This window comes from Oryzias latipes, chromosome 12 (genome assembly GCF_053564925.1).
Source record: "Oryzias latipes strain Hd-rR chromosome 12, Olatipes_Hd-rR_3.1".
In the NCBI taxonomy this organism is placed as follows: domain Eukaryota; kingdom Metazoa; phylum Chordata; class Actinopteri; order Beloniformes; family Adrianichthyidae; genus Oryzias; species Oryzias latipes.
Window position 1 is genome coordinate 23905439 of NC_136248.1, and position 121896 is coordinate 24027334.

Sequence of the window (121896 nt, forward strand, 5' to 3'; positions counted from 1 at the left end):
CCCTTAATATATTTTGAGAAAATGGGGTTGCTGGAGCCTAGTCCGGCTGCTGTTGGGTAAAGACGGGGTACACCCTGGACAGGTCGCCAGTCTGTTGCAGAGCCTGTAACTACGATTTAAATGTCTTTTTTTTTCTCACGTTCCAACAAATTACAAACTGGTGTCATTATTCAAATGGTAGACCCTAACCTTTAACCTATAGGGCAGCCAGAGGGAGCAGTCGACCTCTGATCGGAAGATCACAGGTTTGGTTCCCGCCCTGCCCGCATGTGCATCAAAGTGTCCTTGGGCAAGACGCAGAACCCTTCATTGTGGTGGTTATAGGTTGGAGATAGTGTTTGACAGTGGAGCCGCCATCAGGGTGTGAATGTATGTGTGCACAGGCGAATAGGAGTCTGCCTGTAAAGCAAAGTGCTTTGGGCCTTCTAAGAAGTGTTAAATAAGTATACGCCATTTACCATTTTGTCAGTTATTTTAGTTCTTTACACTGTTTTATTTAAGTTTTTAATTTTAAACAAAATTTCAAAATGAAACCACCAGCTTCAGGTGAAAAAAAATATTCCAAATCAATAATCTGCCAACTCCATTCTTCAACATTAGTCAGGTGACTGAAGCTTGCAGGTCCACTTATTTATCATAATAACAAAACAATGATTTTATCAACTAAAAGTTTTGTTTTGGTTTCATCAGACCTCAGGATGTGCTCATTCTCATTAAAACACAAGTATGTTTGGGACCTAGATGCAAGAATCAAAAGAACTCTGTCTTCTCAAAAGAAGACACTTCAAACTAAGATTCAGAGATGACAAATTAAACTAAACATTTTCTTTAACAGTCATAAAGTCATCAGGCTTTCTTGAGATCATTAAAGACTCTAATATCTGTGTGTTTCCTAGTACCATTACAGTAGGCCCATTTTTGGAGATCTTGCAGCTGTTCTTGATGTGTGGCTGGCCTTGAATTGTGGTAGGCTGTTTCATTTGCAGAATCAGTACCACATGAAGAGGCTCCTCTGTTTTCATGTCTAGATCTGTGTGAGTGGGGAAAACAGAAAAAAAAAGAAATCATGGTTGAAGAATTTACAAGGGACTCCCTTACCGCCTTTAGCTTTCCTTCTCCCAAACTTCCCTTGGTCTTTTCCTGTGTGGCTCCAGTCATGTCCCTCCTTGCTTTCATCTTATTAGAAAAGAATAAATGCTTATTTAATTGCTTAAAGTTATTGCAAGAAAGGGTTTATCTTCAATAAGACAGTAAATTATGATTCAATTACTTTTGCTAAATTAAAAAAGGGGAAAAAAAGGAAACTCAGGTGGAATTAGATTGTCTACTACTTGGTCACATCAAACCTTTCTTTTTGAACAAAAATGTATTAAATGAAATAAATTCTACCAACTATTGTCAATTAGTTAGATCAAAAGAAGAGAAAATGAATAGACTAATCTGTCTTTATGGAATCAAGATATGAAAAAAAACAGCAAAATCATTTGTTGTTAATATTCAAATATTTGTTTGTTTGTTGTACGTACAATATAGGAACATATTTAGTTTTAGTTATATAATTTGTCAGAAAGTTTATTTTGTGTTTTATATGGTGGCCTAGAAGTGCAAATCACACCAACAAGTCTCTTATCGAAAAAACGTGTTAAAGTTTTATTTTTCTTTGAGGATGACAGAAATAGAAATGTATTTGGTCTCACTGCTGGCTTGAATGGTTATTACAGTGTGTGTTTTTTGAATGTGTGGTTGTGTGTAAGTTTGTCCCCTAAAGCTTTCTGTTGCTTTTCTGATGGACTTATCCTTTGTTGCCATTTTACAAGTCACAAGTACAGAGAGATACACACGCCCACATAAACACACACACAGAAATGAGATGGTTGACCTTGTTAATGTGTGAAAATCAAACTATTCTTTTAGAAAAAAAATCCCAAAATTACAATTTGAGTTGCTGAAGTTGCTTTTAAAATCACAGGTGAGTTTTTTCAAGATAAAGGAAATTAACAGAAACATCTATAAAACACTTAAGCAGAAAGTGTTTGTGTATTTTTTGTTTATTTTTAACAGAATGTCCCCACACCACAACGTGTCCTTGTAAGAGTAGTAAGAGCTTCTAAGTGGGTACCCACAAGTATAGCCAAAGTAGACACTTTCTCTCTCACACACACACACACACACACACACACAAACAGCCTCACCATTGGCTCTGCAGAGAGAGTCCCTTGTGTCTCCATCTTTTTTTTGCCTGCAGCTGCTGGCCAGCCTGTCAGTTCCCAGGCATCAAACCTTCAGTGATGACGCCTCGTCACGCCACCAAGTGGTAACCATTTGTCTAGCAGGGTTGAGGCACAGCATGGTGTTAGAAAAGCTGTTTCAGCAACAAATTTTAACATTTATGAACAAATAAAAACATAGAGCAGTATAAACTACATATATCCCTTTTTTCAAGCCTACTAGTATACCATATATAACTTTTTTTCATTTAATCTTATGTGTCAACTTCTGCATACTTATTTTATGTCAGCAAAACATCAATTTCCTTTACAGCTCATTAGGTTTTCGACTGCTTATCTAGTTTATATTTATATTTTTCCATCTATTTAAGAGAATTAGTCCTTTCACATTTCCTGTCTTCATACTGCTTTGGCCTGCCCTCATGTCTCGACACCCTCCCCCCATCTTGGCCTTTAATCTCCCTGCTGACCTGTTCTTTTGTCTTCCTAAGAGTAAAAAAAAAAACCTTACAATCATATATAAACAAAGATAGAACAGACCTGAAGCTTTGACCATTTTGGTTACAGATGAGCTATATTTGTGGTCAGCCCTTGCTGGAAAACAATAGAATGTTTTTCTGAAACATTCAAAAAGTGCAGTCTTTTTTTTTGTTACCTGATCTGTTGAAACACTTACAGAATTTTAAGTTTTATTTTGTTATTTTAGCTAAAAAAAAGTCTCTTTGTCTTTGTTGTGTTGTTTGACTTTTTTTAAACCAGGACTTCTCCTTAAAGCAATTTTAAATATTATAAAAATAAAATAAAAAATAAAAACAAATTTGAATTTAATTGTAAGTTACTAGTAGAAAACATTTTCTCCCAACAGTATAACTTTATAATAAATGCTCTTTATAATTTTGGTTTTTATTCAAGGATTGACTGAACAACTAGACGAGAGTTTCTATTTGGCATCTAAGAAGTTGCCACAAAGAAGCCGACAAACAAAATTGCTGGAATGATGTTTAAAATCCAAAGATCTAGCAAGAAGGTGATCTTTAAAAATCTCCCAGAAATGTTCCAGTTTTTAAAAAATGCCTCAAAACAGAAATGACAGCAATGTGAAAAGCAGACTGTTTTTTGTTGCCCTCGTGTTTGTAGCTTTAATGTTATTGAGGAAAAGTATTTATTTATTCAAATTAGTGTTTAGAAATGAACACAAACTACGCTCTGATTGTCTAATGGTCAGACAAGAAGCACTCAGTGGGCACAAAGGGATGTGCCCTTATCACTTGAACAGTCTTAACAGGTCCCCTGCGTAGTGTGCAGAGATTCAGGGGATTTGAAAAGTGAAATATCTGTATGACATGCCTGCATCTCACCTACTTCCCCCTTACTTGGTGTATAAGTGTTCCCTACAACCTGTTAGCCATAGAATGCCTGTAGAAAAAAATGTACATCAGCATTTTCAGTCTATAGTAGGAATGGGCAACTGCAGGCCTTGATGGCCACATTCCTGCATGTTTTCTAACATACCCTGCTCTGCCATGTTCTTATTGGATGGACACACCTGAACCGGGTAATCAGTCATGAGTAGGGCTTGGATATCTAGAAATTATGCAGACACACATGCCCTCAAGGCCTGAAATGTCCCATTCCTGGTCTACGGGGTCACCAAGTGGTCTTTGACCTTGATGTTTTGTGAGGGCCACCTGCTTGCCCCGAACAGGTTTGCCCATTTTTTGCCCCCAGACAGCCTGTATCCACCCGTAGGGCCAGATGTGACTAAGGCATAAGATGTGATGCATGTGAATGGACAAATAAAGCAGACAAGATAAAATGTGAAGCACAGTTGTGGGTCTCATTAAAAAGACAGAAAACTTTTAACTTCCATTTTGAGTTACAGGGTTGATGGTTTAGCAATGATTGTTACGTTTTGAGAATGACCTGCCACAGCTTGAACCAGCCTTGATGCAAACACGAACACTCGGTCGTCTGTGGAGTTCAAACACTTCAACAGCCGCTTCTTCATCTGCAGAAAGCATCACTTTGAATCGTCTTTGAACATCTCTCTTCTACTCCACACCAAACGCCTGCTTTAAAATTCATCCCACCAGGGAGGGACTTCACTGTCTACAGCTACATAGACACGATTTTTAAGGGGGAATTTGGGGGATTTCTCTCCTGCAGCTTTTCAGAAAGGCTGAGGTATCAGTCAGGTGCTGATGTTACACTGATGCAACCTCTCAGCCCGCAGAGGACGTTTTCCTTGTGGACGTCAGGCTAATCAGATGTATCTGCAGCTTCAGGATCCTAAAGTGATAAGAGGGAGAAGAGGGTTTTCTGTTGGTAAATAAAAAATACAAGCTATTTACATTTATTTTAGATATTATTTTTTAATATGAATAGGTAAAGAAGACCTTAAAGTCTCACTCCAATCATCTATTGATGTATTTTAAAAGCATTCTCAGTGGTCTTTAAATTCTGTTTTTTTAGGCAAAATTAAAAAACTGTGTCCTTTTAAATGACAATTTCTGCAAAGCAGGGGGGGCGGGACTGTTGGCGAAGAGTGGGTCTGACCTCATTTCCCATCATCTCTTTGTTGACACTCTCTCCTGCTAGCTTACAGATCCTCCTCCACACATATTTCGTTTTTCTTATTCTTATATCTTAAGTTTTAATCAATAACTTCCTGGATCTAATATTTGTCACCTGTGGAGTTCTTCTTGGTTCAAAGAACTGTCTCCTTTTTTTCTTTTCGTTTCTTCTTCTTCCTGATGGCTGGCATACAATTTTTAAGTGCATGGCTGGCACGCACTGGTATAGAGTGTCTACTTTAATTCCAATGTATTTATTTGTAGTCATTCCAAAGAAATGGTTGAGGGTGAAGCTGCTTTTTATTGGAAGGACCTTACCACCCACAGCAGAGGAGGAGGGGGGAACTGGGATTGTTCATTTGAACTTTTAGTTTATAAATATTAGTTAATTTTTTGAGTTAACTAAATCCTTGTTAAAATAATGACTTAAGTTCATGTTCATGTAAAACTTCCAAAAAGTTATTTTGCGTTGTATTAGCTCCGTGCTGTTGGTGTCAATGGTCTGGCTGGCCAATATAAAACCTCCTGATGTGTCTTGTTATGCTCAGTTTGTTTTTTTTTTTTTTTTAGGCCGCTTTGGCCTGGGTTTACTGTTAAGTACCTTCATTTAATTTATTTTCAGGAAGGGTCGGCATTTCAATCTGAGTATCGATACCAAGGTAAAGTATCGACACTAGCATAATGAGATCGATACTTTCATCACAGTTTTTCTTTAATGCAAACAATAAAGTGCTTGAATTTACTTATGGAGTTCATGCGAGCGTGGTGTCTGTCTGCAGTGTTGTCAGATTGGGCAAAAAACAGCCCAATTTTAGCAAAAACTTCCCCGATTTGAGTGGAATACTGCACACTCTAGCAACTCTGTCTGCGTAAACAGCGAACGGCCACCTGTCTTGCTTCAGCTCATGTCGTGCTCTCCCCTCTCTGCTTCATCAGAGTGGGGAGAGTTATTAGAGAGCTGCATATTTGCAGCAATGGCAGGATTTTATTTTTATATATATTTTTATATTTATTTAAACCACCAAATGGATCCTGAGTGGCTGTGTCTGCAGCTCACGGCTCCACCAGGGGAGGGTGAACTGTCCAGAAGAACCTCACTTCTGTCTTGTCTCCGGTCCTGCTCCAACACTTGGACCTCTTCTCGCGCCCCCATCTGTCCCCCAACTCCATCTAAATATTGCTAATTTAGGTAAATAAAAAACTAGTTTATAATTTTTAACCTTTCCCAACCTCCCAGTCCAGGCATATTTTCACAACAGATCTATAAACCAACAAAAAACAAAATTTGCACTTTCAATTAAAAAATTGTTTGAAATTGGATGCTGATTTAATTTGTGCCAGAGGCAAAAAAATGTTTTTTTTTTAAGATTAAGCAGAAATAGAAAAGCCCTGGAGTGAAAGATCTTCACCTATAGAGAAAATTCAGTGCATAAATAGACAAAAAAACAAACGTAAAGACGACCATAAAAATGTCTGGTAACCAAAATGTAGCTGTTCGTCCATCTTTAAACTGGGACAAAAAACGCTACACAGCACTAAACACAGGCCTGGTTCAGCAACTGTGAAACCTGAGGTAGACTTCTAATCCTACATGACATCATATCATAAATAAAAGTCTCAACTTTTCCAGAACTGAGTTGTAACCATTAAATCATAAAGAAAGGCGACATCTCACTGAAACCTGTTTATTGTCAGTTTTCATTTAAGGCATTCAATCCAACAAAATATAGTTGCATTCCATTTCTATAAATTTGACATTCAAGAGTGCATTTATTCTGCAAAAATATAATAAAACATCTGAATATCTTTTTAAAAAGAAGCGTTAGAATAAGAAATTTTAAACTTTTTTAGACTTTAAACAAAAGCGCGAATACATTCTTAATCCAGCAGGTAAACAGCATTGGTCCCCAAAACCTTGAAATATGAATATAAATTTTTTTGCTCTAAAAATAAATATATATTTGAAGGTGTATTTGGTCAAAGCGTCCTGTGAAGTCCCCCCCCCCTGAACAGGAAGTCCTTCACAGCTCCCAGAGAAAGGTGCAGAGTTTGCAGAAGTCCAGCACATTCAAAAGCTTTTGTCAAAGAAAATGCTTTCATCCACTTCAACAAAAAACAAAACAAACATACAAACACAGCAAATCAGACAAATATGACTCCATAACCCTGCTGCTGAAAAACTGCTACATGCTAAAGGCGAGCTAGTTGATCTTCTTGGAGTCTTTTGTGTCTGAGCTCGTAGACTCCTCTTTGGCTCTCAAGGAGCTGCTTCGTCCTTCCACGGCAGCACTGGGAGATCTGGAGGATCCATTCTCCTTAGCTTCCCTTTTTGCGTTGTCGTTATTGATGCACGCTTCCTTTGCCTCACCCGTGAGGGCGGAGTAAGGGGAGTGGCCTGCAAAAAGGGTCTTGTAAAGAACCGACTCGATAGTGGCGAAAGGTGAGGAAGAGGAGCCAGTCAGCATGATCCGAGACTAAAAAAGAAGGGAAGAAACTAAAAGTTAAAGATGACAAAAGCTTGTCTTTTGCAATACTACTGTGGGACAGTGCTGAAGATGATCAAAGAAATCAAACCCAACAGAAAACTCAACCTAAAATAATAAAAAACAACAAAAACAGGAACTTCATCGGTACGGAGATAACACCTAAATCCCTAAATGCAATCTGTTGGTCACCTGAGCTAAAAGAAAGGACTAGTTGCCCTTATTGGAATATTCAGGAGATTATAAAGCTCCAACATGTTTGCAATAAATTGCAACAGCAGGAAGTAGCCAGAAAGATCAGTGAGGAGAAGTGAGATGAATGTTGAGAGGATGAAGAGTGAAGTGGCAGTTGATGCTGACAACATACTTGAATGGGAGAGATGACAGGACTGTTTCTGGCTGAGCTGTTTAACAGGATCTTGGAGGACAAATGTCCTGGTGTCCATTTTGAAGAACAAAGGAAATGTGCAGAGAAAAAAGGATGAATAGAATCACCAATGAAACCATCTGAGTAAAAGCTCCTGGTAGATAATGAAGGGAAGCAGACTGAGATGGTTTGGACATGTTGAGAGGAAGAACAGAGATGCTGAGGTTGGAGCTACCAGGAATGACGAGACCAAAGAGGAGGTTCAGGGATGTAATGGAGGAGGACATGAAGGTGGTGTGAGAGAGGAGGATGCAGAAGATAAGATGGAGGGAGATGATTTTCCGTATGCAACCTCCAAATAGAACAGCCCAAAAATAAAGAAGAACTGAATTTATACTCAAAATTGAATATTGATTTAGTTGTTTTTCAGGATATTGTGCGTCTGTGCACTACAGATGTACAAATATTCAGTCTGTAACTGATAAGTTATTATTTCTAGGCATATTTTTGAAGCTTCTAATTCCACAATGAGATATAACTTTTAATAAAATAATGTATTATGTCCCGTTCTCCAAAACTATTAATTTTTCAAGTTACAAATGAATTCTGTGTTTCAGTAAAAAAAAGTCTTGGTTGTTATAATGCTGTGATCTTCCAGCGTAAAACTTCTTAACTTTTATCTGAAAAACTACCAACATCTACTAAGAGACAAACGCTTTTATTGTTAAAAACTGAAAAATAGCAGACATTGAGCTCAAATTCATAACTGGAATCGAGTCTTACTAAATAAAAAGGAAAACCATTTTAAATGATAACATGCACACATTAAATTACAGGATTTGTATTTACTTTAAATTAGTGAATGACTGAGAATAATCGGAATTAGCCTGAGCGCACAATTATAAATAGCAGGCTTGGACACAGCTCATAAATCTGATGAAAGCGTTTGCTGTTAATTTGACAGATCAGTCAGAGAGAGCGATCTGAAGAACAATCAGTTGAAAGCAGACGCAGTAGATTTATCTGTGTCTCAGTCAAGAGAGCGCGTTTCCCTGAGAAAAGGGGGGATGATGATGTAAGCTGGAGAACATGATGCAAAAACTCCAGCTCTGCGGGTAATACAGACTAATGTGAGTCACTGAAGCAAGAGCTTCAAAAAGCCAAAGAAGGAAGGTCATTTAAAAGACGAGATCTAGCAGGAAAAAAGAAAAAAAACATATGCACCCAATGTCTTCAAAATATCCAGCATCTCAACTGTTATTTTTTTTTTTTATTATTGATAAAATCTACCAAAACGAGCTCACCACCTCAGCTTCATCCATATAAACCCCTAGACTGACCTTATTGACAACAATGAAGATGGTGTAGACGAGCATCAGGTGGTGCTTCTGCACTGGAAGGTAGTGGGTCTGCTGGAGAGTGAACAGCACCGCCCCGATCAGGGTGATCTTTGTGGGGCTAAAAAAGCCGTGCGGAAAAAAATACAGATGAAACAAATGGGAAACCATGTATATTCATAAAATCTTATAGACCAGTAGTGCCCCAACGCGTGGGTCACTTGATACCCGGCCACAGAGGAAAAGAAACTTACACCACTTCTGTTTTATTTATTAAATAATTCTAAAGGAAGTTTTATTTTATAAAACAGACGGTTTCTCTTTTTCACATCCGGCTATGATTTTCCTCTTCACACATGTCAAGATGTTGTCCTAGTTCACATGTTTATCATACTTGCAAAATTTGTTCCAACCGCTAAAAGAAAGTTTAAAAAAAATAATAATGATTTAAGTTTCCTTCCACAGCAAAGATCCAGTAAGGAAGCTGAAGAAAAGACGTTTGACTTGAAAGAAAATTCAAAATCTAATTTAAAAAAGAAAAAAGTGTTTTGGGGTGTTTTTTTCCAAGTTCTTATTGCATTTTTATGATGATGGATATAAAGAAAAATGAGCTCAAAGTTGCATCTCTGAGTATTTCTTTATTCTTTTCTTTTCTGATTATAAAGTTGCCAGCACTGTGGATTCACATTTATAATTCTATTTATTGAAAAAAAGACAGCTATATCATTTTATTTTGGTGCACCTTAATAGTCAGACGAGGCTGAAGATGGCGTCTGCCTTAGAAATTTAGATTCTTCCTTCCTTTCCTCTCAAAAGGTCTTGCGACAGTTGTTAATAAGAATGTTGTTCTTGATCTGTCCTGCCTGCCTGGATACATAAAGGCTAAATAAAAATAACTAAAGTAAAAACCAGCCTCTTTGTTTCAGTTCAACTTCATCTTCTGTCAAATATCTACAGGTGTTTTGAAACTGACCTCTCACACTAGATTTCATGATGGACCATTTTTGTTTCAAAAAATTTGATTTTATAATTTTGTATTTTAATAATAACAGACCAAATGCTAGAAAAAAAACTGGACTTCAGCCTTGTACAGGCTGGTGTGTGACAATATTGTCAGACTTAAAATGGATCCGTGGCTTAAAAAGTGTTGGAGATCACCTATCTGAGGGAGTCTGCCCTCCCCAGTGTTTGTCTCTACAGGACAAGAACTACATTTTAGCCTCATGGGTTATGGTGCACAGATTGTAAGCAAACCAGCTAATACCAACTACTGATGTTGTGATTAAATGTTGTAATGTTGTATTTAGTTTTAATTGTATAGTAAACGGCTACGTGTTCTGTATTTTATTTTATTGTATATGCATGAGTGCTTTTTTGCCTTTTTACATCATGGCCCATGGAGCTGCAGATGAAAACCAGCCTTTGGCTAATTCTGACTTTTTGCACCATGTGTGATTCTGCTTTTTGTGTTTATTTTTATTACACTGTTCCCTTTTAAACCCTCCACACCTGAGCTTTAGCTCCAGATTTGACATTTTTTGCACTGTTATGAAAATCCGCTTTTCTTTGCAGCTGACTCACGTTGATCGGGCAAAACGCTTGAAGAGTTACGGTAGGTCAAAGATTGTGTGTTATTTAGGTGTTGCCGGCATCATCTCAGATGTTAAAGGTTTTTATAAACGATACAGTTAGGAGTGAGACTTCATTTATCTTGTGAAGACAAACACCAAACCCTGTTTCCTCAGGTCAAACATGCACATAGGTGTACTTTAGGGCTGGTAAAGACTCACTAAGACATCTTGAGGAGCTCGTTGGTCTCTGGCTTCCAAACGCCTCGAACGAGCTGCTCAAAGTTGCTGATGAGACCTCCTCCAGCACCTGGAGAGACGACAAGAGGCAGCTGCTTGAGACACTTATTTTCAAGAAAACCCCCAAATGAAATTAAACTAAGTCAACAGACTCACTCACTGACCTCTGGCCCAGCCAATGGCTATCATAACCAGCAGACTGTCCTTGTACTTTTGGCGTGCCTGAGTGACTCCTCCAAGGACCTTCCATGTCCTCGTCACCTCCTTCATTCCTGACAGCACCAGCCTGAGGGGCAGCAAGGCTGCACTGCTGTAAACCACGTCCTTGGGGCAGTAAAAGATCAGGTACCTGTGAAGACACGGATCACATGTTAGAAAAATTCTCTTTTCGCCACTAGAGGGCACCGTAAACTTTTAATTTTAAAGAGGTGTCATTTAATCTGCCACCTGAAGGGGGCACCAAAGACCATGAATGGAAAAAAAAAGAAGAGAGAGAAGCTGCAATAGATACAGGAAGTACTTTGTACATCAAAACTCTCCAAAATAGGAGAAGATTGTGGATCTTTTCTTATTCTTTATTGTTCTGTTTTTCAGCTTTTTACCAGACGATCGAGGCAAGGAGAACCCCAGTGCCGTTGGACAGAGGCGCCACAGGGGGTTCGGCCAGCATGATCCCCGACAGCACTGCCCCCCCAAAGCAGTAGAGCATAGAGCTGAACCAGCAGGCCAAGGGGCTGGCTCTGGAAACCTCCAGAGCTCCTGCACAACAACACAAACGTTTCCTGTAAACAAGTATTTCCCTGTGCAGAATTCTTTTAAAAAATCCTGTAAAACTCGGCAGGAAATTCTTGAATAATTTTTGATGTATACACTTTGCACTCATCTGACCGATGATGTGGGCCTTCAGGTCTCTAAACATTAACTTGTGCACAGCTCAGTGTCATAAAGGTGAGTTTATCATGTTTACTCTGAAGATAAAAGATCAAAGTACAGAAAAATGACTTTTATACATCGTGGAATTCATCAGCAACTCTGTTTTCTCTCTGGAGAAAACTCCATTCTTTTTTTCTTTCATTTACCTCAAATAAAATAAAAAGACACCCAACGTCAGAAAGACAGCTCTCGGTTAATCCAGCCTCACCTGCCTTGAGTTGCTGCCACCACCTTCAGGATCAAAAGAGTAATCTGAGGATTACCGATAGATTAGAGACTCCTAAAGAGGAACTGGTTAAATTTAAAGCCCTCAATCTAAGAACTCTTTTAGCATTTCTTAGGAAAACAGTTTTTTTTAAAGTTTCCTCTAACAGTCTGTTTAGTAAGTGTAAACATCTTAGTAGCAAATGTGCAGAAATCGTGGACGGTTGTGCAAAAACAGGTTTTAAACAAGTTTAAAACTGTTCAGGTTTGGTAACTCCTGTCCTACAGCAGCAAAGACCAGGAGGAGCACTTCAGAAAATAGTCATAAAATGCAATTTTAGACATTTTAATCTCAAAAATAACCAACAAGCAGAGTCCGAGGAACCACATGGGTGGGTCAACAAGCCGCATTTTAAAAAACATTTCTGCTTTTTCATACAGAGATTTGGAAAACGCGTTGGGTTCAAGGCGGCACCCACTCTACCACAGCTCGAAGAGGGGGCCATATCACTGCAAAGTCAGAGCTGATCCTGAAGAAGGTTTTGAAGGAACGTGTGGTGAATTTCACGTTTCAAGCCCGTCTCCCTCAGGCAGAAAGATGTAAGGCGGCGGCTTGCGCATTCTAACGCCTCCTTCTCAAACAAACAAGCACGAGCGGCTGAAGCTGTCTGCTTTTCACGTGTGTGACCTTCTACAACTACAGTCAGGACCCTTACAGCCAACAGTCCAAACTCCCTCTTACTTCCGTTCATGTTGTTCTATCAAAAATAGCCAAGTTATTATTCCAGAACTCCTGTCATGGATCAGCACAGCTTCTGGCAGGATGAAAGCAAACACTGTCCTTCCTTTTTTGGGAATTTTTAGAGCCAGTTTCCATTGGATTTGTCCACAAAAAGAGAGCACTGATCGCCGTATAAAGAAGTTGCTCAAGTCTTTTAGGCACAAAGAAGCCAGTGTAGAATTTCTGCTTTCATCCTAAAAGGGCAGCCGCGTCTTTACTCTTCCTCTGCTAAAAAACTAATTTGGACTTCACTTTTAAAGAGATTCAACTACTGCATAAAGAAATAACAACACCGCTTCAGTTTCTCTCTTATGGCAGAAAGGACTTTTTCTGTCTCCATTTTTGCTAGATTTGTTGGAGGAGGTTTCAGAGGATTTACCGCCGGAAAGAGAAGAAAAGGAGGGCTGGACCATCTCTGCGATTCCTTTCCTTTTTGGGAAGAAGTAAAGCGTTAACTTTTAATGGCCAAACCTTTTGTCTCCAGTTCTAGGACATTCCTCCCTAATCTTCAAAAAGTTCAGCCACTTTTTAAAAAAAAAAAAAATTTAGAACCCAGAAGACTACGGACAAGAGGGCCGTTGCATGGCGTATTGTTTGTGCATACTTCTACCCACAGCAGTGAGGGACAATTAGTGAAAAGGTCAAGAGCGTGGATGCTTGGCGAGGCATGATCCAAAATAGGTTTGAACTACAATGGGGCTGCATGCACGTGGAAAGATGATGTTAAAAGTCCACCCGACTCCACAGAGCCAGTGACATAACACCTACTCTGACTCAATTACTTTATAAAGTTAAAGTTGTTTTTTTTTCATTAAAAGAAGCTGCATGGTTTTGCTATTTCCCTCCGTTATTCAAATTATGATAACTTTGTTCTACAGTTTAGAAAGATGCACCTTTCCATTAGCTGAATTAACTTTTTGACTTCGGAATGCACCATCTTATTATTTTACAAACAAGTTCCTTCAATGATATAATCATGTTTTCCTAAATAAGTTAATTTACACGACTTTTTAGGACATGGAGAGGTTTCTTTGAGGCCTTAAAGCTGCACACTGAACCATTTCAGATGCATTTCTCAAAGAACCAGGAAGATTCAATGTTTTTCACTGGAATTTTAGCTTAGCCTGGAATGCTGTAGGTTTTTTTTTTGTTTGTTTGTTTTTTTTTTGTTTTTTTTTTTGGGGGGGGGCATCCTGTCTGCACCATGGGGCAGAGGTGACCCCTCATTTATTTGACTACATCTGAACTCTGCATTTGAATGCAGCATTGAACTGTTACAGCAGTTTGGAGGATCTTATCTGAGGAGTAACAACAGCAAACTGCAGAGCGTTTTTAGTGCCCCACACCCTAAAACCCTCCGAATTTCAGCTGATAAACAGCCACAGCCTTGAATTTGAGCAAATAAGAATAATTTTTAATAGGTGTGCCGTAACATTTTGCCTTTTCAAATTCTAAACAAAAAAGTTCATTACTTTTCTTTACAAAGAGTCTGTCAACAAACCTTTTTTTTAACATACAAGTACTCTATTAACCTTTAAGTCAGGAAGCACAAGTTTAAAAGTCATCTTTGAGTTTCCTTTTATACTGTAACATGTATGGAGCCCTAGACAGGACGTTAACATAAAACAAATTGTTCCCTCAAATTAATAACATGTGGCCACAATTTGGTATTTTGTGTGCCGAAGTAAGTATTTCCTGTCAAAAATTTAAACATTGGCATTATATGCAAAAAAATTTGCCTATTGTGCACACAAATTAGCATTTAGCTGACACAATTTAGCGTTTAGTGCGCACAAGTTAGCATTTAGCACGCACAAAGTATCATTTTGCGCGCACAAATTAGCATTTTGCATGCCCAAAATAGCATTTTGCAGGCTCAAAATAGCATTTTGCAGGCCCAATATAGCATTTTCCAGGCCCAAAATAGCATTTTGAAGGCCCAAGATAGCATTTTGTGCCCACAAGTTAGCATTTTGAGCCCACAAGTTAGCATTTTGAGCCCACAAGTTAGCATTTTGAGCCCACAAGTTAGCATTTTGAGCCCACAAGTTAGCATTTTGAGCCCACAAGTTAGCATTTTGAGCCCACAAGTTAGCATTTTGAGCCCACAAGTTAGCATTTTGAACCCACAAGTTAGCATTTTGAGCCCACAAGTTCGCATTTTGAGCCCACAAGTTTGCATTTTGTGCCCACAAGTTCGCATTTTGAGCCCACAAGTTCGCATTTTGAGCCCACAAGTTCGCATTTTTCATGCATGCGCGCAAAAGTTAGCATTTTGTGTGAACAAAATATTAGTAGGAACTTAACATATTAAAATGCCTATTTGTGCCACGAAAAGGCTAATAAATGCTCATTCTTAGGAACAATTAATTTGAGAAAACTATTTATCTAAAATGTCATGTTTAGGGCTCCATATAAATTAGCCTACTTATGATTAGAATTAAAAGATCTGCAGTTTACATCAAAACTAATTACAAATTTGTTAATCTCATTACTTTCAGCAGCAAAGCCCTGAAGGTGAATTTTATGGTTTAAAAAATTGCATATTAACTTTACAGATGATGTTTTTTAATGGCGCGTGCTCGTGTTTGTCTCTGTGGTTGCGTGGCAGTGGGGTGACTTTCCTTAAGCGAAGCTTCGTGTTTCAACGCATCACTAATTAAAAACATACCTGGCTGCTCCCGCAGCGCCATAACGGACACGATGTAGTGCGCCATGTCAAAGTACGGAAACATGGACAAGTTTGCCAGTCCGTGAGACAGTTCGTCCAGGTACAGGAGCTCCATGCTGTCACTTCTGCACAAAAAAAGAATTCGTCTTTAGTTCATTCGAGGACTTCCTGTGGAAACAAAGCTCCCAGCGGTCCAACTCTGAGCATCAGGGTGAAGCACTTGTCTTCATCCCCGGAAGAGTCTGCCCTGTTCTCGAGCTGCCCTGGCAGCTGTGTCCAAGCAGAAGCTGCTAACAGCTGGTTAGCTGCGACGGGTCGCTGGTCGCCGGGCAACCGAGAGTTGCTCTACCCGGAATTCCTGCTCGTCTCTCCGCCATGCTGGTGATGTAACGAACGGAGCCAGAACGGCTGTGTGATTGGAGGAAGACGAGCGGCGGGAGCCAATCAGGTGTCAGAAGGTGGCTCCTTTGAGAGGATGGGACCGTTTGAGATGCATGACTGCTACATTTGATCAGTTTTGTCCTCTTTCTACATTTATGTCTTGTCATAATAAAGTCATTCATTTGTGGTTAGTGTGTGTGCGTGCGTGTGTGTGCATGCGTGTGTATATATATAAAAATTTCAACTTTTATTTTCCAAAGAATCCAATAGAAACTCTACATACGTTAATATTTTATGAAGTTTAAAAAATAGTTTTTGTTTTATGTTTTTTTTAATTATTGAAAAAATATATTTACATTATATTTTACCTTTTATTGCTGTGATAATCCTTAAACATTACAAAATATTCAACTCCTTCATGTGATTGCATTATATAGGCCTACTTTTGGTTTTGGTCTCATTGAACACAAACAGGAAAGCTTCATATCCTCCACAGACTTTGTGAAATGAGAAACAATGGGGGAAAAAAACATACTTTCATCCTTAAAGGTGTTTTAAACTTTTACCAAATTCAGATCTGTTGCTGCATTCCCTCACATGCACCCAGGTTGTGGTCATGTAAAAAATCTATACTTTAGTTAAGACGATGATTGCAGCTAATTCTGCAAATTATATACATTGCTTTTCATTAAATTCAACCATATGGTGTTTGTATTTTTAAATGTTTTATTTATTAATTAATTTTTTTTGTTTACAAATCTGAACTTTTCAAAGTGAATTTAGCATCTACTACTCCAACTTGCAGATTATACTTTCATTTCTAATGTGTTTTGCAAAACAGAAAAATGCAGCCAATATATTTTAAATGTTTATTTTACTTTCTGAAAAATAATTGTTTTAATAGTGCAAAGGTTTTTGTTTCTTTATAAAACACAATTTTTTTTGTAAGTAGGATGCTGAAGAGAATGGAGAGAGTTGTTCGGACAGCAGGAAAAAAATCATTGGCCGCTCTCTGCCAGATATTACCACTCTCACTGCCTAAATAAAGCCCATAGGATCGCCAATGACAGATTCCACCCTGGACACCACCTCTTGGACCTGTTGCCCTCTGGCAGGTGATGCATCAGGTCAATACGAACAAAAACAAAGAGACTAAGAGGCAGCTTGTATCCAAAAGCAGTCTCAGCCGTGAATCCGGACAGAAAACAGCACCGTATTTCTAACAGTTTTACATATTCGTTGTTTGCTACCTCTTACATATGTTGTTTTCTTGCTCAAGGGAGCTGCTGCTAAATTTTCTATTCGCTATTCTATTTGCTATTCTATTCTTAAAAGTTAAAGCTGTCATGAACTGGTTAGTGGACTCTACCCGGGAAGAATATATTTTACAGGTGATTACAGTTTAAAAATGAAACACTACCGGACACTGCTAGAAAGCCTGAGGCAGATTTTGTGGAGCTTCTGTTTTACAATTTGGGTTATTACAATACTTGTTGCTTATTTTGATCAAGTATAACAAATTCGCCGTTTTCTAAAGAGACAACTTTGTTTTGTTGATTTTAAGAATAAATAAGGATGTATCAGACTGCCTGTGTGTGTGAGTGTCATGGTTGAAAGCCTTCTGGTGAAGAGAAATCTGTGTAGTAATTTCTGAAGGAAGGTGGTGAAATACAGAAACTGGTGTGGTTTGGGGTCAGAGCTGTCCAAAAGGTAAAGATAATCCAAGAAGTAAGTCAGGCTGGAAGATGAAAAAGACAACTGGAATCAAAAAACAGTCAGGAGTGGGCTCAATAACTCCAGAGGACTGCACTACCAAAAATGACCAGAAGATGGAGACATAGGAAGGGAGCGTTGCCTAACAAGGCTGGTTGGACCCATATACTGTTGTTTTTACATGGTTGGACCAAGCCACTGAGATCATAACACCTCCAGGCTTGTCTGAATTTCTGTTTTTCTCAGTTGCAGTTAGTCTTCTTAAAAACACAATGTTATCATCTGTGTGTATCTGTGTTTTATGATAAACTATACATTTTTTTAAATAAAAAAAAATGCTCCCCACTTTGCAGCCAACACAGTTTTTCAGCTTTTATTTTTTTAAATATTCTATTTAACCCTTGTGCTATCTTAGATGACCCCACCCTTACTTTGACGTGTTCTCCCTACCATGACAAAGGTGGATAAAGGTGGAAAGATTTCATGTAATCCATGGACACCAGTGAAGATCACAAATCATTGAAGAAAAAAGGTTCAGAGCACTGTCTACTGGGTCTAGATGACCCAACTCCCAATGTTAAAATGCCTAGGATAGCACAAGGGTTAAACCCACACATCAACTGCTAAACAAAAATACTGATGATCATTTTTTACATTGTTGTGGATTTGCCAGATTCCGACGTCACCGTGACTTTATAACCAGTAGATGGCAATGTTTGACAATGTTAGCATAGCATACCACACTGATGTTTGGCCAGAAATCCTTACACAGACATACTTGCATCTTCAGCAACTGCATTCAAGAGAAAAATGTACATATTTCGTTTTCTTTTAAATAAATTACATTAAATGGAGTGACTGTATGATGGAATTGTTTTAAGAAATTCCGTTTGAAATAAAATCTGAAAATGACCAAACTTCAGATTAATCTGAGCGGAGAGTACAAAATCTAGATTATTTTACTTTGCAAAAACAAGAAAACAAGGAAGTGAAGTGATGACTATCTGACGGAAACCAGGTTTAAAAAGGTGGAACCAGCATAGTCAGGAGATGATGTAATCACACAAGGTGTATGCACTGTGAAACTCCACCCGAGACCACTCCTGTGTCTGTTTGCAGCCTGCACGGCTCTCAGATGTGTATCATCTTGTTGAAACCTTGCGGTGTGACGTCACTGGCAGAAGATTGCCAGGAAAATTTCAGATCCAGCCCTGCAATGCTGAATGACACTTCCAATAAATCTGCCACAGGGAGGTGGGTCTGTCAGGTTCAAGGCTCAGTGCTTGTCAGGGCTCTCCGCACACACAGGCACACAGGCAGCGCCGTGGCAGACGTCTGAGCAATTCTAATCAGTATTCTCCCAGCGGTGCAGGATTAAACTGTCTCCTCAGCTCCTGCAGCTCAAGGTCCACCTCCCGTTCCTTGGATTTCTGGGCTCACCTCAAAGACCCTGGGGCTAAATTTGGGTTTTCAAAGTAACGAAACTCTTTATTTAGTTTTGTCTACCAAGTCTGTCACTCTTGGGTTACACCATTGAAGCCGAAATGCTGCCATTCCTCAAGCAAGTCAAGCAGGGGTGAGGTCAAATGATGCAACAGATCAGTACTGAAGGTCCAGGCCCTGATTTTAATCTGACGCTGGTGGAACAAGTGAAGGTCAAGTTAAAGTTTTCTCTGAGAGCAAAATCAAGACATTTGCTTATCTGTTCAGCCAGTGTTTTGGTTTGTGTCTTTGACTTTAGGCTAACATTGCTTCACGCAGCAATCAGTTGTGCTTGAAAGTGTCAAACTGCAACTAAAGTCATAAGTCTGACTGTGTGTTTTTATGTGGTAATACAGCAACAACTGAAAAAAGTATTTTTATAAAGAATTTTTATTTTATTAAGATTCAGGAGACAGAAAATAATTATTGTATTCTTTGATGGAAGACAAAAACGTATTCTTTGATGGAAGACAAGAACTTATAGAGGCCCCTCAGGCTCCAACATAGAGCTCTGTGAGCTCCTTTACTGACCCCATAGATGAGTCATCTATGAGTCTTTTTGTGCAGTTATTGATTCAGCTTCTGTCTTTAATAATGAATTCACCCTCTGCATTACAGTGAAATTGTAGATCCTTATTCAGCTTAAAAATGGGGGGGGGGGGGGGGGAATGAATCCTTAAGCACCTAAATCAATTTTCTTTCATTTTTATACCACTGTTTTGACAGACACAATTAGACATACATACACACACGTGTATATATTTTGAAAACAGCACCACTCCATTACCAATTTTTTGGGGGGAAAATACTTTACATGCATCAACATTTTCTCTATGGTCATCCAAAATGTCCTACCAACTATAAAATAAATAACAAATATATATATATTTTGTTTTAGGACCAAAAAGGACAATGTATGAAAATATGTGTGTGACGTTTAAAAGTTCGGCAAAAAAAAGGTTAAATATTTAATTAAGTTTTGGCAATTGTATCTACAGAATAAACTATTTCCAGGTACAAAAGCAACAGTTTTTGTATGCATAAAGCCTTCAGCTGTAGATGGCTTCTTATCAGAAAACGTTTTGGACTAAGACTCTCGTGAGGGAACATCTGGACCACCTTAAGGCCTCAAACGACCTCCTCAACACCAACTGTTAGGCCCACTTGTCCTCTGCCAGGCGGGGGGAGGAGCCCTCCACCAGGAGTTTATGGTAGAAAGATCTGCTTACTCACAGAAAGTCTTATACAACCAGAGGATAAGGAACAACCTCAGAGCTAAAGCTGAATGTTGCTCTTTAAACCAAATCAAAAGGGATAGCTTCCCTGTAAATAAAATCCTCAGAGAGGGAGGCGGGTTTCCAGGTAGAAAAATATTTTGAAAATTGACGTTGAAATAAAGAATCGTTGTATCGATGAGCTGCTGAAGGAGTCTCTTAATGATTCCTCTTTGCTTATCTTGTTTTACTCATTTTTCAACAATGTTTCTATAGACCTAATAGTGGTAAAGATACCCTCCATATAATCATTTCAGTATTTTCAAACAAGTAATTGAAAGCTCCACAGCAACACAACTTTAAAGTCCCACTCCAACCATCTTTAGATCTATTGTAAAAGTGTACCCAGTGGTCTTTTAATCATAATTATGCAGTTTGTAGCCAAAATATAAAAACCTGTCATTTTCTAGGACACAGTTTCTGCAGAACTGAAGTGGTTCATTGAAATTTCCCCTTCAAGTTTTGGCCAGGACTGTTGGTGAGTGGGTCTGACCTGACTTCCTGACTTCCTGACTTCCCATCAACCCTTTGTGTACACTTTCTCCTGCTAGCTCACAGCGCCCCCCCCCCCCCCAAACACACCTAATGTAACAAAACTGGCGAGCAATATTGGAGCTATCCAGCCGTACAATAGGATGTCAGCTCAGACGAGGAAAACCAATACTTTAATGGATCTCTCAAAACATTGGTGTTCTCCAATATTTCATTGGAGTTGATCTTTAACCCTTGTGCTATCTTAGATGACCCCACCCTTACATTGACGTGTTCTCCCTACCATGACAAAGGTGGATAAAGGTGGAAAGATTTTATTTAATCCATGGACACCAGTGAAGATCACAAATCATTGAAGAATAAAGTTCAGCGCACTGTCTAGTGGGTCTAGATGACCCAATTCCCAATGTTAAAGTGCCTAGGATAGCACAAGGGTTACAAAGTGAAATCCCTTCCTGTAACCTGTGGTTTGTTGTGTTTGAGTGAAGTGACAGCAACACACCGGTCACATGAAGGTGACCGGCACGGCCAGCTTACATTCACCTGGTCAAAGCGGTTGCAGTCAGTTATAAATGTGTGTGCAAACACAGCTTCAACAGTGTGTCTCTTCTTCGTCTCCTCCTCGGTTGCAGACTGCATTCACACCCCTGAGTCTTGTGAACCGAGCTTCCTGCTCAGACACAAAGAGGCCACACAAAGGCGGACTTGTCTTCATCTTTTGAAAACAGTGTTTGTATGAAAACATGAGTTCAGGATCAGCTCCTTTGAGTTATTCACTAACAGCTACACCCACCAACACAAATGTCTGCCATTAGCTTTGACACAACAGATAGGAGAACGTTGATCAAAGCAAAACTGAATATGATGTAATGGTGCATCAATGGTGGATCACAGGACAGAACCCTTTTGGATTAATAACATTAATTATGCTAGTTTTAGCTTTCAGAATATGTTGTGGATTATTATCTAACATTAAGATATAGTTTGTGACAATAACAGTAAAGGGACAATTTAAAACAAAACTAAAATATCTTTATTAATGATGAGTTGATGGACCTTGTTAGGTTTTTTCCTACAAAATAAGAACAAAAAAAAGACGTGTTCAGTGATGAACTGTAATACCGCTGCTCCTGAAAAGACAATACAGCCTTTTTTCTTCTGTCTTAATACTGTTTTTTGAGGGAAATCTAAAAATTTTATAGACCATCTAAATAACTTATAAGATGTGCATATCCTTAATATAAATGTAGAATTTAGATATTTTATTTTATTTTGAAAGGAAATACATTTACCGGTAATGTGTTTCTGTACACAGTTGGCATAAACACGATAAAGGAAGACCAAAGCAATAGTTCAACGTGTGTGACTTTTCTGAAGTCTCCAAAACAGATAAAAGTGATCTGGGCAGAAAAAAGTAATTCAGGAAAAAATGGAATAAAACAGAAACAAGTATCTTTCTTTTCTGTCACTTTTTTCTCAACTTTTCACCCTGTTTCATCTCTCTTTCAAACCTTTCTTATTTTTCTTTTGGTGGATCCCCCCCGCATTTACCTTCCTACCATCTCCAATATTAAGGTTCAAATATTCATTTTGCTTCAGGACCTTCATCACTGAAGCCACTTCATCTTTTATCTTGGAAATAGACTATATTTGGTCTTTTTCCAGTGAGAGTGAAAGGTTTTGTTCAGTTGTCTCTTACTCTTTGAGATATTGTTGAGCTACAACATTGTTTTAATCTCCTTTTTTCAACTCCACCTTTTTTGTATGTACATTTTGTCATCTGGGCCTGAAGTACAAATGACATCGAAACAAACCAAAAACATATTAAAGATCACAACCAAAATTAAAAAATGCAAAACAAATAATGAAAAAATATTACATTTTAGAAATCCAGAAAAAAGAAACTTTCAGAAAACAAAAATAATTTCCAGAAATGAAATGATAAAAAAATATAAAAAAAGAAACATAAAAACACAAATAATTATCAATATGATTTTTTTCAATCACAGACTTAAATAAATGACACCAAAAGGGAATCAGTCTCGAAAGTGTCTGAACTTAACTGTGAACTAAAAGTGCTTCCAATCAATCATCTAAAAGTGTGACCAGTGGGACCACATGGCTGGCAGCGTTTTAAATGCACACACAAGGTCAGTCAGTGAGTCAGCTTGTTGTTTTCTGCCTCAGGAACCCGTCAAAGTGGGGCACAGGCTGCCTCTGGGTCTGGCTGGAAAAACCTCCAACCCCGGAGTCTCATCCACAGAGCTTTTTCCTGCCTACTACACGACACACACATAAACTGAACTCTATCTGTGGCGTCCCCCCAACTGCAGTGCTCGAGCGTGCCAGGGTGGGTGCATCCGTGTCAACCTGACCACACAGCTATGCAGGGAGGCCTGTGGCTTGCGTCACTCTGCGGTAAATTAGAAGTCATGTTGGAAGAGATCATTTCAGCCTCTGATTACGTGTGGCACCAAATGACGGCTTAGCCGGGACAAAAGTAACTCTGCCCAGACCCTCCCTCCTTGATTACACACAGAAGCTCCCGACAATAATTATCACACTAAAGACAGTCTGACAGAGGGATGTGAGCGACACAAAGATGTTCCTCAGTGTGGACTTTGTGCATTTTAGGCAGAATTGTCACATTTCTCCATGGCTTAAAGCATCACAATGAGCATTCTTACTGAAAGAAACGCTAGAATTACTTCTTTTTCTCCCAAAAAACTCATACAGGTTTGCTTTCCTGTGCCAGAATCTACCATATAATTTAAAGACAACCAAAAAATGGGTGTTGGTTTTTTTCTGGTAAAACCCTGCCACGTCTCTTGAGGCCTCTAATGGAACATTTTAAAAGGAACATTGACTGTTTTAGTCAAAGACGGACTGTTTCAATTCAAGCTGGAATCGCCGTTTCTTTAGTTGATTCGTTCCCTCCAGTGTGGGATAATCCACGTCTGTCGGCACCTTCCCACACGAGAAAATGGGAAACCTGTGGAGACTCGAAGACACGTGGAGGTGAGAGTAAAAGTGGGCAGCAAACTTACTCGGACATGAGAGCCGTCAGACCTCTGTCATTGACCTTTGAACTGTTCAGCGAGAGAACCCGATCCACAAAGCTGCACCAGGGGAATGTAGGCCACGATGTCCACGTGACTGATCCTTTTCCTGAATGATCCTGACACACACTCACTTTCAACCAGGTTTAAGGAAAATGTCCACAGATAAGTTCCTCTGAAAAAATTCTTAGCAAAAGTCCCGTTTGTCTGTGTTGTAGGTTTTTTTTTAATTCTCAACAAAGTTTTGGGAGCTAAACATGGATTTAAATCAAACATATGAATCAAAACTCAAACGCAAAGCAGCAGAACAATGACTCAGCATAAGGACGGCTACTCTCAGGGTCTTATGATTGGTGTAGTTTGTGAGCTTTTGTGGATGTTTATGCCGCATCGGTCTGTGTGTCTATCAGAAACCAAAAACAGAGTGATAAAGCCTCAAACTCTAAGTCTCATGGGAAACGACTGAAATTCAATAAAGAATGTATTCTTGCAGTGTTTTAGATGAATCCCTGAATACAAACTTGAATTAGTTTGAAAGTAAATATACATAAATTCTCATCAACCCTTCTGCCCAATGGCCTGTCTCTTGAACCCTTAGGTATTTGTCCTATAATCTGGTGCGCATCCTCTATTCAGTATTGCACCTTATGGTAAAAAAAAATTATTACACCAAAACAATACAAAAACCCTATTAAACAAACTGTTTGTAATTCTGACCATGCACATTTTCCTGTGAGTTTAGCGAATGAAATTATAGGACTAGGCAAGTGTGGGAGGTCAACATGTTTTCCCATTAAACGCCTTTTGCTTCTATTTTGGTTTCTTCTAAGCCTAAAACTTAGGCTTAAACTTAGGCTATGTCCGAATTCCCACCCTTACCCCTAACTACTAAAAAACTATCTAGTGCGAGACTATCTAGTGCCCTGGATTTTAAAAGCAATTCACACACCGTGCTCACTACTTTTTATTTTATTTTAAAGTGGGATATGACGTCTTCGATTTCGCGAAGTGAAAATCTAATTGATGTGAGCATTTTGCTACGATCATTTATTAATCCACTGTCTTCTGAATATAAAAACGTTGATGGTTCTATAAAAAGATATATTTAAATACATTTTTTGGCAAAAATTGTTCAGACGCAATGCATTGTGGTCTATATTTGCTGATCTAGTGAGCATCGATGTACACTGGTTTTTCGCAGAGACTTCTAATATCTTATTAATATCTAACTAATATCTTTATTTTTCTCGTCTGAGCTGACATCTGGTAAAAATGGCTTAATAGCTCCAATATTGCTCGCCGTTTCGTTGCATAGCTGATGTCAGGTTGGGGTTGTGAGCGGCTGTAAGCTAGCCGGAGAGAGTATAAACAAAGAGATGATGGGATATCAGTGGAGGCTTACTTCTACGGCAACAGTCACAATTCAGAAGCGGATTCCTGATGAACTACTGCTCTGAATAAACTTTGTCCTAGAAAAGGATACAGGTTTTTTGATTTTGGCTAAGAACAGCATAATTATAACTAAAAGACCAGCGGGAATGCTTTTATAATAGGTCAGAAGAGGATTGGAGCGGAACTTAAACATTTGAGGTGAAACAAATTATGTAATGACTTGTTTCACAAATATTCACATCCTCTCTATTTCCATGCTGTTTTGCCTGCTTTCTCAATATTTTCCTCAAAAGGGTTTCAGCTCAAAAATACACTAACAGCTAACCCCCTCAGACTGCCAGAGTCTCCAGATTTTGGGTTTGCTTTGAAGTGGTAAGTTAGGACAAGTGCAGTGTTTGTGTGTGGAGCTGTGGGAAAAAAACTTCCAGTGTTTTCTGTAAGCGAAAAGTGAGAAGTGTTCAAACCGAAGCAGGGGAATTCACTGGGAAGTCGCTGTGAGGAATGCCTTTTGACTGACACAAACAGTGTTAATGACTTTATGATTACTACCCAAAAAAAAATGTTACAAGTTAAACAAAACATCGCCGTGGTGTAATCTGCATATTTTAAAGTCAAGGACTTTCCTTCTTTTTTGTTTTTTTGCATACCCGCTAATTCCACATCCTCCCTCAGTCATTGAGATTAATCAAGCTTGACTTGAGTGGTTGTAGTGCCGAGAAGGAATGCTCCTTTTCAGATAATTGGTTCTGATTACAGCGTGTGTTTCTTGCAGCGTGTTCTCGTTTGCTCATTGATGAATGCCTTAAACACCATAATGCTCCCAAAAATACCTAATTTCCCAGAAATCCAGTGGACAGACGAAAGCTCATGACAGCAGAAACACACCGTTCCCTGTGTTATCTGCTTTACCTGCAGAGGAGGAAACTTGTTTGTGTGAGCTTGCCATGTGTCTTTTTTAAAGGCATTCCAGAGAGGCTTTCCCACGCTGAGGCCAGTGCTGCTCGTTGGTGAGGGTGGATGGGCTTGAGGCTGTAAACCCTTTGGACTTTGTGTTGATAGTCCATGAACTGCAGAAAAAAAGCTCTGTCAACCACAAGACACAACTGACTTCTCTGAGAACCGTCCAGACATGTTTGGAGATACCGAGCGGGGCCACACATGCTTTTCCATGCATGATTTTGAAGGGCAAATGCGGGCTGATTGTTCACAAATGGTAAACAATTAATGTTGGGGTTGTTTTCCCCCTTTTGACTATTGAGCAAACTCACTGAGGCCAAATAGAAACGATAAAATGGGATTGTCTGGTGTACAAAGAAGGCTGCAACAGCCCTGGTGTTTAAAAACATTTGAAAAAGGGGTTGAATGATCTGCTTCTCATTGGACACAGTATTAAAACATAAGAAGAAAAGCGTGGCATGGCCCTGAACTATGCGGCTCCAACGTAGATGTTATCAGAGGAGCGGCTCCTTCTTCCAGACGAGGATGACAGCAGTTAGCTCCGTCTGTTTCAGTGAAAACACACACTTGTGTAATTCAAACAGCAGCATCGCCAACGCTCCCTCTGTGATCGTGTGTCTGTAGGGTTTTTGGTGAAACCAGACTCCTCGGACATCAGAAAAGCTGCAAACCCCTCTCCTCATTTTCCTTTTCTCCACCCCCAGCTGCCAAAGAGGGGCAAAACTGTGCCCCCAAGTAACTGATTTACACCCTGCAGGTGTCCGGCGTGTTCGTGTGTGCATGCATCAGTCCCTCTGCATGCAATCTCAGAATAAATCGGTACTTTTCCATTCAGTTGGGGTTGTAAAGTGAAACTGTGAGATGAGTGCTTCACACTTTAAGCCCACTCCATTAATTCTGCACCGTAAAACACTTCCTCAAAGAGCCCCCGTGATCCGCCGCACGGAACAAGAAGGGAAATGATGAATTTCCTCTAAAAGCCACACTGCAGTGGAGCTGTGGGACAGGCTTCGTGCTCTATTGGTTTGTCAAAAGGAGATATGAAGACACAGTCTCAAGATTCAGAGCAGAAGTCTGGGAAAAACGAGTAAAAGACTCTTGTTTAAAGAAAGAATTTCAGTCGTGCAAGAAAATTAATCCCATCAAAAAAGTTTTTTAATAGCAAAACAAACTCAGCTAAAGAAAACATATCTTAGTGGTAAAAAAATCTTTTAAAAAAGAATTCTTATTTTAGGAATCTTTTGGTAGAATTGGTAGATTTTTTTGTTTATTTAAAGACCCACTACTACAAAAATCCTGTTTTTAATGTTTTTAACATGTTCATTTTTCCCATGCTGAAGGATATATATTAAGAAAATTAATATTAAAATGGTATTTCCAAGTATTTCTTTAATCAAATTGCGGTGATTCAGGAGCAGCCTAAAAAAACTTCTTGCTCCGCTCCATTCTGATGCATCCACTTGCAGAAAAATAAAAGCATGTAAGTGTTTGTTTTCCTCGTCTGAGCTGATCTCTGGCTCAAAACCGTACGGCTGGACAGTCACAATATTGTTCACCATCTTTCCTGCAAAGCTAATGTTAATTTGGGATTGTGAGGGCTGTAAGCTAGAGGGAGAGAGTGTAAAAAAAGGATCTTGGGAAATCGAACGAAAAATGACTATTACTGCTCTGCAGAAACTATGTCCTAGAAAAAGATGCAGGTTATTTGATTGGTTATTTGGTTGCCAAAAACTGCACATTTAGAATTAAAAGACCACTGAAAATGCCTTTACAATTGAGTAAAAGATGACCAGATGTAAATTAGTTTAACAATAGGATGACTTTGGAGGAATTTCCTGCCCAGTTTGGTTTGAGGTTAAAATAAAACAAAAAGCAAGGATGCTTTTATTTTCATTTTCAATTGACGCTAATAGCACATCCTTCAGTGCTGGCGTTTCCATTGTCACTCACATGGTCCCCTCCCTCTCTACAAGACTGTTACAGTCCCTTTTTTTTATCTGCCCAGACTGATAGCCTGGAAAAGGGGTTTTGGGGAAAACAGGAAGAGATGATAAGAAAAAACGTTGGAAAAGGGGGTTGCAGTGTGGTGCAGAGGGGGACAAGCTAGTCTAGAAAGCTGAATCAGCTCTTCCCCACACTCATGACACAATCTATTCCAGAGTTTCCCCTGGGGGGGGGTGAGGGCAGCTTCGTTCTCAAGGCTGCTCTCTATAGAACGGCTGCATTCACAGCATAGATGAGAATCAGATTGCAAAAGTAAAAGCCTTCACAGAGAGGCAGGTCAAAGCACGAAAAAACTCAAAGACTAAGTGGTTCTAAATATGATGGAGGGGTAAATAGAGTGTTGATTTTAGTGGCATCACCTTGCATCTATTTTTCTTCCGTCAGTCCCAGGGAAGACGCTAATGTGTAACCCGGTGTCTTTGCACATCTGTCAAAACAACTCTGCACTTCCTCGACCCTTGTGCTGCCCCCCCACACTCGATTTAGAGCATGAAACATCCGCTTAAAGGAGAAAAACATGGAGTAGGTCAAGGCTGTCATGCAGATCACATAAAAGCTGAACATACCAAGAGGCTCTGAAACTGAGATCCATGGCTCTATTTGGTTGACAGGAAGTGGATAAAAATGTTAGGAAGTGAGGTTGACTGAAAGAAAAATAAAACAGCCTTTGCAGTGGCCTTGCTTGCCACTGGATAAAGAAAAATACAGAAATATCCTGAGTGTGTTCGAGTCAGTAGGCTGCTGTTCCTTAGCAACACTGTTTAATTTTAATCACTGGGAGACCGTTATCTCCTCATGACAGGGAAAGTGCGCCCCCCTCGTCCTCTACAGAGGTCATTTCAGATCTGTGAGAAGCCGAGCTGTGATGATCTGAACACCTAATCCTTCTACTTTTATCTGTAAATGGTGATATGGAGTCTTCTGACATTTTTCAACTATCCAAGGTGTTAATAATTCAAGACAAAGTGAGTCTAGCCTGGAAAAAAGCTGTCAAATACTGGAATATAGTGTGAGGGATATCCTGCATGTTTTTTTCACCGTCTTGATGAGCTAACCTACTGAAATGTGCCGTCACCAGCAGCTGATCTCACCTGATAATGAACCTGGATGCTCTCAAATTCAAAAATACTTCCATAAAATGTACCTTAAAACAAAACAAAACCAAAAAAAAGATAGTTTCCACACTTTTTCAGAAACAAATTATTTTTTGCACTAATTGACTAACTCAACTAATTAACAGAGTTTAAGAAACAACCGTAAAAGCATGAACTTCAATCAAAGAAATTAAAAATATTTATCCATCAAATATAATGCTGCTGATTTAAAAAAAAGTTTTAAAGACTAACACCAATGAAAATGGTGTTTTTGGTGTTTTTAACATCTTCTTCTCGCATCTTTCTGTTGATGAAGGACATATAGAAAGAAAATTAAGCTCAAAATTGCACTTCTGAGTATTTTGTCATTCAAATTGATGTAAATCAGGAGCAGACGAAAAAATGCAGTTGGAAAAAGCTTGTAAGTGTGACGCAGAAGCTTCAAGTGATACAGGCTGCCAACAAGCTCCTTTTAAAATGCATCCACTTGCAGACAAATAGATCCATGTACTTTAAGACAACTATACATGTTTGTCTTTGTAGTCCTCGTCTGAGCTGGCATCCGGCTCCAATTTTGCTTGTCATATTTGTTGGACCGGTAATGTTAAGTTGTGGTTGTAGGCGGCTGTAAGCTAGCAGGAGCAGGTGTACACAAATGGATGATGGGAAATGGGGGTGGGTTTACTCTGCAACAGTTAATGGAGAAAGAAATGTGGATAAAATTTCTCACTATGGGATCACTGAGTGGTCTTTGCACTTGATATTTCATTTATTCTCTGTGAAGTCCTGTGATGGACTGGAAACCATCCACCCACTGTTGCCCATTAGTAGCTGGGTAGGGTGCAGCATCTCTGAGACTCTGAACAGGAATAATAGAAGATGAATGGATGGATGGTTGCTCATGCTCCCTGAAAGTTATTCATGTCTTAGCTTTGTCACATTTGAGATAACTTTCCTTTTTCTGTTGGAGCTGAAGTTCATCAAGAGCTGTACATTTCTGGTAAAAAATCTGTCTCAAGCATTGGTCCTCCAGGACCACCTTCCAGAAGGTTTTTTAATTCTCGTTTTGAAAATGAGCTTCTGTTTTTCCTGCATTTGGGTCCTCATAACCAGTGTGGTGATACTGCTGAATCATTACACCATTGTAGACAGAATTCTAGCCAGAGAGAAAGGATGGTTTGAGCGAGGAGTGAAAAAAGCCATCTTTGTGAAGAAGGATAAACCTTAATAATAATAAAATAAGAATGGTGGTCTCAGGTTTATTCTTCCGTCCATCTACAGCAGTGTTCGGAAACCCAAACAGACCAAACCAGTTCCACCTGTGTCGTTAACAGCTGAAAGAGGTGACCAGTTTGGGGAGGGAGTCACTGGCTCCCCAAGCCTCAGCTGAGGACAAAGGACTCTTAACGACCCGAAACCATGTAGGTTAAGTTGACAACACCATCCAAATTCAGGTCTGACTCCTCCCCCATGAGAGCATATATACCAGTTCTTTTACCAGCTACTTCCGAATTGACAAAGCCTTTTGGATAAGAGGTGAAACGTCTTCTAAGTGCAGATGACAGCCCCTAAACCTACTACTATGATGGAATCAACCTGGATGAATGAGAGTCTTCATCGACATTACACCTTTGTATTCAGCCTCTGTGATTTACCCTCACCTTAAACCTCAGGCTCTATGAAAGCACTCTTATCTCCACCACCTTCTCCTTTAACCTTAAGATCAGGAGTGCTGTGTCATGAAAAGCATTGTTACACATTGATGATTCAGCTACATGTTAGAGTTTCATCTTGGATTTGTTGTTCTTTTGTCCTGACAGTAAAATAAAAGAATGTGGTCATTGTGAAACAGCTGTTACGCTGAAACTGCAGGACGTGTTTCTAAGACAGCTGCGGCTGTCAAACGCGCCTGACGCATCTCTTCCCAGGTGTTGCCTTCAGGGCCTGACTGACGGACGTGCAGCACAGCTATGCGCAAACCCATGAGTTCATGATCACACGTGGTTCCCCCGCTTTGGTTTCAGGGCTGTCGGAGTGCACATGTCACATCATGCCTCCTTTAAACAGAGTGTTAGTTTATTCTGGGCTTCAAAGCTGTTGCCATGGCAAACTTTATAGCCTTCATGTGTGCATTCTCTTCATTCCAACTCACAGTCAACACCGAGATCAAATTAAATAAATGTGTCCTCAACAGTATGTTTTGTCAGGAATAAAAAAAAAAAGGTAAAGGCTGGGCAAAAATATTAAATATTTTGTGCTTTAAAATAATTCAGCACTTGGATGCTTTTTAAAAGAGTATCAAAGGAAGCCACACGATTTCCAGAGGGATTATCTTGGCAGAGACCTGGATGAAGAAAGCTGCCACAATGGACACTGCTACATTTGACAGAAAAGCTAAACAGGAGATGAGCTTGATGACCTTAACGTAGCCACATCGTTCTGCTTTAAGGTCTAAAAAACAGCCAATTTAGTTTCAGACGTAGCTGTCACCTGTACATGCATCACTCAGACAGGAAACTGCTCACTCACTGATCTCATTTCATTTCCCCCTGCCAGTCTGAAAGCAGGAAGTCAAGCTGGTTAGCATGACTGACCATAAAAGGGGAGAGTGAGAGTAAATAAAACTGCAGACGGCCAAAAACTGTTTCATGACTCCTGAAGGACTCGTGATTTTTAGTTTGTATTGTTTTCTTTATAGGCCAAACCCAAATCAGCTTTTGTCGTTGCAGAACATCATCTGTTGAACAAACACCATGTCAGCAGAATCTTTACGAGAGAAGTTACTGACATTTTCAAACAAAAAAAAAAAGAAGAAACAAATCATTTGGGCATAGTAAAGTCATAATTTACCTATATACTACAATTCTTTGGAGAACCTAGGGGCGGAGCAGCAGGGAAGCAAAGGGGCAAAATTTGAGTCAGTATTGTTCTTATTATCTGTACAAGTGTCTTTAAGCATTGCAAAAATAAAAGAAATACTTTCAAAGAAAATCTCAACCCTCTCAAATAGCATATTTTACTTACCGGTATTTTTCTTTTTAATCCTGTCATTTGTAATGGCCTTCCACTCTACTGTTCTCATTTGCCACCCTTCCAAAGTCTTCTGCCAATCTCCCATTTAAAATGTTGTAGCTCTGCCACTGGGAGAACTTGAGAAATACAAACAGAAGAAACCGTTGTGAGTGGGAATCAGAAGGATCAGAGTTTTTACCAACCACTTGTCTCAGCTTGGATCTTGCGATTGATCCATCTTCTTTTTGGTGTTGATCCGGGTTTTTTTTTTACTCGCTTTGCTAGTCGTGTAAATCTAACAACATTTTCCAACTTTGCAGTAAATTGTTGTTCTTTCCACAGACTTTAAACTCCATCTACAGATTCTTTGTTGAGATCCTGTCTCCTTTACAGAAAAGGAGAGTCAAAGCATGATGTTTCCACCCCCCTGGTTCACAGTGGAGATGGTGTTTGAGGGTTGCAACTCAGCATTTTTCCTCCTCCAAACAGGGCAGGTGGTGTTTATGTCAAAGAGTTCTCATCTTTCTCCCAATCCTCCTCTGGATCATCCACATCGTCTCTGAAGAACTTCAGACAGACCTGGACATGTTCTGGCTTAACCAAGGGAACCTTTGATTTGCTGACCTGAAGATTTGCTCATTTCAATTGCTTTAATATAGGCTCCAGCAGCACTATGACTTTGTGTAATATAAGCGGGTATAAAAAATGGATGAAAAGGATGAATTTAATATAAATACTTAGCATTATGCATTTTTCTATCTTTTTTTCTCATCTGGATTCCATGCCTTTCCCACAACTCGCCCCTCATTTTTTTAACGCACGCTTTTCTCTCAGGACCACAAACAGTCCCACATTTCCAATTAAGTGAGATGACCACCAAAGCTTGGATTACTGAAAACTCACAAAGACCTTTTGTCTGACTGCCACAAACTGGACGAGCTGAATTTATATGAGGTAAAAAAAAAAAATTCCCTGCATACATCTTTGTGTGTGTGTGGCTGAAAACCCTCACGAAGAGCTGTTTGATTCACACGCTTTCTCCATTTTCACACCATATTTCAGTTGAGTCCTACACCAATTACTTTGAAGGCAGAAGCCTGTGAAAGGACTTGCCTCAAACCCTCCGGAGGACGCAGGCCTGCGTGCACATTTTTGCAGACTTGTGAGGTTTTTTGTCCTTCCACTAAAGGACAGTAAAAAGAGACACACCGATGCAGAACATACATGGCTGTGTGCAGCGCGGAAATTGTGAGTGAAAAGAAAAGAGATTAATTGGGGGGGGGGGGGGGGCGCGCTTCAGGGACAATGACTGACCCCTCACATCCCAAAAGAAGAGGAGAAAAAAAATCATTGTCATGGTAGAAAAGAATCACTATGAGGTGAGACAAAGAGGAGGAAAAGAATAGGAAAACAGTACAGGGGAGGCAGGACAGAGGAGTGAGCCTGTCATCCACTCAGACAAAAGCTGAATGATGGAGGAGCCTGATAATAATTCACCACATTGTGTGTTGTTGAGACACAGAAACGGGAGGCTGTGTAAAAGATGATTTGGTGATTCTATTATTCTCTTTACATTACATCCTCAAAGAAGTTTCTGCAAATAAAAAAATTGTTAATTAAAAACTTGTTTCCTATCGCCATGGAATACGAAGCGTTTTTTAAAAACAGTTTTATTCAGGCATTAATGAAATTCTAAGCACACTCTCTAAATCCTCTACTGCTTACATTGCCTCAAGGCAACAAACCAGATTTTCATGTTTCTACATTGGCCATTTAAATGAAAATAACTTTTTTCCCCCCCAAAAAAGTCATATTACTTTCCAATAGAATGATGTGTGACTTTAACTATGGTTGGAAGGGGTCCTTTTCTGTAAGCTGTGCCAGAAGAGAGACTTCATCATAATAAGCAAAGAAAAAAACAGCTTTTTTACATGTTTATATTGATGTACATGTAATTTTAAAAATATGTGAATGTGTATTAGGATGTGAAGAAGTATTGTTGATAGTTTTTCTACTTAAAAAAAAACATTTATACAGTAAAACACTCCGTTCAATGCAACACTGTGCAGTTACACAATGTGTTTTAGGTAACATAATGCATTAGCATGTGTATGTGAAGATATGCATTTGGAAGCATGTATATGATCACAATCATTGTTTTAATAAACAATCTATTCACCATCATAAGAAATGGACATGAAAACCCTTTTATGGAAGGAGACTTGGGGAACTTTCATTTAGGGAGATTCCCTCAGAAAGTGAGGACTGCAAAGTTTCAGAAAATGACAATGAGGAGGTGGAGAAATGGATTCACGAATCAGGTTTGAGGGAAACTTGTGAGCTCAGGGTTCAATGAGGGATCAGTTGGAACAGTAATTGTGTGTGTGTGAATGCATACTGGTCCTATAGCAATCATTTCTATTATACTTTTCTTTTTTATGAGGAGAAAATACAATTTGCTCATTTGTTTTTAAGCTCTGATCACATCTGCTTATTGAAATTCCACACCATTGAAGAAGATGAATCCTTAAGAAATTAAGAAATACATGTTTTTGGAAATATTTTGTTGTTTTCATGTGTCCTGAACAGTTTATTTGCAGTTTCTTTGTTTCTTGTATTGTAAAATTCAAATATAATACAATTGATGATTATTTGGTCTTTTTACTACCCTCGTCTCACAGTGTTGCCTTGAAGCAACAAACGAATTTCTGGTTGGGGGTGTGAGGGGTGATCAAGTTTACAATTGATATTATATTAGGGACCCCAAAGCAACCCAAAAATTGGGTGAAATATTTTTCTCCACAAATTGACGAAAATTGCAAACTATTAAAAAAAATGATAGCTTTGCTTAAAAATTTGGGTTTTATATATATTTTTGATGTTTTACATGTCAAATAATTGAGTAAAATTATGGTATATATTAATATTAGAATAATCATAAATGATCTTGTCTTCTGCTTCATAACAGTGTCTAGTGTTCAGAGCAAAGTTCTGAAACCATTTTATTGCATTTACGTGTAAAAAAAAACTGATTCCACACCAATGTTGTCATGTAAATGTTTGATAATAAAAGGAAGGAGCACTAAAGTCATAAACAGCCTGTTTGACTTTGTTTGCATTTTTATTTCTGGTAAATTTGCTGCAGCAGGAGGATAGTATTTGACACAGCACGTGTTTTATTTTAAAAGGATGTGCTGCTGTCAAAAGTAACAAGTAAATAAAGTTAATACATTTAGAAAAATACAACTGTTATAATACAGTTTTTATAAATATTTTAAAGCCCCATTTTATGAATAAATGGCATAATGGTAACAATATTATATAAAGTGGTACTTTTTGGCTCTTGCTGGCTTTTTTTATTGTTAAAGGTTGCGGACCCATTTCCTAAATAAAGCAGGCAAGCAAGCAAAAGATGCTAAGAAACATCATATTCACATCCGTGCTTTAACTCTTTTATAAAACCTTCTGTTGATACATATACATATACTCCTGACTACGAGATTTTTTTAAAAATTGTCATCTCCAATTATTTTTTAAATCCACCAAAAACTGCAATTCCCACCCCTTCCCATTTGGCATAATTAAAAGGCCACAAAATGTCTTCTAGAGACACTAAAAGGAGTCCATTCAGTACAGCGGGGGAGAGATATTCAGATTTGTATTGCTGAGTGATAGACATGTATGAAAATTAACATAAAAGTGTGTTTCTTCATCTGTTACCTTCAACATTTTAATTTTTTGTAATTACTTTCGTGACTAATTATCCTAAGTTTGATTTATCTATTATATATTTCCTTTGTTTGTCTTTTTGTTGTTTTGATCACTTGAAATAACCATTTTCAAAAAACTAATTCCAAAGGAGCTCTGGTTTCACAATAGCTTCTTTTATCCTTTTTCATAAACAAATTTCTGTTTCAAATGAGCCCTTATTTTATGCAGAGTCAAACCTCGCTCCATTTTTCATCAGCAGTCTCCCAACCACACCCCCAGAGAAAAGAGGGGAGGGAGAGTGTTTGCTCCTCCACATTTTTATGCATCAGCATTACTATTATTCACCGTTGTCTAACGGGCGCGTGCAGTTGGAGTGGAACATGAGCCACAAAGAGAGCACTTGTGTTGTTCATGGAGGGCCATTAACTGTAATATCCACTGTGGGCATAATCACTTTAAAATTGATCTTGGACTTTGTTAAAAGTGAAACCCACTGCAGACAGACTTCATTAAGGAAACACAATGAGAAACTGATTCATCCCAGTCAGAGGACTATTGAAATGTAATGATTACAGACAGATTTTGTATTGTATTTATCTATGACTCACAAAAACATTTGCTCTTTTACATAAAGTACACATATGACACATTAAAAAAAGTAGTTTTACTCAAAATTATTAGTAAAATAATTGTCAAAATATAAAAATGTACATGAGAAATATTTTTAAAATGTTAAAAATTAGTACACAGCATTAAAAAAAATGTATGAACTTTGGTCAAAATGTTTCTACAACAAACATCTCTTAGTTAATAGCTAGAATGTTATCTTTATTTCTGCTTTTTGGGTGGGAACTACAAGAGGATAAATGATGTTGTGGGAAGTGTGCTGACAAACAGAACTGATTATAATTCAAATCAGTCATCGAGTGTCTGAGAGTCTGTTGGTGTCTAAATGAAAACCTAATCAAGGCAAAATTCCAACCTTCTGTCTCTGCAGTCCAACCAATAAAAGAAAAACAAATCGGGCTGAAAAAAAGAAGAAAAAAGTACATTCTGGGTAAAAATGTAAAGTTAGGTTGGTTAATTACAATAAAAATGGCAAAAAACAGAAAAAATTCATTTTAAAATTTCTGTAAAAGTTGAATTACAGATGAAAAACCATAATATTTGCATAATTTGAATTTGAGGAGCCAAATTATCTACATTCTTTTTGACCATTAATTCTGCCAAATGAAAAATTAGCAACAATTAAAGCCCTCACTCTGGTCGAAGAGTTTTATCAAATCAACCAAGTAGATGTAGTTCTATGAAAAATATAACTTTGGAAGGCAATTTTAGTGGCCAGGCTTCAAGACGGCCACCATCTTGGATTTTCAAACAGCCAATCAGGTAAACTTTACAAGTATCCCAGACAGAATCATCGTGCCAAATCTAAAACCCCACATAAGGCCAGAAATCCATGGGCACTTAAAGATGAACAACTTCCTATAGACCAGTGTGTCTGGGCTCAAACTCACAACAGTCCTATAACCTTGTTGAATCTATATGGCTCCTATCATACTATAAAACGGAAAAATGGTTGAAATTTCACGAGATAGCCTGCACAGTGGTTAGCGCTCTTGCCTTATAGCAAGAGGACCCAGGTTAAAGTCCTGGCTGGGGGACCTGAAGCAAAAACATCGATGGGGGACCTTTCTGTGTGGAGTTTGCATGTTCTCCCCGTGCATGCGTGGGTTTTCTCCGGGGATTCCGGCTTCCTCCCACTGTCCGAAAAAAAAAACATGCTTCATAGGTTAATTGGTCACTCTAAATTGTCCATAGGTGTGAGTGTGACCCTACGAAAGCCTGGCGACCTGTCCAGGGTGTCCCCTGCCTTTGCCCATAAGTGGCCGGGATAGGCTCCAGCAGCCCTGTGACCCCGAAAGGGACAAAACGGAAGATTAATGAATGAATGAATTTCATGAGATAAAATGTTACTTTGAAAGAGCATATATGCCCCAGATTTTTTTTTTATAACAATGAAAAATGTTTTACATTCTATAAATAAACTTAAAATGTTTATCCAATTAAGATTAATTCCTGTATTGCAGTCAGTTCGTGACATTTTCAGGTCAAGGTCACTGATGTCTAGCATATCTTTAATATCACACCTAAAAGAAAACCTTAAGCCCTTTAGATCATCAAAATAAAGGTTTGACCTTTTGCATGTCATATTGACATAGACATCTTGGATTCCAATATTTGGAAATCCTCAACTCTGCATCAGACCGGCTGGCCTGCACCGTGTGAGCGTGCGACAGCACAGAACGGTCGACTCTGCATTTTTCCAGCAGTTCACAGCCAAGGTTTTCCCAGCTGAGAATTAATCACGTTGATTACTTTGTATTACAGCAATATGTTTATGATGTAAAGTCCAGGCTGCTTCTAAAGCAGCTGGGAGATTGCTGTGATCAATAAAAATCCGCTCAGCCTCACATGCATTAGGTTATTTGGCTGTTCCATAGAGTTCTCGTCAAACAGCCCATTAATTTAGAGCTCTGAGGAACGAGGATGAGACCTTCAAGAGTAAACTTTAAAGAGTGCAGAGCAAACGGTGCATAAACACTGTTCTGGATTAACTTTTTTATTTTTATTTTTTACATTTTTCATAGTGTGTAGATAGGCAAACACTTTTTTGATTAAATAATATGAACGTCAATATCAGTTTTTAAACATAAATTTGTTTTACTTGCTTGATAAATTTCAAAATAAAAGAAAGGGAGTCAAAAAAGCCTTTGCCTCAGGCTACTAATGGATCATAAAAACTGTATTTCCTCAACCTATTATAATAAACCTATTATAATCTATTTTTTCCTATTCAAATTTTTTAAAAATAGATGTTTTCATCACAGCCTTATTTCTACAACTGTGGGATTTTGTTCCTGAGTCAGACAAAAACAAAGAAAACAGTCAGAGTGGTCTCACAGTGATCTGGAATCTTGCTTTCCTTGCTCCATCTTGGATTGATCTGGACATATTGCTCATGGAGGAACAGTCTTGCTCCTCCAGGGTGGACATCCTCACTGCTGAGCTCCGCACAATACAATCTTATTGTTATTGATTTATGTCGTTTTTAATCTTTCCGTCTCCCCTCAGGTTTTCTTAACTTTGAAAGTTTCTTCATGAAAACCTCCTTCCATTGAGATTGATTCTACTTTTAAAGTATCTCGGTTACACAACAGATCAATTCGAGCCATTTTGGCTCCGACAGCCTGTCTTTGTCTGGTGAATAAGGTCCTTCATGTTTTGGCCCCTCCACCATTAAATGACTTTATTAAACAGAAATCTTCTAGGAGCTCTTCCAGAGTAACTCGAGCTACTGTCAGAGGTGACTGTGACGAAGGTTTTTCTCACAAAGTGTTCCGTCTTACATCTACTTTCTGGAACAGTGTACCTATTTAAATAAGAGAAAGTACAAGTTTTGTCATCCTTAAAAAAACAATTGAAACTGTAGTGTGACCAGAAATCAGAACATTTCTGAACAGACACTGCTTTTAAAATTTTTGGTGTAGTTTTACATTGCATTTTTATCAGTATTTTGTATATTGTCTTTTATGTATTGTTTTATATTCTCATGCGTCGTTTCATCTTCTTCAAATCTATTTTATTTCTTCAATAACATCAACCTGCCAGCGGACTGCGGATGGAAATTAGCTTGTGGCTAAAATCTGGTGTAGTTACATCCGATTTCCAATAAATAAGCCATTTTCATTGCCATATATTTTAAATGTATTTCCTTATATAGCATCCTTATATTGGTAGAATGATGTTGAGTCTAGAGCTATCAGGCAAGAGGTCTAGAGGAAGACCAAAGAGGAGGTTCATGGATGCAGAGAATGAAGACATGAAGGTTGCTGGAGTTAGAGGAGAGGATGCAGAAGACAGAGTCAGATGGAAGCTGATTCGCCGAAAAGAGACAAATAAGAATATGCAATGTCTCTTTCTTAAATAGGCATTTATTTATTTGACATGATCTTCCTTTATAGCATTTCATATGCAATTTTTTTTTAAAAAGGCTCACAGATAGAAGCTTAATTCAATAATTTATGTGAATCAATAATGAAGTCAAAACTTTCTTCAAAAAGCAAAACAAAAGAACTGTGACTTTCGGTGTTGTCCAAACACTCCAAAAGGTGTTTTATCAAGAAAATCCTCTGGATTCTTCCAGAGTGAAAGCCACTCTTTGCGCTGTCAAAAACGTCACGGGCTTGATTCCATTTGTTAACACCATAGGACAGAATAGCCTTTGTGTCTGTCTTTTACGCAGTGCTGCCTCCTGAACACCTCGCCCCTGCAGCAGTGGGTGTCTGATGGGACCAAGCTCCTTGAATAGAATGAGGTCAATTTATAGTTGCTTATGCAACGCCCCGCGGCCACACCCCGACCGTGTCAGGTGTGTCCTTCATAGCCCGTATACTACAGTCCACTTCTGCTTCAATTTCTTGGTCCTTTGACCAGAAATTTTCACATTTATGCTCCTCGTTTCTTCTAGAAGTCAGTTCCATTGATTGTTGGACCTGCTCTTTGTTTGGTTTTAGTTTCTGAGCACTTCTGTTAAATGTTTCTAGTTTCTCGTCAGCTTCTTTCGCTATAAAACCATTTCCCATGAGCCCTCACAATCTGGCAAAAAAAAGAATTCACAAATCTAAATACCTGGGTGTTTAGGTATTTAGGGTCTGGTCTGTCCTCATACTGACTACAAATCTATCTTGGATGCCAGTATTAATTATGGTCACATAACATATGAAGAAACGACTGATCTTCCATCAATGCAACTTTCCTAGAGACCCACTCCAATTATCGTTTGATCCATTTTAAAAGCATTCCCAGTGGGTCTTTCAATTACGATTATGCCGTTTTTAGCCTAAGCGAATAGATAAACTGTTGTTTTCTAGGGATTAGTTTCCGCAGAACAACAGGAGTTCATTAGAAATTTACTTCAGAGTTGTGGGACTTTGGCACAGAGTATTGGCTATGCAGCCCCTCACACCCCCAACCCAACATTTGTGGTGAAACAAAAATGGCGATTAATATTGGAGCTATCCAGCCGTACAGTTTTGAGCCAGATGCAAACTCAGATGAGAAAAACGAAGATGTAGATGGATCTATTTGTTGACAAATAGATGTGGAGGAATCAGAATGGAGCGGAGCAGGGAGCTTGTAGCTCGCCCAGGGTATTTTGTACGTCACAAATTTTTAAAAAAAAATTGTCTGGTCCTGATTCACAAAAATTTGAAGAAAGCGCTTGCCAGAAATGCAATTCAAAGCTTAATTTTCTTTATAAATGTCATCAGAAAATTGCTACAAGAACATAGTTTTTATCAAAGTGGGTCTGTTTTGTGGAAAAATCATGTTTTCTGTCACCTTTTGTGAAAAAAAAAGACCTGTAAGTGGGAAGAAACCCACAAAAACAACAAACCACATTTGTCCCCTGACCTGACAAATATTTACTTCTCTAACAGATCCCATTTTGAATGTTAAAGCAGGAGGAACCAGCACCTGTTGCTGCTCCATCAATCAGTGATGTGTGTTTTGATTGAGCGTTAGCAGACTCTCAGAAACCAGACAGGAATTTCTACTCCTTCCCTTTAAACCAGTGCTTATGAAAGCAGCAAAGCTCCTCTTTCTTCTCCCTTTGTGCCCTCCTTTTCGCTCTCTGGTCAAGAGACACCAAATGAGAGCAAATCTGCAGATTAAGGAGAGATGAAGATTTCTTCTCAGACCACCCACCAACCTCAGAACCGCTGTCTGACGTTTTCTGTTACAAAGGTATCAAGCAAAGCAGGACACGCTGCCAAATTGTTCCTCTTTTGTCTGGCAGCTGTTTTTGCCACAGAGCCGGCATGGGGCTGTTTTGGATAAATAAGGGGAAAATTTTCTGTTTACAAGATGAGCACAGATAAAACCGGAGCTTTGTCAAGTCTGAATGTGTTGTTGGAGGCAATTTTTCAAACCCCAAAGGGATAAATTAAATCCCTTTAATGCATAACATCTTTGTTAACCAGCTTTGAGGGGGAAAAAACTGGTCTGACTAACTTTGGGGTTTTAAGATGCAATGATTAGCCTTCAGTTGTTTGCTGTAAAATGAGCCTGTTTTTCGGGGTTCCTGCCATTGTTGTGGTTTTTCTTGCCTCTCTGTTGTTTGGAAGCTGTTTGATATGTGAAGCCTGAGCCCTTCGGGGGTTCTGGTGGGGGAAATTTATGGTGAGTGGCGGGGTTTTCATGAATCCAGGATCAGTGAGATCGTGTGGGAGCAAGGTCAGCAGTTCCTTGGATAGAGTGGAAGTTTGTGGTTGCCATTTATTCGGTCTGCCTTTTTCTTTTAATATCGCTTCCATCTGTGAGCAGTGATCATTTGTGCAACTGAATTTTTTGTGTGAGGATTTGGGAGTGGGCATCTTAATGTCATTTCCACCCCTCAAGTAAAACAAACAGGGCAAAGTAAAGCATCTTTAACACAACAAAAAGTCAGATAAACACAATTGCATGAGAATCCTGTCTTGCAACCTGTAATTTTTCTGGGTTTAGGGGACTTTTAAGGATGTATTGCCTCAGATGGGGGTGTTTGCAACATCAGTGATAATCCAGACCTCCACTTTTCTTTGTTTACCAAAATGGAGTGCCATGTTGACAATTTTCAGATTAGGATACAGAGATCCTAATGGATTTTATGGGTTGTTTTGACTTTGATTGATATATGATGATATTTAAAAAGTAGTGGCTTTTTTTGTCAACGCTTTGCCTTCCAAATTGTGGAATCATGTGATCGTTTGTACCAATCAGAATAATTTTCAATATGCTCCATGTCGGCAGATTAGCCCATATAATGGAGAATAATAATAATTTATCTTAGCTTGATTTGTGTGACATGGATCTAAGGTATTTACTCAAGCTCTTAGTCAAAACTGCCTGATTACATCCAGTGGAAGAAAAATGGGCAAATCTGTACAGGTGGCCTGCACAAAATTTTAAGATCTTGGACCACCTGGTGAGCTTGTAAGTTAAAAATGTTCATGCACTTTTTTTTCCAACCCAGCCTGTGCACTGCGCAAGGAGCTCATTAGTCCTGTTCAAGTGAAAGGTGTCCAGCAGTTAACATCACTCAGTGAGGGTCCTTAGGCAAGGCCCTTAACGCTACCGCCTCCCGAGCGCAGTTCAGTTGCAGCTCACCGCTCCCCCAGGGGATGGGTCAAATGCGGAGAAGAATTTCCCCATTGAGGGATAAATAAAGTATACGAAAAAAAGAAAAAGAAAAAAAAAAAAAGAAGTTTATCGAACAAGAATCTTGCACTTGGAGAAGGTGGTTTTCGAGGCGTATCAAAATAAACATTTCGCAAAACTGCAATGGAAATTTGAATTAAATTAGTCACATAACCAACAACTGGATGGCAATGCGCTTCTTAGTAGGAACTGGTTGCCTTGGACACTGCACAGGAGCAGGCACTGGGCCAAAGGAGGCAAGTTGAGTGTGTCATTCAGAATTGCTGGTTTCCCAAAATCGCATCATCCGTAGCCGCTCCCGCTCCATGACCTGAGCAAGACACATCCTTGGATAGATAATGAGCACTTGTGTCGTGGCAGAAAGTTGAATGTGTCTGCTGTAAATCTTTGCTCACATCCGTTGCCATGTTTCTGAATGACTTGAGTGAGTTGGTTTGTGTTTATTCGCATAATTATGATTTAATGGAAACAGTGTAATTGTGAAATTGTGTTTTTTCTACATTTCTAGAATTTTGATTAAGTTGTGCGCATGTGTGAAATGGAAACGCAGCTTATTATAAATTAATGTTTCAAATTTACAAGTTGTTCTTAAACCTCTTTTAAAAGCTTGTGGACACAGAAACGGGCAATATTATGTTTTTACATCCTGAGTGCAAATTATTTATTAAGGGAACTTTTATTTTTAGACCCGACAGAGATGAGTTGGAACCAAAAAAATAGAAAAAAAGATAGTTTTCCAGTCCCAAAATCTCAAGTCTCTTTATGTGAAACTGAAGTGTGACTCTAGTTTGAGTCTCAAATCCAAGTCCTCATCTCTGGACTCCCCATTTGTAAAGATGGTTGGAGATGAAAAAAAACATGTTGATCTGATTTAAAAGAGTCAAACTTTTGCTCCAACAAAAGAAAGTATTTGAGGCCACAAATAATAAAAAAGAAGACAAAAAATGGAGTTGAGAACTCACTGTTATTATTTCTTTTTTTCTGTGAAGTTTGTCATGATCCGACCTGCCAGGAGGTTCTGCTATGGATGAAAATCAAGACGCCAGAGCTGATCCAATCTAACACCTCCACCTGGAGCAGCATTCTTTTAACAGACGTGAAAGATGACGGATGTTCAGCTGATTCCTGTTATCATCACATCAATTTTTGTGAGTTTACAGCTTCCACATGCTGCACTTGGGCTGGAGCCGGATTACTATGCAAACTAAATACCTCTGATTCTCTGTTTACTCAGCCAAAAAGCCGCATATTTGTAAAAGAAAAAAACTTTTAGATTAATGAAGTATATTGAAAACTAACCTTTAAGATGACAGAAAAATGCAAAAATGCAGTGGTTTAATTTGAATATCAACCGAGTAAATGAACAAATACGTAACATTTAGTGTTTTACATCGTTGCAGAATTCCATTGTTACTATGCAACTGTTCAGCAAAACAATACACCGTATTTACAGCTTTAAACTGACACTAAATCATGCATATGGTAACATAAATCAAAGTGTTTAAAGAATAGAACTTTACACTCAAATTTAGTCGAGCAGAAATAAAATCAATTTCTTATTAGAGTAATTACCTTTCGTTCTCCAAACAACATTAAAATGTTCGCCCGTTTATGATGCTTTTTCTGGTTTAAATGTATGCTGTAGTTTCATGTGTATCAAAGCAGACTTTCATTGATCTTTAAATCCATTTCATGAGTGGAAAAAGAGCATAAATCCTGGCATACAGTGTTTCTGCTACAGTATGAATTAATTTCAAAGGTCATTGACACAGAAATATCAAATATTTGATTCCTGTCATTGACTGTTCATTTCTATGTATCGTTATCAGTGTTAAGATTAGGCATACAAAGACTGAGATTTTTTTGCTGAAAGATTTATTAAAATCTGTCAATTATTGATCTCAGTTGATAATACCAATAATAACAAAATAATCTGCACTTGGCCTGGTAAAGTATAAATTACTAAATAGAAGTTAAGAATTGGGTTATGGCAATAAAAAAATTAAGTAAAACCTAACAAAGGTGGAGGTGGCATCAGAGGAACAATTGTATAAAATCTTCCCACTCCCTTTCTAGAAATTTGAAAGTACCTATTAATATTTATATATGAAATTATTAATGTATAAATATTCAAATAAATAAAATAGATGTCTGCTTTGCACAAAAAAAATTAAGACAACAAAGAGTGTCACCTTTTCGAGGAAAACAACTTTTGCCAAAGTGAACGATGATCAGAGTCTGTCTGGTAAATCTATCAGCAGGACAGCTCTGATTACCAGATGTGCCCCTGATACATTATAGATGATGAGGCGAGGGAACATAAGGTCATCAAGCTGACTGTCCTTTCTTTGAATCCGTTATTATGTTTTTGTGTTTTTGTTAGTTGCCAGAAATGAAAACGGTGAAGCTTTTACATAATTTTATGTTTGTAAAGACATGGTACTCACTTTTATAGTCTTTAATCTTGGGGGTCCAACAATGAAGTCCAAAAAGAAAACTCTCTCTTTCCAAACTATAGGTGAACGTTTTTGTCTAATCTGAAAGCAGAAAATGATTATCCAAAAACAATACAATCATTTCATAAAAATGCTGAAACTTTACTTCTTAGGAATAAATGAAAGGTCTCTTCTTGTCCTACCCCCTCTCCGTTTCATATGGGTGGGCAGCTGCTTGGATGCAGGGGGGCATTAATGCATCTTCCTGTGGGCTCCTCTGAGACTCCGATCGCACCATGGCTCCATACCATTAAAAAATAATTAAGATAAATGCACTTATAGCTGTGCATCCTGTCTGTTTCAGTAAAGTGGATTCGGGAGGGTGGGGGCACTTAATCCGGACAAAAATATCTTAAGATACTAAAGAAATCTCCGAGTGGATCAAATAGGTGCTGGGTTTTTAAATTACAGAGAACTTTGCCATCATCTAGATGTTAATCAGCTATTTGAACTCATGTGGGAGAACTGGAGCTTCCTATGACACCACTGATTTGAAAGTTTTTTTTTTTTTTTTATTTAACAACCACCGGCTTTCAGGTGATGGATCAAAAAAACCTATCTAATGGGGAATAGTATACCTGGAAAAAAAGATTTGTGCACAAATCTACTGGAGCTGTAGAAATCTTAACTGGCATCAATCGCCATGTCCATCATCTTCTAATGCTTTCATGTTTATACAGACACACAAAAGGAGGAGGCTGCAGAGACCATCCTAACATCCCTCAGACAAAACCTAAGCCGTGATGTCACATTTTGGTGTGTTTTCAAAATACAAAATAAAAATGAAAACAGGTTATTTTAAAGTCAAATTCTTTCCAAGAATGTGAAGATTTGTTTTTCCTCTCAAGTACAAACCTTTTGCTGTGTCATAGCTACAAAATAAGAGCTTCAGATTTTCATCTCCTGATGGTAACAGTCGAAAGAATACAGGCTGAATGATTGGCCTTATTGGCATTGTTTTCACCTCACCAAATCTGGCCCTCTTTGCAAAAAGCTTGGACAGCCCTGAACTAAGGTCTGGTTTGCTTGTGTAATCCTGTAGTGGTTAGTTGGTGAACTGCACCCAATTACAATTGTTTTTAAATGAGTTTCAATCTGGAAGTCAATGTGTTGCCCTTTGTGTGAAAGGGCAGCAATTTTGTAAACAAAGCAGAATTTGCTCCAAAGCCATTTTTCATATACATATTAAACACGACCTTGTTCCTCCTGCAGCCATCTCTCTATGTGACTTCAGTTTTCAAAACAAATGCTTTTTTATGTTCCCTTTGTGTTCATTTCCTGTAAATGAAAATTTGCAAAAAAAACTCTAGGACTGCGTTTTTTCTCTTGTGTGGGTTTGTGCCGACCTTTGATGTTGCAGACGTTTCCTCTTCAACCATTCCTGCTGCAAACCTCCAGATCTTCTATAAAGACAAAATGTTTGCATGTTTCAACAATAATAAGAATAAGAATAATGGATTAGATTTATCTGGACCATCAAGGCGCTTACAATTTGTCCATTATTCATTCAATCCTCATTCATACTTGGGGATTGTAAGCTACAGATGTATCCACAGCTGCCCTGGGGCAGACTGACAGAGGCGTGGCTGCCAGTGTGCGCCTACGGCCGCTCTGACCATCACAGAGACATTCATACACATCCACACACCAGTGGAGCCACACTGGAGGCAGGAAGGGTGAAGTGTCTTGCCCAAGGACACAACGACAGTTAAATGGGGGGAGCGGGGATCGACCCTTCGATTATTGGTCGACCTGCTCTGCCGTTTTTTGCTCGTGTTTTCTTAAATGCATTTTTGGGAGATCAGACTGTTGACGCCTAAAAGTCTAAGAAGATGTTTATCCTGCACAGACATTCTTAGGTTAAAACTGATGTTTGTTGGATCAGCCACACAAACATGTGTGATCATAATTTATCATTTAGTTCTCCATGCCTCTGTTTGGTGCAGTGCGATTCATGTATTGTCCCTCTTTTCCTCTCCCCTCCTGGGGAGTGGGAGTGCTTCCAGACTCCAGTTGGCTCATCCGTGCTCCAGTTCCTGACCGTTTACCTCGCCTTTGCTCCTGCTCCTACACCTGGCTGTGGTTCCTGTCTCCGGCTCGACTCGCGCCTTTGACTGTCCCCACAACCACGGCTGGATGAAGCTCGTCTGCTGGACTTTTATATATGTAGTTGTAGATTTAGATAAGTTAATTCTTCTCTAAGAGTTCTGGTAAATCGCCTGTCCGTCCTGGGGGAGGATCCCTCCTTCATGTGGGCACCCCTGAGGTTTCTTCGTTTTTTCCGGAATCCGTTTTTTTTGGGAGTTTTTCCTTACCGCGAAGGGGGGTCTAAGGGCAGGGATGCCAGTATAGCTTAGTCAGTTTGTTAGTTCATTTTAGTATTTTTCTATTGAACTCTTTGTATTCGTGATCCTTTTGATTTCATGTTTTACTTCGAAGCCCATCGAGACGACTGTTGTTGTGATTTTGGGCTATACAAATAAAATTGAATTGAATTGAATTGAAACAGAGACTCTGCTGCTCATGGCTGAATCATTTTGTCTCCTGGTTCAACACAAAAATGCAAACAGACAAATCTGAGAACTGGCAGGTTCCAGACAGCCTGACCTGACTTTGGTTGAGCTGTGTGGAATTTCAAGGTTTAGTGATCAAGTTGCATTTGAGAGCCAGAAAAGATATTAAAAACCAGCAGCACGGCAGTCAAAGTGCTCGTAGGAGTAGCGTAAAGGTGAGGGGGGGAGGTTTCAAAGCCACAGCCTCTCTTTCACACACATTTAAAACTCAGTGGCAGAGGACTGTTGGAGAAATGATATTTAGGTTTAAATTATGAAAAAAATGTCTCTTGTCCTCGTTACTGAAGCACAACTTCAGCTTCCCATCATGCAGTCTGCTGAAGCTGCTGGGTAATTTGTCAGTTTAGTGAGAAATAAAAGGTGAGGAGGAAAAAAAACTAAAAATTTAGAACAGCCTTGTCAGCCTCACTGGGTAGCAGGTATAAAGTTCAGAAATAGACCATTACATGCAAAGAAATGAGAAGTGAAGTCAAAACATCACATTCTTCCCCAGACAGAAGTTATTTCTGAAAGCATGACTGGCTATTTTTACATGCCAAAAATGTCTTGCTTACAATTTTTTTTGTTCCTGTGCTGCAGCACACCCTCTTTTCTGTTTTTAGTTCCCTGTCGTTCTCAGTCTGAGGCCAAAATGCAGATTTAACAAACAAAAAGGGAAAAAGAACTAAATCATAGATCTTTTTGTCTTCCTTATATTTCGTATTTATTTTTGCCACATTTTTTTAAATGCCTCGTCTGCTAGTACAGAGCTTAAAGTGTGTGAACACGTTGTTGAAAAAAACCAACATAACTGGTGTTAGATGTGTGAACTTGACAAATGACCGATCCCTCACCCTGCTGTCATCAGGCAGAGCAGAAGGTCAGGTTTGGTCTCATCTGTTTGTGTATTGAGGACACTAGACTAAATTGGAGTTTTCAAGTCATAAAGATTCATTTACATTAAAATCATGTTCTTCTTAAAATTTTGATCTCATTTTGATCCCATTTTGATTTTTTTAAAGCATTTTCAAAGCGTTCCCAGTGGTCTTTTAGTAAGTAAGTAAATCTTTATTTATATAGCACTTTTCTCAGAGAGCGACTCACAAAGTGTTTCACAATGTTAAAACAATATAAAATCAGTAGCAAGACCCAATAAAACACACAGGCATAGAAGTATACAAACAGGCAGAAGTGAACACAAGTAAAAGTCAGCTAAAAGCTCTCCTAAATGAAAATGTCTTAACTTGAGCTTTAAAACACTCGACTGAGTCAATCTGGCGCAGAGACAGGGGGAGGTCGTTCCAAAGTCGGCGAGGTCTCCCCTAGTTTTAAAACGAGTCTTTGGAACACATAAAAGATTTTTATCAGTGGACCTCATGGAACATGCAGGAGTGTAGGGAGTTAAAAGGTCAGAAATATAGTTCGGGGTGCAGGGCTCTAAAAACTAAAATCAAAATCTTAAAATCTATTCTAAAGATATCAGGAAGCCAATATAGAGATAAAAGCAGAGGGGTGGTACGAGTGCACTTATTGGTTCCATTTAAAAGCCTTGCAGCAGAGTTCTGGATCAGTTGGAGACGTTTTAAGAGACTTTTTGTTAAAACAAGTAAAAAGATAATTACAATAGTCTAAACGAGAGGAGATAAAAGCATGGATGATCTGCTCATATGGATAACATTGTCTTCAGTTTAGCCACATTCCTCAGGTGATAAAAACAGTTTTTGACCAAGAGCTTCGAGTGAGTCAAGAGACATAGCTTTGTCAAACCAGACACTAAGATTCCTGAGACAGGGCTGGACAGAAGAGCTCAGTTAACCAAGGTGTCTTTTGATGGCAGGAATTTCGTCATCAGAAGCAAAAAATTATTGTCTCTGTCTTATTAGGTTTCAAGAGTAAATGGTTGTCATTTAACCAAACTTTAATGCTGGCCACGCAGTCTAGTAAAAACGATAGATTTGTGTAATCATTTTTTCCAAAGGAGCAATAAAGTTGAATGTCATCAGCGTAAAGATGATACAAAATATTTGAAAATTTGCTGATGATTCTCCCAAGGGGAATCATGTAGAGAGTGAATAGAATGGGTCCCAATACAGAACCTTGGGGAACTCCACAAGACAGGATTTTTGCTTCTAAATATGGTCAACACAGAGCTTATAAGATCTACCACTGAAATAGGAAACAAACCAGTTTAGGACTGAACCAGATACACCGTAGTCGTTATGGAGACGTTCGATCATGATTTCATGGTTTACAGTATCAAATCCAGATTTAATTCAATATTATTTAATTAATTTTTAATTATGATTATACTTTTTTTAGCCATAATAAAAAAATTAATAAAAAAAAAAGTCATTTTCTGGGACATATTTTGTGCAGAGCGGCAAGAGTTCAAAAGAAATTCACCTGAGTTGTGAGCATAACTAAGGTATCCGTTTACAATCTCTCCCCCTAGCTTATAGCCCCTCACACCCCCAACCTAACATTAGGTTGCAACAAAAATGGAGAGCAACATCAGAGCTATCCAGCTTTGAGCCAGACGTCAGCTCGGACGAGGAAAACGAAGATGTATTTGGATCCAAGTGTATTTGGATGAAAGTGAATGCATCGGAATGGAGAGGAGCAGGAAGCTTGTGGCCCTTTCAGCATATTTAACATCACAAAAACAGCTCTTTTTCCACATGCATTTTTTCTTTTTCTTTTCATGCATTTATCTGCTCCTAATTCACAATGATGAAATACTCTAACGTAAATCTAACGTTGAGCTTAATTTTCTTAATATGTCCTCCATCATGAGAAAAATACCAAATGAACCTGTTAAAAAGACCAAAAAACATAACTTTCACGATCTACAGGCCACAATCATCAATATTGCAAGAAATATTTCAATTGACTGACAAAAAATGTAAAAAAGAAATGTACAAGATTATTTAATTTTGAGTTTTACCAGTCAGAGTCACTATTATTTTCAGTGTGACTTATGAGTATTATTTTTAATTTAATGAATTTTCTGACTGCAAATAAAAAAATGGAAGTGTTGCAGAGAAAGGACAGAAACCAAACAATGTCAGGTTTATAAAGAGGAGTTGTCCTTGGAGGAAGAAAATGAATTTTGGACAAAGCAGAAGCCATATAAGTGAAACATTTACATCAGGGCTGCTCGTTCCTGATCCTTGAGATCTACCTCCCTGTCTGTTTTCCAGCTATCTCTGCACTGCTTCTTCTGATTACCTGGACCAGATGAGTTCATTCAATCAGAATCCAGAGACATCTGATTAAGCTAATCAGCAGCTAGCAGGGCTTAGAGATCTGAAAAACAGTCAGGGTGGTAGATCTTGAGGACCAGGAATGAGCAGCTTTGATTTACATCCAGCGTTATAATTTGATCTTTCAGCAAGATGAGGTGCTAGTGGAGAAACCTGTGGACAGAAGTCATAGAACAAAAGCTGAACCAGCTCCAGATTTTATTATCGAGCATCATCCAGCATCATCTAGTAAAATGTTCTGAACTGCAGCAATACTCTGCTTTAATGTCAGCATTATTTTCTGATCTCCTGATTTTTGGAAAAATGAAGGGTTTCTTTAATGAGAAATCTTCTTGGAGAAGAGGTGAAATGTCCTCAATAATAATTTTTCCTTTTAAATTTTTCAATCCACGTAGACAGAGATTATGTGGATCACAGAAAAAAAGTCATCACATCTCAATGTGATTAAGCTGCAAAACAACTATAATTCTCAGCAAAAAAGGGGGGTTTATGCAGATGAAATGCACAACAGTTTTCTTTCTTGCATGTAATCCTTGAGACTTTGGAATTTGACATGATATAAAGAGGAGCTAATCTCCTGGAGGACATCAGAGGGGAGAAAGATGAGGCAAACTGAAAGGGGGGAGGTGAAGTCTGGAGCAAACATGTGTCTGAGAAACAAGTGTGATTCACACGCTACTCATCCCCATACAGCTCTGTTCTACACCCAGCCTCAGGCACTTCTCTGAGAGAGGGCTTTGTGGGGAGCCTCCTGAATGCTGTATATGAAACTGGCAAAAACAAATGCCCATTTCACTTCCATCCCCCTGGTATGTCCTGACTAACAAGGAGTTTCAACATATGTTAATGTACTCATGTGTTTTTGCCTCAGATAACTCCCTCCAGCTGAGACACGGGTCACAGACAAATCTGCCCTGGAGGCAGGAACACCAGCAAAACAACGATATGCAGGATTTCACCTTTCACTAATTCGTTTCTGTTTCACTGTCAACACAACAGAAGAAAGTTTCTTACTTCTGGCGTTGCATGGACCAAACAATGAGCAAGTGTGCTGCTACTGTAACCCGCAGAGGGGCCAACAGTTAACTCCACATCGACCCCGTCACCCACAAGGCTTCACTTTGATGTAGACGGGTCATTGTACAACAACAGACAGAAACATCTTCTATTTTGATTTTTTGGGGTTTTTTCCTATTTCCACCTTTTCATCATAAAAACAATTTTTAAAGATCTTTCAATAATAAAGTTAAACACGTCCTTGACTGTAATTCACTGTGATAACCAAATATAAATGCAGTATTAAGAAATGCTACTTACATTTTTGGATTGGAGGGCTACATGTTTTTTTTGTCAATCTGAAATGTATGCACAAAGTCTATGTCTGTATAGATGTATCAGACCTTGACACAAACCTCTTAGCTGGTGGCTGACATGGGTCTCTGATGATTCTTTGGCAATCCCAGCTTGTGATTTTTTCTTTAACCATTGTTATAACGAGATAACTCCCTCTAAGAAAGGAGAACAAATGCAGCACTTCCTCAAACACGACAACATCCTCCTGAGACAGCTGATGAATCTCGCAGATGTCTCATTTGTATTTATCATGAAAACTATGCAAAGGTTCACGTTTGTGTTTATGTATTCAAGCAGCAGAGGAGCTTAAAATCAGGATCAATGGGTCAATAGTGCACAGACTGTATTAGTGTGTTGAGGAGCCAGGATGACAGTCTAATCACAGACTGAGCCGCTGGTATGTCAGACATGTCTGCCTGATTGCAAAGATCTATCGGCCTTGACTGTGGATGCTAAAGATGCTTTGCACCCAAAAACATTTCTTCTCATTAGTTGCCATTATGATGTCTATTCACGATAATTAGTGCCCATTTATATTAGTTACTGCTGGGAATTTACCAGTTAATGCGAATCAAAAACAAAAACAGGAAAACAAGTGAAGAATTTAAAAAAACAAAATTTCAGGTTTCAATTCCATAAAACTGTTACAAAACTAAAAATTGTTGGGAATTTTTCATGTTACACAAAATTTAATCTAATGTATTTGATGACGGGATTAAATATAAAATTATTTAACCAATCTGAAACCTTTAAAATTAGCATACATTTCCTTCACAAATGATTTCAAATGTGGAAAATTAAGTATTTCGAATAAATATGAAGCTTTTTCTACTTTAAAAAAAAATCTAGATGAATTTATGGGGGAAGATAAAAGCACTTCAGAATGTCAGTTTCAAGTTGTGGCCAGCAGCTTTAAATTCCTTAGCTTTGTTTTTTACAAGCTGTGTTTATGTAGCTGGTGACAGTAAATACTAGAGCTTTAATGAGCTGTCACTCTACCCTGACATGTAAAGGATGTCAGGAATCCAAGCTCAAGAAAATGCATTTTAGTGGTAACATTTTATTAAATGTGAAAAATATCATTTAGTTTGTGTTGACTGTGACAGTAAAGCAGATTTTGTTTTTTGCCTCTTTTGACGTTAAGCCCACATCGTTAAACAACATAAAAGGCAAATCTGTGGAAACTTCAAAAACCAGAACTCAACAGTTGCCTAATTAGAATGCCTAATAAACTCAACATTTCGTCTCTTCGTGTGCCTTTATTGTAAGTTACCTGTTGAGGCTTCCTGAATTCCTGCTGTGAGAGGAACTCACAGCACTTCTGCAGGTCCTGACTCACAACTCAACAAAGTGGCATTCTTCCAGCAGCCAAAATAGAAGCACACAAATTGGGAATGCACTAACTGCAGATATTCAAATGAAACTTCACTTGTCACATCTTTAATTGAGCAGTTGTGAAATAAAACAAAACAAATATTATAGACTATTATTAAATTAGAAATTATAATAAGAACTTGATCATAAAAACTTGCCAGGGGCCAAATAAAAGTTGTTGTTTTTTTTTACAAGACCTGGATCTTTACTTTTGGAATTTTTAAGTAAAAGGTTAAAACTTTTACATCTTAAAATGTCTCCATAGCAACTGTACTGCTATTTTCTTTTACAGAATATTGGCTCATTTTGCAAAAAAATTATACAGCCCTCATTGTAGTAAGTTATACAGATAATAACACACTAAAGGGCCGCATCAGTGGGCTTTACTTACTGCAAGCCAGCATGGAGAAATCAGCTGAGTGACAGCTTCCTGAACAGCCGCTTTCAGCTGTTCGATTTGCCCACATGGCAGATGGCTTACTGCCACTAGAATGAAGAAAGTGCAAAAAAAAAATGATTTCAGTCGGCTGCAGTAAACTAAACATAATGGTATTTGTATGATTAAAAATGAAAGGATTAGTATCAAGAGAACAAAAGTACTGTAGTAATTGAAAATAGAAAAAAACTAAGTAACACTGCCTTACAAAATGAAGTAGAGCTCTATACTCTTTCTGGGGGGAAAATAAAAGGACCATAGTTCCTGTCACGTTTCTCTGTGCTGCCAGACCTCCAGCAGCCACTACCTTCCCTCCTCATCAGTCTGATTGCACTCACCTGGTCTGAACTTCGTATGTGCATCTGCTACATTCTGCTTTTTTTTCTCTCTTATTAAAAACCAGATTCTTTTATTTCCTTCTTTTCCTAGAACCTTTTTCTGGTTTTGTCTGTAGATTTAGAAAAGGATTCTATCTGTGTTTTTGGATCTGGATAACCTCTTTGGATTGTTTTTGTTGGGTTTCCCTCTAACCATCACCTTGCTCACAGTATTTCCTCAACCAGCCCTTTTTCCAGTAAAAAAAACATTTACTCCTCCTGTGCACTTGAGAGACTGTCTTCACTGGTTCCTCCTCCACATCATCTGAGCTTCTACGGTAAAACTGCCTCAGAAGGCCGTCAGCATCGGCTAAAGTTACATTTTTGATAGTTTTTTTTTTTTTTTTTGCTACACTAACATTTACTCAAAACTTGGGGGTCAAGTGAGGGGCTATGCTTTTTGTTGGGGGGTGCAGCTGCCCCTCTTGCCCCCTGTAGCTATGCCCTTGTTGCAGATACAAACGTGTTGTTTCAATCTGGACCCAAAATAGGTTCCGTCTCATGTAGCTTGACACCATCTTGACCCAGAACGCAGTCAAAGCTTGCACCACTTTTTTTTCTGAAAGCACTTTTTGAGGTACAACAGAGGTGAAAATATTTAATCCACAGGTCCAGAAAAGTGTAGTTGCCACAGCATTAACAAACAGGAAAATGGGGTCATTGAGGTACAAACCAATGAATGAGATCCAAGATGGCCATCTTGATAGTATAAAATAAACCTTCAATCGAGTCAGGATCAAACCCTGAGTCTGTCAATTTTGACCTAAAAATATTCCATTATACAAAGTAAGAATAACATCCTCTACAACCATGTGGATCAGAAACTGCAAACGCAAATGTTGTAAAAATTATCACACATTGCCAGGTACGAAGGTCAGTCTGGTGTGGCAAGCAGCTTTGCAATCATTACAGCTCACACCTGAGGAATTATTTTGTTTGCACGCATAAAACACACCACCTTTTCCTTTTTTCAATGGAAAAAAAATAATTAATTTCTTTTACCTTTCTCCCAATATCTTGTTATAATAATTATATGTTTAATGTGTAAAAATGTGTGCATAAAATTCTGAAAGATTGGAATTGGGAAATAATATGATTTTCTTCTGCCCACTGAGCAGTATTTAATTTTGTGTTTGCAAATAATAGGATATCAATCAAATAATCAATGAATTATTTAACATCAGCAGAATCTAGAAGTTTTTTTCCGTCTTTGTTTTGTATGAGCTCAACCTTTGCTATGATTTGCTGCTTTATAAATAAATGTATTGAAGTTCAATATCTTGTTAATTTTAAATTTGAACTAATCATAAAATGTTACTACTGATTTCTGACTCAACATTAATCCATAAAATGTATTATCACAGCAGGATGCCCTTTCATCCATTAGGTGAGACAATGTTGAAAGATAAAACAATAAAGATGTGTGTTCGGTTGCTACTGACACATAAAATTTCTATAAAAGCTATAAAAGAAAGATAAATGTTTCATATCATGCACGTTTTATAAGAAAGCTGTCTTGTATGCAGTCGGTAGTTTCAGTAATCAGGGAAAGATCTGGGGTATAGGGTCTCGCACATAATTTAAAATTCCCATAATCTCTATCAACAACATGGAAAATCTTTGCGCTTCATAATCAGAGGGCGAGCCTGCAGGGACAGGTAAGGGAATGCAGCCATGAGGGAACATAGGAATCGCATCATGTGAGACAGTAAAGGTGTTGGAGTTTACACAGCCTCAACCTGTGTGTATGTGTGTGCTTTTTTACTCTGTCCATATTTGTGTATGTGAGGCGTGGCTCCGCTTTATCTCTGCATTCCTATCCACCTGGCTGCCATGGCGACCAAGAGTACACAAGGCTCTAAATGCGACACCCTTTTTTCTCCTTCCAACCCACACAGACTGCAATTAATTGAACAGTGCCTGGCTTTTAGAGGCATATGGTTACAGGGGGGGTCCTTATGAGTGTTCAGGTTTTAAGGGGGACGTCCCAAAGAGAAGAAAGCCGGTCCTGAGGGAGCCTTTTCCCTACAGGTTTTGATAGTATTTCTGACAGACAGGCTGCAACCAGAGCCTCCTCATTTACTTATTTCCAAACCCACCCCTGAAAATGCTTAAGTTTCACTCGGGTGTTTCTGTCTCAAAGCGAAGGAGAAGTGCTGAGAAAGCTTTGAGTTTCAAATGAAATGTCGGAGGTCTCCGGTGACCGACTAAAGACCAGCATTCTTCACGCAGAGGCCAGAGGAAGACCTTTTGGTGCTGCGACAGGAAATCCTTTACAGGGTCACCCAGTGGAAATGGGAAGTGACAGGCAGAAACCCGAGCAGCACAATACCTGGTTTGTCGCTCAACCCAAACAAACAGAGAAAGGGCAAAAAACTGTGAACTGCTCTCTTTGGAAGAAAGACGACAATGAGTATTTTTGCACCCTGCTTGGCCATAAAAAAGAAACCAATTCAGTATTGATACTCAAAATGCCAGAGCTGTATTTGTATGCTTTCATATCAAATGAAAAAGTATACCTGACAGAACACGCAAGATGCTCAAAGACCAAAGGGACTTTCCTATTTGGGCACTTACTTTGTTTAAGTTGCAGTGATGGAGAGAATGTGGGTCTACCAATTGAAAAAAAGCCACAAAGTTTCACATCTTCACTTGGTTTTTTTTCACTTTCCCTTTGCAGTTTGAAAATGAGAGCTGCGCACTCTTAGAAATAAGTTAAAAATTCTTACCCCACTGACATATTTTTTTAAATAGGCACAAAAATCTGCCAATGAGTTAAAAAAATGCTTTTACCAAGATTTCTGTTTTTAAGGAAAAACCTTTGGCCACTAAGACATGTTTTATTAAACTTGCTTTTGAAAAACTTTCTTGATTATTTTTTTTTTTGCAAGACAGAAAATATGTTTTTCTTTGAAACAAGGGTCTTTTTACTGTAAGAGTCAGTTTTTGCCGCGTGGGCGTATGCTGTTCTTCAGTAGAGTGGTGCTTTGCACCCACTGTGCATGTCACCCAGGATGGTTTCAAACCAGGATGGTCTGGAGTTTCAAAATGAATCAACAGGGGTTACTGTAAAAATGTCTCATTTTTTTATTTGGTTTGGTTTGTTTTGGTTTACACATGTGATGCTCTAAAGAGAAAACAAAATAAATTCATAGTTACGGCAGGAGGCGATGTTACCTAAAACAAGCTCAGATCAGCAGGGACGAGAGCCACAAAGAAGAAAACTGTTTTTTACCGCTCGCCCACAAACTATTGTTCATTGTTGAGCACCTGCTCCCCAACTTAACTATAAAACATTTGGGAGTCACACTTAAACAGTTTTGCTGTTGTTTCTTTGCTGCTTGTAACTCGCATTGATCCACAAGTGAAGTTGACCTTCCAACAAATTGAGCACATAGGCAGATTTAAACTTCCTGTGTGAATGCACTTTTAAAAGCTCATCTTCATAAGAGCCGATATGATAAAACTGTTGCCCCCTGCAGAGGGAGTATCTGTTTCGGCCCCCTTTGAGGTTTCCTCCTCATTTTATTTCCAAAACATAACGACTTCCTCTTGGTGAGGTTGCTTCTGGAAGACTTTATTACCAGCCCAAAAGGAAAAAGAAATTAAAATTCAAGAGGTTTCAACCCACACTGTAATTAGCTTTATTCAAACTCTCACTTTAAACTGGCTGCTAATGTCCTCTGGATCATCACAAATATTAGATTGCCAGCGCTATCTGATCCACTTCTCTTGCAGCTTTGCACTGAAGCCCATTTATCTCTGCTGAATTTAATTTCAAAGGATTGCCTGTTTAATAATTCACAGGAGAAATGGTGAAGGTATGGAGCAGTGTGAGGAGCAGGGAGCAGTGTGCACATGGGCTGACATCCCCATTACCTGAATCTGTGTTTTAGTAAAAAACAAATGCAGCAGATTGATGCTGTTAAAGACCCACGCCAAGGAAAATTATGTTTTTGGTTTTTTTTTAAAAACGTTCTTGTGGTATTTTTCAGATGATGGAGGACACATACAAAGAAAATTAAGCTTAAAATTGAATTTCTGAATTTCATTTTGACACATCCACTTTAAGACGACTAGATCCATCTTTGTTTTCTTCGTCTGAGCTGTAAGCTAGCAGGTGGACATAGAGCTCTCAGTAACAGGCAGTAACAGTAAAGGAGAGACGAGGTTACTCCATGACAATGGTCCCTTCCACAACTCAAAGGCAAATTTCTAATGAACTACTGCCGCTCTGCAGAAACTATGTCCTACAAAACGATACAGTTTTTTTTTTATTTTGGCTAAAAATGACATAATCATAATTAAAAGACCACAGGGAACACTTTCCCAATAGATCGCACAATGATTGGAGTGGAACTTTGACATTTTTTTGGATAAAACTTGCTCTGTTTTTGTGTAACTAAGGGACACCTGGAGACATAAACACAATACTCTCCCACAACTGCTTGGACCGCATCCCCGTGTTGTGGTCTTCCTCTCCATCTCTAACGCAAGCCTGCTGCTGCAGCTGAATTCATCAGTGTGCATTGGGTGGCAGTCAGATTTGCTGGCACAGCTGCCCTTCGTAACTCATGCGAGGTAATGTGACAGAGGATGAGCAGCATGAAGTGCTTTATGGGAGGCAGCATTCACAGCTGACAAAATCATAAACATGCTTGTGCAAACAATGACTGTGCACATGTGACATCAACACTGTCACCGATTGAGGAAGTAGTTTCTTAAGATACATATGTAAAGGCTTTTAGCCACAGACAATTGTTCTTTCTGAAGCAGATTTTTCTATTGGGTTTAGTTTTAGCTCTTCCAAGAATTACAGAATACTGAAAAAAACATAATTAAAAGAGATTAAGAGAAACTGGACACACGTTTTACATAAGCCCAACTAGCAGAATTGTAATATGCATCATACTGCAAAAAATAGATAAAATCCAACAACTCTTAATCCTGGTGAAAGAACCGAAGTCTCCTTACAGATTCAAAAGGTGCTTGTAAACGATAAGGTCCTGGATGGAGCTGTGCCACTTATGCTAATTGTCTCTGCTCTGCTATAAATCTTTTTATAAAAGTTCAGGAAACTGAGGTGTCCACTCTTTAGCATGGACAGGAAGGAACCCAGACTCTGACTCTGTATAAAGGCTTCAAATCACTAAACTTCCCTCCTAAACTTAAAGCCAACACAGACTTACTAAATGTTGCAGTTCCTTGAATGACCACTTGAGGCAGGCTTCAGAAGGCAGCAATTTCCCATTGACTCTCACGGTATTAGGTGAAACTTTACACCCAAATTTGTGTACAGTCTGATTAGGGCTGCACGATATGAGGAAAACTTGCGATATGCGATATTAGTGATCAATATTGCGATAACGATAAATTTGCGGTAAATAAACAAATAGAAAAATAAACAAAAACATCATTCCCATTTCATTGCAACAGTTTAAAAATTATACTCCAAATGACCCTCATCGACATGGGGGACAAACGTCAGGGTGGCTAACCCTGGTCCTCAAGAGCCTCAACCCTGTCTGTTTTCCAATTCTCCCTAGACTGCTCGATAATGATAACCAAAATCAGGTGTGTTCAGTCAATCAGGATGTTAAATCACTTGAGTCAGCCAATCAACAGCAAGCTGGTTAAGGACAGCTGGAAAACAGGCAGGGTTGAGGCTCTTCAGGACCAGGGTTAACATAATAGGCCTCCATCTGATTGGTCAACAATGGGAAGGCGTCCCTCTGATTGGTCAAAGCATAAAGGGATTTATTTGATTCGTTAAATGCTTCAAGCTGCTAGAAGATTGTTTTAACACATTTTGAGTTTGCGATTTATTGCGATATTCGCCGTCTTTTGCGATATGCATATTGCAGAGCTGGATATTGCGATAACGATAAATTTGCGGTATATTGTGCAGGCCTAAGTCTGATTTAAAAAAATATTAATTTATCGCTCTAGACAATCATAATAACTTTTCTTGGCTGTTTTGATTTTATTGGAGCTAAAATTTGTGCTTAATCTAACATAAGAGTGTTGGACCCAACAAAACCTAACGTCAGGCTTGTTTTTGCCATTTTTTTTACCAAAGCCTTTCAAAAAATGAGCAAAAGAGGGAGGAAAACAAGTCTGCGACTTGTTGGAGCATATTCAGTGATACAACTCAGTCAAAAGACAACAACTTGCCCATTTTTAACTGAAATATAAAATGAAATGAAATTGTTAGACTAAAAATATTCTTGGGATAGTTATTTTGAATCTTCTTCCACTTTCGGCTTCTCCCATCAGGGGTCGCCACAGCGAACGAGTCGCATGGTAGATTTGGCAATGTTTTACGCCGGATGCCCTTCCTGACGCAACCTTCTCAAACCGGGCTTGGAACCGGCATAGGTAGAGAAGGGAACAGGGAGCAGCCCGGAGTCGAACTCGGGTTTCACGGATGGAAGGCGCCGCAAACCAGCACGAGCTAAACTGAATCTAATTACAAAGGTTAAAAAAAAGGCTTGAAAGACTTTAATGAGTTTACCAGTTGAGTTATCCATTTATCATAAAAATTAATAGGAATCAGCTTGTTTGTATTTGGATAAGTGATTGCTTGGTGGTATGTTCTGGTTCAAATTCTGTTTGCTTTTCAAACTTGCTTCAATCAGGAAGATAAAGCCTTAAATGAATGCAGGGGGGGGGGGGCTATTTGGTTTGGTATCAAACCAAACCAAATTTATCTCATCTGACATAAACAAAAACAAAAAACAGCCGCTGCAGATATGAGATGAAGGAATCTTTTGCTGTTTATGTAAAAAAAAAAAGCACAGATAAAATGTTATTTAGAAGGTGAAGGTTAATGTCTGGAACGGAGGCCTTTCTGAGGCCTTTCTTCTTTACTGCTGTAATGGAAAGCAGCAGGGGTCCAAGCTTCCTCTGGAGAAGAAACACTTTTCTATCAGTCTGTCGCCTTTTAGCCCTGATGAACAGAAGCAGCAGTAGTTTGCAGGGAGAGGGGGGGCTTGTGTTACATCCAAAGTCCCCCCCCATTCAAAGGCCTTTTGATTAAGATTGATTGCTTTGCAGAATAAACCTGTTCAAACCAGTGTGTCCCTTTATTTATTTGTTTGTCTTTTGCTGAATGAATTTGCATGTGTGAATAAGTTGAACAGCGACTAATGACACAGTAGCGCAGGCTGCACATGTGCTTTTGTGCTGGGCAGACTGCATGGCTGCATGGCTGCAAGCTCCGCCCACCTCCCCTCCTGTGCTGCTGCAGAGGGCTGGTGCTCCGGCAGCAGCAGCAGCAGCGGCAGCGGCAGCGGCAGTACTACACCTCTGCACTCTGTGTACGGAGCAGCCGCTGCAGCCCCCGCGCGCGCCGGGACCGCAGACGGACACCTGGACTGCGTCGATTGGATTTTGTTTTTACGCCGTTTTTGTTCAGATTTCTGTGTTGCCAGGCAGGAGAAAGTCCGAGCAGGTGAGCAGACAACCTTGGCTACGTTCCTGCCTCTGGTCTTCTGAATATTGATGAAAACGACAGAGTTCACCCAAATATAGGGGGGGGGGGGGGGGGGTGATCAATTAAAATACAATCATTGGTCAGTATATTGCGTTTTGTCAGAAACCAAATCTGGCAACCTTAATGAGAGAAACTGTTACAGCAACGCGTCTCATTTCACCTGCATGTGTGCTGTTATAACGTTCACTCAGATGCTGGCTTGTAAACAACCCCCCAGCTGGAAGTTTGGGGAAGTTTCTTTTTTGTTTTGTGTTTTTTTTTTGTGTATTTTTTTTTGGGGGGGGGGGGGGGGGGTTCCTGCTGTCTGTAAGGAAAAGCGCCCCTCCTCATGAAAGAAGTGAAAGAAGAAGGGGCTGTGCGAGCGTGACAAATGTGGCCCTAAAAAGACTAAAGTGTGTGTGTGTGTGGGGGGGGGGGTCTACTTTGACATGGCAAATGAACAGGAAAAAGCTGCAAAGTCTCAGTGGGTATCAGGTGACCCCACCACCATAGAGACATGCTGTGTGTTTGGGGACACAGGTGTTTGGGGCTCAAGGGGAGTGGATTTGGTATTTAAAGCCCCAATTGTACAGATTGAAAGATGTATTGTTGCCATGGAGACTAGTTTTATTGAATCTAACATGATTCTTGACTGAATTCTGCCTTTTTTTTTTCTTAAGGCAAAAAGTTTTTGTGTTGGAGGTTTGAGCCCCCTAGTGGCCACATGAAGGAGCATGTATGGCTAAACCAAAATCATTTTTTTTATCCCATCACTGTTATCTGGCTCCTGACCCTCAGCACGCTCATGACATATTTCTCACATTTTGAGGTCTAGACTAAAGGACGGACTGTGTTTTCTTTTTTTTTTAGCCTTGTGTTGCAGATTTTTGCACAAGGAAGCGAGAAATCTTAGACCTTGAGCTTGAGGGACCTATGTTCAAGCGACCAGGGCCGAGCATGTCAGCATGAGTGAGAGTTGGGATCGTCTCGTCTGCTGTCAGTGTCCGGGCCCCTCTTGGGAAAGACTTGTTGTTCTTCTTCTGTCCGAAATAGCCACTAATCTGTATGGTTTTGATCTCTTGGTGTGACTCACGCGCACATTCAGGAGATGTTAGGCAAGACTCTGCTTCCTCTGAGTTTGCACTTAAACAAACAGCGGCTTGGTGGGTACTTTTCCTGCTCAAACTGAGTCAGACAGAACAAAAGAAAAGCGTAAACACGCATTATCACTGCCAACAGGGAAACTGTACCTTCAGCAGACGGTCTTGCACCGGAACCAAGAACTATCAGGGTTATTTTGAGACATTATCTACATTCTTTAAACAAGTCTGCTCTTAGATGATTGTCTGAATTTATTTGCTGAATTTACTCTGATTGCACATCAGAGGAAAGAGCTTTTGCGGCACCTTTTTGAGAGGAATTAACACCATGTTGCAGGCCATTAGCCAGACCACCAGTTGCAGACAAACACACCAGCTCTGTGAAAAGGTGTTGAGCGCTGTCATTCCAATTAAACAGGACACTGTGACTCCCAGGAATGGTGTGTATGTGAGTGGAACACACACACTCACACATGTATATATATGTGTGGACTTGTGGATTTGGTGTGTGAGGGAGGGGGAGGGGAAGTTGTCACGGGTATGAGATTCACCCTGGTGAAACCTGGCTCTGCCGACATTCCTGACATTCCGACCTCTGGCATGCTCCTCCTAGATGGTTTGGAGCTGCCGGGCGGCCTGTTAGGGCCCTTTTATGCGGCCGGGTTCAAACCGGCAAGCCTTTTGGTCCAACGTAGAACATGTGACCTCTAATTTCGGAGGCGATGGGAACCTGCAAAGTTCAAACCAGGTCTTTTGGAGATTCTGTTTGGCTATTGTTGGGAAACACTCGCAAATGGTTGGCTTTTTAATAGATCTTGAGCTGTAGAGCTTCCTCTAACGTGTGACATGGATAGCAATAGCCAGTTCATATCCATGATTATTTTTTTCAGTTGAATAAGTCTTTTTCCTCTTTCTTGTGCTTCATGAGGCAGCCATGACAGCTCGTCCTCCATCTTCCAGATCTCCTCACAGCGGCCTTTGACCGGACCAGATTTAGCAAACCAAAGATGTCAGCGTGCAGCGACTTTGCAGAACACGTATGGAAACCCGGCTCATGTAAGAACTGCTTCCACCCGCTTAGCGCGCACAAGACGGTCGGCGTCCCGGATGGCAGCACGCCTGCATCCTGTTTAAAAGGCAGCCTGGGAGGCGATGAGGAAGCTGGAGTGACGACGCCCTCGCCCTACAGCAAGCCGACCATCGCTGTCAAACCCACGATGATGAGCCTCGACACCTGCGAACCTAAAGATGTCAACATGAACATAGAACCGGTGTGTGTTACGTAAAACCACTTCTCTTTTTCATTTAAATGTTTCATCAACTTGTGTTTTTTTTTCTATTTGCAGCAAGAGAAGACGAAAATCTCGGTGGAGCAGAAGAATCTAAAGATCTTAAATCTGACACCGCTGTACATCGACAGCAATGTCTGCAACAAGGCCCACAGAGAGGCGGTCCTTCAGGACCCCGAGAACAAGATCGACGACAACCGCATCTCGTTGTCCCCCAGCTTCTCACCCAAAGACACAGTCATTATCAGCAACATCCTGGTGAGCCAGCAGGAAGGGAGAGTTTCCCAGAGCCTGAAGAAGAACTCTAATGAGGGTTCCTGCAACAACCAGGAGAACGGCGTGATTCCTATCCGAACCAAGAGCGCTTATAATGGAAGCGCCCTGAACACCAGGACGAACAATGAAACCCAGGAAGCGTTTAAGGAAATGCCTTCAGAGGATAAGGTAGCTTCTAGTCCAGTTCAAGGTACGAATGGTGGCTCCGCTGATCTTTCAAAGACGCCCATCACCTCTTCAGAGACCGCCACCCACAGGAGCCCAGCATCCCCCCCCTCTGCTTCTGTCCTGTCCAAACAGAGTAGTCTGTCAGACTCCTCTTCTTCTTCTTATCTTAGCAGCACAGATTCGCTTCCAGAGCCTGAAGGGTTGCTAGGGAGACAGGAGAGGTCGGTGAGTCTGCAAGACTCGCAGAGCAAGACAGGCCCCCAGTCAACGCCCAACTCCCCCAACAAACAGGAAGGCTTTGAACCCATTTATGCAGAGAGCACCAAGAAAAAACGCAAACCTGCTGCTCATGTTCTGCAGCCCCCCCCCCAGTCCCCAAACCAGACTAAGCATACCTCTGAGGTGGACCGGTTTGGCGAGAACCAGAGAGCCACCATCACCGTCATTGCAGCTCACACAGAGAACAACAAAACTTTCTATCTCAGTAGTCCGGATTCTGCTGTCAGCACCCAGTGTCACTTCAGCCCAACAGCACGGAAAGACCCCGCCAGCCCGGTTTTCCGGTGGCCCAGCCCAAGTCGCAGTGCGCCCTCTTTGAGCATGGACGCCTCCCTGCCACCCGCCCTTCACACGAAGCCGGAGTCCAGCCCACCCATTCCCCCAAAGAGGAGCTCCCGCTCCCCAAAACTGGGCACCTCTAGCCTTTCTCAGTCGCTTTCTTCTCCGTTCTCTCTCCCGGAATTTCCCAAACTGGGCACCTCCAGTCTCTCCTCGTCCGTTTCATGCCCTGTCCCACTCCCAGAGCTCCCCATGTTTTTCCTGGTTTCTGCAAAAGAGGGCCACTTCAAGTTCCCGGACAACCACAACACGCCATCGGAACGCCGGCCCAAGCCCAACCTGCACGGTTCCGGTTGGAGCTGCCGCATCGAGGAAGAAGAGGAGGAGGAAGAGCGCGGCCGGAAAAGAATGGAGAAGATGAAACCACCCGCCAGCCTCGGGACAACCTCCTCAGCGACAGGCTCGGTCAATGGTGCTGCTGTCTGGAAGGAGGCCAGGGACACCAATACTCACAGCAGCCCCCCTGCCATGACAGAGCCAGGCACGGCCCCCCCTACCAACCCCAACAATGGCGCCGGTCAAAGGGAAACCGAGGGCACAGAGGAGGAAGGCAAGCATAACAGGAGCATGCCGGCCAAGAAAATGTTGCACGGCAGCTCAGGGGAGCTGCTGGCATCAGGAAGAGGAGCTGCCACCAATGACCCCAACCCACCTCCACCTCCACCCAAGAAACTACACAGGTAAGGAAAACTGAGTCTGTGCTGTGGAGCCTTTTGAGTGGGTTAGAGTGGAAATAAGACTTAAATGCAGGAAATATGTTCAACGACTCATAAAAAAACCTATTTGGGAAATAAATTAACTTTTTTAGTTTCTATGAAGAAAAATTATTCTTTTATTGAATCTGTAAACCCAAATTTTATGTTTTTGAACAAGATTTATTTAGCTTGCCTTCTATTAAGACGTGGTTTTATGTCACTTTGAATGAATCGGATGTTTTAAATTTCCCAAACTTCTGCAATAAAATCTCTCAAACTGAGCAAAAAGAGCTCTTCATAAGGGAGGGGTCTAAACACTCAAGCGGCTTATATTTTTCAAGATTTTTTTTTTTTTAAACCTAATCTTTGGGTTAAAAAGATGTTCTTTAGCCTGAGACTAAAAGTCTGTTGTCTCGGCGTGCAGCTGACTGCAGCCGTCTCCGTGTGAATCCTACGGCTCCTTCTGCTTTTACAGCCTCATTATTCGGTCCTGAATCGGCCTTCTTTCAGGGCGAATTGTGATCATTCAAAGTGGCGGGCCATAATCCTCAATGCGCGCCTTGTTCCATTCATGCTGGCAGTGTGACTTCTTCAGTACTAATTAACACAGAAAATGGGCTTGCTGGATAGCCCACTGCTGTGTCCGGTTGCTGTAAACTTGTTTTTCACAATGGACACAATTGCAATCAGGGGGCATTTTTTTTATTTATATTCTCTATTGGTTGAGCAAATATATCAACTTATTCCATTTGAGGTGATTCTGAATTCTACTTTTACATAAACTAATTCCATATAAAACTTTTCTCCGTTTGAGGCCAAGCAGACATTCATCTGCCGGCTCCCCCAGAGCTGAAAGAAGAAAAGAGAAGCGGGCCCGTGTGGCAGTTATTGGAGCATACAGTGATCTTCTAATAATAGCCCGTCCGGGAACGGTCCGGCGACGTGTTAATCAACTTCCCCAAAACAAACAGATGTTTTTATTATCCGGAGGTATCCTGGGAGGAGGCCCATTCTGAGGCGGTCCAGGAGGCTGGCTGCTTGTGGTAATCCTAGTCAGGATCCATCTCCCCCTGTAGTGACGCAGCCGGCCGTCTGCGCTGGTAAAAATACTTTGTTGGGCCGCATGTGGGCACACGCCTTCAGGCGGCCGGCGACAGTTTAGGAGTTCCAAGTTTATCGTGTTTAATCAGCAAGTGCTCCTGGACATGTGAGCATAAAAAAACCCATCAACCTATGATGGTTCTGTAATGACACGATATTAGATCCTAATTTATTTAATGAATGAAGAACATTTGCCACTGAAAGAGTTGCTTCCTGGTGGGGCTGCTTCCTGCCTAAATCATTTAGGAGGCACAGATGGTGCAGAAAAATGTGCTTCCTTTGATCACATTTCACTCACATCAAACACACATGGAGAGTCAACCTGAGAGGTGTGTGCGTGTGCACTCCTCTCAACAAGAAAGGCGTGTGTATGGAAGCTTGCAGATGGGATGGGGCTTAGAGGAACAGATTGTTGCCCCCCGGCGACTCCTAAACTGTCCCGGCCTGGCAACCGGTTGCCCCCGATAGAATCTACAGATCACGTGCCTTTGAGTTGGTTGGACTCGATCTGCTTCTTGTTCTGTAAATCAGTGTTCATAGACGGTTTGCCCCTCCCTTCACAGAGCAAAACTGATCCCAGTTTTTTATTTTTGAAGTACAGAAGATAGCCTCCTGTTGCTGCCTGACACTCTTTAAGCTGCTCCAAACTGAACCGGCATTGGAATGGGAAAAAGCATTAGGCCCACATGTATAAAGGATGCTGGCTGCTTTTCCTGCTGAGACACTTTAAATACTCTCGTGGTTTGTCTGTGGGGAAATCGGGGTTTTGTTACTGCGCGTGGTGGCGCTTTTTTTTTGGGGGGGGGGGGGGGGGGGATCCAGTCCGGGGTTAGTTTGCGCCCACCGTCCTCATACAGACGTTTGGCTTCTTCAGCATGAGGTAGGCATCAGTTCACCGCTGTTCTTCGTGTCTGTGTTTGTGGACATTTGGGGGAGTTGTTGCAGTTTGCATGTCTAGAAGGTCACATTCAAAGTATTCGCATGGGGGAAGCAGAATCCTTTACTACGCCCCCATCCTCTATTCAAGCAGCAAAGGTACAACAACATCTTTGAATGTCTTTGAACTCAAAGTGTGTCCTCTTTTTCTTTTTTTTGCTCATAAGTAAAAATGAGCTGCAGTTATTAAAGGCTGACGAGGGAGAAGATAAGTTGGAGCTGTCTGAAAAAGATAAGGAGGAATCGTGTCAAACATTAATGGATATTTGGCTCCTATGACAGAATAGTTATGGTAACTGTCTCACAATCAGGGGAGGGAAACAATGGGGGCGTTTTTCTTTCCTGCTTTGGATGGCAAAGTTCAGCGGTTACACAACATGTAGCCTTAAAACCTGTCCAACTCTGCAAACATGCAAAAAACTCCACTTTTACTAGTGTCAACCATTGACTGTATATGAGAACTGGACCGAGTGAGTGTAATGATGTCAATTCAGTTCATTTTACGCTATAGGGACGCCGCCATTTTGGAACCAGACATTGTCAGTAAGCAGTCCGAGTCGGTCTGAGTCAGCATTTCAAGTTCCATTATCGACATAAACAATTGATTTCATGTTGAAACAGTTTTATAATGGTGTAATATGATTCAATTAAAAACTTGCCTCAGACAGATCAATATGAACGGACTATAGGAATGTAAATCGATTAGGTCAATTAATTATTACGCCCCTTGCAACCACTGTTGCCAATCAGGAGTGAGCACAACCCTTTCACCTGAGAGTGGGCTCGGGGCAATCTGTCAAACGTTTTGAGCATTTGCAGTGAGACCACAAACTTTCATTGAGGCGTCTGATTGGCCAGTTTATAACTTGAACAACTTCTATAAAAAAGTTTTTAAAAAAAAAGGTAAAAAGATTGGTTATTCTGATAAATAGAATAACCATTCTATTCTACATAAAGACTTCAATGTTTCTCTATAGAAGTCTATGGGCTTTTGGCTTTTACTTCCTGTTAGGAATGTGCGGGGGGCGGGTGACTCAGTCCAGTTCTTATATACAGTCAATGGTGTTGATCTGTAAGAAAAGATGTTTAGCAAAGTGACGCATATCCAGCTGTTGGCATCATGGAGGGAGTCTTTTGCGTGACATGGCTCCTATTTCTACAGTCCAAACCCAGAATTCTACAACTGGTCACATTCCTCACTTGCAGTTTTTTTTTTTTTTTTTTTTTTTTTTTTTTTTTTTTGCTTAGATGGTGGTGTACTAACTTGTGCAGCAGTAAGAGCTTCTCGAAAGAAAAAATTCAATACCTTTAAAGCGAGAATATACATCAGGAAGTGGTGCGTAAGCTGCAAAAGCAGCTTCGTTGGGGTTCAGGCAGAGAGATGTAACCCCAGTCAGGTTCTTTTTTTAAAGCCCACTTCCTGTCAAACTGTTTTATTAATACGATGTCATGGTACCGTGTGTGTGTGTGTACACAGGCTAAGGGTGTAAACAAGACTGTTTACGTTTGTGGAAATGTGGCTACAGCCAGAGCTGGTTTGATTTGAGAGCGATGGGGGGGTTTTATGCTGCTGTTAAAGTCAAACTTACTTTAGGGGAAATGAGAAATGAGCAACACAAATGCTAAAAATATGATTTAAATAAAGCATTTGTAAGAATGCACAGCAAACAGACCATTTAACAATGAGAAACCATCCTGATCTGACTGCTCTGGAGTTTCTGGGCTATTAGCATTTTTCTCTGCAGACAGTCTCGTGTTTTGGAAACAAATCTCCATGAACCGGAGAGAAGCACGCACATGGAACGATAATCCCTGAACCCATTACCATTTCTTCAGCGCCTCAGCACTCGTGCTGCCCTTTTCATCACAACTCTTTTGTCTGTTAAACGATAGCAGATCCCTCAGCCGGCTGACCTGGTGAGGAAACCTCACCGTTTGTCTCTTTGCTTCACTCCTCTCCGTCTCCGCTGTTTGCCCTCCTGATGGATGGCGGAATTGAAGTCGAGCGCTGGGAGATAAACGGACCGAGGTGTCGTTTTGTGATGGAGGACACAAACGAGAGATGCAGGGAAAGAGTGGGGCCTTGCCTCACAGAGTCATTAATGTGTATAATCAGACAAATGAATGGCTGCAGGTCAGCCTCATTGGTCACCTTGACTGAAACTCTCTTTCTGCAGTTTGCATTGGAATTTAGTAAGGGTACAGAAGTAAGGAGGACAACACTTCTACTACCGACAGCTGTGCAAATATTGCCCATAAACTTTTATGCTTTAGTTTGTAATTTGCAAGATATGCAGGACATTATTGTGTCTTTGACTCAAGAGCTACTGTGACACCAATGTGTTGTAGCAGGTCTTAAAGGTCCAGACCACTGCAACGGGGTTCGGTATCTTGCCTAAGGACCCTTTGACACATGGTGGCAAATTAAGGTGGGAGCTGAGACTATGATCTTCAGATCAGAGGTCAAACGCTCCACCTCTGCACCACGGCAATAAACTACATTAAAATGTAGGGTTTTTTTCTATTGTGAAGTTGGACAATTTTGTACTGAATATAGTAGACAGACTCACTTGTGTAACAAATCAGTGATGGTCCCTTGGTGAACTGATCTGGCTCCACTTTTTGTTTTCAAACAATCGGAAAGATGAAGTGAAAGTGTTGACCCTTTCTTTGTTCCAATATTCATGTTCCCATGCCCTTCAAAATGCACAGACACAAGATTACCCAACAGAAAACGGCAGAATCCGAGGGTCTTTGCTCGTTTGGGTTTCAAAGTAAGAGCTCACATGTGTCTCTAAGACACTCACACAAATGATCAATTCAAAACTCACTCTACTAATTTCTTTGAAATACAATTGAGTTCAGCAGTAGTGACACAGTCTCACTTCAAAACATAGATATGGTGGGTTATGGACCTGAGCATTAGTCTGTTGGGAACCTGTCCAGCTTTGCCTCTGCTGACTTTTATGCCATCTTTGAACAGAGAAGTGTGACTCCTGGAAGAAGGAAGTGAAACCACTCCTGACTTTGTTTCTGTGTTGTGCAAAATCAAAGATACATCTCTTTTCTCATTCATTTCTTAATTTTTTATATATGCTTCCATATTTGCAGATGCACTAAAGGAAGTTTTGTTTTAGCAGAAAATCACCTCACTTTAGGACTATGCATCTCAACAGTAAAATAAATGAACTTCCCGTGCCGACATTTTTTCTCCTTTGCAGAGGGAGTATTAGGATGAGTGGCAGTAACTTGGAGCTGGATCGCTGCAGCCAGCAAAGGTCAACCGAGACCCCTTCATCTTTTCCAGGCTTGGGCAGTACCAGTCTACCCACTGCATCCCCCGACAATCTGACGGCCAACTCCGGTGAGTCCAGATTATGGTGGTTTTCACTCGCCTTGATCTTTTCTCAGAGTTGAAGTTGCTCAGGAACCAAAGTTTTTTTTTCCGTTTGGCTTGATTGGTCTTTGAATCCAGCAAATAAAAACTCATTTAAACATTAAAACACGTCATGGTGTGTCTGACAGAAAGTAATTGAGAACGCATAAGCAAGTGGGTGGAACAACTGCACTCAATAAGATGAAAAGAAAGAACTGCAGCACATAAATTTGGAAAAGACCATCAGTCTAAAGGGAGATGGGAACTTGGGGCAGTTTGGAACCGCTGGCATGTCCAATGCTAAAGATGAGGATCGATGTTTCAGTTTTAAAGTAAACAGAAGTTTGACTTCCTCTGAGAGTTTCCAAATGATTTACAGATTCAAATAATGGAACGTCCCTGTCCTAAAAACAAACACAATAGCACTGTATTTTTGGTCAAAGAGGAAATTTTAGCCAGCAAATCATAGTCATCCATATTGAAAATAAAAGAAAACTCAAATTAGAGCTGAAAAGTTAATTGATATCATCAACATTTTAAAGTTTGTAGTTTACGTTGATGCAGATGGTTTGTAGTGGGCCTATTCACATCACACCATTTGTTCCTGCTATGCTGATAATGAACTGGTAATTGGGGGTTGATTGCTTGCCACCTCCAGCTTTATCTGTAAATGTTTATTTTTTTCCGGATCGTCTCGTCAACCCACATTTTTCAGCAGACACTAAACTTTGGCTACAGACCAGACCCCATTGTTGTCATGCTCAGAAATTCTATTGGACTGGTAGAACCAGTAATTGACATCATGACGGCCTTTCTAACAATGGGCGCTCGGCAGTATTGTTGAGTAGGAATGTTGCTGTGGTGCACCTTTATAGTAGTCTGTGCTTGAAATAGAATAATTAACCAATCTATACCTGTTGGTCAAATACTGTGAATTTTTAATTTTTATTAAAGGAAAATCGATCTAAAATAGAATTTTGAAGAAAAAAAATTCAGGAATTTAGTTTTTTCTAAACCATATTTCCCAACTCTAAATGGCATCAGGCATGGTGGTAGAGGAATGATGGTTAGGTTTGGTTTAGAGCAGGGGTGTCAAACTCATTTTGGTTCGGGGGCCAAATTCAGCCCGTCTGATCTCAAGTGGGCCGGACCGGCAACATAAAAGCAAAATAACAGCTTTGTTTTAGTTTTTTTTACTCAATTTGAAAAAATGCCTCAACCAACATGGTACCCTAATCACTTGGGATAAAATTTAATTCAGTAAAAAAAAGTTGGTCTATTCAATTTTATACAGACGGAATATTTTACATCTGACACTGAAGCAATCCAGAAACTTTTCTTTATGTCTCTTAGTGGTGCTGAATTTTATATTCTTTGAGCACTGCAACCTGTTGATGACATACAAAAAGCATTCGGGTTTGCATTCAGCTTCGTGAAAGAAAAAAAATGTCAATTTTCCTGGAAAGCTCCTCACTCCACTTCACTTTTGACAACTACTGAACACTACTGATCATCCTCATAGCAAGATAACAGTGGTGAGGCTCATGGGAAACCAAACTGCATCTTACCCAGACACAGAGCTGTTGGGTTTCACTTATGGCACGTGCAGAGATATGCTGCTTCACCTGTTTTGATTTTCCTTTGCTCCCCCTAGTAGCGGAATTGCGCATTTCAGTTATTTATTTAAAAAATCCTAACTCGCCACAGGAATGGACTAAAAACTTGCTTTCTTTTGTAAACATCCTTATGGTTTTTACTCTTCATATGTGGTCCGGACTTAACCACCTGGCGGGCCGGATACGGCTGGCGGGCCGGATGTTTGACACCCCTGGTTTAAAGTCTCTAGGATCATGCAATCATTGGTTTATATGTCCATTGGATTATAGATAAAAACCATGCTTTGATTAAAGTAAAAGCATAATTATATAGCAAGTAATGGCAAAAATACCCAGTTTGTTCCAGTTATAATGGGCCAAACCCATATATATATATATATATATATATATATATATATATATATATATATATATATAAATAGTATGACTTAAAATGAAGAGGATAAACTCAGACTATTGGCATGTAGGAACAGAACTATGAACTCCTCTGGGATAAACTTTGGAGGTTGACTGAAATAAATGATGAAACAGGACATGTGTACCAGTATATGTTATATTGCATTATCAAAATTGTTCATAGGCCTTCATGGGGGGGAAGTTTTGCATGCAGTAGAAACTTGAGGTTTTGGGGTGTCCAAGTTCAAAGATTGAGGGTCATTGCCTTAATTGTCATTGTAGTTGCTGCTTCTTATTGGTGGAATTCATTTGGTCCCAGTTTTGGGACCAACAGAGCATGTGGATGCCACTTTTTAAGGCAGAGATTCTCTTCATTTTTTCTTATTTTCTTGTTATGACACAAGTTGTTCCACTGTAAAGCTGAAACAGATGTATTGCTGCACAAAAGATCACTTTGCAATACAACCACAACAGAACTACCAGGGCAAGGTTAAGTCTGCCGCTTATCTCCTTTTGGAGCACTCAAACATTGTGTTATGACTTTGCATTAGTTTTAATAGCCCAGTTGAGGATCCCCGTCAGACCTTAGATGAGCGGCATGTGTCCCTGACTTCTCAGCTTTCAACCTTTAGTACTGCTCAGACGCTTTTAATTGCCGTAGCTTCCTGAGAAATGTTGTTTGAAGAGATAATTACTGACTCTGATAAAGAGAGGGAAAAGGGCTTGGCTACATCCTACAGTTTTTTTTTCTCATCAGCCTTCTTTCTCACTGTGAAAGCAGTCATTGAAGACTCCACCACATCATTATCTCAGCGTCTGGCTCCCTGATCGTTATGTCAATGTACCTTAAGTCTTTAATTGATAAATGGATCATAATTGGACAGAAGATGTTTTTGAGTGTCTGTGTCGACAGAAGACTTCAAGTTTCTCTTGGGAAGTGAGGTTTGTGATCAAACTGAGCAGCGACGGAGAGGAGACGAATCAAGGGAAATAGCTACCAGCTGTTGTTCAGGTCTTTTAGCTACACTTTTGGGTTTTCGACTTGATTTTTGTGTCAAACTCAAATGTTTTTAATGTTTAACCCATTTAGATGAAAACAGGTCAGGGCTGGAAGTTTACCAACTGTTTCTTTCCTCTAAGGGTCTCGGAATGCTGCACGGATGTCTTGTTCTTCACCGTTGCCCAGAACTCCAGTGCCGTCCGCTCCATGTTCTCCCAACCCCATCTCCTGTACCAGCTTGAAGATCCAGCCCCCTCCTCTCCCGGAAAAAAAAATTGTCAATCGCACAGTTTCAGCTCCAGATGGCGGTAAACCCTTTGTGGGAGCCTACCCACACCTCCCGTTCACCGGCTCGGAGAGCAACGTCTGCCGCTCGGTCGATGCCAGCTCCCGCTCCAGTTTACCCTCCAGTCCTGTTGACCCGCGGCCCATTTTCTCATCCAATGAGTCTCTTTGTCACCCTTTGCCAACCCGACCTTTGAGGTCCCGAACACTGGATGAGCCCCTCAAGAATCAGGGGCGCCTGGGCGTGCACTGCCGGACTAGTATCACCTGCTCGTCTTCTCCTCAGCTCAGCTCGCCCTTCTCTTCGACAGAGACGGGCTCTGCACCAAATGTGGGATCGAGCCTGCAGCTCCAGACCCTCTTGAGCAACATTGACAGCAGAGAGGGTGTGTACTCCAAGCTGGGTGGCCTGTATGCGGAGTCTCTGCGGCGCTTGGCTTTGAAATGCGAAGACCACTTCACCAGATCCCAGAAGAATTCGCTCAAATTCGACGAGAGCAACTGGTCCCTCTTCAGACTCACGTCTAACAAGCCGAGCTGCAATGCAGGGGATGCTGTGTACTACTCTGCTGCCTGTGCGCTGGATCCCTGCAACTCCTACGCTGTGAAGGTAATCTCTTAATACTGTGGCTAAGATAAAAAGCGTTATAATTACTGAACAGTTCCCATAAGAAATCCCACAAACAGCTCCTCTGTGAACCACATGATCTCACCTTAATGTTGGTCTTATTAGAGACCAACCTCCTCCCTTTTATCATTTTTGTTTAATAAGAAAGAATTGACAAGCTTATGTTCCATTTTCTTGGCGTCCTTTGGCGGTGGAAAACCTTAAAGGAACTGCAAGACACCACTGTGCTCCTCTAAAAGGCAAGCCTGTCTACAACCCAAAAGCCTGCAGCACCACGGATGTGAGCTTAACTTTAGTGCTAGCATACATGCAACAAAAAGTAAGCTACAGAAAGTTAACGACTTAAAAGGTTTAAAAATGTTTTTTGTTTTTTTAGAAATTTAAATTTGTCTTAGGTAGATAAAGACTTATCCAATTCAACATTAGCAGCAGTGGCCTTGTAGTCAGAGTGTCCGCCCTGTAACTGCAAGGTCGTAGGTTCAAACTCATACCAAAGACTTTAAAAATGAGGACCCAATGCCTCCCTGCTTGACACTCAGCATTGGTGGGTTAAGCCACCAAATTGTTCCCGAGCGCGGCTGTGTCTATTTGTTTTCTGCGGATAACAAATTTTGCACACCTAGGTGTGTGAAAGATCGTGGGATTTTAACTTTGGTTGTAGGTATGAAGGTTCTTGAATTCCACAGAGTGACACCTGGTGGTCAACTGAAGCCATAGCAACCACAACTGTAGCAGTGATACTGTTTCAAACCCATGTGAGAAATAGAAGTTTAAAAAAGAAACTTTGGAGATAATATAGTTTTGAGGTTTTTTATTAGGGGACTGATTTATGTCACATCAAAGTTTCACTCTTTTTTTTAGTATAAATGACTGACTATAAATGACTTTTTTATCACTAAACAAATTGCTTTCTTTTAAAAATATGAGACATTAATTCATATCTATCTACAAATCATGCAACTGTGAAATAATGTTCAAAATTCAGTAGTTTGGCAGTGGATCCCAGCTTTATCAGCCCTATCTGGCTCTCTTGTTTTAGGGAAGCATTTACAAAGTGGGTGTGAATGTCTTTAGGAGCAAGACGACAGAAAGAGGAGATTACAAACTGGTTGAAGTTGGGATGGTCTCCCTGCAGCTCAGTCCTTCAGAACGGCTGTAAAAACAGCCGCAGTGTGGATTCAGCCTTCACTGATCTGCCTCACAGTGCAGCAGCTGTTTGTATTGTAGGTGTTACTACAGAGCAGCCTGGCTGCTCTGCTTGCTTAATAATTCAAGAGCCGATTCATTTACATTCCGGGGAAGATTTTATAGCCAGACAAACCCTTGTTGTCAAAACATGCAAACACAGACACCTTAATGTAAGAGGTCCTGCTCTATCAAGCTGTTTCCCACACGGTGCTGTAAGTCCAACCGTTTTATGTAAATCAAGTCCTAATGAACCCAAATAACTGCCAAACGAAAGCCTCATATCTACAAGGTCCGTTTTCTTCTCATGCAAAACTTTGACGACAGTTGCAGTCATGACGTCAAGCTTTGCTGATTTGTTTGATGATTTTGTAATTTTGCTTAAAAATCTTTTGTCTGTAAATAAAATACTTCATGAATTTCACAAATTCAATGGACATAAAGACAATCTACATTTCTGATTCATTTAATGTTTTATGCACAGCTGATTTTATAGGGCTTAGAAGTTTAAAACATTTTGTGCTAAAAAGAAAATCTTTCTAGAAGGTAAAGAAATGAAAATCATGTCTCTGGATTTTCTAACTTGTTTTGGTGGAATGGTTCTCATGAAGGAGAACATATATACCTAAAATAAGGGTTCCTGGGTATTTCTTAATTCGAATCGTTCTGAATTAGGAGCAGACAAAAAAAATGCAGTTGGAAAAAGATTGTAGCTGTAGAAACTACACTGGGTGGGCTACGAGCTCCCTGCTTTGCTCCATTCTGATGCAGAGAGATATATCCATGTACGTCTTTGTTTTCCTCATCTGAGCCAGCACCTGGCCCAAAACTTTTCAGCTGGACAGCTCCAATATTGCTCACCATTTTTGTTGCTAATGTTAGGTTTGGGGTGTGAGCCGCTGTACGCAAACATGACAGAGTGTCGATTATGGGTGTGGGAATGCTCTAGTCTACGCTATTGGTCACGTCCACAAATTTCTGATGACAACTGCCGCTCTGCAGAAACTATGTCTAAAAAAACGACACAGGTTTTTTTGCTTTTGGCTAAAGACGGCATAATCATAAATAAAAGACCCCCGGGATTGCTTTGTTCTATTTTTTTCTGTATAGTGTGTTGTATTTTTAGATTTTCAGCATTTCCCATTTCCTTTTTTTGGTTCTAGAGTGAATCGTGTTATACATTTTTGAGTTTTGAGTAACTAAAGACTGCTGTTATTTTGCATCTAGTGCTTACTTTGTGAACTGATCTGGCTCCGGGCTTTTCGGTTTAAAGGCTGGCCTGAAGTAAAGGCTTTGAGTTGCCTTTTGGCTGGGGCTTTTTGTCTGTTTATATGCATTATCACTGTGTTATCTAACCCTTTATCCAGATGCTCCTCTTTTAGAAGAGGACTAGTAGGTGTCATCAGGCTTTGTTGCACAAATCTTTCTCGAAGAAAAGAAGTTTTTTTTGGAAGAAATTCACCTGGAGAAATTAGGATTTCCTGATCTTCCATTGTTCAAGAATCCAGTTGACATGAAATTTATAGAAGTTGTTTGTTCTGGAAAGTCAACTAGATTTTTTAAGCATGTGTAAATGCACCAAATGATTCTAATTCAACTCATTAGACAAGAAGGATTTTATTATTTTTGACTAAATAGATTTCTGTCTTTCTGCTCCCTTCTTTTTTTCATCTGCTACTCCAGATCTGCAAGAGTCCCTCCATAGAAACCAAGCAGGGCCACCTGTACGGGCTGTCGGTGCAGCAGAGCATCCCCTCCCACTTTAACCTGCAGCAGGACTGCGGCCACTTCCTCGCCTGCGTGCCGCAGAGCATGCTGCCTCCGGATGAGGCCGCTCTGCCCAGCGCCCCCCCTCCATCCGCACATCGGCCCACAACGCCTGTGCAGGAGGGGGACAGAGACCGGGTGGTGGTCATCACTCCCGACATTCCTCATCAGACGGCTGCGGACTTTGTTCGGGAGTGGGGGGCCTTCCATAAAAAACAGCCGGAGATCTATGAGCGGCGCGTCTGCTTCCTCCTGCTGCAGCTCTGCAACGGCCTGGAGCATTTGAAAGAACATGGGGTCACGCACCGCGACCTGTGCTTGGAGAACCTGCTTTTGGTGCCTCATCAGCGGAGGTCCTCACAGTTTATTCCTCCCACCGACGTGGACGGCGGCAGTTGTAAGGGCGGAGCCTCCGCAGACGTTCAGCGCCACCTGCCCCGCCTACTCATCAGCAACTTTGCCAAGGCCAAGCGTCGCTCTCCTGAAGACGTAAGCTCCACCAGCGGCGATCCTCGCATCAAACGCGACCACGCCAGACTGGCCCCCGAGATAGTCTCCGCAGCCCAGTACCGGAAATTTGACGAGTTCCAGACGGGCATCTTGATCTACGAACTCCTCCACCAGCCCAACCCATTTGAGGTGAGCCCAGCACTGAAGGAGCAGGACTACCGCTCAGAGGACTTGCCTCCCGTCCCGCCGCTCTCCCTGTACTCCTCTGGACTCCAGAGACTTGCTCACCTCCTCCTGCAGCCCGACCCCATCAAGCGCATCCACATCCAGGAGGCCAAGCGCATTTTACAAAGCCTTCTTTGGGGCCCGAGGAAGGACCTGATGGAGCAGCAGCTGGAGCGGCACAGCCAAGCGGGCAGCCTGGGCGACGGATCCCGGCACGAGGGCCTCCTCAACTGGCTGGACGTGAAAAGAGCCCTGCTGATGATGAAGTTCGCCGAGCGCTCGCTGGAGCCGGAGAGGAACGCCGAGCTGGAGGACTGGCTGTGCTGCCAGTACTTCTCCTCGGCCCACCCCCTGTCCCTGTGCCACACCGCTGAACTGCTCTACTCGCTCAAGTGACGGCTCAATTTAAAAAAAATAAACAAACGTAAATACCAACAATGCCAGATCAAGCCGGGCAGAACTGAAGATGGTGCGACCCTCTGGAGGAACCGACAGAGCCATGCATCAAATTAGCCATCACTGTAGATGAGCAACACACCCTGGCTTGAGCTGTTTTATACTCAGCAGACAGACGTGGAGTGTTTGTGACTTGATAACAAACTTACCAAAGTTTCGGGTTTGACGCTGTATTGTGTGTATTTATTAGAGAAGGTGTCTAAAATGAGAAGTGAGTTAACCTTCATCTGTGTTAGCGTGCCACGCTTTGTTGTGTCTAAATATGCGACTAACGGCTTCTTTTGTCTACCTGAAGACGTGGAGTTCAGACTCACTCTGTAGCACCTTCTCTGTAGGGTCACGGGCACATATACTGTCAAAGTAGTCTTCCTTAGGTGAAATCTGGGGGCGCTCTAGTCAATGGATCGTACCATTTTTGCCGCCTAATCTTAATTTCACGCCCATCTGATTTGTGCCTTTTGTTTCTCGTGTGTGTTACAGTGATTCAAACCAAATGTAAATATGACAGATCACGCATCTTTTGTGAAACTGGTCTTTCACAGTGTTCTGGAAGCAGCTCTGTACAGATGATATTAAAACAAAATGCTAGCCCGAGCAGGTCTTTAAAAAAATAACTGAAGCCATGAATATGTGCAGCAGTCTGGTATTTATGATGAGATTTGTTACGCCGTAGCAGTCACTGGATTCTGTTTTTTATGTTGCTTCCTGCTGATGAAGTTTGCTGCAGACTCTTTCATGGGATCTCCTTCACCAGCAAGAGGAGGAAAAAACTAAACATGGCCTCAACGAAATGATTATTTTGTGTGCCTATCATTTGCATCTATGAATAAACATGTGCAAATATTTTCTCACAGTATTTTTTTGCTTTTCTTGAAATTCTTGGGTTTTTTTTGTACACAATGAAGCCAAACATTAATGCTAAACATACACAAAAAGAAAAATTAATGTTTTAACTTTTTTTTTTTACATAAATCTAATTCCATTTAAATTAGATAATTATACTTGGCAATTAAGATTTTAATTTATGGAAATGTATTTTTTTATGTTTCAAAAAATGTTTAATTCATATCTCTGCAGTACTAAGTCATAAAAAATGTCTACTTTTGGACCAAATATAAAGAAGTGCATTAGAAACATTTATACACGGTGTAGAATTTCCTCTGGTAAAGCCACAATATTCTTAATAAAATATATAAAAAGGTATACACAAAAAGATGATTGGTAAATCCATTTGTTTTACTAAAATTCCATACATTTTATTTCTTAAACCGTAGCTGTCTGAAGCCTGGATATTTGTAGAAGTTAATGGTGAGTGATGCAGACACACTTTAGCAGTTTTTTATTTTTTTAAAGCACAAATATTGCCCCCAAAAAAGGAAAAATTGACCAAATTCATTTCAAGACCATCTGCAAGTAGAAGACACGCATATATACGGCTACCCAATCAAATTTCATTTCCCAGATCCCTGCTGAGAAAGTTTCATTTTCAGTCGAAGAAAGTGAAACTTGGGATTTGTTTGGAATCATCTGCTGGTATTGGTCCACTGTGTTTTCTAAAGTCCACATCAGTGCAGACATCTACCAGGAAGTTCTGGAGAACTTGATTCTGCTCACCGCTGATTTTATTTTGACAAAGAAGCTGCTTCAGTAAACATGGAGTTCCTGTGCTTGACTGTCCAGCAAACTCCACTGACCTGAACCCAAAAGAAAATCCATGGCCTGTTGTAAAGAGTAACATTTGTTGTAAAGAGGAACATTAGAGACACCAGAGCCAACGATGCAGATGAACTTGAACTTCCATCCCATTGGAGGTCACTAGGAATAACCATTTTTTTATTTTTGAACAAATTCAAGGATTTAAAATTCATCTTTTTGCTCGAAAATCCGGTTAGGGTCACTAAATTTCATTTAGATTTGTTAAGATTTATAAATCTCTGGCTGAGATGCTCCACAAACAGTAAAGTAAATTCATTTTTTGTTTGTCATTGCTGACATACTACCTACTAATACACTATGTGACATATGTCTTTTATTTTGAAAGAAAGTCATAAACCTCTGTCAAACTGTATAAACTATTTTTTATTTTGGAGGTAAAAAAACTATTTTCTTTCTGTGTTTATATTTTTATTTATGCCACAAAACATGTATATTGATCAAAATAGCAACAATAACATAAATACAAATGAATGTTTTATTTTTCTTAAGGTTAAAGTCAGATTTTGTGGCTCCAATATGGTTGTGGTCAGTGAGAGATCGACTCGAACGGCTCTCTAAGTGGTGAAGGTTGCAGACCGCTGTTCTAGGTTCATCAGGATGCTCTACTTTTTAGAAAGTGTGCAAAAATGTGTTTTTTTCATATAACGTCTATAAAGTCCCAATCCGATCATCATTTGATCTATTATCAAAGTATTCCCAGTGGTCTTTCAATTATAATTATGCAGCTTTTAGCCAAAATTAAAAAAAAAAAACTGTCTTGTTTTTATGAGTTTCTGCAGAGTAGGTCAACATTGTTAGAAATTCGTCTCTTATGTCGGCGCGCGGTAAGCCTGCCCCAACTCCCTATCATCCATTTGTTTACACGTTCTCCCGTTAGCTTAGAGCCCCTATCCAAATGTACAGATCTGAGTCAGATGTCAGCTCAGACGAGAGAAAAAAAAACGAAATGTATGTTGTTGGGTCTTTAAGAGATGTTTTTTCTCCATATGGAAGCAGCAGTATGAAAGCCTCGGGGCCAGAACACCCCGACAATGATGCATTGTGAATGTCTCATCATGCAGAGACTGCAGAGCTGCAGCTGCTACTAAAGTCCCCGTTTTACAGCAAATTTGACTAATTTAAATGTGTAAAAACATGGTCTAGGGTGAAAGATTTTGGTTTTTCTCGGTTACATAGAAACGTGGACGAAGACATCTTACCTCACCGTGAGGGAAACCCTGTGACAAATCCCAGAGAGAAGAGGAGACGAGGACGTGAAAGACATGCTCACTGAACCAGACTGAATCAGCACAACAGGTTGTCAAGGAATCTCATTACAAGTCTGAAGCCCTCCGGCCAAAACAAACCAAGTCCCCCTCACCACCACATTCCCACATGCTGCCCCCCCCCCCCCTTGCTGCTTTCTGCTTCACATCACCTCTTCAAAACCACTGGCTGCTTCTGTCATAGGTGGATAATGTTGCTATGGCGCTCTGACCAATAGAATGGCATCTGCAGTAGCGTACGGACACACACACACTTGTCCATTTATACTACCTTGTGGGGTCCCCCAACTGGCAGGATTGTGCTAGAATTGGAAAACAGGAAAATCTTGTTTTTATTTTTTGTGGGGACCTAAAAATAGTTTTTCTTTGTAAGGCAGAGTCTGAGCATTAAGACCTAGGCAAGGCTGGCATTGTGTGACTGAAGAGATGGGATGAAAGCGATCATAGTTTTGTGAAGAATACAGATTATTGACTGTAGACATGTTCATAGAAGCTACAATCGGCGGGCCAAGCTCCCTGCTCTGCTTCATTCTGATGCATCCACTTGCAGACAAATAGATTCATGTACGTCTTTGTTTTCCTCGCCTGAGTTGGCATCTGGCCTCAAAACTGTATGGCTGGATAGCTCTGTTAATGCTCACCGTTTTTGCTGCACTGCTAATGTTAGCTTGGGGGTGTGGGGGCTGTAAGGTAGCAGAAGAGGGCTGATGGAAAGTCAGTGTGGGCTTACTCCATGACAGCAGTCCCGCCCACAACAAGGTGAATTTGTAATGAACTACTACTGGTGTTCTGCAGAAACTATGTCCTTGAAACCCTAACCCACATTATTGAAAGACACAGACAGACTTAAATCGCCATGAATAAAGCTTTAACTGTATGACTATTTGAGCTTTATTTGAATAATGTCTAACATTCATTTCTGTTTTCCAATGTTTAATCATAGGAGTGTTCATCTCCAAGCTTTGAGGGATCAGCGTGTTTACATAGCAGTTAGTCTGTAAAGTTCCTCGTTTCTATGGTAACAAGCTTTTAAAATGAATCAATAAATCTGACTTCCACTGCCAGCATTTTGACTAACTTTATGCAAAATTTATTTAATTTCCTCAATAGATACATAAAAAGTAGATGTCAGAATAAGTCAGAAAGTGGAAAATCAATGACATTATCTATGTGTGTATATATATATATATATATATATATATATATATATATGTTAGTTTTTAGCACAAACTAATATGTTTTCTCTTGAATAAAAAAAACTGCAGATAAACATGTCTTTAAAATATTATTTATTGAAGATTAAATTTGAACTTTGAAACATTTGTGGCAAAACTGGAGCTTTTACTTTACTGCAACCATTTCTGGTAAAATGATGACCTCTAGTGGCCGTTAACAGCCATGACAATATGATTTCAGTTTATCACAATCTGCAATCACCAAATATTTTACTTTAAACTTCCTAGATACTCAGGTCTTCATTTGTTGCTTTTTAAAGGAAATCCTGAGTTTTTTTTCAGGCAAAAAAGTCAAAAGACAAAAGCCTTGAACTGAGAAACTTTATTATTTTCGATCAAAACCAAGCACAGCTTTAAAACAACACTATAATAACATCCACTCGTTGTCTCAAAGTGTGAGAAAAAAAATGAATTCAAGCACTTCTGGTTTTTCATGCTCTGATCTCACGTTAGTCTTACTACTTTGGTCACGACTGCACATTCACCTTTTTCAGCGTTTACCATCACTGGGACAAAAGTGAGAGCTTGTCGCGCCAAAATCGACACAAACATAAAGAAATTAACTTCATGTTTATGATGCATTCAGAAATTTGTGGTCAACAGTGTTTTAGATGTTAGCATGCAGCTGCTGCGCTGCAGTGCGGCACCGGGTCCTCCAGCAGGGGGCAGGACTCCGGTGAGATCAGCCCGGGTAAGGAGAAGGATGGGAACAAGCTTTTATATGGAAGAGGGGGTTGGAAGAGGGACATATTTTGGTAAGGGGGGGCTGATTTCGAGGCTTTGTGATCATTTCTGCTTGGGTTTCGCTTCGAGCGGTAGGCCAATGTCCTTCCCTCGCAGCTTCATACCTGAGAACGAGATAGGCGGGACTTTGTAACTGCGACACTGAACACGCCGATGAATTTGTGACCACCGAGTTCTTACCGATCACTCGCTCGATTTTACCCATGACCTGGTTGTTTGGTATTGCTTTGCCACTCTCATAGTCTGCGATGATTTGAGGTTTCTCGTTTACTTTCTGTGGGAAACACATTTGTTTAGACCAGTGTGATTGTGGGAAAAATCTTTGCACAGAAATGAGCATTTCTAGCTATTCAGATCAAAAATAATATTAATAACCCCATTGCTTCTGATTTTGTTTCTCTTCGTGTATCCACTCCTCCTGGACTATTTTAACTCCTTTTAAAGCTACAGTTGTCCCTAAATTATGTTCTAAAAATAATCTGCGAAAGGTGACATAGGCCAAGTCAGCTTTTTTTTTAATTATTATTATTTTATAGATGTCCCAGACAGACATGAACCTTTTCTCACTTTTCTCTGTTGCTTAAAATCGAAATCTCAAACTTTCAAAGAAAACAAGTCCTTTATTATAGAATGTAAAGAAAATTTGGATCGCGATAGAAGATCTATGTAGATTTGGCAAACTGAATGCATTCTGTACAGGAGACAGAGTCTGAGGAGGTCAACAAATTCAACAGCCAATCAGGATGCAGATGACTAAGAAAGGATGCAGGAAAACACAGAAAAACATCAACAAGACCACGAAAGACAATCCGCAATTCAGTGAATGACTGCTGTACAATGTTTGCAGAAATGAGCATTTCTACCTATTCAAACCAAAAATAATCTTGATAACTTTTTCCCACTTTTAACATACTTACATACTTCTGAAGCTTCAGTGTTCTCTCGTTTTTTGCGGCATTTGTGTACTTAAAATAACCCGATGTAGGTGAAATCTGTGATGTACTCATCCTTATTTTTCATAATTATCATAGATGTTTTACGGCTGTAAAACCCCACAAGAAACACGTTTCTCAGGCAAACATCAAGATTTTCCCACTTTTCTCTCATTTAAACTCTCAAGCCTTTTAAAAAAAAAAAAAGTCCAATATTATAGAATGAAACCAAAGATCTGATCGCGGTAGAAGATTTGGCAAACTGAATCTGTACAGGAGACATGACACGAAGGAAACTGATCGACAAGGTCTGCAGCCAATCAGGGATGCAGAACGCAAAAACATAAATTAAGAAGAAAAAGCAAACTGTAATAATAAAAAGAAAAATCTGCGCAAAAGTGAGACTGCATTACAACGAGGGACCTATGTGTTTGTAACGGAAGAACCAGGCTGTATTCGTCATGTAAACATCAGGAGGTGTGTGTACTCACAGTGGCGAGGTCTTTCTGGGTCAGACCTTTGGCCTGCCGGCCCTGCTGGATGACCTTCCCCACTTCCAGCGGGACGCGCTCGTGGTGGAGCTCCTCCGTCTCCCTGTCCAGTTTGGCCGTGTTTTTCGTCACGAGGTGTTGCTTGTTCTGCCCCGCAGCCCCTGGAGTTCAGCATGAGGAGTGTTGCATTAGAGGGTTTGGCACAAAGATGAAGCGTTGATCACAACCATTTATGCTGCATTTGTCCCGAGTTTCTAAAACAGGTGTCTTTAACCCCGTTCCTCCTGAGCTACTGCAGCTAAACCTGCTTCAGTAATTCTAGGTCAGGCGTGTTCAGGCCATCAGAAACTGGGATCTCTTGGATGACCGGTAATACTGAAGCATGGTTAACTGCTAAACAAGCACGCCAGTAGCTCAAGAGGAACAAGGGTGAAGGCACCTGTTCTAAAAGGACTTCCATGAACAGATGAGTCGGTTACTTAGGAAACGCAAAGATTTGAGACATTTACATTTCTTGGTCGTCTCGACTTCCTCCCCACGTCTCTGAGCAGCACTGATAGCCTGGAGAGAAAGACACGCGCACATCAGGTTTCAGCACAAAATAAACATGTTCATTAAATTGCATCGCGTCATCTGGCTCACTATTTCACATCAGGAGTTAATAAGTAGCCTTAATATTTGTTCTGAGAGTGTTGATGTAGATAAAAACAAAACAAACACGTGACACAGTGTGTCTTATTTTAAAATGAAGTCAGATGAGTCTGTCAAAAATTATAAACTATTTTCTACTTAGAAAAAAATATTTGTTTGCGATTATGTAAGAAAAAGACAAACGTTTGAATTTTTCACAATAGCAACAATATAAATGCTAGATGAGTGCTCTTATTTTGAAATATGTAATTACGACTGCCAACAAAAACAACAGTTAATCACAACACGTCTGAACTCATTTTTAAAATATGGTTGGAACCAGATTTAAACTGCTTCTGACATACTTTTGTAGGATTATATTTTATTTAAGTAATAGAAAAATAAATACACACTCGAGGTTCGACGGATCGAGCTGTTAGCTAGCTGACATATAGCAAAGCCACATGGAGAGACGTAAAGAATTACCCCATCTGACCATACGAACGCCTCATATTCCTGTTTATGTCATCGGCCTACCCCAACTAGTGTAATCTCAATAGATAAGAACCACTTCCTGAAAGAAATAAGCGATTAAAACCAATTTAAATAATCATAAGCAGTTTTTGGTGCAAAACCACAAAGCTAAACTCTTGTTTGATCCAAAACAGCTCGCAAAGGTGGCTCCGTATGGCTTCAATAAGCAGCAGCGGTCTCCTCGGGTATCTATAGAGAACTTTGAACGGGTGAGACACAAAAACAAACCTCCATACTTAACTAACCTGCTTGGATTTGGCCTGGGCAGCAGTGGGGCCCTTCTTCCTCAGAACAGTTACTGTGTCCCAGTCGCTTTCTGCCATCTTTTCCGGAGCACGCGAATAAAATGTCGATGAAAAAAAACGAATAAAAGTCGAGCGAAGAGTCAGAGATTGGACGTAGAGACACCTTAGCGGGCAACTCCTTCCAGAATTATCACCAACGTTCTGCCAAAACTTTATTTAAAAACAAGATATTAACAGTAGCGAAGCAGTCTCGGTGCTGCCTAGTGGTTGAGTTGAAGCACTACATGTGAGATACGATGCCAGTGCCAACTTCATCCTGAAGCTTATTTGGATGATTGACGTTTTATAAACAAGATATAGTGGTAATTTAAAATAAATAAAACCAATTGTTTATCGAACGATCCTCCAACGTGGAAAAACCATACCCACAGCAACCTGGAACATCCTCCTCATACTGGCCACACACTGTCTTTAACCTGTCTTAATTTAAAGTCCTTTTTACTTTTTCATGTAAATTAAATTTAAATGAACAACCACTATGAACAACAGAAGTAAGGCAAATAAACCTTTTTTATAGTAGTGTCTACAAAACAGTTTAAATAAGTAAAAGTGATGAAGCTTGGTAGGGTAAACAATTTTTATTTATTTATCTTAATGAACATGTAGACAGTGATGGAAAAGGCATATCTTTTCTGAAAATGAAAGGACAACTTAACATTGAAGTTCTTTGGTCCAATGTCGGTTTTTCAAATTAATAAATTCCAGCTGGGAATTTTGTTAGGTCACTGGGAAGAATGGCTGAAAGACAAATAGGTTAGTTTCCCAAGGAACAGTGTTCCTTTTTTTTTTAATTGAAATATAATCATTACAAAACTCTCGCAGACACAACCACACAATGATGCAGGGCACAACTCTTCACAAAAAAAAGAAAAAGAAACACAAAAACGTATGCATATATGAAAATCTATAAATATTTCAGCATAAATTAAATTTCAAGGCAATCAACAATCTGGACCCTAGATTAGTAACCATTCTGTAGCTGATTTACAAATATCATCAATAAAAGGAATTAATAATAATAATAATACATTTTATTTAGAATGTGCTTTACATTTTGGGTAAAATCTCAAAGCGCTAATACATTTCAATGAAGATAAATACAGTCTGACTTCATTTTTTAAAACACAGGAAATTCGGCCAATCTTTTTTTCACTTTTTTTTTTTAATGAATATGATATTTTCCCAAAATCAGGAGGATGTTCATTAATTTTGTTGTCTCTTTTGCCAGGGAACAGTGTTCCTATAGCAATAAGGTGAAGGTCATGCAGCTTACCATCTTTGATATTCCCATGTCAGGGCTGGAAGGGGAGGACGGGGAAAAACTGCTCTATAAAAGGAAACAAAACCAGAGGGCAAAACCTGAAAATGAACATATTTATAGAAGAAAAAAAACTAGGAAGAGGAAAAATACAAAAGCTGTAATATGTTTTTTTTCTTTAAATAAATATAGCATGATGGCAGGTAGATAGTTAATCAGATATTTAAACGAATAAAATGTGAAAATTTGAAGAAGAAGAAAAAACTTCAACTTTAAAAATCAAGTTCAAGCAGCAGTTAAACTTATTTGTATTAGGGATGATAAAGTTTGGAAGGTTTCTTATGCACAGAGTATGGTGAGGGAAATTTGCGTCCAATTTAAGTTGTTCAGAATTACTATAGGCCATTTTGGCATCAATGATTAGCACAAGAAAATAAAAACAAACAAATTATCCACAATGCTCAGTCTCACACATTCAGCAACTGAATCTAATAACAAGAACAAGAACCGACATAGAAGTTCTGATTAGTTGCTAGCAATGCATTACATTAGCTTGCTGTTGAGGAAAAATTAAACAACTTTTTAAAAAGTCGAACAGGAAAAATCTCCACAAACCGGATGGCTAAAGTTAATAAATCAACAAACAGGTCCGATTTCTTTGTCCGTGAATTACTTGAAGGATAACGCAAACCACGGCAAACACTAATCTGAACAAAACATAAAAACGGAAGTAGAAGTTTGACCCGGAAGTTTATATTTGTTCAGCGCGCTGCAACTGGATGACATCCGACCGGAAACAGGGTATTACAAAACGTGTGATACATTTGTAAAAGTTGCAGCGTTCATTTTATTAACAGTATCCAGTCAACGGTTTATTCTCATTTTTTAAGAGTTATCCAGGTAATACATATCTATAGATGTATAGATTTAGTTTTTAAAGACAAAACCTACATAATTAGCTAGGCAGGTTACCTCACAAATCCACGATTCTTACAATAATTATTCTTACTTACAGCATTACACAAAAGAGGAAGCGTGCAAGTTAAGATCTCAGTTTGTTTAATATCGAATTCTTCCAAAATACAAAAAAAAAAAATCTATATTAAAATCGCAAATGCTGTTTATCCATGCAAGCAACTTCTACGTCTACACTTTGGTTTTCAATAAAATATTTTTCTTTTTGTGATATCAATATAGAAACACTTAACCATTTGTTTAAATGTATATATGTTAATAGTTTTTGGGAGTTTTTTTTGTTGTTGGTGCTGTTCAAAGTTTCCTTTTCCTATTCTTATTGAATTACAAAAACACAGTATTATCTGGAGTGGTTTCTGGTGATAAATTATTTGGTTTGGCATTTAATACCTTATTAACATCTGGGACATTTTTCATTCACAAGAGCAGATTCTTAAAAATCAAAGCGTAATTTTATACATTTCATAAAGAGATATGTTTATATTTTAAATCACTGAAGTTTATTAAAAAAAAATGCAAGAAAACTGTCCACTTTCATTCAGGATAGCATGCTATATTACAATCCCTAGTATTATGTTATGTCATAAAAGGCTAAAATTCTAATTTCATTTTATTTATTTATTTTTTTTCATCTTTATTTCTTTCTACTGTATTCATGTGGATATGTATGTGATCTTTTGAAGTTCTTATAAAAAAAAAAGTAATCAATGATTCTAAAATATGACGCTATATTTAAAAAGAAATAAACTTTTAACAATGGCATTGTTGCAAGTAAAAAAACTACTTTTACCCTGCTTTTTAAAGAAAAAACAAGTGATCATTACTGTAAAAACTGTTTAATTTCTGAAAACAGTAAAAATGAGACACTAATGATGACAGGGTTCCAGTGCCAAGCTTTTTTTTTTTTTTTTTGGTCTGCATTATTTTGAATATTTGATGACTGGGACTGAGGTAGCGTCTTCACCAGTTACAGGACACTTCTGAGGCAGCATCGCTGTTACGTCGAGTGTAAATGGGGGACCAACCAAACTCAGACAGGGCATCGTCTCTGTGGTGGGGCCGTCCCCAGTGGGAGCCGCGTCTAGAACCCGGTCTTGCTGACCAAGTGCGAGGTTTAGGATTCATCTGAATAAGTAGAAATAAACATTTATATGCATGATTAAAATCAAATTCTAAAGTTTCAGCATATTTACTGAATTTGTTAAGGTAACATTTTAAAAATGTTGATTTTGTTTAGTTTAAAATATCAGTTAAGTTGGAAATTTGTTTTTCGTAACTAATCATACCTTAAATAAAATATGCTAAATGTATACATTCTTAAATTAATCACATTGACTTCTATTTCATATCAAATTTGAAACTAGAATGGAATCGATTCAGTGTTTTGGCAGATACCCAGCATTACCATTTACAGTCCAATATTGATTCCTAACCTGAACAAATACAGTCGTGTTCACATGAAGAGTCTCCGCTCGCTCTGACAGGTGATTCAGCCAGTCTAGGTGATCACTGACGGCTTGTGATAGGTCACTGGTGGTCTGTAATAACAAATAGAGACGTAAAAACAAGGAATAGGGTTCAGATAAAATATGTTTCCCTGCACAAGAATTCTTACTAAAGTACCCCTGACATGTTGTCCTTCAGTTCAATGGCAGTGAGACGAAGGTGCTCCAGTTTGTCGATCTGCTCCTTCAATCGGTCATCAAGCTCCTGCATCATCATCAGGCCTTCATTTGTCTTCACAGCAGACTTGGGCATCTTTGCTCACGAGCAGAGTCCTAGTAAAGACAACACAACCGAACCAGAGCAGGTGAAAAAAACAGGTCATCAAAAAAATGCATTTTTGATACTTGTCTTTATTAAACAATAATATGTTTTCAATCTTAATGCTAATGAATAGTAACTGAGTGAGTAGTACTGGTTTTGGATAGTAGATCTAGCCAGGTAAAAGCAACACCTAAGCTTTACTGAGAGGACCCGAGCTTGGGTGGGAAATCACCCGCGGACGGGTGAGAGGGGCGTTTTTTTATTTATTTTATATGTTTAAAATTAATAAGTTACACAAATAAATGTAACTCGTTAAAAAATAACTTGATTTACTTACTTCTAAAAATAAAAGTTAAAATGAGGGACTCTTAGTTTGAAAGCAGCTCCTACACATGGAAGCTGTGATTTTCAGAATAGATGTGCGCGGCCAAAAAAACTTCAGGCCAGGGAGGGAGAAACTATTTTTTCTTAAGAGGAGCCTGACGTGGCCATAGTTTTTTATGCATTTGGATCATTAAGAACTGATTAAAAAAACACGCAGGTCAAGCTTAGTTCTTAAGAACAAAAAATTACAATTCTGAATAGATGCAGTTAACAAGCAGCGACGAGAAAACATTCCCGGAAGGAACACATTCCAATCCATCCTGTAAACACAACTAGAGTGGTGGGATTTAAAAAAAAAGTAGTAAATGAAGAAAAATGGACCTGTTTTACCTGAAGAAAGACTCGATGTTTGGGCAGAAATCACTTTTCGATCCTACTAACCGTGAAACGTCTCCGATTTTCCGAGAAAGGTTTCTTCGGGCGGACTCGGCTCGGCTTCGTTTGGCAGAAAATTTGCAGGACGGCGCCTGTGACGTCATTGCGTCGCGATTTCACAGGCGCGTTGAAAGAAACTTTTTAAAGAAGATTCCAATATTGAAGATTCCAATGTTGATCATAAAGGGAAAAAATGTTAATATAGAAATCAGAAACCTGCTTTTGTACAATTTTACAATGATTTTCTTTCATATATTAACCCCATAAGTGACTTAAACAAAAATACATTAAAAACGGTCAATATATGTACACCATATGTATGGTGTGTTTGCAATACTCTGTTAAAGTGGGTTTGTAATCTTCATTATTTTATTTTCTTGCTAAATATTTTTCTTTAATTAAAAAAAAAAGATAAATTGTTTTCAGCCACAGTTTTAGCAAAAAAGAAAATTCTGTGGATTTGTCTAACAAATATCAAAACTCTAAATTAAAAATACTTTAACAACATTTTTTGTCTTTTTAGCCATATAAAGTTTCATATTTACTTTCTTCATTTGTTTTATTCAAATGTTCCATCTCCAGCTGTTTGTGTTCTTCAGGTTCAATTTCACAGAATGCTATGGTACAATGAAAATTCACTAACAGTTTTTAAGATTTTGCCTTGAAAAAGGTCAAATAATACACATTTTAACAATCCACCTTTGATTTACTTTTAGAATGTTTCAAGCTCTATCACACTTTTATTTTTTTTTACCTGAATAAAACATTTAAATTTTTCAACATAAAAAGCTTATGTAAAACAAAAATGCTCACAAAAACATGAGCTACACAGTAATATGACCGTTTCAATCAGGGAATATTGATTGATTGCCTTATGGAGGACTTTCAGATCATTAAAAACAAAAATGTAAAAAGCGGTTTCCTGCCTGAATAAAGAAAATGCTTTAAAGGAAACATTATCCATGGATTTCATAAACTGATGAGTCTTATAAATCAATTTGACTAATCTGTATAAACCGAGCAGTTTACCAGCTCTGCTTTCTCAAAAATGCTGTAGTGTGATTAAATTACCAGGTAGAATGTAAAGTGAACAAAACCTTTAAGAAATCACAACTGCTTTATTTCTCTGCTTTCAATAAGTTTGTTTTTATCTTTTAAATCAAGGGTGAGTAATGACCAAAATTCCTGACAGAATGACCATCAGGCAGGATAAACAGAGTGCTGGATCAAATGTAGAAAGCACTTGTCCTCAGACAAAAATTAAATATGCATTTCAAACATACAAAGAGCAAAAAAAAAATTAAAAAAAATAAAACATTGGGGTCACATTTTGGTGCAGATACAATGAGATGTAAAGATTTGCTGCAGAACGGAAGAAGAGGTTAAAACACTCAGAGGCCAACAGACCTATCACCGGGTGAACGCAGTCCATTCAGAGAAACACAGATCTTTTTTTTTGTTTTGTTTTTTAACAATATAGCCTTTATGGTGCCACAATATTGAAAATGAAATGTTGGGGAGAAGCCGTTCTGACAAGGCTCAATTGTACAGTTACACACAAACCAGTGAAACACTGCCGTAAAGACTGACACGTCGTAGTGTCATGGAGCCTTATAGTAACATGGAACCAGTTTGGACACAATGATGGCGACTTTCAAAGGAGTCATTAACTACAAACAGCAGAAGAAGGAAAAAAACAGGATGTATTCAACTTTTTCACATTTTAAAATCAAACACTTTAAAAATCTCTCCGTCGTGCTCCAAAAAAAAGAAGCAAAAGATGCTCTAATTTAAATAAGCAACATTCCACATCCTGTTTGTGACGACTAGCCTGAAAGCAGAACTTCCTTTGGACCCTGGCTGTGATTAAAATGAACGTGACAAATAATCCAAGAATGCTTAATATTAAGAGGATTTTCCGTGATTTTTTTTAAGCAACACCATCTTTAAAAAGTAAATAAAATGAAGCTTTAAGGACAGAAAACAGAACCGCTGTAGAGCCTGAAAGTGATGCCTTCTTTGTGGCGCTCCAGTCCTGCAGGTCCGCTCCTCACATGCAGGCGCCGTGTCAAAGCTTGCGATGGAAGCAACATGATTGAGAAATATTCAGCTTTTAATGTTGAATTTACAAGTCAAAACTAAACGGACACAAATAAATCAGGGAGTGGCTTTTCACAAATATTTTTTTTTACAGAAATCAGCGGGTCTAAGATGTTCTTGGACTTGTACCACTTTTTTTTTTTCTCCGTGTTGATCAAAATAAATCCTTTACCAGTGATTTGAATGGGTGGTCATGATGTTAACCTTTATTTACCAGAAAGAAAAAAACAAAAAAACAATGAAAATGACACAAGTGCCCCCACTGCATTCTGATTGGTCAGAAAAGAAAAGGTGTTGCTTCTCGCCGCGTCAGGTGTCATGCCTGGTCTTGAAGGCTACAGTCCATTTACAGAGTTAATATTTAGTTTGGCAAAAAGAATATGAAAAATGAACCATCCAAGTTTATTTCCCCTCCCCCCCAACCACACACACACACACACACACACACACACACAAACGAGTAACAGAAACAAAACTTAACCCCCCCGAGAATGTGACTAAGAATAAATTAACGAGGAAGAGATCTGTTTAAAAGACTGTCTGTATGTATGCATATATATTTGTTATATATTTATATATCTCTATATGGGGTGTGAAATAAAAGTGTCCAGTTCTGCCAGCTCAAAGAGTAATTCATTATGATGACTGCATGTGTATGTCCGCTGCCTCGGTGCTTCGGGGGGAGGGGGTTCGGGGCGGGGGGCCTCACCGACCACGGGGCTGTGCGTCAGCGGGCTCGCTTGGTGGGGAGGACTTGGAGGCCCTAAGGTCCTTTGTTATGCCTTGCCCTCTTCGACTTTCACAGCCTGGGGTTTGATGGCTCCAGTTCGTGCTGGTCTGGCCTGACCCGTGGAGGGTAGGGGCTCTTGGATTTTGCTGGTCATGCCCCCGGCTGGGGACTTGCCCTCCCCCACTACCTTGCACATGTCTCGCAATGTCTTACTCTGCAAAAAAAAAAAAGAAGAAGAAGAAGAAGAAGAGTATACTTACTAAAATCCAGGTATTTAAAGTGTGTATTTAGTTACAATTGCTCAAATATTTTCTTTAGTAGAAACCTTTGAGTTTGGTGAATTTAAGGTTTTTAGGTCATTTAGGAACATTTTCAAAAGCACAACAGTTTCAAAGTTGCACAATGGGAACAATAATTTCATTTTATTCATGGGTAAACAGGTTAAAATTGTGGTTACATCAGGTGCGGTCGAGACTGGTAGCTTCAACATCTTAAAGCTCTTTTGAGCGTACATCACAGGCCGTCGATACTGCAGGACATCTTTAAATGAAGGTGAAGCTTATTTTGAAAATCAAGTGGCTTTGGTCTTCCTGTGGATGATGCCTCATCAGCTCAGTTCCAATTTCAGAAATTGTAGCACAGCAGCGCACTTGTGCCGTTTCTGGGAAACTTCTGAGTAATTTCACATGATGCCTACTTCCACGTCTCCAGCACGTGTTAGCATCAATAAATAAAGTAACAGTAGAAGATGTTCACTTATGTTTTCCGAAAGATGCTTAACACCAGGATTTCAATAGCAAAAGTACAAATCAAACAATTGTATAATAGTATCCCAGGAGAAAAATATTTAAAATATGATTTACAGCCAACCAGGTCACATAATCACAGGATTCGGTTGCTCAGGGCAACTTGAGTGATCCAGAAGAGTTCCTGCTCATCCAAGCAGCTTCTTCAGTTCCAACAGCTTATGAGGAATTCAGGTTCTTTGTGTGTTACTACATCAGAGACGTGGCACAGAGATTTACGGTCTACTCTGGCACCATCCAGCTGATGTGCTGGATGGTGCCAGAGTCCACCAGGCTCCAAAATAAGGGTCTTTTACCAGCTGTGACCGCTGCCTGACCCGCCTCGCAAAGACGTGCCACAGCACAGACCCCAGACTCCAGAACAAGAATGTGGTGCTGTGAGGGCAAGTCATGATGAAATTCATGGCTAACCGTACATATTAGCCGCATTTGAGCACTGATGATACAAAGAGTTTGTGAGTGGAGCCAGGCACGGTGAGCAACCAGCCGCCTGTGGCTCCATCGGTCTAGTTGGTGTGCTGAGCCAGTCCCAAACAAACAGATGTCATGACAGCAGATGCAAAGGATCCAACAATAATCAGAATGGTTGGGCTTAAGTCCTGTTACTTGGTGGGGTTCTTGGAGGTGAAGTTTACTGTTCAGGTTGGGTGTGAAAGTAACCATCTCCGGGCCAAGAAGTCCAAATAGGATTGTAAATGTGAGACCCCCCCCTCCTCTGTTGGGAGAAGATGCTTCCTTAACTGTCCTCTCTGTCTAGAGCAGAGGTGCTCATTACGTCATTACATCACAGGCCATCAAAGATAAACAAACAGATTTAAAAAAATATATTTTACTGTCAGTGAATCATCCTCCCCGTGAAATGCGTCACTTGATTGACATGCAGAACAGCCAATCAAATATCCTCTGACACATACATTACTGTGTTTAACTACACTGAGCACACTTTGGTCTTTCTTTCTGTCTTCTTCCGGCTCACAGCGGCAGAAGCTTGTAAGTGCACTCGACGCTTAAAGTGCCAAAAAGTGCCATTAAACGTACTGTTTTCTTCAGGAACTTCAATTTTCACGAAATTCTCCATTGTTGTCCTACGTGGGTCGGAACATTGGGATTTCACGCCGGCGGGAGTCGTGGCAGTGACTCAGGTCGATAGTCATATAGAACTTAAAAGACGTCTTCATTTAGATTTTTTTTTTTAAACCTAACACTCAGAACCTAATACTCAGACCGCTTATTTCTTTTGTTTTTTAAACTTATTTTTAAACTTTCCCGTTTACTGCTTGCCGACCGTAGTTGTCAGCACCGGGGGATCACCCCAGGGACGAGCCTGGTTCCGACCCGCTCCTGGTTCAGACCTGCTCACAAAAATACAACAGCTGGTCGACAGACGAGCCGGAGAGGTTCTGCATGATGAGGCTCAGAAGAATCTCTAACCAGAAAACGTCCTGGTCCAGCAACACAGAGACACACAGAGACATCTTGGCCCAGAAGACGAGGGTTCACACCCACCACATACCAAGAATACACCAGTAACAAATACCCCCACCTCCAAGACCCCACCAAGAAACATTTAGTTATTTAACAAACACAAAAATAACTTGCTGTTAGAATTGAAAAAGCTGCTCTTTGCAAGCATCCATCAAGTCAAATGCAAACAGAAAGAACATGAAGCAGTTTTTAAATTAGTGAAAATAAAATGGATTAAATGAATTACCTACTTTTACAGAGGGTGGCTCACCTTCATGCCATCCTCTGCCCCTTTGACTGGGGGCTCAGGGACTGAAGCGGGGGTGGAGTGGGGATGATCACGGCCGGGGTTGGGGTAGGGGGGGGAGCGAATGACAACAGGCTTGTTGACTGGCATGACGGGCCTTTGAATGGGGTTAGGGAAAGGGCCAGTGGTGGGGGGCCGCATGTGCATCACCATGCTGCCCTGGGAAGGCGGGACCTGTTAAAGGAGCAGAAAAATACAAATGTTTAGCCAGCTAATGTTGAATTTCTGAGTTCATTTTGAAGATCCAGTTTTGATGTTAAATATATTCTTACTGTTAATATATTACAGATAACAGTTACTAGGGCTGTGGGCCGTTAGGTGGTTCTTACTATTCGTTAAATGATGTTTGAGGGCGCGTCTTTATACTGGACATAAAAAAATTAAAACTTACTCAAACACCATCATCTATGTTTTAATTTGAAACAGCAGATCAGAAACAACAAAACATCAAAAACACAAAGATTTGTGAAAAAAAAATAATTAAATGCTGAGTTTAAACTAAATTTTGAAATTAGCAGTAAACAAAACATAAACATCAATGTTGTTTTGTATAATTTCACAACAAATCCTGAAACTGTTCCCCACACTTTTTCCATCCTCAGAGTTTCCTAACAGTTCCAGTAGATAAAGCAACATGAAAACATGTCGATTGTTGCTTTTTCCCCCACGCATTTTAAGTGCGTTTAAGACTTATTCTTGCTGCTGCTTGCACGTATTTAAAGTTAAAGCCTCGTAGGCGTGTGACATTTATTCTCCGCAGGTGACCCATCCCCTGGGGGAGCGTTGAGCTGCAGTCACAGCCGCCTACGAGAACCATGTGGTTGGGGTTAATATGCCGCCGCGCGTAACGGTAATCTTCCTCTGGGTCAGTGCGGCCCAGAAAAAAGTTCAGCACTGGCTGCATGCAAATATACACTTTCTAAAAAGCAAAATAAGGAACTCCTTAATGTGGTCCGAGGAGGGGGCTGTCAGGTCTCCTCCCCTAAATATTTCCCTGCTTTCAAGCCCGATCAATGCCACGCCCCCAAGAGTCATATAAGCTACTGCGATTGGTTGGTTCATCAGCTCCGCGCACAACACTTAAAAAGTGTCATTTAAAAAAAGCTGGGGGGACGCACAAACATTAAACTTTCATATTACGGCAGGGGCCGTAAAAAAATCATCTTGGTTGCCGCAAATAGCACGCGAGTTTGAGACCCCTGATCAGGACCGACAACAGTGGTTCCAACAGACATGTTTTATAAACGGACTTTCTTCATCTTTGCTGGAAATGCCAAAATTGTGTGTTTCTGGTACGGCTTCTCCACCGTGTTTGCAGACAGTCATGATGTCACATAACTGTCCACAAGATTTTTGTAACATTTTTAATTTCATATTCTTTATGTTTTATTCAAATTGTCAATTATATTTAAAACCAAAATAATTTTTCCAGAGCTTATCTTAATAAACTGAGTTTCCTTCTCATCTATTTCATCTACAAGAAACACTTGATAGTTTTATTTAGTTCCTCTTACAGTGGCGCATAGGGCTGGGTATCACCAATTATTTATAGAATCGATTCGATTCACCAGAGCCTGGATCGATTCACTTTTTTTTTTTTTTTAAATAGAAGTTGAATTATGGCAAACTGTAACAGTGTCATATAAAAAAGTCAAGTGTTTGACCCAAGCATAGAAATGATCTAAAAGAGGTAAAAATGTTAACATATGTTTTGGATATATCTACCTGCTGAGCAAAATGTGTAGGCAGAGGGCCTACATGGCCCCCAGGACCAGAGGGCTTACTGCTCGGGCTTGCAGACCCAGGCCTGAAAAGTAGGAAAAATTTGGGATATGATTAATTTTTGAATTCCTGATGACAGTACGGATTGCTTTGACGCAGACTCACCTGTAGGAGCTTCCAGACAAACCTGGGGAATGACTGGCCTTGTCAGAGAACTGAAAGCCTTTCATTTCCATCTGAGAGCTCTGTGACAAACACATGTTGGTCATTTTTCTCCACGACTGGGGGAGAAAACAAAAAGCAGAGACTTTGGTTTTCCCATCAAAGACGGTTGCAATAAGACAGACTCACCTCTCTACTGCCAGTCAGAACGGCCGGCTGGGAGCCAGGCGGTAACATTCGGCGAGGCGCTCCCACCGACAGGCTCTGTCCTTGTTGCAGCTGGATGGACTGTGGCAGGATGAGATGTTGCTGAGCTGAGCCATAACGCAGCTGAGAGCCGGGCAGCGGCATGGTCACCTGATGGAAGCCAAAATTAAAGACTATTAATGATTATTTTTTTCTATAAATCTCTTGTTCTAAAGCGATGGGAAAATATGTACAGAAAATGCCTCAAAACAATCACAAAAAAGTGTTTCACCTGAATGAGCTGAGAGTCCATTAACTGAGAAGAACCCATACCAGGTCCTTGATTCATCTGACCATCATACACCAGCTGCTGGCTGCCATTCAACGGCTGGTAGTGAGAGCCTGACTGCGGTTTCACCATGTCTGAGGGCTGCATGCCAGGGAAAGCCGAGTAAGGGCCCTTGATAGGGCCCCCACCAGACAGCACCATGGGGTTGGGCTGTGAAAGGTTGGGGTGCATGTAAACCTGGGACCTTAAAGGAGCAAGACAGAGTATTAGGGTGAGTGGAGAAAACTACAAACTGGTTTTCATGTACAGAAGTTGTAATTTGAAGGCTGGAGGAAGTTCCTGTTACCTGAAAGGGGGGATGGAGTTGAACATCTCCTGGGACTGGGAGACGGGAAGACCTCCCCGAAGCCCCAACTGTGCCTGAGCCTGAAGAGAGGTGTGTAATGAGATGGGAATCTGCTGGGCTGTCGGACCCTGAAAAGAGAAGAGCACAAACAGTGAAGCCATCTGGTGCAGCAAACAACTCTAAGCATGTCTGTTTTTAGTTTCTACCTGTGCGTAGGTCTGCTGCTGGGTCATGGTAGGAGGCACAAGGCGTGGCTGACTTTGGAAAACATGACCGTCCAGGTAGAGTGGGGGAATTGGATTACCTACAAAGAGGAAAGTTAGTTCTGTTCATGATATTAAACCTTTATTGAAGAGAGAAAACAGGAATATTTTAACTAAAGGCGCTTTACTTTGCAGGAAAACAGCTCATGACCTTTTATTAACGTTTATTCAAAAGTGTTTCCTTCTGGTGCATTTCCAGTACCAGTGAGGTAGAGAAAGTGTGAAATACATTGAAAACTGATTACTAGCATTCTGTTGCGTTCACACCAAACAGGATACATGCGCCATTTTCTTCTGCCTCTGTTGAGACATGTTTCAAATTGACAGTGCAACACTTAAAAACGCAAATTTTTAAGCATTATCTCCGCGTCATATGGAAGACTAATTCAGAGATACTTCAGTCTCTCTGTGACCCAGTTTGACAACTTGCTGTCTCGCATTAGTCAGAGGAAGGGAAAAATACAAATAAAATTAGAAAAAAAAATTAGAAAAAATGTTTCCACATTCAAAACAGGAAAATTATAGTTCAGGAGGAAGAAAAAACTGCAACGATGAACTTCTCCTCAGCGTTTGTTTTGGACTCCACCACTGATTACATCAACAATGCAACACGAGCCAAAGCGGAGTTCCCGATTCGTTGACATGACACAAATTCTCCTCCAAAAATGGAGACATTTATTCAAGCTGCCGCCCACTGCCGCCATGGCCAATCAAAACGCACCACAGGACGTCTGTAAATTGACTCAACATTGAAACTGCATTTGGTGTGAACGCAGCTTTAAAAAAGTACTGTACTGATCAAGTTATCAAACATGGAAATGTTCTTCAGCAGTATTTAGACAAAGTAATAAGGATTTAATTTATAGTCCCTATCAAGTCTCTTTACAGATAAAACCACCAAACAATGAAGGTCAATATAAAAACTGTTAAATATTATGAGTTTAGATTTAAGTACTGGGAGAAAGTCAATAATCCTGATATTTTGGGCGAGTGAGTTCCAAAGTTTGGGAGGAGACTTGAGAATGCAGATCTGGAACGTGTGCACAATGTTCATTTGTGTATTCCTTTTTTTTTTTTATGAGCAGGTCGTCGCCAAAAGGTCTAAATAAAAGCTCTCTTTCTAAAACCTTTGCATTACGAATGCAGAAACACCAACAGCCTGTTATTGCGTCTCTACCAGATGTTTAAAAGTATTTGAACAAGGATGAGTGACAATCAAATATTAGTTTTAACTATAACTTTAAAGAATTGACTTGGACTTGAAGAACAGGAGCTGTAAGCATCTCCGTCCTTTAGTGGAAATGTGGCTCATACTGAAAGACGACAGAGAAAATGAAACAGCAGAGACTGAGTTTTTACCCTGCATGGACATGGAAGGTGCCACAGACGCAACTGGCATTGGGGGCATTGAAACCCCTCCAAAAGTACTGTAGCTGACACCACTGGATGAACCCACGCTGCAAGCAGGCTGAGCCCCCGAAGCGCCCCCGCCAGGAGAGCCCTGCTCTGGCAGGGACTGGGAATTTTCCCAGGCTTTGCGTGCCGATTCCATCTGAAAAGTAAATAACATTAATAGGCAAGGCAAGGCAAGTTTATTTGTATAGCACAATTCGTACACAAAGTAATTCAAGGTGCTTCACAAAACAGAAAAATGCATTAAAATCACAATACACCATAGAAATAATCAACGTAAAATTTACTTTAAAAGAAAAGAGAAAAAAAATTTGAAAATTGATTTAAAAATAAAGGAAGGAAAGGAAAGGAAAGTGCAGATAGGACCTTTCAGTCATATACACGGCTAAACAGAAATGTTTTAAGTCTAGATTTGAACATGAACACAGAAGAGGCCTGTCTTACGACTTCAGGGAGGCTGTTCCAGATTTTAGCTGCACAATATTGAAACGCTGATTCCCCTTGTTTAGTTCTGACTCTGGGCATCAACAGGAGGCCGGCCCCTGAGGTCCTTAGAGTACGAGATGGTTCATATGGCACTAACATGTCAGAGATGTACTTTGGTGCTTAATAATCTATTCCTCTACAGCACATGTGTCAAACTCAAGGCCCTGGACAAAATGTGGCCCTCCATGTCATCTGATGTGGCCCGCGAGAGCATAAAAGTTTTTAATTTCTTAAAAAAAAAAAAATTGGTGTGTATTTATTCATATCTAGGAGGAATCGGATTAAAATATCGGATTGGGCAACTATACATTAGAACTTAAACACTGTCCAGACAGAATCAAATTTAAAAGGATTTATGCTAGAGTAACAAGCAAACATGTTTTTTTATGCAAATGCAATTGTCACTTAAAAAATGTTTTTGTTCAAAGTAAAAAAGCAAAAAAGATTGCCAAAAAAAGGAATTAGCTACATATATGATAAACTAAATATTATAGTTAACAATATGGAGTAACACAATTTTGCAATGAAAAATAAAGGAAAAAGGGAATTGTGATCACATATCAGACATATGTGTGAATGCATTTCATTACCTTGAGAGTAAGGTCGGCGGTGGGATAGGAAATGCTGTTGAGGTTAATGCCGGGCTGCAGATGGTTGGAGCGCAGAATGGGTAGACTTTGATTCAAAGACGTCTGGGAAAAAAAGAGAAATCATTGAGTTGCATAGAAAGACCTTTTCAAAATAAAATAAACATAGAACAAAACAGCTTTTTCATCCATATAATTTTGACTTATTATCGGTTTTAACTGTTTGCAATATCCCACAGTAGTAAGGCAACTCACATTGGTGGTAAGAGCGTCCTGGAGCTTGTTAACAGGGTTGGATACAGGCACCGGGGTCGATCCTGGTGGGAGACTGAAATCGGAGTCCTTGGCGCTGACGCCAAACTCAATAGGGGGCACAGGCAGGACAGCGTCCACATGGAGATCCACACCGTTGACCGGTGTAATGGGGCCGCCTTCCAGCCTGTCAACACCCTCAGAGCCTTTTCTGTGCTTCAGGGAGCGTTCGTTTCCAATGGGCCCAGGTTTGTGCTGTTCTTTGTTTTGTTCTGGGCCGGCATCAGAGTCCTGGGGAAGTGGATATAATAAACCTTAGGCCACATTTTAGATAAATAAATAAATACGCAAACCCACACATATATATATATATATATATGCTTTGTGGGGCACATCTTTCCACCAACAGCATCACACTACCTCAGAGTTGGGTTCACTTCCTGTGTAAGAAACCTGTTTGGTCCAGGAGTCCCCCCCTGAAGACTGCACTGACAGAGCTGCATTATGAAAAAGGGTCAGTTTTAAAAATAATATTTATGTCATTTGATCAAACGGAACACAATATTTCAATGTTTGCAGGAAACAGGTAGTGGCAGGACCTGAGCTGTTGCTCTCCCAAATTTCAGTTCCCAGATTGTTGGAGGAAATCGCTTCTTCTGGTTGCTCGATGCTCAGGCTTCCTTGCTTTTTAGCAAAACGGGGAGGAATCTTGGATGCCATTGTCCGGTTTTTAACTGGCACCTGACACAGATGTAGATAAAAGTTAGTACATTGTTTTACCCCCCAACTTTATTATTTTTTGTCACTTTTTTATGTGGTGGTTTGCCTTTGTCACTTTTCTGATTGACAATTTGAGTGAAACACAACCTCTAGTAAACATATGTTTTACCCAAATACAGGAGGATTAATGGTGGGAATTTAAAAACAAACTAACAGTAATAACAAAACATATATGGTAACTGCTTGGAATTTAGATTAAATTAAAATTTTGTTTCAAATTTTTTCTAATCTTTTTTACTTCATTTATAAATTGAAGAAAAACTAACAAACAAAAGAAATGTTTCTGATACACATCAGGACCTTTCAAAATGAATGAAGAGGAGCAGAAAGAAGAATAAATCCTCAGATCTGCTTTCTCTTTAACACAAGACATTGTAGCACTATACTTAAAGTTGTTTCAATCTGAATGTTACATCATTGAATTCTTGATTCTTGAATTTGATGCTGTAAAATTCGATTAATTATTCCAATACTGAAATATTTTACTACTCAACTCAGTACAACAAATGGGAGAGATCATGAGCTTGATAAGTTGTAAACTATATTTTTTGATTTTTAATCATTGATTTTTAATAATTGTTATAATAATTAAGATAGATTGTGAATCTCAAAGCAGACACATTTTTAATGTTTCATGATTCTGAATCATCCAGAATAATCTTTTTATAAACAAACAAAAGCAGAAAAAAATAAAGACTTATTTTGTTACTTAAATATTTATTTTAATAAACAGTTATACATATGTTTTTGTTCTTAAAATATATACTTTTTCTTTTTTACTTACAGCCGCTCCTTGTTCTTTTCTCCTCCTTTCATCCTCTTGGGGGCGTCTTTGCTTTTTGGACAAAGCATCCTGGTATCCATCCGGACTAGAACTGGCTGCCCCGCTCTCCCCGTTGACTGGAAATCAGGATTAAAGTCAGGTGAAAAGAAAATCTGTATCCAATCCACCTGTGCAGACTAAATAACAAATGCTATATTTATGGTATAGCTTTGCTTCATGTAAAAATAAATGAACTCACTTAAGCTAATGTCATATGGGGAGATAGATTCATCAATGTCAGTCTTTACAGGTCCTGGTTTCAGCTCCTTATCAATTTTTTTCCCCGTCGATTCACAGGTCTCCTTGTCTTCTGAAGATGGATCTGTGCTATAAAAAGGTCCGCAGTCATCTTGACTCCTGCTGAGGAAAGACGCATTTATTATTAAAATCACAAAAAGAAAGGCAACACCAATATATGACAAAATGCAGGAGAACATAATCACCTTTTTGAAATCCCCCCATTCTGCCAACTGTCACTCCTGCCAGACAAAGAAATGGGAAGATTCTCTGAAGTGCGAACCATCTTGCTGGCCTCCAACAGGGATGGCTCCCCCTTCCTGTTCTGCCGCTCCACCAATGGCCTCTGGCTGGAGAAGCTTCTCTTTGAAAGTTCCCTCTTCTCACCAGAGCCAGGCTCGCTGTGACCCGAGTCGGAGGGAACGTCTCCGTGAACGTCTCCGTGAACCTGGGAGCTCGCGGCTCCGCCTCGCTTCTCTCTCCACTCACTGAAATCGCTGTTGTCCGAGCCCGTTTCCCACTCCTCCGTCTGACCTTGCTGCCCAGAGCGCCCAGGATAATGACCGCTCGGCCAGCTGTCCTCTGCGGTGCCTTTGGAGTGACTCGGCCAGGGTTTGACCAATTCTCCGTTTACATACTCATTGCTGGTCCACTGGTTGGACCCCGGCTCACGTTCTTGGCGTAGACGGCGGAAGCGGGGAGGTTTGTCTTGGCGTGGAGGACGCCGTCTTCTCAACATCTGCCTATCGGGGTTATCCCCCTCAAAGTAGCATTCCCCTTCTCGGTCTTCGTTGCTGTTTTCTAAGAAAGAGCCCGAAAACTTGGGAGTATACTTTAGAGTGTCGCGCTCTGCTGGAGGTCTGGATGAATACGTTGCTTCAGGACCATAACCATTTTCTTGCACAGAAGCCGGGTTACCGCTAAACTGGGGCCCTCGACCCCGCCATGTAGAAATATCCCTGGATCCTCCAAAGCTTCGACTGTAGCTGCCAGTACCATTCAACCTGGGGGGCAGGACACGACCTCCATAACCCCTGCTGGTCTTGGTCTTTTCTCTGGAGTCTAAAGCGGTCTGATCATCTGTGTACACCTTGTTGGATCTCCAAGACTCTCGGTCAGCCTTACGGGCTTCTGCTGCATCAGCATTTCCCTCTCCATTCTCAGAGCCCTTCTGGCGGCGTCTTTTGGGAAGTTCTTCGTACTCTGACGCTTCGCTCAACGTCTCGCTGACGTTTCGCCGGCGTGGTTTGCCCCTCTGAAAATCCTCCACTTTTACAAAGTCCCTGGACAAAGCCCGCCCTCTTCCTGGTCGCTGAGTGGCACTCGTGTTACTGTTATTGTACATTCCTCTAAGGTTCTCTCCACTTCGACCACCGCGGGTTCCACCTCGGGAGCTGAACTCTCTGAAGCCTCGACCACGGCCTCTCCCTGCTCCCCTGACAGCACCAAAGGCTTGTTCTTCATCGATGAATATCCAGTTATTCCGCCGAGGCGCCTGGCATTCTCTGCTTTCCAGCCCATCTTTAGGTAGGTGGCTTTTCCCGCTAGCCCAGTGGTTCTCCTTGGAGAAGGCGTTACTGTTGATGCTCAGATGACGATCTATTTTACCAGGAGCTGGTGACAGACACCGTTTGTCTTCAGGGTGCTTCTCAACGACAGGTGAAGCCGAGCGCCTGCTGACAGAAGGCTGATTATCTTTCTTCAGGTCATGAACGTTAGTGAGGACTTCTTTGTCCAGGCGGTAGGGGACAGGCTTCTCCTCCGGTTCAGGTTTCGGCTTTTCATTCTCCTTGTCTTCGACTTTAAGAGCTTTGAGAACTGGTTTCTTGATGGGTCCGGTTCTGCGAGTCAGGGTGCGCCCACTTGTCTCACAAGGCTGGCTGGCACTGCTGCTGGAGCTGGAACTAGCCTCGGACCAGTGGCTTTGGGCGCTGTTGAAAAGCCCATCTTGTTTCTGGCTAGCTTCCCTTTTCCAGTTGTCTGCGGGTCCATCAAAGCCTTCGGCGTGAGACTCAAGCCCCTCTTTCAGATAGCTGTCCCTAGAGTCTTGTTTTGTGTATTCATTTTCTGAGAAACTCTGACAGAGGCTCTTGGAGCTGCTGAGCAGGCCTTGGTCACCATGTTGATGCTCCTTATCTGAGGCTCGGCTCTGATAGGCGTAATGATGGAGGTCGTCATGGGAGCGAGCCAAAGACTCCTTTGTCACATCCTCATAGGAGTCCAAATGAGAAGCGACTCTGCAGTGACGGAGGAAAAAAACTCTCCTAACACGTGTTCATCGTTGCAAAATTCAGAACAAATTGAATTTAGACATTTTTTCCTCAGAACAACAAACCTTTCACCAGATTTTCCACCATCTGATGTTTCCTGCTGTCTCTGGTAGGGTGGAGTGAAGCTGCGTAAAGGGTAGTCTTGGTTCCACGCTGGGTAAGGCTCAGTAGAGGAAGTTCGGCTCTCTTGGTGTAAGTTGGAATGGCAACCTTCATCTGAACTGGGGCTGTTCAGGTGGTCTTGAAGGGTAGCAGCTTTAACTCCTGATCGAAACAACAGCAGACAAACCGTAAATCCACCCATAAATCTGCCACAGGAAAACCTCAGAAGAACGATGTGATGTGCTGCCTGACCAATGTGAGTTATCATGTTACCAGAGTGAACAGATCCAGAGTAATAGTCCACAGGAGATCGCCCTTGGGCCATACGGGGATCCATGAAGGGTGGCATCATCATCCACCGAGGGTCAAACCCAAGGACAGACGGGGGATAATATCCTCGCTGGGCGTGATTTGGGCCAGATGAAGGATGAGCGGACTGTTGCCAATGTGGCATTTTCATCACCTGTTCCTACACAGAACACGAAAAACAATACCGAGAGGTTTTAGTGTGAATTCAGGCGACACTGAATCAAAGTATGAAGTTTATTTCTTTGATTATAGTGTAGATGAAGCACATCATTGGTCAATTTCTACCTGCTGGTGGTGCTGTTTCTGAAAACGGGGTGGAATTGGTTTGGACGACTGGCGTCCACTGTAGTCTCCAGTGGGAGAGGAAAGCTCCTGGCCATCATCCTCACTGGCAGGTTGGTTGGGGAAGCCAGGCTCTTCTTGGTAACTACGAGTGGGAGAACTTCCTCGAAGACTCTCACTTCCCTCTGAAAATAATTAGATTAGATTAGATTAGATTAAATGGGTGTGTGATTGTGGCCAAGAGACAGACTGGCGACCTGTCCAGGGTGTCCCCAGCCATCGCCCACAAGTTCCCGGGATAGGCTCTTGCAGCCCATGACCCCGAAAGGGAAAAAATGGTTTACAAGATGAATGTTTTAAATGCCAAAAGAATATTAAATATCTAGACCAGGGGTCGGGAACCTATGGCTCGCGAGCCATATATGGCTCTTTTGATGGTCACATGTGGCTCGCAGACAAATCTTTAATTTTACTTTTTTTCATTAGACCAGTCCTTTTCGGGCGCGATGCGATGCCAGAGGCGCGCAGTAGTAGCGGTGCTTGGAGAAAAAACTATCAGTTTACTATTATCTATAATTTCACAGAGTTTGTACCACCCGGAAACCTGTGAATTGCCGTGCCTAAAACTGCGCGCTCTCGTCTCTGAGAAAGAGCGCGCAGTTGCGGGGACGGGAGTGTGAGGAAGAAAGCAGAGGGTGGGGGTGAGGGGTTGTGGGGACAGGCTGCAGGTGAATCGCGCAGGGATTGTAAAAACGTAAAACCCGCTGCCCGTCACTCACTGCGGCGTGTGAGTGTGTGTTTGGCTCCGTATCTGCATGTGAGCAGTCTTTGTCACATCTACAGAACATTCAGACCTAAGATCACGTTTAAAGTCTCAACGCCTGCATGAAGCAGAAACTCACCACCTATCAACCAGACTAGACCATCAGCAAAACTACCACGAAAAATACTCATCATTTATTAGCAACAGCATAACAATGTTATTAAAAAGGATCCACAGACTTATTGTACTTTAAAAATGTTGAAATTAAATCAAATGCACACATTCACTTGTATATTTAGTTTTAAAAATATTGTCGCGGACTGAGTTTAACTTGGCTGTTGGGCCGCGTTAAAAGTTCTGGGGTTCATTGAAGGCATCAAGCAGAGATCTGATTGGCTCTCAGTTCTGTCGCTCAGCCTGTTGTTAGGTAATTTGGACCAATGGGGTTCAGCTATGGGCCGAATAAGGAAAATGGGAGGGCTGCAGCGGGAGCAGGTGAATATAAAGTTGGGAGAAGCGCTCTCTCTCGTCTCGGCAGGAGAGATTCAGGAGTTGATGAATTAGTTGTATGGCGTTTGTTGCGGTCTACAGTAACCAGAATAAAGAACTTTAAAAGAGGTTAAGTCTCCGTGCATCAGTGTGGGAAAGAGACACAACATTATTGTATGGCTCTTTCGAAATTACATTTAAAAATATTTGGCGTTTATGGCTCTCTCGGCCAAAAAGGTTCCCGACCCCTGATCTAGACTATCCAACTAGGTAAAAGAATTGAACTGTATTATATCACCACAAAGTTAGTTGAATCTTTTAAGGATCGATTAGTGGACTATGTATCGAGATGCATATCAAATCATGTTAGAGGGAAAGATCCACAACCCTATTTAATGTATCGGCTCTGCTGCAATGTTTGTTATATTTTTGTAGGAAGCAAATGTCAAAGTAAACGTAACCATCACTGTTTTTCTTTTTTGTTTTTTTACCTTTTGAGCTGTACTGCCAGTAGTCACTGTGGCTTTTAATCTGCTCTTTGCTTGGGGACAGAGGGACTCTTTTGCCTTCTGTGTCTTTTGGACCATCCTCAGTCCTTGACATCTGCTTTTCAGTCTTTCCGAACTTCTCATCCAACTTTTTGAGTTTTTCAGCACACGCAGCCAACCGCTCCTCCCGGGCGCGTCGCTCTTCCTCCTCCCTTCTCCTGCGGGCTCTCTCGACAGCTTCGGATAGTTCCGGCGAAACGTATTTAGCCCTCGCTGGCGGCTGATTCTGAGACGGGCGATGATGCTCACCTTGGTCGTTCGATGGGTCGCTGTAGTTTTTCTGCTGAGCCTAAAATTAAAACAGTTCAAACGTTACTTTTTTTGATGGATTTTATTTTGTTCAACAGAAAAGATAGACTGGGCTATTTTATGGTATCTCCACATGTGACACATAATCACACTTTTATAATTAAGGTTGCGTTCACAATGCACAAGGATCTGTTTCCTGATATAATCCACTTTGTCCTGGTGAGTGTGAAAGCTCAACTGAACACCGAAGGTCCTTGAGGGTCTTGTGTAAACGTGAAGCAAGTACCAGCCCATAAAGCAGAAGAGGCAGGATTCACAAGAAAGTTAGAAAACATTTAAGAAGGTAAATGTGGTGAAGTGAGGCAAAAGTTTTCTTTTTTGTGCTTTTACCATCATCTTATCTAAGCTAAACTGTTTTGCAGGTGAGCAATGTTAGGAAGGGCAAGATTTTCCAGGAATACTTGGTATAGTTCTGAGAACGCCATGTTTGAAAGTAAACCAATTCAGACTAAGATTTAAAGTTTACTGTTTGCTGCCCATTAAAACCAAGTCAACAAGCCACCATGACTTAAATGGTCAAAAGAATATTTGTAAAACTCGTTACCTGACTGTCAACAGAATGATATCTGTTGCTGGACTTTCTGGAAAGCTCCTGGCTGTGATGTTGGTAGGAATAACTCTCTTCAAGCCCCTCCTGTTGGTATGACGCTTCTCCTGAACCTAAAGAGAATCGCGTTTCTCTTCCCTTTTCCCAATCATTCCTGAAAAATGGATTTCTGTCAGAATTATTCACACAATAAACTAACAAAGAATACAAACAACAAACATAATCTTCGTCTTTTTGCTTCTCCTTTATTCCAACTCTCTATTCTTCTCTATATATCATCCCATCCTCTGCTGCATCCTCACTCGCACCAACCCTCATGTCCTCCTTCACTACCTCCATAAACCACCTCTTTCCTGGTAGCTTCAACCTCAGCATCCTCACTGTATCTCTTCCCAACCTGCTTCCCTGCATTAGTCTCCAAAACATCTAACAAGAGCTGTTCCTCTGATTGATTCATTCCTGATCCTATTCATCCTCGTCACTCCCAAAGAGAACCTCAACATCTTCATCTCTGCTTCCTCTAGCTCTGCTCTCCGTCTCTTCCTCAATCTTTAAACCAACAACATGGCTGCTCTCATCACAGAGTTCTACACCTTTCCTGTCATTTTTGCTGATACTCTCCTGACACGAATCATAACTGAAACCTTCCTCCACCCATTCTAACCTGCTTGCATATATCTCTTCACCTTTTCCCGCATGCTCTGTTGCTCTGGACAGTTGACCTAAAGTCCTCATCCACCTTTTTCACCTCTGCTCCCCGTAACCTCACTGCTCTACTCAAGTTCCTCTCATTTACACACAAATAATCTCAAATACAAAAAACAAGACATCTTACCAAATCTTTTTATCACTTGAAGAGTGGTCTTCTTCATCATCACTAAACTTGAGCTTTTCACTATAATCAACTTCTTCGTGAAGTCCTACAAAAGAGAAAGAAAAAACAATCAGAAGAAAACTGACATTTTTGGAGCATTTTAAGTTTTTTCAATAGTTAAAGCATAATTGTTCACAAAATATTTTAGTTCTTTGAATAAAAAAGAAAACAAGTTCTAATTTGAAACTGACCAGCCCATCCATCCTCAAAGTCATTATCCAGATCATCCAGATCCTTCAGATCCTCTGGGTTAATGATGGCTGGGCGTGATGGCCTTTCACCGGGTCTGCGGATGGGCTGAGAAGAGACTCTAGAGAGTGGAGCGCGAACAAAACGACTCTCTTTTCTCGCTTCCCCACTGCACATGGAGACAGAATGAGAAGACAAAAAAAAAAAGCTAAATGTAAAATTTGTGAATTTACAACTGTTGAAGTTCTTATGAAAAGACTTACTTTAGGAGTTCAGGTTTGGCATAAGTCTGCCTGAAAGCGGGTTTACTGTCAAATCGGACCGGGGGTACTGAAGTGGTGGGAACATGTTCTGTACCTGAAGTCTCCCGAGTCTCTTTGGAGCACATCTGAAAGCAGCAGAATAATAACATTAGAGGTTTCATGAGGTTCTTTTCCAGCTTTTGTGTGACCCTGACGGCTGCATTCCAGAAATACGTACAAATGCGGGTAACATGTCATGGTAGACAGCGGTTGAGGTGTGGTGAAGTTGGTACTGCAGAGCAGTAGGGACGGTTGTTCTGCGCACAGGCTGGGCGGGTCGGAGGGAAAGGTCCTTTGGGTCGGGGCCCGGTGGCTGAGCCGTCACTGCAGCAGATGAGGCGGAGGCGGTGCCGGTGGCAGTGGGGGGGTGAGATGAGGCTGGGGGAGTCCCAGTCTCACCGATGGCAGTAAGTTTACCCTCAGGATCTGCTGGCAGCCCGAGGGTCAAGGAAGAGGGCTGAAGGTTCCTGCCACCACCTTCCCTCCAGCTCGTCACATCTTGTAGTTCAAAAGGAAATGTCATTTTAGAGTCACATCCCCAGCATGTTGCCCAACGTTGGACATGAAGCTTTTCTTTAGACCGGGGGTCCCCAAATCCAGGCCCCGAGTGCCGGTGTCCCGCTGGTTTTCCAGAAAACCTGCCTTATTTGCTGCTGATTACCTGGATCAGGTGTGTTTAGCCAATAAAGAGCTTCAATGGCAGGTTGGTTGGAAAACATGTCAAGCCCTCGAGGCCTGGATTTGGGGACCCCTGCTTTAGACCCAACTATAGATCACAGGAGCGAGAACTGAACATACTCTGGGGGCGGAGGCTTGGTCCGGGCCCATACGACGGATCGAAGCCGCTTCTTTCCTTGCCAGCCCTGTCCTGTTCTCCAGCCGCCTTCAGTGTGGGAAATTCCTCGTGAGAGAAGGGCTGAAGTCGGTTTGAGGCCCTTAAACCTGTTTTAGAAAAAGAGTTTCATGTTTATGCACAGAAAAGAAACAACAGAGCTGCGGCACAGGACACCAGGACGTCAAATTAGCCTCTGGGAGGATCACATGAAAAAGCAGAAATCAGTTTAAAAAATATTGTATTCAGGTTTCCCACGTTTCGTGTTTAATCAAATTAATAGAAGTAACTAAATGTAAACAGGCTAGAAGGTAGACTTATTTTCAAACATATTAAATAATATTGTTAATATGCATGTTAACTGGCCCATACCATACCAATGAGCAACTTTCAATTGATGTTTCTGTAAATGTTTCAAACATCTTAAATTATTCTGCAATTAAAAAATACAAAGTAAGTGTTGGACAAATCCTTTCTCCTGCCAGGAGATGGAGTAAGAATAAATATCCTATCATTTCAAAAACAAGTTTTTCAGTTACAATATGTGAATTTAAAAAGCCCCAAACTTTTTTTATTTTATTAAAAACAGTTTGATTGAAACTTGAATTTATTCATGTTTTGTAAAAGTCACAACATAAATGAGAAACTTTTGAAACAACTGCGCAGACCTGACTGACTCAGTTAGACATGTTAGAGCTAAATTATTTACAAATGAAAACAATTTTCACCAACTGTTTTTCACTAAACCCACTGGGGGGGGGGCAGGGGTTGACATAGCCCAGAGATTTGCACTGGCCCTGTAGTTTTTGGAAGTTACTGGCTCTGCCTGAAAGTTACTGTCCCGACACAGGCGCACAACGCGACCCGCCGCCACAGGCGGCACCCAAGCGACGGACGCCGCAACTTTAGGACATGCCCCCCCCGGAAAATTTTAATATGGTGCAAGTTGGTGCATACTGGTGACATCTAGCACTTATTTATACACTTTTTAATTACTGAAAATATTCCATACCAAACTTAAATCTGCTTTAGTCCGTTTCAGATTTTTTGAAGAGAGCACTGCAGTGTAGTAGGTAACACTAGTTAAGAAGTTTTCATGCTGCTTCTAATCACTGCTATTTCACATTTGTTCCTAATCAATAGTTAAGAAGTTTTATTTACTTTTTTGCTCTGACTGCCTTGAGGTTCTGCTTTTTGTTACTGGTGCAAAGTTACATTTACTTTTTAGATCCTTAATTACTGTTATGTTGTTCGAATTTGCAGAGTTACTTGTTTAAAGTTGCAAAGTTACATTTACTTTTTAGTTACTTTAGTTACTTAATTAAATTAAATAATTGAAAAATTAAATAAAATTAAATTACTGAGATCATTCAGCTAACTAGAAATACTTACTGCTTACAGTGTTGTAAAGAAAAACAAAATTAAGTACTTTGACATTATACTGCATTTGAGTCTGAGGTTCAGGTATTTGGAGTTGCCTTTTATTCTTTGACCTTCAGCTATAAGCTTAATCCATACAGTTTCATCTTCAATGCATTCATTAAATATCTTGCTGTCCATACTACTAATTCCACACATTACTCCATCGTGGTGCGCACGCATCTCCGCAACAGCAAACAGTGTTACACTGTTTGCTGTTGCGGAGCGTGCGCACCACGTGACCAAAACAATCATGGCGGACGTGAAACTTTCAAAGCGATGAAGATGAGGTAAATCTACACGTTTTCGCAAAATATACTTTATTGAAAAAGGTGAAAAATATATTAACCGTTAGATATTTTAGTGGCCCGAGCGAACAAGTAAAAAAATAAAGTCTTGTGGTCAGTACTGCTCGAGAAACAGGACCGGGCCAGCGGACAAATGGCTATGTCGAGCCCTGGGGGGAAACGTTGATAAATTATTATGAGCCAACTCACCATCGTGCTCGCCTGCCTTTCCATTTAGCTGGGCCCATTGCTTTGGTCCACCTGTGTTTGGGTTCTGTGGAAAGAGTCTCCAGTCAAACGGCTTGATGCTTTAACAAGAGTGAGTTGCTCTTTGACACCACCATGTCAACAAATAACCTTTTGTCCTATTTTCTTAAGCTAAAACTTATCTTTAGTGTGTATTTTCCCCCCCTTTTTCTGTGCAAAAGCTTTGGTTGCTCATTACAACAGCAAAGATTACACAACATTTTCTGATCAAGATAAAGACAAAGAAAGCGGATTATAAATCTGTGCATACACACCTCCTGGTTGGCTACTGGTAAGGGCTTCTGAAGATTGGAGACAGATTTCTGTGAAGCCTGCTGTGGCTGCAACTCCTGCTGCTGTGACGCTGATGCAATAGAACTGAAAAGAACAAACAAACTGTTACACAAAGGAAAATGCAAAAACACTTTTCAATCCTAAAACTTTTTCCTAGAAAAAAAGAAAAGTACAAACCTTTACACAGATCTCAATTTTATCATGTCCACCACATTTCAGCATTTGCTTAATCTCAACATTGAGCAAAAATCATCAGCATCACAATTTAAAAAGAGACAATAGCAACAACGTTTATGCTACCTTCACACCAAACGCAATTTGTGCATCATGGGCATCCAGTTTTAACGTTAAAGACCCACTTCAATAAAAAAAAAATTGTTCCATCCAGTTTTAACGTTAAAGACGGTCTCTTGTGGCATTTTTCTGATGAAAAAGAAAATTAAGCTTAAAATTGCATTTCTGAGTATTTCTTTGTTCAAATTGTTTTGAATCTGCTCAAAAATGCAGTTTGAAAAAGAGGGCAGTTGTAATGTAAAAAAATGGGGCAGGAGACAAGCTCCCTGCTCTGCAAGGGTGGGCGAAGGGGAGTGGGGGTCGCTCCCGCCAACGTTCCCGACCACAACTCAGAGTGAATTTCTAATAACCTAACTCACTGCAGAAACTATGTCCTAGGAAACGACATTGTTTTTTTTTTTATTTTGGCTAAAAATGGGATAATCAAAATTAAAATACCACAGAGAACACTTCTGAAATAGCCTAAAAGATTATTAGGGTGGGTCTTAAAGTCTATGTACTGTCAGAAACTCAGCCGCGCAGCTGAACAGGGCATCAAAAATTCTGCCGTACGTCAAAATTTTCAGCGTGCTGCAATTGCTTCCAGAGTTCAAAATCTAAACTTTGGCAAAGCTTCACAACGCATCAACCAATCAGAAACTCAGATATGGCAGTGATTTATTGACGATGTGAAAAGCGGGCTGGAATCCAAAACCAATCTGAAGGACAGCAGGTCTGCATTTTACTTGCTACTGTTCAGCACATACGTCTACAAACATGGTTGTGGCACTTTTGTAAAGCTTGTCAAAAGAAAACAACATCTATGTGTTCCACAATGTAGCAATGACACTATTAAAAACTTTTAATGGTAGCTCATCTCAAACACACAACACAAATCTGCGTCACATTTATGACAACAGTTTTGGACAAGCGTCTAGCAGCAAATTTGATGTGCATCAAAACAGATGTGGCAGATATTAATTAATGGCGTTGAGTGCAAACACAGCATTAGTCCTACCTCTTTTGATCGGGTTGTTCCTGCTTGTTCGCCCATCCTGAACCGTCTTTGGGCACTATAATCACGTTGGGGTCGTTTCCTTTGTTTTCAGACTTCAAGCTCGGCAGATGAGCGGGTGGGGGCATGCGGCGGGCTGCTGCCACTTTACCAAGACTTTGCAAGCCATGTCGCGTAACTGCTGATAAAACACACAGGGTCATGGGGAGGAAAGCTTGAAAATGCACTAAAACAGTAAGTGCTGAATAATTGAAATTACACAGAAAACATCAATAATACCTGTATTTTTCTGAGTTTCTATTGATTTCCCCCTGTACTTGTCAAATAGGCTGATTGAGGAATACTTGCTTTTCCCATCCTTGGACTTGGTTATTTGCCCCAAACGATCGGACATTGCGATGTAATGTCATTGAGTATGAAAATTTTTTTCTGCGCCTCTCCCCAGTGCCTTCAGATTCTACAAACAGAAGAAATTCCCAAAGTAAGCAAAGACACACCAAGAAAACCATATAAAACATTCATATGCAAAAAGAAGGTCAAAGTGACTGCACTGGCGATTAACATGACTGACAAAGAACAAAAAGTAGTTTTATCTAGTTTACTTCTTCATTAAAGGAGGTGAAGTTTTAAAGTTTACTAAAAACTAGATTCACTGAAATCAGGCAACCTGGCACCATTTTCAAACGTGGCATGGTCACCAAACAGGCAGGGAATGCTTGGTCTGCTTGGAATTAAATGCCAGTGTAAGTACAGTGAAATTGTGTTGTGAGAAAATGACAAAGAAAATTCTGGTTTCAACTGCGATTCTATAAGCAAAACAGAGAATGTGAGACGATTACAATAGCGACTTCCAAATAAAGCAACAGAGGCATCTATCTGGTAGGTAGCCAAAGCGTTTGCTTTTAAACTTGTGGCTACACCCCAAAAATCTGAGAGATTCTGAATTCTGGCCGATTAGAAAGGACAAGCAAAAAATTTTAAACAGCATGTTGTCAAGAAAATTATGGTCAAATAATTAAACTGAGAAAAGTGAATACACAGCCACTGAACTGCATCAGCATGTGTGCTTCCTCGGAAGTTATTGGAGCTGAAAAGTGAATTTAAACGGATTGAGTGTCTTTTTTTTCCCAATCCAGAACTTCAAATGATAAGCTGTAGGTGTAACCTTTGTGCTATCCTAGGCACTTTAACGTTGGGAGTTAGGTCATCTAGACCTACTAGACAGTGAGCTGAACCTTTTTTTTTTCCCAATGATTTGTGATCTTCACTGGTTTCCATGGATTATATGAAATCTTTCCACCTTTATCATGGTAGGGAGAACCTGTCAATGTAAGGGTGGGGTCATCTAAGATAGCATGAGGGTTAAGACTATTGCAGTTTTTTTAATAACCATATGCATTACAAAGAACACTGATTTGACAGAAACGATTATAAAAGTAAATTAGACAGGTGTAATTACATTCCAAATAAATGTATATTCAGCTACTGTGAGTGGCTCTGACTTCTTTAGATATAACTTCCTCCACAACAACAAATTATTTTGGTCTGTGTGGTTGTCAAATTGTGAATCTAGATTTTAAGGGGTTTATTTGTTCAGCTACCAGAGTTCACCAAATTTTTTTATTTTATTTTTTTTAAACAGAAAGCCACAACAATACTACATCAACAACATCTTGAATAAAATTCCAATGCATCTGATGTGAAGGGCTCATCCTGAAAGAGTAAGTATGGTCCAAATTAACATACAAAAAAAAAAAAAACAAGAGAAGTAAACACCAGGAATGCCATTCAGCTCCACAGCGGTAAACAAGATTTACAGTAAAAAATAAAAAAGTGAAAGCTTGTTCTTCTATTTTTCCGACTGCTCTGTATTTGACATGAACACCAAATCCATGGAGTTAGAACCCTCATCTTAACCTATATCACTGATGTCCACATTTAAAACACCAGGGCTAAAGTTTTACATTTTACATTTTTTGCAGAACTCACAATCTTTTTTTTTTTAAAGGTACATTTTCTGCATCATGCATAAATCCCAAAATACCATTCAAGACAAGAAAAAAACCACAATTAATCCAGAATATTTAAAAACCCCATTCAGTAAAAAAAAGGAGAAAAAACATTAGCTATTTTGTGATGGAAAGGTTTACTTTGAAATCTAAATCTACGTGAGCTTTTCTGGCATTTACATTTAAATGGCTTATTCTAATAGTACACAATCACCGTTTCCTTGTTTTGGTTTGGCATGTACTCATGTATATATGGAGGTAAATTGTGTATTTCAAATGTCCAAAAAGAGGCCATAAAGTGTTGCAATTTTAGCAACACAAAGGTATGCATGCCTGTTTCTAGAGGAATGCAAAAACATATATATTTGTACAATTTTCCCGTAATGTATGTTGTTGTTTTTTTAAGAATACTGTGAATAGGACATGACAATACTAGTGGGTTTTTTTTTTCTACAATAAAATGATGTACACTATTTTTTAACACGAGCTAACGGGTGGACAGCGAGCCAGCTACGTGTGTCAATATTAACCATAGTTTTCGTGTTCGTTTCACCAAAACACAAACTATACCTATAGTGTGAAATTAAAAACTAAACCAATAACGACATTTTTTTTCCCGCTAGCAAAATTGATGCGTTTTTGGCCTCTTCTTCTTGTTCAGCACATCATGAAGCTAGCTTAATCGCTAAATAGCAATGACATAAAATGGTTAGCTGCTAACAAATATATCTGGGGGGGGGGGTGTTGCTATAATTTGTCGATAGTTTTCAAACTATATTGCATAAATATATTTTTAAAAACAAACCCTTTGGAAGACGACGGCTTTTAAGATACTAGTCATAGTTAAGGTCTACGCTAGCAGCAGCTTTTATGCTAACAGTGCTGACCAAAAATCACCGCGTTAACTTACAAGCAAAGACCGTAAATCTCCTGCAGATGCTTTTATGTATATGTTGGTGTTTTTAGAAACTAAATAATGAGAGCGATTTGCTCTGTGTGTTTTTTAAGCGGCTTAGTTGAACTAACCAAATTCTGTAATTTAGCATGAGCTAACAACAAGCAGGCTGTGAAGTTCTACTTTGCAAAGCTACTCCCTGGCCAGAATTATGCTGTCGTATTTATTTATCACATTAAGCAATAAACAGGTGTTGTTTTTAAAGCCTAATAAATCATCTATGTCCATGCCATCATTTCCAACCTTGCTTAGTTTACTAAACGGTCTGGGGACAGAGACGGGAATGTAGGACAAGGCGATTAAAAATGGCTGCTGACAAGAACAAAGCAACAATAAAACTGGGAAGCAGAGAGAATCCGGAAAAAAGAACAATATTTTAACCAGCTTCGCATTTGCAACTCACCAGATTCAAAAAACTATATTTCTTCTTATCAGCAGGTGCGATATTAGTCCACAAAATGCTGTATATTCAGAGGATGGATGGCGATTGCAAAGCCCAATCTCCATAGGTTGGACCGAGCGCTGTGTTGTTGCTGGGGTCTTACCCGGCCTGAGAATGAACTAGCCACGCCCATTTCAACCGATTGACAGGATAGCGTCAATTTAAAGCCGCGAGCCAAACTTTATTAAATAATACAGATCTTTCTTTTTTAAGGGTTTTTGTGAATTTTAGAAGAATAATCCCAGTTATACAAATAAAATTAAACAAATAATCGTTTTTAAAATTCATTTTTTGATCTTCACAATTTTTTTTTTTTTATTTAATACTGTTTTCCCTACAGCCCAAATAGCAATAATATAGACTATCAAGCTTATGTAAATCATTTTTTTATGAAAGTTATAAATTTGATAGACAAAATAAAATGGTAAAAAAAAAACTTGGCATACCTATATAATATTCTGATGAACTAAAAATAAAATTATGAGCTAAAATGAGTTTTTATTGAACGGTTTCTGTGACAATCATGTAAACTAATTATTCTGTTTTCAGCCTCTCTGACCATATTCTGTTCTATTCTGAAATCTTCAGAATATCCCATTGATATTCTACCAGAATCCTTTTGACATAAACACTTAATACTTAATTGAAGTCTTTGAATCAGATGTGTTTCTGCATGTTAAGTAGATTCCTCTGTATTCTTGACGCGGTTCAGATTTATTTAGCAACAGCACCCCCTTGAGGCCTCAGCTGGATGTGAACATGTCAGAGAAAAAAGGTGACAGCTTGTTTTCTTCCTGAGGTCATGATCATGGTCATGCATATATATCAGCTGCAAGGCCAAAGACAGGAGAGGACAAAACACAAATGGTACTTTTAGTGTGGTTTTCCGGCCAGGTTTCAATCCACTTGATGTTTTACTTGTCGTTTTAGGCCACGGCATTGGCTAATTCCTCTGCTCCACACCAAGCTAAACCGAAAAAACAAATATAAAAGTATCCATCCATGGCCTTGCCATCTGCTTCAGACACAAACAAAGAGGGTTGCTTAATCCCATAATAGTAATGCAGCTTTTTTTTTTTTTACATTTTTCATAAATTTTTCTAGATTTTATTATGTGTTTTTGTCGCATGAACCCCGCAAAAATGATCAGGAAAGTGAATGGAGCCACTTATTTTTCAGAATGTTGATACAAAATAAAATGATGCACATCTTAAAACCTGTTTTTATAAATGCCCTGCTGCATAATTTCAATAAACATATGCAGATGCAAGTAGAGGCAATAATAATTTTTCATTGTTAGATGATTTATATTTCTCCGTAAAACAACGGTGGTCTGAAGTTATTTATCAGTTTTGTAATAAACTATCATTTTATGATTGTTGTACAGGATTGAAAAGTTTAAAAGAACTGCTTTGAATCGTTATACTTGTGTTATTTACGGTAAATGGTAACAAATTATTTATTACATT

The 121896-nt window shown here is 40.0% G+C and overlaps 5 protein-coding genes and 2 long non-coding RNA genes across 27 annotated transcripts; 1 reads left to right on the top strand and 6 right to left on the bottom strand.

Moving 5' to 3' along the window:
- Positions 1-6472: 6472 nt before the first annotated feature.
- On the bottom strand, positions 6473-15787 carry tmem38b (transmembrane protein 38B). Its single transcript, XM_004074581.5, has 6 exons — positions 15386-15787; positions 11399-11555; positions 10961-11145; positions 10779-10866; positions 8992-9109; positions 6473-7275 (listed from the first exon to the last, which is right to left on the bottom strand). The coding sequence occupies exons 1-6, from the start codon at positions 15498-15500 to the stop codon at positions 7003-7005; spliced, it is 936 nt and encodes a 311-aa protein (XP_004074629.1). The 5' UTR covers positions 15501-15787; the 3' UTR covers positions 6473-7002.
- Positions 15788-26106: 10319 nt separating this feature from the next.
- LOC105355213 (uncharacterized) lies at positions 26107-83162 on the bottom strand. Of its 2 annotated transcripts, XR_013659244.1 has the most exons (5): positions 83023-83162; positions 47058-47114; positions 45664-45753; positions 32258-32382; positions 26107-26245 (listed from the first exon to the last, which is right to left on the bottom strand). It is a non-coding gene; the product is annotated as an uncharacterized LOC105355213 (long non-coding RNA). The 2 variants fall into 2 exon arrangements; XR_013659243.1 differs by lacking the exons at positions 47058-47114; positions 83023-83162 and adding an exon at positions 45855-45987.
- prag1 (PEAK1 related, kinase-activating pseudokinase 1) lies at positions 62172-80963 on the top strand. 3 transcript variants are annotated; one of them, XM_011481597.3, is made up of 6 exons: positions 62172-62519; positions 64601-64911; positions 64987-66671; positions 71945-72087; positions 75252-76006; positions 78893-80963. In XM_011481597.3, exons 1-6 carry the CDS (start codon positions 62273-62275, stop codon positions 80045-80047), a joined length of 4296 nt encoding a protein of 1431 aa, XP_011479899.2. In that variant the 5' UTR covers positions 62172-62272; the 3' UTR covers positions 80048-80963. The 3 variants fall into 3 exon arrangements, with proteins under 3 accessions (XP_011479899.2, XP_011479897.1, XP_011479898.1); XM_011481595.4 differs by having other exon boundaries at positions 62304-62519; positions 64573-64911; XM_011481596.4 differs by having other exon boundaries at positions 62321-62519; positions 64569-64911.
- A 1468-nt stretch (positions 83163-84630) lies between the features above and the next one.
- On the bottom strand, positions 84631-88190 carry edf1 (endothelial differentiation-related factor 1). The gene is made up of 5 exons (XM_004074580.4): positions 87900-88190; positions 87000-87051; positions 86491-86651; positions 85248-85341; positions 84631-85171 (listed from the first exon to the last, which is right to left on the bottom strand). The coding sequence occupies exons 1-5, from the start codon at positions 87975-87977 to the stop codon at positions 85110-85112; spliced, it is 447 nt and encodes a 148-aa protein (XP_004074628.1). The 5' UTR covers positions 87978-88190; the 3' UTR covers positions 84631-85109.
- Positions 88191-89102: 912 nt separating this feature from the next.
- Positions 89103-89964, bottom strand: LOC144996208 (uncharacterized). Its single transcript, XR_013659245.1, has 2 exons — positions 89833-89964; positions 89103-89286 (listed from the first exon to the last, which is right to left on the bottom strand). It is a non-coding gene; the product is annotated as an uncharacterized LOC144996208 (long non-coding RNA).
- Positions 89965-91012: 1048 nt separating this feature from the next.
- On the bottom strand, positions 91013-92851 carry LOC105355212 (uncharacterized). 2 transcript variants are annotated; one of them, XM_023960727.2, is made up of 4 exons: positions 92725-92851; positions 91816-91970; positions 91626-91730; positions 91013-91317 (listed from the first exon to the last, which is right to left on the bottom strand). In XM_023960727.2, exons 2-4 carry the CDS (start codon positions 91948-91950, stop codon positions 91153-91155), a joined length of 405 nt encoding a protein of 134 aa, XP_023816495.1. In that variant the 5' UTR covers positions 91951-91970; positions 92725-92851; the 3' UTR covers positions 91013-91152. The 2 variants fall into 2 exon arrangements, with proteins under 2 accessions (XP_023816495.1, XP_011479894.1); XM_011481592.4 differs by having other exon boundaries at positions 92674-92814.
- Positions 92852-93816: 965 nt separating this feature from the next.
- prrc2b (proline-rich coiled-coil 2B) lies at positions 93817-120564 on the bottom strand. Of its 17 annotated transcripts, none has more exons than XM_023961061.2 (32): positions 120389-120563; positions 117301-117478; positions 117025-117202; positions 115715-115817; positions 115404-115467; positions 113454-113597; positions 112834-113153; positions 112617-112741; positions 112356-112522; positions 112126-112210; positions 111288-111444; positions 110684-110723; positions 110378-110611; positions 108638-108819; positions 108317-108512; positions 108007-108205; positions 105878-107908; positions 105634-105794; positions 105396-105511; positions 104431-104572; positions 104252-104328; positions 103835-104122; positions 103583-103684; positions 102453-102645; positions 101037-101134; positions 100831-100958; positions 100488-100728; positions 100199-100366; positions 100013-100128; positions 99851-99932; positions 98090-98299; positions 93817-95762 (listed from the first exon to the last, which is right to left on the bottom strand). In XM_023961061.2, the coding sequence occupies exons 2-32, from the start codon at positions 117413-117415 to the stop codon at positions 95595-95597; spliced, it is 6630 nt and encodes a 2209-aa protein (XP_023816829.1). In that variant the 5' UTR covers positions 117416-117478; positions 120389-120563; the 3' UTR covers positions 93817-95594. The 17 variants fall into 17 exon arrangements, with proteins under 17 accessions (XP_023816829.1, XP_078811608.1, XP_078811612.1 ...); XM_078955482.1 differs by having other exon boundaries at positions 105634-105791; positions 117025-117199; positions 120389-120543; XM_078955486.1 differs by having other exon boundaries at positions 98070-98299; positions 100013-100092; positions 110378-110723; positions 120389-120564.
- Between the last annotated feature and the right edge of the window lie 1332 nt (positions 120565-121896).

Coding starts and splice junctions, on each gene's coding strand:
- tmem38b (XM_004074581.5), bottom strand. CDS start 15,500: ATGGAGCTCCTGTACCTGGACGAACTGTCTCACGGACTGGCAAACTTG. Junction 11,556..15,385: donor GGCGCTGCGGGAGCAGCCAG/GTATGTTTTTAA, acceptor GTTGTTGTGCAG/GAGCTCTGGAGGTTTCCAGA. Junction 7,276..8,991: donor TCTTCATTGTTGTCAATAAG/GTCAGTCTAGGG, acceptor CTTCTTTTTTAG/TCTCGGATCATGCTGACTGG.
- prag1 (XM_011481597.3), top strand. CDS start 62,273: ATGGCTGCAAGCTCCGCCCACCTCCCCTCCTGTGCTGCTGCAGAGGGC. Junction 64,912..64,986: donor TCAACATGAACATAGAACCG/GTGTGTGTTACG, acceptor TTCTATTTGCAG/CAAGAGAAGACGAAAATCTC. Junction 72,088..75,251: donor CAATCTGACGGCCAACTCCG/GTGAGTCCAGAT, acceptor CTTTCCTCTAAG/GGTCTCGGAATGCTGCACGG.
- prrc2b (XM_023961057.2), bottom strand. CDS start 117,415: ATGTCCGATCGTTTGGGGCAAATAACCAAGTCCAAGGATGGGAAAAGC. Junction 105,795..105,877: donor AATGGGGGGATTTCAAAAAG/GTGATTATGTTC, acceptor GTCTTTCCTCAG/CAGGAGTCAAGATGACTGCG. Junction 99,933..100,012: donor TTGTCTGGAAGCTCCTACAG/GTGAGTCTGCGT, acceptor CCTACTTTTCAG/GCCTGGGTCTGCAAGCCCGA.
- edf1 (XM_004074580.4), bottom strand. CDS start 87,977: ATGGCAGAAAGCGACTGGGACACAGTAACTGTTCTGAGGAAGAAGGGC. Junction 85,342..86,490: donor CCCAGAAAGACCTCGCCACT/GTGAGTACACAC, acceptor TGTTTCCCACAG/AAAGTAAACGAGAAACCTCA. Junction 85,172..85,247: donor TAAAATCGAGCGAGTGATCG/GTAAGAACTCGG, acceptor TCTCGTTCTCAG/GTATGAAGCTGCGAGGGAAG.
- LOC105355212 (XM_023960727.2), bottom strand. CDS start 91,950: ATGCCCAAGTCTGCTGTGAAGACAAATGAAGGCCTGATGATGATGCAG. Junction 91,731..91,815: donor TGAAGGACAACATGTCAGGG/GTACTTTAGTAA, acceptor TTGTTATTACAG/ACCACCAGTGACCTATCACA. Junction 91,318..91,625: donor ACACGACTGTATTTGTTCAG/GTTAGGAATCAA, acceptor CTACTTATTCAG/ATGAATCCTAAACCTCGCAC.